This window comes from Pseudorca crassidens, chromosome 18 (assembly GCF_039906515.1).
Source record: "Pseudorca crassidens isolate mPseCra1 chromosome 18, mPseCra1.hap1, whole genome shotgun sequence".
NCBI classification, from domain to species: Eukaryota; Metazoa; Chordata; class Mammalia; order Artiodactyla; family Delphinidae; genus Pseudorca; species Pseudorca crassidens.
Window position 1 is genome coordinate 28,707,608 of NC_090313.1, and position 144,179 is coordinate 28,851,786.

The 144,179-nt window shown below is 39.3% G+C and overlaps 2 protein-coding genes across 3 annotated transcripts in view; both read right to left on the reverse strand.

The window, feature by feature from the left end:
• Nucleotides 1-8,133: 8,133 nt before the first annotated feature.
• Nucleotides 8,134-73,049, reverse strand: SLAIN1 (SLAIN motif family member 1). Of its 2 annotated transcripts, XM_067712920.1 has the most exons (8): nt 72,182-73,049; nt 58,323-58,462; nt 34,787-34,936; nt 33,400-33,549; nt 30,430-30,771; nt 25,866-26,021; nt 14,730-15,012; nt 8,134-13,511 (listed from the first exon to the last, which is right to left on the reverse strand). In XM_067712920.1, exons 1-8 carry the CDS (start codon nt 72,793-72,795, stop codon nt 13,436-13,438), a joined length of 1,911 nt encoding a protein of 636 aa, XP_067569021.1. In that variant the 5' UTR covers nt 72,796-73,049; the 3' UTR covers nt 8,134-13,435. The 2 variants fall into 2 exon arrangements, with proteins under 2 accessions (XP_067569021.1, XP_067569022.1); XM_067712921.1 differs by lacking the exon at nt 34,787-34,936 and having other exon boundaries at nt 8,135-13,511; nt 72,182-73,048.
• A 24,033-nt stretch (nt 73,050-97,082) lies between these two features.
• Nucleotides 97,083-144,179, reverse strand: part of SCEL (sciellin) — a 326,730-nt gene continuing 279,633 nt past the window's right edge. The window contains exons 20-34 of the mRNA XM_067713410.1: nt 143,182-143,241; nt 138,836-138,895; nt 137,152-137,211; nt 134,579-134,629; nt 133,567-133,629; nt 129,877-129,936; nt 129,671-129,730; nt 129,475-129,531; nt 114,900-114,962; nt 109,927-110,019; nt 109,129-109,200; nt 107,247-107,321; nt 103,192-103,300; nt 100,833-100,935; nt 97,083-99,372 (exon numbers count right to left, since the gene is read on the reverse strand). Coding sequence (XP_067569511.1) covers nt 99,356-99,372; nt 100,833-100,935; nt 103,192-103,300; nt 107,247-107,321; nt 109,129-109,200; nt 109,927-110,019; nt 114,900-114,962; nt 129,475-129,531; nt 129,671-129,730; nt 129,877-129,936; nt 133,567-133,629; nt 134,579-134,629; nt 137,152-137,211; nt 138,836-138,895; nt 143,182-143,241 — 1,003 coding nt within the window. The 3' untranslated portion in view covers nt 97,083-99,355. The remainder of the gene's footprint in view (nt 99,373-100,832; nt 100,936-103,191; nt 103,301-107,246; nt 107,322-109,128; nt 109,201-109,926; nt 110,020-114,899; nt 114,963-129,474; nt 129,532-129,670; nt 129,731-129,876; nt 129,937-133,566; nt 133,630-134,578; nt 134,630-137,151; nt 137,212-138,835; nt 138,896-143,181; nt 143,242-144,179) is intronic.

Below are 144,179 nucleotides of genomic sequence, written 5' to 3' on the forward strand. Positions count from 1 at the left end.
TGTTCTTTGCTCAGACAGGACGGGGTTAAAGGAGCCGCTGATTCGGAGGCTCTGGCTCACTCAGGCCGGGGGGTAGGGAGGGTCACGGAGTGTGGGGCGGGCCTGCAGCGGCAGAGGCCGGGGTGACGTTGCAGCCTGAGGCGCGCCGTGCGTTCTCCCGGGGGAGTTGTCCCTGGATCCCGGGACCCTGGCAGTGGCGGGCTGCACAGGCTCCCCGGAAGGGCGTGTGGCTAGTGACCTGTGTTCGCACACAGGCCTCCTGGTGGCGGCAGCAGCGGCCTTAGCGTCTCATGTCTGTCTCTGGGCTCCGCACTTTTAGCCGCGGCTCGCGCCTGTCCCTGGAGCTCTCTCAAGCAGCGTTCTTAATCCCCTCTCCTCGTGCACCAGGAAACAAAGAGGGACGTAAAAGTCTCTTGCCTCTTCGGCAGGTCCAGACCCCTCCCCGGACTCTCCCGGCCAGCCGCGGTGCACTAACGCCCTGCAGGCTGTGTTCACGCCGCCAACCTCAGTCCTCTCCCGGCGCTCCGACAAAAGCCGGAGCCTCAGCTCCCAGTCCCGCCCGCCCCGGCGGGCGAGCAGACAAGCCTCTCGGCTGGTGAGTTCCGGTCGGCCCGATGCTCTGCGCTGGAATCTGTCCGCTTTGCCCTCCGCACCCCTGTTGCTGTGCTCTCCTCCGCGGCTCCCAAGCTCCCCCACTCCGCCTCCCGAAGTCTCCACCCGCGAAGGGGCTTCCTAGTGTGTGGACACTTTTCCTCCTTCACAGCTCTCTCCCGCTGGTGCAGGACCCGTCCCTATCCTTTTGTCTCTGTTTAGTTTTTTCTTTTGCCCTAACCAGGTACGTGGGGGGTTCCTTGCCTTTTGGGAGGTCTGAGGTCTTCCCAGTGAGAATCTTTACGATTGTTTTTTTTTAACTCTTGATCAGGTATCTCACTTACCTCCATTTCCTTAAGGACTTTTTCGGAGGCTTTACCTTGTTCTGTGTTTAAAAACTATTCCTCTGTTTCTTCGTTTTGCTTGACTGTGTTTGTTTCTGTGCATTAGATAAAACAGCCATCTCTTCCAGTCTTGAAAGAATGGCCTTGTATAGGAGAGGAAACTTTTTGCTCAACCCTGCCCTAGCTCTAGGTTGTCACTCAAACCTTTGTGATTGTCCAAGCCGCCTATTTTATTTTTAGCAGCTCCCAGTAGTTATGGGTCATCAATGTCCCAAAGAAGAGGATCTAAGTTAGGACCTCAGTTCAAGCTGATTGAAAGCCAGACCCTCAGGCAGCAGCTTTGAAAGTATGGAAATATATACAGTTCTCTGGGATCACAAGCGTTAAGTCCTGCTGGCCACCAGAGCCAGGTGACCTAGAAGTGTCCCCTGGGGGCAGCCACAAGAACCAGGGTGCCAGAGGAATGTACAAGCTCCTTACTGGAGATACTGGCAAGCTGAAGTAAGGCAGAGGAGGAGTGCAAAGATGCTTTCCATCAGCCTTTATTTCCTGAGAGAACCTCAGTAGGCTGCTTGATATGTGCCTGCACCTCATACCAAAGCTCCAAGACAAACAAATAAGCCTCTTTCACAGAAAGACGGGGTGTATTTCACTTGCCTGTGTAGTGCCCTGAGGGTGGTAACTGGCCAAGAACTATGTCTCTGATTGTTACAGTCCCATGGGATCCAGGAATGCAAGCCCTCCAGCCAGCAGAGCTAGGTGATCAAGGGCATCCCCTAGGTGGCATCCATAAAAGCTGTGGCACCAGACCTAAAAACCAGGGCACCAGGCACGTGTAAAATCTTCCCTCTGGAAGATACTGGCACTCTGGAGCACAGTAGAGGGAAGAGTGTGAAGATGGTACCCAACAGCCTCCTTCCCCAGAGAATACCCCAGCAGGCCCCCAAATGTGTGTTAAATTAGATGCCTGCCCCTCAAGCTGATGATTTAAGATAAGCAAATAAGCCTCTTTCACACAAGGTCTGTGCACCTCTCGGCCAGCTGCTCTCACACTGCTTCCTGGGGCAAGTCAGTCTGAGCACGTGAGCCCTTTAAGAGCCACTTCTCAGTGCACTGTAGCCTTTTGGGTCTCGTGGACATAAGCCCCATTGGTTTTCAAAACTGGTATTTCGGGGGTTTTTCTCTGAAGTCCAGGTCTTAAGAGTATGGGTGCCCAATGTAGAGTTCAAACCTTTTTTTCCTCAGAGAGAAGCTCCCCAGCCACTGCTGACCACCATCCTCCTTTCTGTCCCGATGTATGTGACTAATCTAGGCATCTCATATAAGTAGAATCATACAGTATTTGTCCTTTTATGTCTGGCTTATTTCACTTAGTATAATGACCTCAAAGTTTATCCATGTTGTAGAATGTGTCAGAATTACCTTTCTTTTTAAGGCTGAATTCCACTGTATGGAATTTTATTTATCTCCAGATGACCACTTGGGTTGCTTTCACTTTTTGGCTATTGTGAATAAAGGTGCTATGAACATGGGTATACAAATAACCTGATCGAGTCCCTGCTTTCACTTCTTTTGGGAATATACCTAGAGGTGGCATTGCTGGATGTATGATAATTTTATTTTTAATTTTTGGAGGAACCTCCATAATGTTTTCCATAGCAGCTGCACCATTTTACATTCCCATCAGCAGTGCGTAAGAGTTCCAATTTCCCCACATCCTTGCCAACACTTGTTTCATTTTGTGTTGTTTTTATTTAGTTTATAAAAGCCATCCTAATGGGTGTGAAGTGCTATCTCATAGCTTTGATTTTCATTTCCCTAATGATTAGTGATGTTGAGCATCTTTTCGTGTGGAAGAGGCTCCAGAAGAAAAATGTCTTCAGGGAAAATGAAGAAAAAATGGGATTAATAGATGCCTGATAGATTTGACTATGTGGGAGAAAAGTATTTTACAGAGCTCTGTGGACTATAAAACACTTAGCCACAGGTTCGAAGAACTCTAAGAAATTTTTGTTTTAAATGAAGCAGTTGTTAACTCCAGGAAAATATAATATATGAAGTCAATAAATATTGTTTAGATTAAAAACTTGTTTAATTATATTGGGAAAATGGAGGGAAGATGCGAAAGAGCGCTGGTAGCTGTGAGCAGTGTTCACCAATGTCCCCAAATCTCTTCCACTTCTTGGACTCAGAATAGCATGTTTCATGCTTCCTGTGCAGCTAGAGAGGCCGTGCGGGCAGCTCTGGTCATATTCTGAGGAGATGGCACGTGCCCCTCTCAGTGTGGAGCACTGAAGTCTTGGTCTCTGATTCTCCGTTCTCTCTCCCTGCTGTGATGAGCTCTGGCGCCCCCTGTTGACATGGCCGTGTTATAGGAAGGGGCAGAGTGACTACCTTTGTAGCAAAACCCTCCTCTGACTCCATTGGACCCTAGAGTGCACAGGAGAAATGGCTGTTTGTAGCCTGAGATGTGGGGATTCTTTGCTACTGCAAGATAATCTACGTCAGGGGCTAGGAAACTTTCTGTAAGGTGTCACAAAGTTAATATTTTAGGCGTTGCCACACATAATCTGTTACACACGCTCTTGTTTTTTTAAACAACTCCAAAAATGTAAAAATCATTATTAGCTCATAAGCTGTATGAAGATTGTACGAAGGTGGGCTGTGGGCCAGGTTTGGTAGTTTTCAGACCCTGATCTAGATGACTGTAGTGGGTACCGACCGCAGATCGGCTGGGTCTTTGAAGCTGGGGAAGACAGCTATGTCGCCCAACACAGAAGGCCAGGAAGACTTAACACCCACTGACTGATGGGAGCTGGTGAATAAATATCTCAGCTCTGTGTGGGAGACCCTAAGGAGTGTGTTCACACTATTTCCTAGAATATCCTTATGGGCTTAAGTTCCAGCAACTGGCCAAATAAATCCCCTTTAGTGCTTGCTTTCCCGGTTCTTCCCTGATTCCACTCACCTACAGCATGTCCTGTACCTCCCAGTTAAACTGCTGACCTTTGTCTAGAATCTGCCTCTGGGGAAAGTCAAATGAATATATCTATCCTTAGTAGCACAGCTATTAGTGCAGGAATGTAGTGCTTCTGCGCCACGGGCTTAACAGTCAAGCAGTGAAAGATGAGGAAATGGCATCGGAGTGAGAAAAGTGGTGACCCGTGTCTTGCCCACGTTACGGCAACACATCTATGATAGCTTCTTGGCTAGGAGGCTGTGGAGAGCGGACCACAGCCCTCACTCACCTCTAATCATAGGATGCGATGTTCCCTAAAATGAATCTGCCAAGTGCATGTGCTAAATTGCCTTAGCTCTGTTTAAAGTCTTTTTAGTAAGTGACCAAGCCCTGCCTAGCTTAGCTTCTCCACGTCTCCCATGTCTTTCCCTTCCGGTCTGTCCAATGTCCACGGGGCAAATACAGTTGTCTCCCCGGTGGATGTGGATATGGTGCTCCGTTGCGGGAAGCTCCCTATACTGCAGAGGACAGAAAGCTAAAACCCTCAAACCTCGGGCTTTCTTGCTGCGAGAATTCCAGATGCAGTCAAGGGTCCACTGACTTGCAGGGAAGTCTTGCAGGGAAGGGTGACAGTTCGGGAACGTCTGACGTTTTGTGGGCAAGCTGTGGAGGCACTGGCTTTATTCTGTGGCAGCGTTAGCAGAAGTCCCTTATCTGGTCACTACTTTCATGTGTGGGACACATGGGGACCCCTGTGGTCCATCTGCCTTTTGTTGGTACAGACCTGGAGGGCATGGTGACACAGCCTGAATGCAGCGTCCTGGTCTCTGCAAGGGCAGCGTGGTAGTGGAGCTAAGGGTTCCGGGGCAGCTTCTCATTCCCCTCTGCCCCATCTCTGGCACCGTTAGCCCATCTCCTGGTCTGCGATGCTGTGTGACGAGCTGTTCTCAGAGGCCTATCCTGGGCTGGCCCACCTGTCTTGCCAATTATCTTATAGGCACTAATTTCTTCCATCAAATCCCTTCTGCTTCAACACAGCTAGGGTAGTTTGTGCCCCGCACTGAACCGGGGCTAACACGGTCTGAGATGGCATTCTTGCCTTCCAGTCTTCCCTTGGAGAGAGCCGACATCCCCGCCCTGTTCTTACTTTGCATGGGCTACAAGGCCCTCCCCAAATTAGCTCCGGCCCACGCCTTCAGCTTAGTTCCCTCCGGCACTCCCTTGCACCCTGCAGGCAGCTGAAAGAAACAGTTCACCAGATTGGCCACGCAAGTTAACACCTGTTCCTTGCACACTCCGTTTCCTCGCACATCTTGCCCCCTCTACCAGGAATGCCCACCCCAGCTTTGTGCTTGCTTCCACCCTTGGCTCTCTTTAGTCCTTTCTCCATAGACCATGAGTTTTAACTTCACATTTATTCAAGTTATCTTTTGGTTCAAAGCCAGGGTCCAAATCCCAGCTCTGGCCCCTCATAGCTCTGTGACCGTGGGCAAGTTGTTTAACCTCTCTGTTCCTGAGTTTCCTCATTTTCAAAATGGGGATAATAGAAAGACAGATACCATATGAGCTCACATATATGTGGAATCTAAAAACCAACAACAAAAATGAGCTCACAGATACAGAGAACAAACTGGTGGTTACCAGGGGCGCGGCGGGGGGGAGTGGGTGAAATGGGGTCAAAGGGTACAAGTTTCCAGGTATAACATAAATCCTGGGGATGTAGAAGAAATAAATGGGAATGATAACAGTACTTCCTTCAGTGGGCGTTTTAGCTGCACTTTCTTAGATTTGTTATGTCTGTTTTCATCACAGGCAGCTCTTCATCACAGGGCCACAAACTACCTACCGAAGTGTTGACCTCTTCCCTGTGAGTCGGCCTGCGTGTGCAGACCGTTTGATCCAAGGCCAAGTCCCCCACCCACTTCTTATCCAGTTCTCACACACCCAAGCAATATTCCCCCTGCCCTAAATCACCCTAGGACCAAGTACTGGGCAACTGGAGACCACCCCTATAGCTCGAAGCCCCCTGGAATTATTCAGATCAGCCAATCCTAGACTGTTTACTCTGCCTTGCGTTGCCTTTCCTGCAGAAACCCCAGCAAAGGCTCTGGCCTAGACTTCCACCTCCTGACCAAAACCTGCCTCTGTGTGCTGTGACCTGCCCCTTCCTTTCAGGAAACATGAGTAATAAAAGTCTTCTTTCAGTGGCATCGACCTCTTGATGTCATCACTCAGTCACTTCCACAAATTAAAATCCCACAGGTGTAATTTTAGAACAATAAGATCGTGTGAGGATTAAATTAGTAAAAACTTCTAAAGAACTTAGCTGAGTGTCTGGCACATAGGAAGAGAAGTATGAGTGTTAGTGTTACTATTAATAAACAGCTTCCCATTGAACTTGGAATAAAATTCAAAGCCCTTCCTTACTTGAGGTTCCACGGGCTCATGCCCCTCCCTCTCCCGTGGTCCTGGGACCTGTGCAGTGGCACGTAGGCCTGTGCTCAGAAGGGCCCTGTGATTTGGTTTAATGCTGGACTGTTGCCATCCTGAAATTCTTAGTATGTTCTCAAAGTTCATTTCCTACTGGACCCCACAACGCATGGAGCCAGCTGAGCCACCAGCACACTAAGATCCAGCCCCACCAGCCTTCTTTTGGCCCTTTATACCCTCCAAATTCTTCCCTCTCTCTACCTGAAATAATCTGTCCCTTTCTCTTCATTTGATGAGTTCCCATACATCCTCAGCTTAAATGTCCTCTTCTCAGACAGGCCTTTCTGGAGCATCCTTGCCCCCCTGCTCCCATCCCGTTATTCTGTGTCTTAGCTCCTTGCTGCTTCCTTTATAGGAAGGACATGGCATTTGTTAGACGTGAACCTGTCTCTCTTACTAGAATCAAGAATGTCACTTCCATGAAGGTAGAACCACATCTGACTTGTTGGCTGTGATATCCTCTGTGTTTAGGACAAAGCCTGACTAATAGTAGGCTCTCGATAAAATATTTGTTGGATGAGTGAACACGGGACCTGCTTTAAGATCAAATTGCTGACCTCACCAAAGCTGATCATTCCCTTGGTCCCATCACCACTCTTTCTCTAAACATCTTTTAGCATAGTGTTGCACTGTTTACATGGCTAATTCTGATTTCTCTGACTTTTAGACAGCCCAAAGATCTATATATGGTCATTTCTCCCTAATCCCTGGCTGAATCATGAATTTAAGGATTAGATGTAGGGAGATTTGGGGCTCCTTCTGTTACCTACAAGGATGATAAAGGTAGATTATTCTTTGACAGGTTAAGGACGCAAATTGTCATTTCTCGGGTAACCACTAAAACAATAGCAAAGGAGGATTAGGGTATAATTTTCAAACTAATAGGAGAGAAAAGCAGAATTAAAAAAAACAATCTAAAGGAAGACAAAAATGGGGGGAAAAGGAACAGATGTAACAAACGAAGCTCATAAGAAGGTGGTAGATTTATATCTAAATATGTCAGTAATTATTTTATATACAATGGCTTAAATGATCAAGTTCAAGGGCAAAGATTTTCATACTAGGTTTAAAAAACCCTGAACTGTATGTTGTTTAACACAAGAATAAAATTTGAAAGCAAAGGTTTAAAAATATGTATCATATAAACACTAAAAGAAATATGTAGCTATTTAATATCTGAAAAATAGATTTTTTAAGACATTAAAAAGAAAGGTAAAGAAGACTAGTTCCATGATAACAGGTTCACTTTGCCAGGAAGATAAAAGATATTTAAATATGTATACACCAAATCATGTGGCCTAAAAAGACAACACAAAATTTGATAAAACTACGAAGAGTAGAGGAGCGTATAGATAAGCCACCAATAAAGTAGGAGGTTTAATCATGCTTTTGGAAGCAGAATAAACACAACATCAGATTTTAAAAACATGACTTGACTGGACTCCAGGCCCCAGTGGCTTTACCAGTGAGATTTATCACATATGTAAGGGAGAAATAACTCCAATATTACATAAATCCTCCCAGCTAGAAAAACACATAGTACTCCCCAATTCATTTTATGAGACTAATACTGTCTTCATTCCAAAACCTAATAGGGACAGTTTGAGAAAGAAAAATTATAAACCAATTTTATTCAAAAATTGGACAAAACTCCTAAATAAAATATTAGTAAATGAAATCAATCTATTTTAAAAAGGAGTAATGCAACATGACCAAATTGGATTTATCTCAATAATTCAAGGTTGAGTCAACATTAGAAAAATCCATTATAAAGTCAGCAAATTAACAGATTAAATGAGATAGTCTTATTTTAATAGATGCAGAAAGTTTGTTTAAAATTCATTCTTTTATGATAAAATACTGTTAGCAAATTTGAAACCTAATGGTAAGAAAAGAGAAAGCTTTCCTTTTGAATTAGCAAAGAGATAGATATCTATTATCATTTATATTTACTACTGCATTGACGACCATAGGCAAGAAAAAGGAAAAGATATAGGAAAGAAAGAAATCTAACATTCATACATTTTGACTGTGTATATAAAGATTCTAAGTATAAATTAACATAACATAAATTTAAGGTGGTTGAATAAAACATTTGAAATGAAATTTTAAAAATATCATAAGTATCACATAGCATAAAAAAGTATCACATACCTAGAAATTAATCTTGCAAAAGGCATTTCAGTCCTCTGGGAAGAACTTGCACAATTTTATTGAGAGAGATTAAAGAATACCTCAATCAATAAAAGAAGAGGTAGACCATGTTCATGGATTTTTAAGACTCAGTATGTAAACAGTCAATTTCCAACATATTGAATTATAAATTCAATGCAATCCAATCAAAATTCCAACAGGATGTTTTTCTGCCTAGTTTGTTTAAAAATACATGTGGAAATGCAAAGGGACAAGAATATCCATGACACACTTGAAGGAAAAGATAGTAAAACTACTCTATTTAGCAAAATGTAATTATAAGTCTATAGAGATTAAAACAGTATGGTTCTGGTACAGGAATAGACAGTTCTGAAATAGACACATACACACACAAAGACATCTGATTATGACAAAGAACAGTGAGGTAAGGACAAAGTTTTCAGTAAGTGTTACTAGGACAACTATAAATCCACATGAACAATATAAAATATAGGTGAAAAGTAAAATAATAAAACGTTGAGAATACAGGAGATTATAGTCACGATTCCAGGGTCAGGAAATACTCTTTAAACAAGACATAAAATGGCTAATCTTTAAAAAAAATGGTAAATATGTACTATGTTAAAATTAATAATTCTATCAGAATACCTCATTAAAAGAATTAAAAGGTAAGCTACACAGGGTGAAGATATAGTTTTAACACATATAACTGACAAAAGGTTTGTAGCAGACTATATAAGTAACTACTACAAATCAGTAAGGAAACCCCAATAGAAAAATGGACAAAAGACCTGAACAGGAATCCATAAAAGATGATACGCAAATGTTCAATAAACAAATCCAAAGGTATTCTATCTCACTACAACAAAGGAAATGAAAATTAAGACCATGAGACACAACTAGATACCCACAGACTTAAAAGTTAAAGATGTTTTAACAATACCAAATATGTGTAGTAACAGGAATTCTCATAGCCTCCTGGCAAACATGTACAGTAGTAATACAACTAATGGGAAATTAGATTGGCATTATCTGGTAAAGTGGTTGGCAGTGTTTTGCAGGCAGCTTCTAGGATGGCCCCAATGACCTTTGTCTCCTGGTATTAACATTTTTGTGTAATCCCCTCCCCTTAAATGAGGGCTGGACATAGCGACTTGCTTCCAATGAATAAAACATGGCAAAAACGATGGGCTGTCACTTCTAAAAATTAAGTTACAACAGAAAAATTTCCAGCTTTCTGGCTCACGCTCTCTCTCTCTCTCTCTCTCTCTCTCTCTCTCTCTCTCTCTCTCTCTCTCTCTCTCCCTCTCTCTCGTGCTCATTCTGATGAAGCAAGCCACTATGTTGTAAGCTGCCCACGGAGAGGTCCATGTGGCAAGAAAGCAATGGTACCTTCTAGTCAATAGCACACAAGGAAATGAATCGTCCCAACAATCACGTGAGTGATCTTGGAAGCACATTCTTCCCTAGTGAGTCTCAGGATGACTGCAGCCTTGTGAGAAACCCTGAGTCAGAGGACCCAGCTAGGCTGTGGCCAGGTTCCAGACCCACAGAAACTGAGATAATAATGTTTTAAGCCACTTAGTTTTGTGGTAACTTGTTATGCAGCAATAGCTAACTAATACAAATGTCAGCCAGGGTAGACTGTCTGTGTTAACTCAGCACCATAGCTCCCTTTCATGTTGCAGAACTAAGCATCTCAGGATCCCTTTTCCTGTATGAGTCCTGGTTTGTTACAGTCTGAGGAATGCACATGAGATACAGGGCGTAACTTTTTTTTTTGGAATGTGTCACATGGCTTATGGGATCCTAGTTCCCTGACCAGGGATCGAACCCAGGCCCCGGCAGTGAAAGCACCGAGTCCTAGCCACTGGACTGCCAGGGAACTCCCTAGAGAGCATAACTGAGCTCAGCCAGAATCATGGTTTTCCAGCCTACTCCACCCACAGCTTCCCCGTCTCTGTTGGAGGAACTCCATCCTTTTAGTTGCCAGCCCAAAACACCTGGAGTTTTTCTTTTGGTCTCTAACACAGTATATCCAATCCATAAAGAAATCCTGATAGCTGTAGTTTTAGAAGACAGCCTGAATCTGACCATTTCTATCTCCTCCATTGCTATCCTGTCACCTTCACGGCATCTTCATTTCTTAAGAGTCTAGTCTCACCAAATGCGAGTGATGCTTTTAAAAAGTCAAATCATAAACTCTGCTGCTCAAAACCATGAATAGCTCCCATTTCCAGAGTAAAATCAAAGCCTTATTGTGGCCCACATGCCCTACGTGATCTTTCCCTGTCTCCCTTCGGACCTCATCTCTACTGCTTCCCTCCTTGTTCCCTCTGCTTGCAGCCACAATGGCCTCCTTGCTCTTCCTCAAACACCCCAGGCATGCTCTGCCCTAAGCCGTTGCCTAGGCTGCTCCCTCCTTTCCAGCAGCTTTCCTCAAAGGGGGCTCTGTAAATCACCTAGATGGCTGATTCAATAGGTGTGGGGTGAGCCTGAGGATCTGAATTTTCTAATAAGTTTCCAAGAGATGCTGCTGCTGCTGATGTGCGGACCATACCCTAGGGCATCTATTGATGCAATATATTAAATTCTCTCCTATGCATCTAGAATAAATGTTACTACCATCCTGGGGAGAACTGTGAAAATAATCGCCAACACCATTTTGTCTTTGTTCAGGTGTCACCTTCTTAGTGAGATCTACCCAGATGATCCTACTTAATACTGTGATCCTCCCCATCTCCATTTTCTCACCTCCCCCCTTACTTTCATCTCCTTTTCTTTTTTTTGCCATAGCACTTAAGACCTGTACTGTGATGTACTTACTTGTATGTGGTTTACTGTCTCTCTACTAACTAGAATGTAAATTCCAAGATACAGGCATCTTTGGTTTTTATTCCAAGGGCTGAACAGACTTTTTTGAATATAAATGAAATACTTGATTTGCAAATGAGTTGAATCCTTTCACCTTCTCAGAATATAAACTCATTTTTAAAAAATGTACTAACTGAACTACAAATGTTCATAGGAAGAGCACAGTCGTGGCAAAAACAGACTTTTGAGATCAGATACACCTGGCTTCAAAAGTCAGCTTCACTATTTACTAGCTAGATGTTTACACTAGGTTAATGTCACATCCCTTGGGCTCAGGGTCTTTACTTTTTAAATGGTGGTAATAGGAGGTGATTGTTAAAAATTAGACAAATATATAAAAAATTTCTAGCACAGTCACTAGCAAAGTGACTAAGAAAGTGCTTGTCACTAACAAAGTGCTCAATAAGTATCACTTCTCCTTTGATACCTCACCTCCTCTAGCCCACATTTCATTTAAAGGACAGGCTAATTAAAAGCCAGTCTTTTAGTTCCCCATGGAACTATGTAGAAAGGCACATTTCTTAAAAATAAAAATCCCTAATGACCTTCAGGAGAACTCTGTTTTAAAACTTGACATTGACACCTTTTACCTAACCTTTCCATAGCAACTTGAGGTGAAAAGTTTTCCAGTGTACATCAAATATAGTGTACACTAATGATAATACTTCTGACACTGGGAAAAGAAATACTTCAAGTTCAACCCCCCAAAAATATTGGAATCTCCACTGACAGTATTCATCCACAAATGGGTTTCTGGGCAAGAGGCTCCTTGGGTTCTAGTGACCATCCTAAGTGGTACCGAAACCCCACTGCAGAACTAAAACCTCACATCTCTTCTCCCAAGCATTTTAGAGAGAGAGAACTGTTTACAAATGTGAACATTCTGCCTACCCGCCTCAGGTATAAATGCTCTGTACGAGAGCATAACAATGACAATACTTTCACAGTCGTGGTGAAACGTAGGCGTGGTATTCGTACTGTTTATGCTGCACATTCATGCGTGACCTGATACTGCTGAAATAGTCTTTATTTCTGAACATTCCAAAACAGCAGTGTACACAGTAACAAATATGAAGTCATATACCATAAGAAAGCATTCATTAGTGCAAATGGATTTTGTAAAAGGTCTATCAAAAAGATTTATTTGCTTTAAAATGCGTTCATTTCCAGAAGCATTATTAATAAAATGTTACAGTTTCATCTTCTGTAAAAGTATTGAAAATCAATTGTAGTACAGTAGCAAACATTGCAGGTATTAAGTGCAATGAGCTTGTGATGCCATTATAAATATGAAACCCACGTATGACAATAAATTAACAATGAAAACAACAAGACCATTTCACTCTGTTGTCTGGCTGTCTCAGTGTTCAATGCTTCAGATTACATTGTGCTCATTCAACATAATTTTATGTCTCTCAAATTGTTATGATGGATTTTTGCTGATATATCCCTAGAGCTAAAAAAATAGTACCTTACCACAAAAATATTTTTATGGCACAAAATTTAAGTTGTTCCACAGTGGTTCACGTAGGTGTAAAAAGAAATAGGCACAAAAAATAAAATTCCTGTAAACTATAAAAAAGTGAATTTCAAAGCATACGTTATAGAACCTGGTTGTAAAGATGCAGTGTATTAAAATACAGAACATGTAATGGGAAGATGTTTAGAACATGTAAGTAAATTGAACAAGTTACTTTAAGAAACTCAGATGGCAAAGAAAGCATTATGGATACATCTCAATTCTCTCAAAAAGGATTCAGGTACATATCAGTTCTACAAAAACTTCCTAGCTCTAAGTGTCACAATACTGCAACCATGGATTTGTGAACGCTGCAGTATCTCAGGCAAATATTTAAGTGCAATAATTAGTCTCTGGTGATTGGTCCATTGAAAAACAATGCAGTAAATATGTTAAAACGCAGAAGGGAAAGAATATCCCGACACCCGCTGTTACCCAGCCAGCTAGGTAACACGACCCTCATTTCCACTTCTTTCCAGCTGTTCAAACGTACATAGAACTGCATCAGTAGCAACCATCTCTCCAGTTTCCATCCCTCAGAGTGCTGAGTGAAGACAGAGGCTTTGGAGGCTGAAGGAAACTATAAAGGAATGAAAAAAGGACACGGCTTGTAAGTAATCCCACGAATCCCATCACTTACTTTGATCTACTCTCCGCCACTCCAGCAGTGACAACGTGCTGGCACCTTCCCAAGTGTGCCTTGTATTTCTGGGCCTTCAACATGCTCATCTGATGGAAAGCCCAGTTCTCGGCACGTTGCCACGCATGTTGTATGTGCACAAGCAGATTTGCAACCTAAGCGGAAAATGATCAATACCCTTAGTGTATAAAGAATATTTTAAAATCAGAAACAGATAAACTCAGGAGAAAAATGGCCCAAAAACATAAGTGGTTACTTCACTGAATACAAATTGAAAATTTCTTCATGTTATTCTGTCTTACAAATAATCAAAGATTTGCCTATTATATTGGCTGAGAATTTGAAAAGAATGATAATACCCAATGTTTGCCTAAGTTTGTGGAAACAGACCCTCTCATTGTCTGGCAGTGACAGCCCTTCCAAGAGTTTAGTTTGAAGACATATATCTAAGGATAAATGGACTGTCCACAATGACCTACATATATCAAATTATGTGATTCTATTCAGTCACAACTGCAACACAGCCTGGCATTGAACAAACATGCACCAAAATGATTTCTATCTGGAGAGTAGGATTATTTACTTTTCTGTGTTTGTTTTACAATAGTTTCTGAATTTATTTTTGATCTGAGCACCTATTTATCGGAAAGGAAAAACTATTTATAGCTACCCGATGCATAAAGAAAAATTACTTGTTCTCACATCCTGCCTCTTCTACTCTGTCCTCAACTTGCTTTTATGGAATTGTTTTTAACCATAAGACACTCCAGGAGATCCAGTTCAAGAAGGGCACGTCACAACCATAAGATCATTGAACAGGTGCCCTGCAAGCAGGCTGGAATGTTGAAAGAAAAAAAAAAAATTCTACCTGGAACATACCAAACTTACACCAACATAAGCTAATAAAGCCCCAGTTAAATATCACTAAGATGCTTTTAAAATCACGACTGTTGGGGGAGGGTGTGCATGTGCCTAACGACATTTTTGCCCATTTTGATTACAAATTGATTAAAAAGGTATTAAACGCAGAGGCAGGAGGTCACGAGTCAGGCCAGAAGGCGCAGAGTGACCTCCCAGGGTTAGACAAAGGCAAAGTCAGGATGGTTCCCAGAGCAGTTTCTAAGTGCAGACTGCACACGAACGAGCAAAGGTTCTTACCTTCTGACAGGCTGTGCAATTTTGCTTCGAGGCAGGTTACTCCCGTTTATTGCCAATGAAGGTCTTGGGAGTGCGCTGCGGCCCACTATCCCAGAAGCTGCAGCTTTGTTGGGGGCAGGGATCCCCGTGTTGGAGTATAACTGTAAGCCGTTGGATAAAGGCATGTTACTGCTGCCTTGAACGGTTGGACTCACGTAGGCTGTGGCTTTAAGAGGCTGCCGGACAGACACTGGGAAATGTCCCACGCTGTGGATTCTGTGTTGAAGCTGCCCCGGTGACGGAACTAGAAGAACAAAGGACGCTCACGTGAGAGAACGCCTACCACTATGTACACGTGTGTTATGTTCAAAGCAGCTGATACTGTTGAAAGGGTTTTACATGTATAGAAATTTATCTACATATATGCATGTAGATAAATGAAACACGAGTTCCAGACTGCATTTAGTATTGGAAAATTCTACTTCGTGACAAGCGTCTCCTTCTCTGTCAATCAGCAGCAACATTTTTGAGTGCCTGACTATATTTAGAAGCCAGCTGGAACAACAACCTTCTTTCCTTTAACAAATTTGAGCATCTCTGAGTTCTCACAGGATTTCTTCCTTGCTTGCTTGCTTGCTTGCTTGCTTGCAAGACATTAGGATTTCTTGATGGTTGCACCGGGGATGGTTTCATGAGGATAAAACAAGGGGACAGGGCTTCCCTGGTGGCACAGTGGTTGAGAGTCCGCCTGCCAATGCAGGGGACACGGGTTCGTGCCCCGGTCCGGGAAGATCCCACATGCCGCGGAGCGGCTGGGCCCGTGAGCCATGGCCGCTGGGCCTGCGCATCCGGAGCCTGTGCTCCGCAACGGGAGAGGCCTCAACAGTGAGAGGCCCGCGTACCACAAAAAGAAAAAAACAAGGGGAAAATTTAATAGCAGTAATTATAGAAGGGTAGACAGGTGGCATTGGTAGGCACAAACAGCTTATTACAGACTTTTTTTTTTTTTTTTTTTTTTTTGCAGTACACGGGCCTCTCACTGTTGTGGCCTCTCCCGTGGCGGAGCACAGGCTCTGGACGCACAGACTCAGCAGCCATGGTTCACGGGCCCAGCCACTCCGCAGCATGTGGGATCTTCCCGGACTGGGGCACGAACCCATGTCCCCTGATCGGCAGGCAGACTCTCAACTGCTGCGCCACCAGGGAAGCCCATACAGACATATTTCTTAAATAATTTTCATCATGACATTTATCTCATAGGGTTGGTGGGAAGACTAAATGAGTTAATCCACATAAAGCCTTACAATGGCTGAGTAACCACTCAGCAAGTACTACCTTGATAACAGCAGCAGAATCTGTGAAATGAAGGGAGCTCTCTGGGTAAGAACCCTTATGAACTTTATCAATATACTGGCCCATCATTGTGCACTATTTCACATTAAAAAACAATGAACTGTTTGGCAGAAATTTTAAAATTTTATAAATCCTTTTCTCCAAGGAAAAAACTGAATCACAAATTTAACATAAACTTATACATACAACATTACCTGTTGTTTACTAACCACTCTAGCCTCTGCTGCCTAGTACACCTGTGATGCGGTTAACACAAACAGACCCTGTTTTCTAAAACAGTTTAACTGATTTTGAACTTAAGCACAGAATATACAACAGATATCTCTGATAAAAAGTGAGGAGAAAGACAAAAAAGTCTGTTTTTTTTAATATCTCTTGAAAGTATTTCCTTAAATTAGCTTTGTTCAAGTATACATTAGTGAAATCTATATGTAGGAATGCTGATGTATGTGTATGGTAGCCAAAAAATTCGATGAAAAGTGAGGTCTCTAAGATTCTGCTATAGTTCTGTTTCCATCAAGCTTTAGGGACACAGTAAACTTGTGTTGGCTGGCAAATCATCTCTAAGATCCTTTCCAACCAATTCTGCAATTCCTTAATTTAGTAGCATCTAACTGTGAATGTTCCAACATATTGGCTTATCAACTGTAACAAACATACCCCACTACTGCAAGATGTTAATAACAGAGGAAACTGGAGGAGGGGAAGGGGGACATGCGGGGATATATGGGAACTCTGTACTTCTTGCTCAATTTTTTTGTAAACCTCAAACTGCTCAAAAACAAAGTCTTAATTTTTTAAAAAAACTCAACAGGTGAATTCGGCCCAATTTCTTCTGAAACACAATATACATAAAGTACCTAAACGTTAAGCCTAGAGCAGAATGAAATTCTGAAGTGAACACACGCGTGTAACCATATCCACAACAAGACGTGAAACACTGCCAGCACCACAGCAGGCTCTCACATACCCTCTCCCAGGCAGCACTCCCCCAAAGTCACTGTTATTTGCACTTTTATCACCACAGACTAGTTATTCCTATGTTGAACTTCATGGAAATGGAATTATATAGTATGTTCTCTTCTTTGGCTCAATATTATGTTTTTGAGATTCATCCATATTTGCATTGCTATGGGTATTCCATTGAATGAATGTCAAAATCCATTCTTCTGATGATGAAAAGCTTGGTTATTTCTAAGTTTGGGGTTTTATGAACATTCTTGAATATGCGTTGGTGTTCAGATGCATTATGTTATGGGTATATTCCAAATTTATAACTATTAGGATAAATGAAGTTATTAGAAAAGCTGCTGAATACAACATCAAAATACACAAATCAACTGTATTTCTAAACACCAGCCAACTAGTAGAAACTAAAATTTGAAAAAGATACTATTTATAAAAAACATTTTAAAGGCCTGTGTCCTTGCCACTGAGCCACAGCCACCCCTGCCGCCACAGAGGACCCTCCTAAACTAGTAGATACAATTCAAGACTGAGTGAAAGATCAAGTGGCAACAAAATCTGAACTTGCCGTGTGGATGAAAGGCTCTTGGTGCTGCAGCCAGGAATCAGTGCTGTGCCTCTGAGGTGGGAGAGCCAACTTCAGGACACTGGTCCACAAGAGACCTCCCAGCTCCACATAATATCAAACAGCGAAATCTCCCAGATATCTCCATCTCAACACCAGCACCCAGCTTCACTCAACGACCAGCAAGCTACAGTGCTGGACACCCTATGCCAAACAACTAGCAAAACAGGAACACAACCCCAGCCATTAACACAGAGACTGCCTAAAATCATAAGTCCACAGACACCCCAAAACACACCACCAGACGTAGACCTGCCCACCAGAGAGACAAGATCCAGCCTAATCCACCAGAACACAGGCACTAGTCCCCTCCACCAGGAAGCCTACACAACCCACTGAACCAACCTTAGCCACTGGGGACAGACACCAAAAACAATGGGAACTATGAACCTGCAGCCTGTGAAAAGGAGACCCCAAACACAGTAAGATAAGCAAAATGAGAAGACAGAGAAACACACAGCAGATGAAGGAGCAAGATAAAAACCCACCAGACCTAACAAATGAAGAGGAAACAGGCAGTCTACCTGAAAAAGAATTCAGAATAATGATAGTAAAGATGATCCAGAATCTTGGAAATAGAATAGACAGAATGCAAGAAACATTTAACAAAGAACTAGAAGAACTAAAGATGAAACAAACAACGATGAACAACACAATAAATGAAATGAAAAATTCTCTACATGGGATCAATAGCAGAATAACTGAGACAGAAGAACAGATAAGTGACCTGGAAGATAAAATAGTGGAAATAACTACTGCAGCTCAGAGACCTCTGGGACAACATTAAATGCACCAACATTCGAATTATAGGGGTTCCAGAAGAAGAAGAGGAAAAGAAAGGGACTGAGAAAATATTTGAAGAGATTATAGTTGAAAACTTCCCTAATATGGGAAAGGAAATAGTTAATCAAGTCCAGGAAGCACAGAGAGTCCCATACAGGATAAATCCAAGGAGAAATACACCAAGACACATATTAATCAAACTGTAAAAAATTAAATACAAAGAAAGCATATTAAAAGCAGCAAGGGAGAAACGACAAATAACACACAAGGGAATCCCCATAAGGTTAACAGCTGATCTTTCAGCAGAAACTCTGCAAGCCAGAAGGGAGTGGCAGGACATATTTAAAGTGATGAAGGAGAAAAACCTGCAACCAAGATTACTCTACCCAGCAAGCATCTCATTCAGATTTGATGGAGAAATTAAAACCTTTACAGACAAGCAAAAGCTGAGAGAGTTCAGCACCACCAAACCAGCTTTACAACAAATGCTAAAGGAACTTCTCTAGGCAAGAAACACAAGAGAAGGAAAAGACCTACAATAACAAACCCAAAACAATTTAGAAAAAGGGAATAGGAACATACATATCGATAATTACCTTAAATGTAAATGGACTAACTGCTCCCACCAAAAGACACAGATTGGCTGAATGGATACAAAAACAAGACCCATATATATGCTGTCTACAAGAGACCCACTTCAGACCTAGAGACACATACAGACTGAAAGTAAGGGGATGGAAAAAGATATTCCATGCAAATGGAAACCAAAAGAAAGCTGGAGTAGCAATTCCCATATCAGACAAAATAGACTTTAAAATAAAGACTATTAGAAGAGACAAAGAAGGACACTACATAATGATCAAGGGATTGATCCAAGAAGAAGATATAACAATTGTAAATATTTATGCACCCAACATAGGAGCACCTCAATACCTAAGGCAAATACTAACAGCCATAAAAGGGGAAATCAACAGTAACACATTCATAGTAGGGGACTTAACACCCCACTTTCACCAATGGACAGATCATCCAAAATGAAAATAAATAAGGAAACACAAGCTTTAAATGATACATTAAACAAGATGGACTTAATTGATATTTATAGGACACTCCATCCAAAAACAACAGAATACACATTTTTCTCAAGTGCTCATGGAACATTCTCCAGGATAGGTCATATCTTGGGGCACAAATCAAGCCTTGGTATATTCAAGAAAACTGAAATTGTATCAAGTATCTTTTCCGACCACAACTCTACGAGACTAGATATCAATTACAGGAAAAGATCTGTAAAAAAATACAAACACATGGAGGCTAAACAATACACTACTTAATAACGAAGTGATCACTGAAGAGATCAAAGAGGAAATTAAAAAATACCTAGAAACAAATGACAATGGAGACACGACGACCCAAAACCTATGGGATGCAGCAAAAGCAGTTCTAAGAAGGAAGTTTATAGCAATACAAGCTCACCTTAAGAAACAGGAAACATCTCGAATAAACAACCTAACCTTGCACCTAAAGCAATTAGAGAAAGAAGAGCAAAAAATGCCCAAAATTAGCAGAAGGAAAGAAATCATAAAAATCAGATCAGAAATAAATGAGAAAGAAATGAAGGAAACGATAGCAAAGATCAATAAAACTAAAAGCGGGTTCTTTGAGAAGATAAACAAAATAGATAAACCATTAGCCGGACTCATCAAGAAAAAAAGCGAGAAGACTCAAATCAATAGAATTAGAAATGAAAAAGGAGAAGTAACAACTGACACTGTAGAAATACAAAGGATCATGAGAGATTACTACAAGCAACTCTATGCCAATAAAATGGACAACCTGGAAGAAATGGACGAATTCTTAGAAATGCACAACCTGCCAAGACTGAATCAGGAAGAAAGAGAAAATATGAACAGACCAGTCACAAGCACTGAAATTGAAACTGTGATTAAAAATCTTCCAACAAACAAAATCCCATGACCAGACAGCTTCACAGGTGAATTCTATCAAACATTTAGAGAAGAGCTAACACCTATCCTTCTCAAACTCTTCCAAAATACAGCAGAGGGAGGAACACTCCCAAATACATTCTACGAGGCCACCATCACCTTGATATCAAAACCAGACAAGGATGTCACAAAGAAAGAAAACTACAGGCCAATATCACTGATGAACATAGATGCAAAAATCCTCAACAAAATACTAGCAAACAGAATCCAACAGCACATTAAAAGGATCATACACCATGATCAAGTGGGGTTTACTCCAGGAATGCAAGGATTCTTCAATATACGCAAATCTATCAATGTGATAAACCATATTAACAAATTGAAGGAGAAAAACCATATGATCATCTCAATAGATGCAGAGAAAGCTTTTGACAAAATTCAACACCATTTATGATAAAAACCCTGCAGAAAGTAGGCATAGAGGGAACTTTCCTCAACATAATAAAGGCCATATATGACAAACCCACAGCCAACATCATCCTCAATGGTGAAAAACTGAAAGTATTTGCACTAAGATCAGGAACAAGACAAGGTTGCCCACTCTCACCACTCTTATTCAACATAGTTTTGGAAGTTTTAGCCACAGCAATCAGAGAAGAAAAGGAAATAAAAGGAATCCAAATCGGAAAAGAAGAAGTAAAGCTGTCACTGTTTGCAGATGACATGATACTATACATAGAGAATCCTAAAGATGCTACCAGAAAACTACTAGAGCTAATCAATGAATTTGGTAAAGCAGCCAGAAACAAAATTAATGCACAGAAATCTCTGGCATTCCTATACACTAATGATGAAAAATCTGAAAGTGAAATCAAGAAAACACTCCCATTTACCATTGCAACAAAAAGAATAAAATATCTAGGAATAAACCTACCTAAGGAGACAAAAGACCTGTATGCAGAAAATTATAAGACACTGATGAAAGAAATTAAAGATGATACAAATAGATGGAGAGATATACCATGTTCTTGGATTGGAAGAATCAACATTGTGAAAATGACTCTACTACCCAAAGCAATCTACAGATTCAATGCAATCCCTATCAAACTACCACTGGCATTTTTCACAGAACAAAAAATTTCACAATTTGTAGGGAAACACAAAAGACCCCGAATAGCCAAAGCAATCTTGAGAACGAAAAATGGAGCTGGGGGGGAATCAGGCTCCCTGACTTCAGACTATATTACAAAGCTACAGTAATCAAGACAGTATGGTAGTGGCACAAACACAGAAATGTAGATCAATGGAACAGGATAGAAAGCCCAGAGATAAACCCACGCACATATGGTCACCTTATCTTTGATAAAAGAGGCAGGAATGTACAGTGGAGAAAGGACAGACCTCTTCAATAAGTGGTGCTGGGAAAACTGGACAGGTACATGTAAAAGTATGAGATTAGATCACTCCCTAACACCATACACAAAAATAAGCTCAAAATGGATTAAAGACCTAAATGTAAGGCCAGAAACTATCAAACTCTTAGAGGAAAATATAGGCAGAACACTCTATGACAAAATTCACAGCAAGTTCCTTTTTGACCCACCTCCTAGAGAAATGGAAATAAAAACAAAAATAAACAAATGGGGCCTAATGAAACTTCAAAGCTTTTGCACAGCAAAGGAAACCATAAACAAGACCAAAAGACAACCCTCAGAATGGGAGAAAATATTTGCAAATGAAGCAACTGACAAAGGATTAATTTCCAAAATTTACAAGCAGCTCATGCAGCTCAATAAGAAAAAAACAAACAACGCAATCTAAAAATGGGCAGAAGACCTAAATAGACATTTCTCCAAAGAAGATATACAGACTGCCAAGAAACACATGAAAGAATGCTCAACTTCATTAATCATTAGAGAAATGCAAATCAAAACTACAATGAGATATCATCTCACACCAGTCAGAATGGCCATCAACAAAAAATCTAGAAACAATAAATGCTGGAGAGGGTGTGGAGAAAAGGGAACACTCTTGCACTGTTGGTGGGAATGTGAATTGGTACAGCCACTATGGAGAACGGTATGGAGGTTCCTTAAAAAACTACAAATAGAACTTCCATATGACCCAGCAATCCCACTACTGGGCATATACCCTGAGAAAACCATAATTCAAAAAGACTCATGTACCAAAATGTTCACTGCAGCTCTATTTACAACAGCCCAGAGATGGAAACAACCTAAGTGCCCATCATCGGATGAATGGATAAAGAAGATGTGGCACATATATACAATGGAATATTAGCCATAAAAAGAAACGAAATTGAGCTATTTGTCATGAGGTGGATAGACCTAGAGTCTGTCATACAGAGTGAAGTAAGTCAGAAAGAGAGAGACAAATACTGTATGCTAACACATATATATGGAATTTAAGAAAAAAAATATGTCATGAAGAACCTAGGGGTAAGACAGGAATAAAGACACAGACCTACTAGAGAACGGACCTGAGGATCTGGGGAGGGGGAAGGGTGAGCTGTGACAAAGCGAGAGAGAGGCATGGACATATATACACTACCAAACATAAGGTAGATAGCTAGTGGGAAGCAGCCGCATAGCACAGGGAGATCAGCTTGGTGCTTTGTGACCGCCTGGAGGGGTGGGATAGGGAGGGTGGGAGGGAGGGAGACGCAAGAGGGAAGAGATATGGGAACATATGTATATGTATAATTGATTCACTTTGTTATAAAGCAGAAACTAACATACCATTGTAAAGCAATTATACCCCAATAAAGATGTTAAAAAAATTTTTTTAAAATAAAATACTTAGGAATAAATTATAGATGTATTAACCTCTATATAGAAAGCTATAGAACTTTGACAAGATGATCTAAATAAATGAAAGAATGTTCCATGTTAACGCATTAGAAAACTAATATTTTTAAGATACCAATTCTAAAATTTATCTACAGATTCAATAAAATTTCAAAATCATTTGAAATGAAATTATTCATGAAGATACTCCCATTAATTCTCCTACACACAAGATAGATAACCACCCTTGAGTTTAAAAAAATAACAAAGAGAAACTAGTTAAGATCAATAGACAGAATCCTAATTTTACAAATGAGAAAACAAGAATCAGAAAGGATATGGAGCTTTCCCATGAACTTATGATTAAGAAAAGACCCAGGGACTTCCCTGGTGGCACAGTGTTTAAGAATCCGCCTGCCAATGCAGGGGACACAGGTTCGAGCCCTGGTCCAGGAAGATCCCACATGCTGCAGAGCAGCTAAGCCCGTGCGCTACAACTACTGAGCCTGCACTCTAGAGCCCTCAAGCCACAACTACTGAGCTCGCATGCCACAACTACTGAAGCCCGCGTGCCTAGAGCCCGTGCTCTGCAACGAAAGAAGCCACCACAGTGAGAGGCCCGCGCACTGGAAGGAAGAGTAGCTCCCGCTCACTGCAGCTAGAGAAAGCCCGCGCACGGCAACAAAGACCCAAAGCAGCCAAAAATAAATAAAATAAAATAAATTAAAAACAAAAACACCCAAACTCAAGTATTTGACTGCTAACCCAGTGTCTTCCTTCTATATCAGGCTGCCTCTCCAACTTTCTGTATCCTACCTTTGTTAACTCCAGAAAGTAGAATGGCCCAGAACTAGGAATCTTCATGATACACACTTAGAATGTACAAAGAATATTCTCTTACAATGCTTAGGAATAAAAGTCAATGAGAGCAGAGTCCTGAGATCTGAAACAAGTTCATGACTGACCTCCTCTTACACATGAACATTGTTCTCAGGTTTTTTTGTTTTCTCTCATTATTATGCTTGACTTACAATGGTTTTTCTATTTTCTTCACTTCTCTTGTGTATCAATTGCAATTCTTCTATAAAGAAGAATTTCCCCTCTTCTCCATTTATTTTATTCAATTAAGTATGGACCCACAGTTAAATAACCTATGGGTTATAATCCTTTAATATAAATATTTATTCTGCGGCTCAAACTGTCCCAGATTTGGTCTCTGGGAGTTTCTTCAAGTTGTTTCCTATATCCTTTTGACATGTTCCCGTCATTTCTTAAGCACTTCCGTCAAAACCTGCCATGGTTTGTAGTGTATGTTCTATTCTATTTTGGGTTACGTGCATTTTTCTGGCACTCGAATCGTGCTATTAACCCACACTGAATTAGAGTTCACAAAAACTCCTAATCATTACCCTATTTGCTACCATCACAACTGTATTTTCCCTTCTATGCTTATACTATTGACTTTTGTACTGAAGTGTAGAATTTTTATCTCAGTTAAATTTCATCATGATATATTTGGCCAATTGTCCTAACCTCCTGACATAAAATCAGTAGTCTTCTCAGTTTCTCACCATTAGTTCACAGGTTGTCTTCTCTGTCTTTAAACAAGCCATTAATTCAAATATTAACAGATCAAGCCCTAAGATACAGCCCTATGGCATTCATTTATACATTCGTTCAAACATTTACTGAGAGTTCAATGTACCCGGCAGCATGCCAGGTGCTGGGGACAGAAAATCAGATGCACTATGGTCCAAGCCCAGAGGGAGCCAGTAGGCTAGTATGGAAGACGACATAATGACAGTAAAGTGTAACACTTTACTGAATGACAGAGGTAGGCACCAAAAATCTAACCCATTCTAGACATGTGTTGGAGGTACACAGGGTAGTCTGTTAGGGCCACCAGGGAGTCTTCTGGGTGCAGACTTAAGACATCTGGTTGATGGCGCTTGGCCACACACTGAACACACTTCAGGCCTCCTGGGTTTGGGCATATCAATACTGGGACTGTGACCTTGGATCTGCCACCCAGGGGTCAGCCTCAGACTTAACCCCAACTACCCCTACAGACAGCATGAGTAGGAGGTGGGGAGGCGCCCTGGAGCCAGCACATCCCCACACAAAGCGAACACACACACACACACACACTAGATTTTACTTTCACCGTGCTGCTCGTCACTGGGTAAACTGTACAGAGGATGAATGACACACTGTGGGGCAAACTGAAATGAAGTAGATGGATCCTACTTTAGACACACTAAAATAGAACTTCATTTGCCAGGGGAAAGCTCTGGACTGGTGAAAAATAAGACCAAAGTAACAGCTAGACAGAGTAAGTGTGCTTTCCTCAAAGTAAATAGATCAAGTACACAGCTAAAAAGAGGCAGATCTGCAAAGAAAACATTTTTGTATGATGAGTAAACAAATCAATCACCATTTAGTGCTTCTACTGCTATCCCTGGGTATAAAGGATTGCATATAATTTACTAATTATTAATTGGTGACATAGGCACCAGTGAAAATACCACTCAATTATCATGGTGAGAGACAAAAAAGTGTCACAAGGAGAAAAGTTTCCTGTAGTGTTCTTAACAGAAAGAAAGAAATGAAATAGTAAGATTTTCCTAATGGTGTTACAACTAATTAAAATTACATATAAAAATACTGTCATACTTACTACAAGACTGTATTCTTGAAATTCCATTTGCAGCTCCATGCAAGCTTGAGTCAAAACTCTGACTATTCCGCACGGTGACTGGAGAACTACCATTGCTACTAACAGCGGTTGTACTTGGCATCCGAGCTAGATTAGGCATACTTCTTCGGAGCTTATCTAGAAAGGAATTTTACTAAGTTAAAAATCACAACTTTTATGCCAATTAAAACACTAGCTTTCAAAATTAAATACAAATAGAAATTATATTTTGTTCAATGACAAACAGAAATTATCACGTGTGTTATGAACTCTAGCAAGCTAATTAATTACCCCCAGTAGAGACAAACACACTCCATGTCTCCAGAAAGGTTCCACCAAAGAGACTGCTAAAGTAAAGCACTTGTTCTATAAAAAGAGGGAGGAGTTAGGTAATCAATTAGCTGTTTGTTTCTATACAATAAGTGGATAAAACTGAATCGAAGTGAGGATAGAAAATAATCTTACAGTTTAAAAGGAAAAAAAAAAGCTAGGAATTGTTACATGTTAATAATAATAAAAAAACCTAGAAGTGTCAAACCAGCAATTACTGAATCTTTTGCTAGCATATCAAAAGAGGAAGAAATTCTTAAAATTCTAACTTGAGATGTTTTGACATATCCATTCATCACATCAACATGACCACATTAACTTCTGGAAAGTTTTAAGGGGCATGAGTACACCACCAAACCTTTGGAGACTTGAACAAATGCTTCCCTTTCTTTTTCCTTGCTGAGAATATCTTCCGCCACTAAGGGGCAGCAGAGAGTCAGTCACGCACAGACCTCAGTGCTGCTAAGATTTGAATTCAGCCACAAGAGGGCAACTCTACAATGTAGACAGTTTTCTCTTTAATACACACCCCGCCAAAACTAAAGTACACATATCAGGTCACTCAAGCTCAGAAAACACAGGATACATCTGAATACTCAGTAAAAACCCATTCAATTACAAAACCAGATTCATTTTTCTCCCCTTCACACACAGCTCCTTCTGCATCACTTAGATCCCTTGATTATAGCCCTACTCATCAAGTCACCTAATCCAAAAAGCGGCGGAATCTTCCAAGTCTCACCTCCCTTCTTCACCCTCAACTCCCAAGTCCTCTCAATTCTGCCTCATAAATATTTAACAAATCTCCCACTACCACCTAGTTTAGACCTCATTATTTGTCATCCACATTTTCACAAAATTTTCCTCTTAACTGGTCTCTGTACACCCTGTCTTGTTCCTCCCCATCTTCCATACAGCCAGTGACTTCTAGCCAGCCACTTGCTAAAAACCCTCCAGTCACTGTCCCTCCCCTTCCTCTGAAAGCCCAAGCTCCTGGACTGAGACAAGATCCTTCTAAGATACAGGCTCTGCAGCCATCTCTAGACTCATCTCCTGCTGCCCTCGCCACACAGCCTACTTGCCAACCACAGTGGAGAATGGAATTTCCAAATACTTCACACTCTCTTGTACCCGTGAGTGTGCTGGTCCTTTCACTTGGACACCCTTCCCCACTTTGTGGAAGGAATGAATGAATGAACGAGTATTTCCTGTGTATATATACTATACAGTGTGTTAGACAAGGGAGTTCCTGACTCTCAGTGGGGTTATAGTCTAGACCATTGTTTCTCTATCTTTTCTTCTGCTATCAATCTTTAGGAATCCTTTAAGGAATAAAGGCAGCAGCCAGCTACCCACCAAACATCTAAATCTAGCCTTGCAGTAAGTACAGGGTTCAGGGGAGGTCCCCAGGCTAACACTGATTACACCATGCCACTGATAACCCCTGCCATAGCCTAAAAATCACAGTTAGCAAATGTTCTGCAAGCTTTAAGCACTTATCATACCTGGCAAATTATTCAAATACAGTAGCCCTACCCTGCCCCACCTTATGGGCAGGGGATACGTTCCAAGACCCTCAGCGGGTGCCTGTAGCCACTCATAGTACAGAACCTTATATATACGATGTTCTTCCTATACAGGTGCTGACAGGCAGGAAGCACACACAGCGTGGATACACAGGACAAAGGGATGATTCACGTCCCAGGTGGGACAGAGCAGGAAGGCACAAGATTTCCTCATACTACTCACGACAATGCACAGTTTAAAACTTACGAATTGTTTATTTCTGTAATTTTCCATTTAACATTTTCAGACTGCAGTTGGCCATGGGTAACTGAAGTCACAGGTAAGAGTGGACTGCTAGGGGCTTCCCTGGTGGCACAGTGGTTGAGAGTCCGCCTGCCGATGCAGGGGACACGGGTTCGTGCCCCGGTCCGGGAAGATCCCACATGCCGCACAGCGGCTGGACTGGTGAGCCGTGGCCGCTGAGCCTGTGCGTCCGGAGCCTGTGCTCCGCAATGGGAGAGGCTGCAACAGTGGGAGGCCCGCGTACCACCAAAAAAAAAAAAAAAGAGTGGACTGCTGTCTGCTCCTTTTAATCCTATGATCCCCAGAAATATACCAAGAACTTTCAAGAGCCATCCCTTTGGAAACCAGGCAATGTAGGAGCTATGGAAGTAGGAAATATTAACACGCACTTCTATTTATAATTATTTTCTTTTATCCATATTATTTTAATAATTTAGAAAAATATTTGAGAGATTGGTTTCAAAGTTACGCCTCTCATTCCACAATTTTGTTCAAATAATCCTCTGGTAACAAATGAAGGCTCAGATATCTGAGCCACATTAATAAAAGTTTAAAAAAACAGTGGGGCTGGGGAGACCACCTTTACTTTTTCAGCACTTTGAACTTTTCCAGCGTTTTTATTCCAGGCAATGGAATGGTCATTATTTCATTTATTCCTTATGACAAACTTAGGTTAAAGGATTACATGTTACATAAAGGAGAGTGTACCAGATGATCTGATGTCCAATTATACCTAAGTTTTCTAAGAAAGGGATGTTATTTGTTTACATTTTGTAGCCAAATAAGTGAGAGCTCAGAGGCATGAGAAGCCTGGGAAAGGTGTAAGTGGTAGGCCAGGAGGGGAACTCAGCTCGTACTGGCCTTCAGAGCCTGTGTACTCAGCCATTAAATTGATTAGTCAGAAGTCCAATCCAGAGAACTGCTGTTGTATTCCATTTTCCTTTACGTGTGCAGACCAGACCTTTTAGAGAAATAAAACTACCACAGTCAGACACCAGGCTGAGAAATATTTCCACTCTCCTAACAGGAACCATCATAACACAGATTTAGGGACACCTAACCCTTTTCATAATGGTGTTGAATATAAGTTAACACCACTTTTCTAAGGTAGGACAATGATCCCATTGACAGCTAATCAAGATGCAGAGGGAGCATCTGCTTGACAGGCAGGATGTGATGCTCTAAGACACTTGACAAAAAAAGCCTTTGCAGAAACAACTCTGTGCCCTCTCCCGCAGTTTTAATGATGCTGTAATTTTCGTTAAGCACATAAAATATTGTCTTCGATATTATGGGCTTTAATAAATTACTCACTAGTGGCAGTCACTTTACCTGCCACTGTTTTTGTTAAATTTGAAATCTGAAGGTATTAAAAAAGAAAGACTATAAAACCTTAGATATTTTCAAATGGTCTCTCAATTAGCATGAATAATACAAGTGCAGAGGAAGAAAAAGTAAACACTAAGTACATGATAGCAGGTGATGACTAGTATGATTTGTATTTGGCCTTGCAATATTTTTAAATAATTTGTTGGATCATTTCTGGGCCCAGGTTTGAGAAATGCTGCTGTATCATAATTAACAGCTATAACTCTATAAATATCGTTGGTTTCTCCACACTCTACAGGATTTGTGTGTGAGGGTCAGACTGATCATCAGTGCAAAAACATATCAGGCTTAGAATATCACATGATTATTCTCCCTATAGTTCTTGTAAGTCAAGATCTATAACTCCTGGGAGTGGGGAAGGAAGATAAATGATGAAGAGGGAAATAGAAAAAATTACAAAAAAAGAACGACACATATTCCAACCCACCGTGCTGCCATCAGGACAAATCAACTTGCCGTTACCACGCCAAACATCAGCTTCCATAGCCCCACTGCTGCACAGGTCTTAATTCTAGATGTCAGGACACCAGAGGGAAAGACACATCCCAAACTTCCCCTAAATCTCGATGTGCACAGCAGCATCCTCTCCAAGCACCACGGTCCACACTTCCCATCCATCACTGTGGGCTAGGAGCAGGCCGTCAGAGATGGGGGGTTTTAAGAAAGATGAGAGAAGATGCGGCTCCGTGCCTCCGACTCCATGGAACTAGGAACTCCTCAACTTCCACAGCCCTGCTCTCCTACAGCTTTACCAGCCACAACACGAAGATACTCCCCCATTTCTGACTCAGTCTGGTACCTCACAACGGTTTTCCTGAAGCTATAAATCTGGGACACATAATCAGAAGCTGGTCAATTATAGATTTAAATGTACACCAACCAAACTGATAAGGTCTTAAGGATGTACTTAATAAGTCTTGGAAACATTTACCAGTTATTTATATTGACCTTGAAACCATTTCTTGACCACGTATGAAAGATCCAAGCACATCGAACACCAACGGCGCGTACAACTTACCTCCGTTGGTCCTATTTGGTTGCTGATCTGGAGTTTGGGCTTGAGGTGAATAATACTGTTGCTGCTGGTAATTATTCGAAGGAAAATACTGGGACCCGGGGCTCCTCCTACACTCCCGAATGCTGGAGAAAGTCTGTGAATGGGGGATTCCTCTTTGGAAAGGTGAGCATCTTGGAAGACGAGGCTGAGGTGGTGGCAGGTGATCAAATTCCTCCTCGTCCTCCAGGCTGAATCGATCGTATTCTTGATCACTGCATGTCCCTTTTTTTCCTGAATTCAGTGACACACTGGAACTAGGTCTCGACACAGATGCTGAAGTAGAAGCATAATCTTGCCTGAGACCTACGGAACAACAGGGACTGGTATTTTATCTTATGAGGCATTTCAATCTGGCTTAATTATTAAGTTCCAATTCATCAAATATTTGAGGAAAATTTGTGTCAAGCAAGTGATTCAAGTGGAGACCCACTATCTTGTTCTTAGTTTATTACATCCCAAGAAAACAGACACGTTTACCTACCAAACAGACAGCTAATACTGGACTATTCTGTTCTGGAAAAAGATTGCCCCAATTCCAGTGAAGATTAAATATACCACTACAGTTCATCTATCAGTATCTGTCGATTTCCCCAAGCCATTCCTTCTGGAATCTGGAGAGATACTTAGGAAGACTACTTAGGAGACACTATTCATCATCATCTGGAAGTTTCTAGTTATCTCGTTGCCAACCCACACTTTTTTTTTTTTTTTTTTTTTTTTGCGGTACGCAGGCCTCTCACCGTCGTGGCCTCTCCCACTGCGGAGCACAGGCTCCGGACACGCAGGCTCAGCGGCCATGGCTCACGGGCACAGCCGCTCCGCGGCATGTGGGATCCTCCCGGACCGGGGCACGAACCCGTGTCCCCTGCATCAGCAGGCAGACTCTCAACCACTGTGCCACCAGGGAAGCCCAACCCACAACTTTTTTTTAAAGTAGTCTATGCCTGACTGACTGCTTAACTTCCGAGACTGACATCCAATCTTTCAGCCATACATTTTTTTAGAAAGAGTTACTGTTAGTGTATTGTTACTAAATAACAACATAAAATAATCGTTTTTCCTCTCAAAGTGTATCTTATTAAATCTTGCATAAGCATTACAGTCTTTCTCATAGTAGCCCTGCCCAATTCTGAAAGCAGGAAATTGTTATGCTTAAATGATACTTGGCTGTTTCTACTTATGTTGGCCTCAGAAGATAATTCCAAAATAAGCTTAGCCCAGGTCTGTGATCTACATCTTCTTTTGCCTTTTGATACCATTAATACCCTTGAAGTAGTTCACTCTCAGATTAACTGTTGTAACCTTATTGCAGAACCAATAACTCAATGTTATTGGAAATAACATTTCCAATTATCTCTCCTGCAATAATTATGTATCTTGAGAAGTACAATTTTTATGGAAGTATAGTTGACTTACAATGTTTTGTTAATTTCCGCTGTACAGCAGTTATTCAGTTATACATATATATATATACACATAATTTTTTATATTCTTTTCCATTATGGTTTGTCTCAGGATACTAAATATAGTTCCCTGTGCTATACAGTAGAACCTTGTTGTTTAACCATTCTATATGTAATAATTTGCATCTGAGAATGCATTAATGCATGTTTAATTGAATTTTTATTAAGATAACTACACACTCACATGCAGTTCTGGGAATAATAGAGATCTTTTGTGTACTCTGTCCAGTTTCCCTTGATGGTATCATTTTGCAAAATCATAGAATAATAGGACAACTATGATATCGGCACTTATATAAACCCATCTGATTTAGATTCTCCAGTATTACTTTTATATGTGTACCTGTATTAGTATTAAATTCTATACAATTTTATCACCTGTAGGATCATATACCTATCACCACAGTCAAAAACAGAGCAGCTCCCTAAATCCCTCATGTTGCACTTTTATAACCACATCTACCTCCCTCCTGAGAGCCCACGCCATATCCCTAAGCCCCGGCAACCACTAATCTGTCATCCATTTCTAAAATGTTGTCATTCCAAAATGTTATATAAATGGAATTACACAGTATGAAATCTCCTGAGATCATCTTTTTCACTCAGCGTAACTCCCTGGAGATTCATCCAAGATGGTAATGTCTATCAAAATTTATTCTTTTTTCTTGCTGAGTAGTACTCCACAGTATGGAGGTACCCCCAGCTTAATTAACCACTCACCTACTGAAGGACATCTGAGCTCATTCTGGTTTTTGGCTATTATTATAAATAAAGTGCTATGAACATTCATATACAGGTTTCTGTGTTTCTGAACACAAGTTTCCATTGCCTTGGGATAAATGCCCAAGAATACAATGTGCTGGGCCTTATGGAAACCGCATGTTTAGTTCTCTGAGAAACTGGCAAACTGTTTCCACAGTGGCTACACTGGTGATGTTTTACATCAATGTATTTTGCCCAGAGTATGTGCTAATATTTTACAATGGTCATGAGACTGTGAGAAGCATTTAATTGCGCCACCTACAAAGTAGGATGGGAGGAGAGAACAAATAGAATTGTTTGCCCATTACCTGGGGAGAAATCCCTGAAACCTCCCCACCCCCTTAGATTTCAAGTAGAAGCCTCTAGTTTAAAACGTTTTCTAGTTTAAAAAGAGGAACCGGGGCTTTCCTGGTGGCGCAGTGGTTGAGAATCTGCCTGCCAATGCAGGGGACACGGGTTCGAGCCCTGGTCTGGAAAGATCCCACATGCCGCGGAGCAACTGGGCCCATGAGCCACAACTACTGAGCCTGCGCGTCTGGAGCCTGTGCTCTGCAGAGGCTGCGACAGTGAGAGGCCCGCGCACCGCAATGAAGAGTGGCCCCCGCTCACCGCAACTAGAGAAAGCCCTCGCACAGAAACGAAGACCCAACACAGCCAAAAATAAATAAATTAATTATTTAAAAAAAAAAAAAAAAGAGGAACCTACTTTCTTCTTGCAGACGAGCCATGATCTGAACATCAGTGAGGTCCTGTAACTTATATCCCATGGAGATAGAATCATCCTCCAGCTCTGAAGTACTCAGCTCACTGTCTATGGATGACTGGGGACTGAGAGGGGAGCCCCTGGATGTGTAACCTAAAAACAAGGGAAACGTGTTTGTTACTTAGTCTAAAGAACTGCTATCTGCATGTGCTTTACAGTTCACATATCAACAGTCAGCACTTCAAGGCATTCTCCAATCAAAAGGCACAGAGTGGCTGAATGGATTAAAAAAAAAAACAAGACCCATCTATATTTTTCCTGTTTTCATTAAGTCACCAAAAAACAACCAACACACCACTATGACAGGAGAATGGCAAGACAGTATGCACCTCTTCACGTGTTCATAATTCATATATACAAAACCACTTGTTTTGCTTTCTCAAATTCAGTTTTCATAATTCAAAAATCCACTCTGTGCTGTACACTAAAAAAAATTGTTGAAAAGGTAGATTTCAGTAGATTTCATGTTATATGTTTTTTTTACCACCGTAAGACAAGAAAAATCAATAATGCTAAGTCTGCATCCCATTAGCTTAAGTACATACCTAAAGGCATGGTATAAGGATACATATCCTGCACACTTTCAGTGAAGAATCAGACATGCTTGTCTCTGGTAGTAATGGAGTATATATTTGAAACTAAATTTTAATCTGGTCCACTTTTTAAACAGGTACAAACAGCAGTGCTATACATGGATAAGAATATCACACATAAACGGCACACGTCCATACAGGGAAGCACATACAAAACCTTCATAATTTAGAACCGTCACAGGAGACTTGTAGTCACTCATGAAAGTGAGAAAGTAATGGCCTGAGATAGGAGAACCAAGGAAGAAAGGGCTGAAGGGAGAAAACTATAGGGATGGAATCACCAATGCTGAGACAACTATGAGACCGTCATCTCATAAAAAGCTACTATGACTATTCTTTCTACACAGCCCTGACTTAATAAAAAGCACCAACAATTTTTTAAACAGCAAGATATAATAAAAGTCTGATAATCTTCAATCATAATGAAAATCATAAAGACCTTTATTTTGTTCAACATTTAATTTTAAAAGCACATTATGCATTTGGAAACACATAATTATATATATATGCATTTGATAGAGTGAAGGCTGCCTACTGTACACAATTGAGAGCAGATTAATGACGTTAAAGTACAAATTAACGCTAGCCTTTGTCATTACCCAAAGTAAGCGTGCAGCAGACTCCCCATTGTGATAAGTAAGATTACCCTCAAGCTTTTCAATGAAAGGTGGATATTTAAGCTGTGTTTAGTGACTGATTTACAAAGCAAGCCGCTAGACGAGAAGTTGAAATATTACCTGTTCTTTCAGGTGTTAGTATTGCTTTATTTGAGGTTTTAGAGAAGCTGGGAGTATTAATGCCATTGCTATAAGGGCTGAGTCTTGCCACAGGGCTATAAGGAAAAGCCAGTGAGACATTTGAAGGGAAGAGACTCCGCCATCGGCTAGCTGTCACAGAAGCAGAAAATAAACAGCAGCGGTTAGCTATACAGAAGCAGACGTTGACTTGTCAGAGGGAGAAAGGGAAGAGGTTAACAAAATGAAGAGACAAAGCAACTTTTCATTCTTAACTGGCTCTCACTTATCTAAGGGAAAACATATGTAAAAGCGGGCTATTTGTGAAGCAGGGCCCTATTTCTACCTTCATTAAGAACCATTCAATCAGTGCCACCTTGATTACAGTCAGTATGTCTATATAACAGTGAAAAGTTGTTTTTAATTTCCTCATTACGAATATTTTCTATTTCTGAACAAAAATTTAACTTTTAATAATATAAAATGTTAATGTCAAAAGAAAAACTCAAGGAAACTTATCTTTAGAATTATGGGAAATAGTTCTTAATATTAACTGTTCATAGTCCTATTTTTTTCCCTAAGTTTTATTTTCAACCCATTTAATATTAATAAATGTTGACCAAAGAATTATTATGGAAACTTGTTCTTGGATTATGGAAGAAACTTAAAATGACTACTGTATCTTACTGCATCTCTGCTTGAGTCCAAAACAAGCTTTATGGAAAAATGATCTACAAAAATCACAGAAGGGTATATATACACCAAAACTTAGTGATAGTTATTTCAGGTGGCAGGCATAGAGGTAACTGATAATCTGCTGGATTTTTTCTTTATAAAAAATGTTTTCCACATTTTCTGCATTGAACATGTGTTATTTAGGTAACTTTTAATGGTAGGATTATACCTATTATTAATTTAATACTATAAAATAAGGAACAAAAAGGAATTTTACCTGCATTGGCAGATGATCTAATTGCACATTATCTCTCCTGTCCTAATTAACATATTTCCCTCCTCCAAAATTACCAGCCCCTTGGATCTTGGGATCATAAAAAGACCCTAACTTGTAAAAAACAAAACAAAACAAAAAAAAACTTCAAGTCACACCTAAAATCACTTCCTCTCTCTTCATGACATACAAATTACTGTGCTAGTCAAAATCCACTTTTCTAAAAAGCAATGTGCTAAAGCAGGACAGGAGGGAATAGATGAAAAGTATAAATTAGGTTAAGTTTCACTTTGAGCAATAACTTCGTTACATTTGCTGGAAATTCGACAAAACTTGAAGAAACAAGTATAAAAGGAACTGCTTTGAAATGCACTCCCAGGACATTTTTAATGAGAGATACTAATGAGCAAATAGCTAAAAAGTGTTCAAAGATGGGCAGTGGGGTTGGAGAGGAAGAAACTGTGGGCTGTGGGCAGGCAAAAAAGTAACAAGCTCCAATCCTGAGACTGGTAAGGTCCTTGCATATTAGCACCACGGTTATTTATAAGAGCAAATGCTTCCTGTTACTTCAGCAAGAATTCTTGAGAAACAGCACCATCCCATTCAAACAACTACTGAAGAAATAACCTTTTCCTTATGCAGATGGAAGAACTAGTTGAGGAAACTACATTCACAGTGATTCTGCTTTCAGAATCCACAAGTTTCACGAAGGGGTCACTGCCAGGAAGCCTCATTCCTAGTTGACACCAGACACGTCACTTATCCAACATGCAATTCCCAATCTGTGCCAGAGCAGAGACGTGCAGAGCTGGCACTCCCTTCCCTAAACCACCAGATATGTAAACCTGATCCCAAAACACACTGAGAAGTACGGGTTAATATGCAACACACACCAGGTAGCTCTTCTCACATCTTCAATCTCTATAACTCAAAGTTTCTCATTAAAAATTCTATATTAAAAAAAAAAAACCAATAGTTCTTTGTGACAGCTGACTTGCTTAACAGTTGACGTTATGTTACACCAATATGATCACTCGCCAGGCAAATTACAGTGACTGCGTGTTCTCACCCACAGATGCAGGCGACAACGCATCACCACTAACGAGCATTCATTACTCTACACAATAGCTACTGTGACCCGGGCCTCCCAACACGATGGCACAGCGACTGTGGCTATGACAGCAAGATCCCAACGAAGAACACAATTAGCATCTATTCCAAGAAAGAATGCTTTGCATTGTCCTTTGGCATGGAGGCTTTTAAGAAGAGGGAGGAGAATTATTGCAGAGGCAAGCTAACAAAATAACGATGTTATATTAGTGCCCGAGGTTGTGGTGGAGAAGGAGAGTGCAGGGGAGCGGAAACCTCCGCATCCTAGTTATTCTTCAGTGTGTAGCTAAAGAATTGTAAGAACTGCAACAGGAAGCATTTCCTTAGAGGATAAAAACAAACACAAAGAACTTTTCATAGGGCAATTTTGTTTTTTCCATTTAATTAAATGGATTTTCTGTATACACGAGGATGTCAAATTTTTTGAGAGGCTTGATGATGATCAAAATGACGCTAAGAAAGGAGCAAGACAGCTTCTGATAAAGGAGAAAATGGGTGATGAACTTCTGAACAGCTAAGCTTTCCTATCCTCCTACTCTAAAGTTCTATCGGTAAGTACAGGGCTTCTCCAACTTGGATCAAACGTATCATACTTGGCAGGGCTTTCATTCCCAAATACCTAAGTTAAACTCTCTCCCAGAACACTTCTGTCTGCACACTCTCTGTGGTCCTACTGCCACTTCCTTCATCAAGACCTCGCCATCTCTCACTAGATTATCGCAATCTATTCTTCAGCCAAGTTCCGGCCACCAACACTGCCCTCAGAAAGCTTGCTCTGAGCATCGCTACCAAGCTTGTGTTGGTCATTGATTATTTTAACTGTGTTGCTCTCTTCCTTTCTAAAGTAGCACAGTGGCTTTTCACCCAATACTAGATCTCAGGGACTCCAGATCACCTCACTAGGGCCCTTACCCAATGCCCTATACCTCACTTCCCACATCTAGAGTGTTTCTAAAGCTTCCTTGTTAAGAATACAATTGGTATTGGTTAAACTTTCGACTTTGCCACCTTCTGTCTGGTAAGCATTTTCTATTGAAATAAACGTGACAAAGTACTAAGTTGTGGACAGATACCTCATCTTTCGGCAAGAAACTAGTTTGAGTGTCCAATGGTCTACTAGGTTATTTTTTTTGTACACCTTCAAAGTTGTCTAACTTAAAAAATAAATTACACTATATCTGTGAAGCTATTTTTTGTACATTAGGCAAAGTATAACCCCCCTGCAAAAATCAATTTGATAAATGCTCCAGTGATGATAATATCAAGAAAAATCATAAAGGATAGGTAATGGGATAGGTTTAAGAAAGAATCTAATTTTTTTAAATTTTCCACACTAAAAATTATTCCTAACAAAAAAGTTCCCAGAAACCATGACCCTCCTCCCATGCCTTGATCATCTTTGCCTACACTCATAGTATATATAGTAAATATTCAAATTTTTGTTGAATATATATATCCATGCATATAATCAAAATCTAATTTAAGAATGCAGTATGGCTTAATTCACATAAAATGAAAAAGAGTAACTGATCTAATATGTAAACCTTAGTGATAATCCTCAAAAGGACAGTACTGCATCTACCTAAGAGTTCAAAATAAAGCAACACTCTATTCTGGAAATAATCATTTTCACACTTTCCCCTTGTTATAGACAGAGCCAGTTGAGTACCCAATACAATGTCTGGCACATAGTATATAATCGATAAATGTTGAATGTGGTCAAAATCTTGGCAGGTTCACTAATACTCCCCTATTTCAAACCATTCTACCATTCCTACCTTGACATCTAAATGATTTTGCCCAATTTCTTAAACTTAATATAACTATAATTTAGTATATCTTTGAAGACAAAGGTGAGTCTAGACATTTCAGCCTAGCTTGAGGCCCAGTGAAGAAATATACCTGTAGCAGCACTTCGTTAATACTTCCCAGTAACCGCTAAATTGTTGAACTTTATGTGTGTGAATCTTCTGGTTTCGAGCTAAATGATTTTATATCACTAACGGCCAGGTCCTGTGCGGAGTAACTGATGCATCCGGAGTAAACAGGCTTCAGCCTAGATGAGCTAGTTCCTACAATGCACAGTTAAAGTGAAGGATTGTGCCAGGAACACTAGTTGGCAGTAAACCGTGCAAGAAGGCTACAAAGCTTCCTCAAATTCTTGAGATGCCAACATTTCTTAAAATCAAAGAAACCATATACAAAACAGCTGAAAGTGTGTTCAGTGGAATTTCTGTACACCCCACTATCAGCGTAGCATCTGAGCTGGGTGAGTCCTGGACTCTTACTCTGTCTAGTGGCTTCTAACAGTACAGACACACTTCTAACCAGGTGCTGTGGTCTGATTTTTTTGTGTCCCCCTAACATTCATACGTTGAAACGCTAAACCCCAAAGATGATGGTATTAGTAGGTGCGGCCTTTGGGAGGTGCTTAAGTCCTGGGGGTGGAGCCCTGAATGGGAGTAGTGCCTTATAAAGAGGCTCCAGAGAGATGTGCCATGTGAAGATACAGGGAGGAATCTGCAACCTGGAGAGGGCCTTCACCAGACCACGCTAGCACCTGACCTCGGACGTCCGGCCACCAGAGTTGTGAGCAATAAATTTCTGCCATGTACAAGCCACCCAGTCTGTGGTATTCTGTTACAGAGCAGCCTGAACAGACTAAGGCATGGGAAGTTATCCTAAAAACAAGCCCTACTCTACTTCTCCCATCTTTTTTCTTTCTTTCTTTATCATCCAAGAATAAGACTTTAAAAGTCAAAACTGCAGTTTGCAGAGCCCATGGCTCACTAATTTCCCACATCCTGTTACTTGTCTCTCTCACAAAGCAGGTGATCTGGAACATCACTCCAGAAGGTTGGAATGATCCCAGCAGTGTGAGGAAATCAGTCTAAAGCAGCCCTAGAAACGTTTTCTTTCTGCAGTTTTTAATAAGCCTGATGAAAACTCATTGACAGCAAATCTGAGTTCTGTTTTACTAAAATTCACAGAACTGCCTTCTACATTAAGTCATATTTTTGCATCTCCTTGCTCGTGGCTCTTCTCAGCTACCCAAATTTATATTCTCCATCATTCCCTAAACCAGGAGCTGCTTGAGGCCAACTATCTGTGTACTCCTGAGCCAAAAAAAAAAAAAAGTCTAGTGCTCCAGAATAATTCAGACACCAACATTTACAGACCACACCCAGAGTCCGTCCTTTATTCAACATTTACCAACAGATACCAAAAAAATAAAGGTCCGTCTCCTGGAGCGATCTCTTCCATAGGTACACACAGCACAGAGTTCTTTTCCTGCTCAATTCCCAGTCATTCTGGGAAATCTGCCTGGCCCCTATGCTCCCACCTGCTTTTCTAAAATTCATTTTTCTATTCATTTGAGTAGGCACCCACCATGGTGGCTCTCCAGTGCCAGATGCTACAGATACTGAGCTGTGTAAAATATGGTTACTGTTCTCCCGTCCTTCCCACTTCAATTTCTAAAGACCAGTAGTGCAAAAGACAGGCAAGTAACAAGAGTACAAGCGCCATGACAGCACCATGAAGTGCACGCAAAGTGAGGAAAATGGTCACCTTTGAGGGAATCCAAAGACTTCACCAGAAGACATGATGTTTAACATGGCCCTTGAAGGTTGAGGAGCTTATCTCCCAGGGTACAATGCCATTCTACATATTCATTCTGGATAACACATGTGAAGTCATGGAGGCGTGAACAAGCAGGGCATATTCAGGGAATGGCCGACGTTAGGACTGAAGCATAGGGTATATGTGGAGAAGTGTTAGGGCTGGAGAGCTTGGGAGGATCCGTTTCTGCACTGTCATGTGTAAGTAGAGGCTTTAATATTCAAGTACTGTCTTGACTTTGAGAAGGAGAAAGTCATGATCAGATATGTATTTTCTGACGACATATAGAATGATGGACTAATTGGGTAGAGATTGATGATTGGGGGACCAGTTAGGAGGCTTCACAGTGCAGCTGGTGAGACACCACAAGGTACCAAACTAAAGTACTGGCAGAACATTTGGTGAAAACACGTTAAGCCACATCTGAGCTGAAGTGGAAATATCTGGTGAGCCAACGAACACAGGGAGTGGACAAAAGGAGTAAGGCAAAGCTGACACCATGGATTCTAAGACACAGATGCCATCCGCTAAGACGGGAAACATGAGATAAGCATGCTTAAGAAAAAAATGAATTAAATTCGAGATACTTGTAGGACATGCCTATGTGCTCGTGTCCAGTAAGGAGTCAGAATTCAGGAAAGAGGGCAAGAGACAAAGAGATCAGGGTACATCAACAAGTAAGTGTTAGATGAAACCGCAGGCATGAGTGAAATCACCCAAGCAGAATATAAAGAAGGAAAAGAGAAGAGGCCTAAGGAAGGAACGTTTAAGAGTGGGTATGGGGAGGATCAGTGGAGGTGGCGGGAGATGAAGGTGGGTTTTGTGGCCTCTTACCTGTAGATCAGAAGGCAATAAACATGCTGAGAAGGCAGAGGCTGGAATAGAGAACCTGGCAAGTATTAACAGTAATGACCAGCCCACCACTAAGACAAGCACAGATTATTACCTAGGTGAGTCTGGAGAGCATATCTCCGTGATGATACTAATCTCAACAGGCAAGCCTAAACAAAACACCTGAAGATGTTAGCAAGTGTCCTTTTTATGATTCTCTAAAGGGCATTTATGTCCTACTGGTTTAGGTTTAGATAGCTGAAGTGTGGTGGCCATATTACTCACGGAAATGTCAAAGTGACACCACCTGTGTCATAAATAAGGGGAAAAAAAGCCCTAGTGATTGAAGGTTATTTGCCACTGGGGAATTTTAGAGATCTAGGGTAAGATCTTGGTAAGAAGAGTTAGATGTGGGTCTGGAAGGGCTAGGTGGCTGTATTCAATGCCTATGAAAGTCAGAGATGAAAGTCACAGCAACAGGCCAACACAAGAGTTGGCAAACATTTTCTGTAAAGGGCCAGGCAGTGAACATTTTAGGCTTTGCTGTCATATGGTCTCTGCTGCCACCACTCAACTCCGCCAACTCTGCCATCACAGCATTAAAGCAACCACAGACAATACCTGCATGAATGAATATGGCTATGCCCCAACAAAACTTTATTTATATATATACCAAGAGCTGAATATCATAGAAATTATGGGTCATGAAATATTACTGTTCTTTAATTTTTTTCAACCGTTTAAAAATGTGAAAGAGGCCATATAAGAACAGGCAGAAGGCCAGGTATGGCCATAACTTGCCAACCCTTGGACTACTATACATACAGGTTTTGTAATATTCCCTCTGATAAATGCACAGGATTCTATTGCAAGGGTATGTCAAGGGTTAAGACATAACGATAGCCAATAGCATTCTTCTCTACTGTCACTTTTCATAACATACTGTAATAAAGACCAACAAAAGACCAAAAAGACATTGGACACCAGAGTTCCAGTCTCCATCCTGCCACATGCTAGTTCTCAGATCTGGGGCAGATCAATGTAACATCCTTGTGTTGCAGCGTTCTCATCGGAAGAGAAGGTATGTTTGTCAGAGGGTAATAAGCAGGGCTGTGGCGAGTATAAGACAAAAGTTTACACCATGTATTCACAAACTACAAAGCATTTTTTTTTTTTTTTTGCGGTACGCGGGCCTCTCACTGTTGTGGCCTCTCCCGTTGCGGAGCACAGGCTCCGGACGCGCAGGCTCAGCGGCCATGGCTCACGGGCCCAGCCGCTCCGCGGCATGTGGGATCTTCCCGGACGGGGGCACGAACCCGTGTCCCCTGCATCGGCAGGCGGACTCTCAACCACTGCGCCACCAGGGAAGCCCCAAAGCATTTTTTAAGGAAAACTAGTGAAAAGTTACAGCAAGTTGGGGCAAAAACGTCTTCTAAATTCTGACGGAAAATGTTCTGGAAGCTAGGTGGGAGAAAGGAGAGTGCAGAAATGATCCGCTCTTCCACTCTTCCTAATACTCAGGCCGTTTAACCTGCCTTCTCAAAATGATGGGCATGCTTTTTACGTTCTAGCTCATCTAGACAATTTCACAGGCTTAATCTTTCCTCAGCTGTTAGCAACTCAGAAGCAAAGTACTGAACCTTGAACTTTCAACAGTTTGACCAGGATGGGTCAACAGTTCTCACTTATTTACCCAAAGGCTATCTCAGAGGAAACAAACGTCCCAAATGACACATTTTTAAGAAATATGGTTTCTTCAAAACCACAAGCTTCTAAGTCATATCTCTGAGTCTTAAACAATGATGTTCTTTACCACAGAGTCACGGAAAGTAAAGGAAAAGGAAGCAAGGAGAGATTAACAATCATTCAATCCTTCCGCTTTTATTCTTTCTTTTATACAACAGGTAGGCAGGCAGGCCTCAGTTCCAAGCCAAATAATTAGAGGAATTCAACTACGTGGCCCTTTACTAACACCAGGTACAGAGTGGTTTAGGATCAGCGAAGGACAGGCGACATCAGCTCTTTTAATACTTTCTGTTCTCCTTATATTGGCAGGAAGCTGTATCCAGACCACAGCATTTTGCTCTAAGCCCACAAACCACCGGGGCAGGAAGAACTCCATTTTCACAAACCATCCTCTCCAGAATAAACTTCCTAGGTGATTATGTTACAGCTTTACATACCTACAGCCTACAGAAATGCTTGGACTAAGCTTAAACGGGGGAATTAAGAACCCTAGGAAAGACAGTATTTTATTGGTTCACTCTTACAAACTCTGACTGCACAGACTGAGGTAAAGGTTTTCTGGAATAAGTTCACAGGAAGTAATAAGCACTGCTGACTTGGCTCCAACCCGCGCCAGCCCCCTGAAGTAGTAACATATGGTTTGCAGCTTATCTGATCCACTATTTTTACTGGGTGAACCTGAGCAGCATTAATTTCTCCACAGCTCTCCCCGGCCTGATAAATAAGCATATGGGATCTAGGAGGTCCTTCTACTGCTCTGAAACAGGTGGTCATACTGCTCTTTCCAGACATACAAAAAGTAAAGAGGATTCAACTATTATGCACACACCAGTGCACTGATATAAGGAGAAAGGCTAAAGAACTAGCAGATGAGGGCCTTAACTGGTGTAACTGGTATTCTTAGGGGCTTCTTTTTTTTTTTTCTTTTTTCTTTTTTTTGCAGTACGCAGGCCTCTCACTGCTGCGGCCTCTCCCGTCGCGGAGCACAGGCTCCAGACGCGCAGGCTCAGCGGCCATGGCTCACGGGCCCAGCTGCTCCGCGGCATGTGGGATCTTCCCGGACCGGGACATGAACCTGCGTCCCCTGCATTGGCAGGCGGACTCTCAACCACTGCGCCACCAGGGAAGCCCTCTTAGGAGCTATTTAATCAGAGTAAGTTACTCATCACCCCCAAGTCTCTCAATCTTCAAATTACAGCTAGAAAAACCTACTAAGTTAATTTGAATCTTTTCCCACAGGTTCAGTCCATTCAACCTACAATGACAAATGTAATGATTTAAAATTATATGTTTTATATATATATGATACATATACACCTATGATCCCGGAACATTGTAGATACTCAGTATTTAAACTTCCAGTTATATTCAAAATGTAATAATTTATAAAAACATGACTTACATACCACCTTCAAAAAACATCTAATAAAACAGTTCATTTACGCATATAAATAATACCTAGAGCTAATCAAGAAAGTCACTTTCAACATTAGGATTAAGTTTAATATATTAGGTTTGAAAGTAACTAAAAGATGGTGTATACCCTCAATGATTGGCATATAAATGTTTAATATTTGTTGAATGAGAGTTACAAAATTTCACCACGAAGGAGTGTTACTTGATAACATTTATTCCACAGGGATCAGAGTTTTATAATTATTCTTGATCTGAATTTCATCATTAAAGTAATCTAGCTGGTTAAAGTATCTCATCATCATGAGTAAGGCACTAGACCTTTTCTACTTCTCAGACCCTAACCAGTCCCGAGACCACACGCCGAATGCTCTTCTCTCCCAGCCACTACTGGATCCTTCTCAGGTCTTCTCTAACCAGGACAATGGTCTAAAAGTAAAGCTGGAAAATGAGACTTGGGAAGGGAAATTCTGTGGACTGTCCACTTGTTTCCACTTAATCACTGGTCAAAACTGAAGATAAGCTGTCAGCTTTAGGCACACATGGACCAAATCCAGTGTTATCCGGGACTGGAGTGACCTCTATGACTTCACAAGTCACCATCGTCATCAGACTTCCCATCTGCAATTAACAGGGGAGGTTAAAAATAAATCTAACTTCAGTAGTAATTAGACTTCAAAGGCATGTTTAAAAATTCCCTTGTACAGAAGTCATTTCTCCCTTGGGCCTGACTGCTATGGCTTACAGCAAATTTAAGGACAGTGAAAATGGCCACAGAATGTGAGAAGAGGGCCCATGTGAAAGTAATAATGTAACCTGCAAAGAACAAGGGAAAAGAGTGACCTAAGAATCTGTCAACCATGCGATGTTGTCATGCGGATTGCAGACGGCTGCTCTCAAGTTAGACTACAGCCACAACGCAAGCCGTGACAGCCGGCTGGAACAACTTCCACGTTCGACACGGCAATAATGAGAGAAGGAAGATGCTACAGAATCCAATTCTATGAAGAAATAGGCTAGACGATCTTGACCTTTGAATATAGTGGCTTCCCCCCAGCGAACTCTAAGGATAGACTAGATCACCAGTAAGAGTCCCCCTGCCCTTGAACATGTACAGTGTGGTAAGAATCCAAGCCCAGTAGGCTAACAGAAAGCACTAGAAGCTCCTGAATAGAAGAGTGATGGAAGTGGAATTTGAACCATCCTTCCTTTTAGCATCTCCTGCGCTAGGGTACTCTTCTGCCAGTAAGGGACACAATGTGTGTGGCCTACACTCCAGTGGCAGAAAAGGCCTCTGACCTACCAGTCTTGAGTGGTAGTAGAAAGTAAACATACCAATATAAATAGCTTTGACAAAGCAAAAACTTTTTTTGGCCCTAAAACTAACAACTTCCATGATTTTATTAAAATACCTGCACGTAGAAGAACATTCAAATATACATAAAGGTTATAACAACCAGATCCATTTGGCAGGAGTTTTGCTTTGGAATTTGGGGACAATTATATAATTCGTAAAAAAGCGCAACTTTAAGTAGACAAACCAGCACCAGCTTGTTGGTGCCTGACTCCCCGTGGTGAAAAGGTTAGACATTTCGTGCATGCTCCCCCTCTCGTACCTTCCACCTCGGTTTGACGGTTCTATCTGGACACTGTCAAGGTTTATTGTATTTTCGTTCTGTGCAATAGCTGTGCTTCGGACAAGCTTTAAGGTGATCACTGGATGTCAAGCCACATAAACGTGGCATTTCAGTGTTTTGGTGTAGTAAGTACAATTAACTGGAGAACTGAGCATTGTGAAAGGACAGCAGCCGAGAAAAGTAACTGGACTAGACCCCAACAACTAGGGGAAGGACATCGTAAGCCCTCAGAGTCAAATCACTCTCTTATTGTATCTTTCTTGGTTTCTCCTAGGTCATCTTGGTGACCTAGGGTTTGTAGATCTCATGGATCTCTCTCCTGGTACTTTTCCCGCCATAAAACTAGGGTGCATAAAGTAAAATTTTCTAAATCTTTGCAGATCCAAAACCCTCTCCCACTTGTCTCCACAATTTACTATTTGCCTGGGTACGAAATCACAGTTTGAAAATAACTTCCCCTCAAAACTTTAAAGACAATATTGCCCATCTAGCATCCAATATTACTTATGAAATATCTGAGGTCTGTTACTGTTGTAGATAACCTATTTCTTCCTTTGAACATTTTTAGGATATTATCCTAAGCCCTGGAAAATCTGAATTAAATCAGGATGTCTAGGTGTAGGTCACTTTTCATCTATCCCAGTTCATGCTGAGGGCGTGTCTTTCTTCAGCTCAAAGAGATCTTCTTCCGTAATTAACTGATTCTTTCTTCCTCTAAACTATCTGTTCCAGCTTCTAAAACTTAAAGATCAGAGGTTGCAGATCTGTCCTCCAAGTGCCCTAACTTCTCTCAATTTTCTCTCTTTTGGGGCAATTCCTTTGTCTAATTCAGATAAGCAGCTTGGTTCTTAGCCCTGTCCATTTTTATTTCAGTACTTCCAAGAAATTAAAAATGACTGAAAGTAGTAATCATTTGACTACTGCTCTTCCTAGCAATCTGTTCTTGTTTTAAAATTGTATTACTACTCTCTTGAATCTGAGCACACTGAGCTCTCTATTCCCCTAGTTACTTCTTTCCTACAAAGTCAGCTGACCTTTTTATTTTGTTCATGCTATTAGTTTTCTCAAAAAGCAAGTGAGACTTGGTTGCTGGTTCGTATTTATGAATAAAGGCTAAGTTCATCTGAATACAGGTAACTGGCGTTGAGTTTCTTTTGCACCAGTGTAGGTATTACACCAACAGGCCTCTAAGGAAACTAACAACAGACAGTATGTAAACAGGTGGATTATTTCATAAGCAAGTTCTCCATACGTGCCTGGACATGCAGCAGTAGAGTGGCTGAGATCCCAACAGCACAAAGGAAGGAGGTCTCTATCTTAGGGTGGAAGGTAGCAGGCTTCCAAAGTTCATCTAATACTCCTCCCACTCTCTGCTCAGTCTAATGTGGATACCTGAAGTCACCTCGAGCTCTGCTTCTCAATCAGATCTCTCTGCCATCTTTAAAAATAGGTATCTGGGGGCTTCCCTGGTGGCGCAGCGGTTGAGAGTCCGCCTGCCAATGCAGGGGACACGGGTTCGTGCCCTGGTCCGGGAAGATCCCATATGCCGCGGAGCGGCTGGGCCTGTGAGCCATGGCCGCCGAGCCTGCGCGTCCGGAGCCTGTGCTCTGCAACGGGAGTGGCCACAGCAGTGAGAGGCCCGCGTACCACAAAAAAATAAAAAAAATAAAAATAAAAATAAAAATAGGTATCTGGTTTGACCCTGAAGATTAGACATCCCCACCACTTGCAGTCATCATCTTTAGCACATGCCAGCAACTCCTACTGCTAGAGTATCCTTTTCCTGATCCCACTTTCCTTATTTAAAAATGCTATGAAAATGGAAAATCACACACGATTACACTGCATGTGCATATATACACATGTATATGAATACACAGGCACGCACACTAAAACCTGAATTTCAAAAACTGATACTTTTACACACACACCCCGTTCACTGAAATATATCTTACAAGTGGAAAAATATTAAACTCACAGGTACAAAATGACAAGAGCTCCAAAATTCAAACACATGAAACTTGTCATTATATAAAAGTATAAAGCTCCATGTATTATAAATAAATGAGACTATCAAAGCCTTATATTTTCAAAGTAAATTAAGCACCATGAAGTTTGGCCACATTTTAAACTACTGCTTCCCATAGGCGGTCACGCAAGAAATTCAGGATATTAATGAGAGAAGCAGGAGAAAACATTTCCAAGTCTAACTAAGTTAAAGAATCATCCTAAAAAATGCTAAAGCCCAACTGCAACATCCCAAAGAATTTCTAAAATCACTATTTCAACTCTCCAAATTTTGCCAGATTTCAAAAAAGGGTCAGTCTTGTAAGACAACCCTGTAGCTTTCCTGTCCAAAGTCATGTCACTCCTTTGCTTAAAACTATTCAAAGGTTTCCCAACCATCTCAATAGAAAGTCCAGAGTCCTTAACTCTAGTTTCCTTTAGAATCACTCAGCTCAGGTTTTCTCCCTGCCAGTGGTCTGCCAGTTCGTCTCACTTCACGAGTCTCCTCCCATCTCAGGGCCTTTCCACATGCTGCTCCTATGGTCTGAGCTGCTCCCCTGCCCTCCTCTGCTACAGAGTTACCTGCTGAACTTTTGCTGACTCTTCAATATGTCACATCCTCAGGAAAGCATTTCCTGGCCATACCCCTCAGACTCAGGTCCATGAACATCATCATGCTTGTTTTAAGGGAAAGGAAGAAAAAAGAACAAGAGCTGCCATCTGTGTCATCTGTTCCCTGTACTAGACTGCTTGCTCCAAAGGCCAGATGCTGAGTTCATCTTGCCACTGTACCCTTAGTCCTTAGCACTGAGCGCTAGCAAGTGCTCAATACACATTTACTTCATGGTTTAGCATCTGAATCATCTCTCTGGTCAAGGCCCAGTGTCTCAGGAAAGGTTGCCTACAAATTCTTGCAGAAATTGACTGTTTGGTAGAGGTCCCAAGAAACAGGTAAAATAAAATTTTACTGCCATAAAGGCAAGTGTAATCAATCATCAGAGTAGTGTGAAAGCAGGAAACAACTGCTTTGGGAGAATCTCTATCATTTCTTCTCATTGGGGTGGGTAACAAAATAGCATGCCAATTATGTGTTCATTATAACAAACATTATGCACTGTCATAAGTTATTGCTTATTTTGATAAACACCTTTCTAATCATGGTGGAAATGCAAAAGAAAAAACAAATAGAAACACATGCATAATTGGCAAAAGAAAGGAAAGGACAATTGTTTAGGAATATCTGGCAAATACATATCTATGTTTGTTGGCTATAATGGTATAGAAACTGTGAATTTCATGGGAACACAATCCCTAATTATGTGTTACTTTACTGTACTCAACACCATTCCTAATAATGAAGCAAATACACTGATGCTATTCGGAGCCTAAGAGCAAAGCAAGGATGTGATGGAAGCACACAGACGTGATGTATCTTCAACTTCCAGCGCACAGAGATAATAGCAAATGTCAAGAAACCCTGTTTCTGCACAAAAATTTCAGTGTGATTCCAGATTACTTTTCCAATGAGAAAGGGAATCCTTTACAGAGCTTACCTAAAATGAACCGCACAGACTAAGTTTTAATTTTGTGTTCCAAATGTGACAGAGCACCTCAAGACTGGAAACACGAGCTGGCGGAGATAGCATCTTGGGCCCCGCAAGGAGAGACTGGGCAGGCTCCAGGAGACAAGACACTCGATAAGCTTCTTAATGTCTCAGTTCAATCTGTGTGGCTTTTGCAAATGAAAAAGGCCACCTTCAGAGCCCTGGGTTAGTCGACAACTTTCTTCTTCATTGGCTAAATTTAGAGAGAAACACTCCATCATAACAACTGAGACAAGAATGGGAACTGGTGTCATATGAAGATAAGAGAAAAACTCAGCTAAGAGGTAATAGCTATTCACATTTGCTTAGTATATAATCCCAGAGGAAATGAGAGATGGTCCCAGGGAAACATGACCCAAGATAGCTAAGTGTGCAGAGCTACACTATTGGTGCAAACTATACCCACACTCCTCAAATGTGACCTGTCCTGATTCAATAGTTATGGACATTCAAGAATCTTAAGGCAAGATAAGCTTTTATTAACTGGCCCCAAATTAACTGAGCCACATATTGGGTGTTTCAAATTACTTAGATAAGCTTTTGGATCATTATTTGGTTATCTAACATCCCAGCCTCATGACATGGACTTAACAAAAGAGTCTAGATTAGCCTTATTCCAATTTAGAATATCATGTGAGTTAATGCTACCCATGAAAGTTCTATGGGTATTTGTTATTTACATTCTAAAGGGGTGGAGGAAGTGGGGAAGAAGAAAGAAAAGCATGTCAGAAATGAAATATTAATACATATAGATCCGAGAAGCAGCAGGAGAAAAAGAATAGACCACAGAGGTCCTCTTGAATTTTCTACTATTCTTGAATAAACTACACTCATAAAACTTCAGTTTGAGATCCCTAATTCTACCAAGTATCTTTATTTATAGGGAGAGAAAACAGACCCACTCCCCCAAAGAAAAAAATACTCTTCGCTTTCTATAAATAGCCGAACTAAGAGGATTCCCTGTATTTTTTTGGGTTCAATCTCTGAATAAAGAACTGTGTATTAGGAACGTGTCCCTGTATTTACATGACACTTCACGTTTTTCAGACTAATTTCACATTCAGCATTTCCTGAAATCTTTGTAACAGCCCTGTGAAATCTGTTAAACGTCCCCACTCATAAGCAAGACATTGGAAACAAGTGATGTGCTCTTAACCAGAGTCAAGTAGGGCTGAGGCACTAGATCTAACTACTAGATCAAAAACCCTTCCCCCATGGGGCTTCCCTGGTGGCGCAGTGGTTGAGAATCTGCCTGCCAATGCAGGGGACACGGGTTCGAGCCCTGGTCTGGGAAGATCCCACATGCCGTGGAGCAACTGGGCCCGTGAGCCACAACTACTGAGCCTGCGCGTCTGGAGCCTGTGCTCCGCAACAAGAGAGGCCGCGACAGTGAGAGGCCCGCGCACCGCGATGAAGAGTGGCCCCCGCTCGCCACAACTAGAGAAAGCCCTCGCACAGAAACGAAGACCCAACACAGCCAAAAAGAATAAATTAATTAACTAAAAAAAAAAACCCTTCCTCCAAATTCATTCATTCAACTATCAGCATTTAACGCCTACCAGGTGACATTCCAGGCACTGGGAGGGTGACAGCAGGGAACGAAACAGACTCAAATCTCTATCCTCAGAGCTAACACTGTAATGAATATGACTACATAATTATTTTGTGTGTGGCTTTGGCTAACCGGATGCCATTTACAACACCAAATGTTCAATTAGTTTCTTTGCTCTAAGGAATTTAAATGTACTCAAATTAATACATCACAGAAACCAACCATTCAGAGCTTAAAACTTAGGAATAAGCACTGGCAATTCAAAAGGAAACTGAGGTACAGGTCCCCCTAGCCTCAGATGCTTAATCTATGTGAAAAAAAGGGATACACATGTTAAAAATTCAATTAAAAGATGTTCACAAAACAGGGTGCTTCCAAATGTAACATAACAAACATTGTTAGGAGCATTTTCAAAAAGGAAAAACCAACCAAGAAAAAGAGGAAATATTAGTTTAGGCTTTCTGAATTTTATACGAATAGATTGTAGATTTAGAAGTACTGAAAGATTTAACTTTCAGCAATTAGTTATTTTATTTCTATCATTACTTTCTGTACATTATCCAAAAAAGTCATTTATGTTATTCCAATATATTAGGAAAGAGACTGAATATTTAAGCCTTTATTATGTCTCCTTCACAAACATCTTTATTTAACCCCTTATAGCAACTCTATAAAATAAACGTAAATGTAGAAGAGGCTGAGAAAGCTTAAGTAACTTGCCTTGCTGACTACTTGATACATAAGACTTTACAAATTATACAATTTGAATAGTAAGACCAGTTTGGAAAAGGGAAAAATAAGTTTCAGGAGCCACAATAAAGTTGCAATTAATTTAATTAATATTCAGTTAAAATATTAGTTAATATTTTAATTAAAGTCAATTTATATTCCCTATGAGAATTTAAGAGTATTGGATACATATTGATCATCTGTAATATATATACCCTACACCAAAAATAATTATCCTATTGTATTTTGAGTGCACTTAACCAATTAGCAAAATTATAGCTGTGACAACAAAGGTTTTCTTTTAGCAATATCTTACAAGCAGTCATAATGTGGGTGCTCACTCCCTATAAAATTAAATCATATAAAACATTTCTTTTCCATCATTTTCTTCAGAAAAACAAACCTTCTTCAAAGGGCAGGATCTTAATAAGCCTGTTCTCACAACCTCAAGGCAAGACTTGAACACCTCCCATATATTCTCCCAAAATCTACCAAGTTTTGTAATCTAGAACCAGGGTCACAAAGTTGTCAGATATGAATGAAGGTTATTAGAGGACCCTCCCAAATCGAGAAGGTAGGCAACAAGAAGAGAGTTAGGCCCTTCAAGAAGCTATAATCCAAACGAGCTCGTTAGCAACTACACAATTAGAGACAATTCTAAGAGAAATGCTACTCCGTGTACCTGCAGAAACAGAGGTTGACAAACCCTTACTCAGATGTGCTCGGGGATGTGTGGGCCTTAAGCAGAGAAGACAGCTAATTTGCAACTGAGAAAATAGCACAGGCTAAGTTCCTAGGGTACAAGAGGGAATGAGAAAGAAGAGATGTAAGACCAAGGGGCCCAAGGGGACATAAGGCCCACCCACTAGATAGACTCTGGCTCCTCATAACTATGGCCCTCTTCACATGTTCTCAGGGAATTCATCTTTAATTGCTGAGCAATTTTCTTCCCCAAAACATCAGGGTCAGGAAATAAAAACCAAATATCTAAAATACTTGTTCTCTAATAAGCAGCATCTTATCTGAAGTTGCAGGCCGACGTTAAAGAACATTTACCTATCCCTTGGTAAAAGAGAGAGAGAGAGAGAGAGAGACAGAGAGGATAACTTTACCTTTCTTCAAAGCTCATCTCTAACTGCTCCTTTTCATGGCAGTGGATGGTCTAACTGAACAGTCTTGGGTGGGGGAATGGCTGGGAGAAGCATGTACAACCACTAATCATTTTGCAACAAAATGCAGTAAGGTAAGTAAAAACCAATTATTTTAAAGTAAACATGCTTGTGAATGGAAAAGCAATGCTGCAAGTTGATACTTCAAGTGACGCCAGTCTTTCTTCTGAAAGAAAGAGATGGCTGGTAAGGAAAGTGGTGCAAAGACTTCACCCCATCTTGAAATATTCAAAAGCAAAACTGAAATTATAACAGTAGTAATTGTGACATTGGGTTCATAAAGAATTAAACAAAAATTCATTTATTTTAGCAACAGTGTCTAATACATGTCAGGTTCCCTTCTGCAGCTGGTGTGATCAACAAAAAAAAGTCCCTGTCCTTGGGCAATTTATATTCAAATGAAGACACAACCCTGGTCTCAAAGAAAATGCTCAATGATGTCTGTTACTTGAAGATGCTGATTGTTCCAGAGAAATGAAGTCTAAACAAAAACAAAATACTTTATTAGGGAGTTACTTGAAACTTCTAAAATACGTGACACACATTATTCCAATTAAACATTTATGCTATATAATGAATAAACTTTAAGTTAAAACTGTAATTAGGGGCTTCCCTGGTGGCGCAGTGGTTGGGGGTCCGCCTGCCGATGCAGGGGGCGCGGGTTCATGCCCCGGTCCGGGGCGATCCTGCGTGCCGTGGGGCGGCTGGGCCTGTGGGCCGTGGCCACTGGGCCTGCACGTCCGGAGCTTGTGCTCCGCGGCAGGAGAGGCCACGGCAGTGGGAGGCCCGCGTACCGCAAAAAAAACCAAAAGAAACTGTAATTAACTGATACCAGTTAATTAGCTGTCACTGACAAAGAATCCCTTAACTGGAATCCAGTAAGAATTCTTTGCTATAGAGGACTAACTATGATTTCTTCTCTCATTTCTACAAAACCACACTAGAATGACAGCTAACTCAGGTCTTCTAAACCTACATGGAATATCAAACAGGAGAGGAGATACTATCAGACTAAGAAGAGTCATTTTATTTAGAAATGAAAAAACAGATAAACATTAGGTGATGGACCCAGTTGGGTTTTGATATTCTCTGCTCTGAGGGTCCACAGTGGGAATAGGTGAACAAAGACCTGGAAAAGCTCTGAAACTGATGGTGCAGACACCACAGAGGGTAGGGAGTTCTATGGTGAAACGAACACAAGATGACTGCTGCAAAGTCTATGGGAAGAGTACCAAAACCCTTGGGCTCCCTCCCCAGCCCAAGCAGCTGCTCCTCTCGTGCTTTACCAAAGACAGATTTCATCACTTAAACTGAAGCAGAAAGCTGCTAGATTTAAGATATCTCACACATACAAGAGTATCTTACAAGAAACAGAAGGATTAAGTGAAAGTTTGCAAGCTACATGGTAAACTCAATGAGGGCAGGGACTGTTTTGGTTACTGCTGGATCCCCGTTACCTACCATGGTTCCTGACACATAGCAGGTACTTAATAAATATGCAGCAAGAGTTTAGCAGACGAGTTTTTTAATCTCCAAGAAAGCAGAATGTTCAAAAAAAAATCAAGAATAAACAAAAGAAGAGAAAAATATAAAATGTGAACATCAATCCAGGAAATTCAGCATCTGACTAAAAGGAGTACCTAGAAAGAAAGAATAGAGAGAACTGGAGGGGAGGGGTGGTTACAAAGAAATAATGCATGAAATTTTGCAGAGCTAAAGTTTCCAGGCTGGAAGTACCCACTGTCTAACACACACACACACACACACAAATGCAATTTCAAAATACCAGGAAGAAAAGATTCTAAAATATCCAGTGTATTTTACGCAGAAAGATCAAAAATGAGAATGGTACGGGATTTCAACAGCAATCCTCAAGCTAAAATATAATGCAACACTGCCTTCTAAACTCTGCTGGAAATGGTTTCTAAACTAGAATTCTACATGTAGCCCGAAGAACAATCAAGTGTAAGAGCAAAGGTACGATAAAGATATTTTCAGACATATGACGTTCTCACCACTGACCTCCCACATATCCTCTTTCCACTTCTACTCCCCACAAAAAGCAACAGGAGAACGTATTCTGCTAAACTAGGGAATAAGGAAAAGGAAGTCTCTGCATTTAGGACAGGAGCGATACAATGCAGAAGACAGGATGCGGAATTCCTAGGATGAGAGCAAAAAGGAAGTCCCACCATGACAGCTGCGCACAGGCCTACAGAGAACAAGGTACGACTGCAGTAAGAACAGAAGGCACTACCAGGAGGAATGGTTAAACTAAATAAATAAAAACCCTTGGTGGGTGTCTATGTCTAACCATACTGAGGATGTTTCATTTGGAGAGTCTAAGGGTAAATTAATGACAAGGATCAAGAAAAATGTCTTTTTACAATTAACTCAAGGAAAAGCATAGTTAAATGAAAAAAGAAACATAATGATAAAATACTGCATGGCTTCGATGTGAGTCTTGCTATCATAATCCATACTGATGTATCCTAAAATTGGTAAAAAGCTACATGACGGAATATGCGGAGAAAAAGTATAGTGGGGGGAGGAAGTTAAAAATGAAACCTTCACCACCCAAAGTAGAAAGCCAACCGGTAATGATTAAAATTGATAACTCAGGCAATAGCCATACAAGCCTGGAATTTATAAAGGGAGGGTAGACAAACAAAACCAGAACAAATAGTTTTTGTTAAGTAACTGCATCTGGGTAATAAAATGGGCATGAGAGAATGGGGTAGGAATTTGCCCTTTTCCTTATAATGTCTGTAAGACTAATGCTTGCTAAACTATAGATGTACTGCTTTATAAAACATGTTAAGTTTCAAAAAAATTTTTTTCACCCATTGAACAACCTATTCTAATCCATTACTTCTTATCTCAGAATGGGATTATGGATTATGGATCTTTGGAACAAAAGCATTTAGCCTCACAGCAAAAGAGGATTTAGATTTACATACAAATTTAGTAAAGGACTAATTTTGAATTTGAAAAGCTAGTTCTCTGCTCTAACTCTTTTATATTAAATTTAAATAAATTACACTATGAATAAAACTGCAATTCATGTCCTCATGACCTCACAATTTTGCTTTAGCCCCTTGCCAATGAAAGGAAAATTAGGCACTTAGTCTAGAATCTCAAAAGCAACCACCAACTATGATTATTTTTAAATTACATTTATGTTACATTGCGTTAAATTAACATAGCCTCTCCTCTATTTTTTAAACCAACCTTGTATGTAGATCTACCTTGTGTGCAAATGAACTATAAAGCAGGGGTCAGCAAACCTATGACCTGAGTGGCCCAAATCCAACCTGCCCCTGTTTTTATAATACCCACCAACTATGAATATTTTAACCATTTTCAAAAAAAGGTAAAAACCAAAATTAAAAATAGGAATATATTTCTTGACACATGAAAAAAAAAGTCACATGAAATTCAAATCTCTGTCCACAGATAAAGATTTACTGGCACACGGCCTTGTTCATTAATGTTTGCATCTATGGCTGCTTTCTAGTGATGGCAGAGATTGGATGGCCCACAAAGCCTAAAATATTTACTATCTGATCCCTTTCATATTGTTGACCCTTGAACTAAAGGATTCTAATTCCATTTGAATTTTATTTTTATTTTATTTCAAATGAAATTGAGCAAAATTCATATATAAAAATATACATATAAAAAGTCCTTGAATCAGAGGTATTTGAATAAGAAAACTTAGGGATGGCCTACACAACCTTTGAAAGAGAAAATAACGGTCTGCTTAGGGCCACTCAGGGAAATGGGCCCAGAAACAGGACCAGAGTCTTGGCTCTGAGATGGCTGTCCTCTTAGACATGCATCTGTCACCAAAGTTTTAACCCTAGTATGCCTCTGTTCCTACTCCACTCTTCAACTTGCTATTACTACATCACTTATTTCATTTTAGTTAAAATGCTAATAAAACACGCTAATTTTTAGTTTGGCCTTCCCCACATATTTAAAACAGATTTCTGTTCATATTTACTGTTGACTGTGTCAATAAAGCAGGATGGAATACTGGTTAAGGACAGTCTCTGGTGTCTGGGAGACCCAGGCCCTGGCTCTGCTCTCAAGGACCACTCTGCCCTCATAATCCTCTCAACTTCTCTAAACTTCACTTTTCTCACCTCTAAAAGTGAGTGTAGTACCTACCTCAGATGAGCAGTTAGAACACAATGAAAAATGTCAAGAACTTAATGTTCTGACTGTCAGAATTAAGAGCTCGAGAAATGGTTCCTATTACACTTTGTCTTATCATGTCCAAGTATTTGATAAGCATTCATTATCCTTGAAGAGTTTCATAGGCAGTGTTCTCAAACCTCAGTGTGCATAAGAATCACACTGGTGACCTTGCCAATGCAGATTCCCTTAGCCCTACTCTCAGCTACCCTGATTCTTTCATCTGGAGGGTTAAGGTTAACCCTTAACCCCATTTTCGAGCTCAAGTGTGATTTGGATGCGAGTGATCCATGGAGTAAAGTGTACCTAGATAATGAAACCGATACCAAGAGGTTAAGAGACAAGCAAAAGCCTAAATAATTACAGCCTTAAGTACTAGTCTACTTTATCAAAATAGCAAGGAGCTGAGTACTACTCATTCCTTTTGCTTTTTTTTTCCCCTGCTACAACTATCCTAATTATTATTATTTTTTTTTACTTAAACTTATGTTGGGCTCCATAATTAAATGTTACATACAATATGAAGATTATCTCCTAGTTTGTAAAGGTTAGGACTTCCAGTTATACATCCAAATAAACAGTTAGGGAAGGCAAAAGGTCAGTGCCCAGGTCCCAGTGGAATCCCAGTTCACTATCTTGGAATTCAGCGACACAACCTTGTAACCATCCCCAGAGAATGTAAAACTGGCCCATTTTATGTATTGGTACATTCATAAACAGAAAGAAAAAATAGAAAAATAATATGTATTCCTATAACACTAAAAGAAGCTGAAAATCTGGCTAAAAACAAGCACAAATCTAAATATATTCTATACCGAGAAACCCTGATGTGTAAACATATGAAGTGAATCACATGCAACAGCTGCACCTTAGGGTAAAGTTTTTCAATTAAGTGTCTATTCCAAAACCAGCAACAAAACAGTGGACAGTGGCAGGAGTTTGAGGATGCAGGTGTACGGGTTCGCGGTTACCTTGCTCCAGTCTAAAGCACAGGGAACGCCTTGCTGCTTCCATCTCCGGAGTCGGATTATCTAGGACATGTCTACACCACTGCAAAGGGCTCAGGGATTTCTCTGATGACGGGAATGTCTTTGAAGAGCCAACGTATAACCTTAAAAAAAGAAATCTACATTATAGGGATTATATAGCTACATAGAGATTACCTCGCTTGTACTTGAGAAAACAACATGTATTTAACAGTTTCTATCAAAACAGAACTCACATTTGATTACTTCAAACACCAAAATCATTTTTAACAGATAAATACCCCCTGGTAGAATATGACACATTCTGTAGCTTGGTGGCAAGGAGGACTTCAAAAAACTATGGAACAATGTCTCAGAGAGTCAAAGATCTGGGGCTTTGGCTACTGAACTGACCTGGGGCACCGTGATGATCTGATCAGCTCACTTATATTTCTAGAAGTGAACATTTTCATCTCTCTTTGACAACAGAATCTTATGTGAACTTGGGCTAATATACATAAACATGATGTGGCAAACAAGGCAAGTCTTATTTGCATTTAACAAAAGTAAGTCTAAAAACAAGTCAGCTGTTTGATTCTCTCAACCCTTAAATAATCAGATATTTCCTGTCTTAAATCTATACCAAATTTGATATGTGCTTCTTTCTCATTAAAGCCAAACAGCTTTCAAAGATATGTTTTAGGAAGAGTTCACTTTCAGCATCTTCACCATTGCACAATAGTTGGCAGGATTCAAAATAACCACCCTGGGGCACTACAAGTCATAACAAAGGTTTTCTCTCATTGATGTACTGTTTTAAGGTAGGTTTTAGAATATTTTCAGTGATAGGGTTATACAAAAAGATTTACCTTGAGAATTAACCAACAGTTGACAGAAAAAAGAAAGAAAATTATAATCACAGGCTCTAGTAACTGACCTTGCTATATAAAGCTTTATTCTAATTACAAATCTCATTAAAGTAATACTACTTCAAGCAAAGTTACCATAATTCTAAGGGGCAGGTATTCTTGAACTAACATACTTCATTATTCACTTTTACTGTTATCGTCCAGCCCACCACCTATTCGAGTAATCTATCCCAGAGGGCTGGGGAATGTAGTATTTAGCAAATTATTCTTATAGTTCGGGGTTGGCAAGCTTTTTCTATAAGGGCCAGCTAGTAAACATACAGGCTTTGTGGCCACATAGTCTCTGTCATAACTACTCAACTCTGCCTCTGCAGCCCCAAAGTTATCACCGACGATAAATAATAAGTACGGCTGTGTTCCTATAAACTTTATTTATAGATACTGAAAGTCGAATTTCCCATAATTTTCACGTGTCAAAATAGCATTCTTTTGATTTTTTCAATCATTTAAAAATGTAAAAATCTAAGCTGATCAGCTACATAAACCAGGCAGTGGGCCCAATATGCCCACAAGACACAGTTTGCTGACTCCTGTCAGGAGATGAAGATTCTAAAATCTCTCTCCTAATCAACTTGACAGTAATCCTAATAAGTCATTCTTCCCTTAGAGTGTGGACAACACTCTAAGAGAGTATGTTGGTTAGTTAAAAATTCTTATTCCTAGGTCCCACCCTGGCCTACTGTGTCAAGATTATCACCAATCTATGTAGATCCTTCCCTTTTGCCCTTCCTTGCTGTCAGACCTCTGCACTGTTACTGTGTAGCTCTCTCTAGACCCCTGTCCAGGACTGGGTAGCTCACTCTAGACCCCCAACTAAAGGTTAGTCTAAGCCAGTTGTTCTCAATCTTTGACGTATTAAAATCTCTCAGAGGATTTGTTAAAACACAAATTGCTAACACCTGATTGCAGGCAGCTCTAACCTACCTGATTCAGTAGGTTTCGGGTAAGACCAAACAATGTGAATGTCTAACAAGTTCCCAGGTGATGCTGATACTGCTACGTGGAGACCACGCCTTGAGAGGCATGCACTGTGCTGAGCCAACGGTGCCAGTTCCATTAATCCCATTTGCCCAATGACTGGTTTAGGCACAAGCCTTGGACACAGTCCTAGACAATAAAAACTGAGGGGAAATATTCTGATGGGCATGTGAGCAAGTTTCTCCTCATGTTTAAAGGGGTCACGAAAGACCCAATTATATGTTGCCTACAACATGGGTACTTCAAATATAAACACACGGGTTAAAAGTAAAAGGACAGACCATTGCAAAGACAAATGAGCAAAACCTACCCACAAAGAAAACCCCAGGCCTAGAAGGTTTCACTACCAAATTCTACCAGATATTTAAAGAAGAATACCAACCTTCACGAATTCTTCCAAAAAAATAGAAGAGGAGGGAGCACATCGCAACATGGTCTATGAGACCAATATAGCTATGAAACCTGATACCCAAACCAGACACAGACATTACAAGGTAAGAAACTAAATACCAACACCCCTCATGAACACAGAAGCAAAAGGTCTAAATGTTTTAGCAAATTTGGTGCGACCATATATAAAAGGGATACTTCGTCATTACCAAGTGAGGTTTATCCCAGGAATGAGAGGTTGCCTTAACATTCAAATACCAGTGTAACTTATCACATATACTAAAATAGAAACACCATATGATAATCTCAATATACAAAGAAAAAAAACATATGACATCCATTCCTGATAAAAACTCTCAGCAAATTAAAAAAGGGAGGAAACATCCTCAATCTTATTAAAGGCATCTACAAAAAAGGATCCGTAACAGTGAAAGACTGAACACTTTTCCCCTGTCAAGAGCAATACAAGGCCTGCAGGTTTTAGCTAGCACAATCAGGCAATAAAAACATTTGGATTGGAAAGAAACAACTCTGTCTTTATTCACAGAAGACATGATTGTCTACGTAAAAAAATCGTCTATGTGTAAAGGAATATACAAAAAAAGATACTAGAATGAGTTTAGCAGCAAGACTGTAGGATACCAAATCAAAGTACAAAAGTATTTCTATATTAGCAACAACCAGTATTTTTGAAATTTCACTTCCCATTTACAACAGTATAAGAAAAACCATAAGATGCCTAAGGATAAATCTGACAAAAGATGTCAAAAACCTGTACACTGAAAACTACAAAACATTCTGAGAGAAATTTAAAGAGAAACGGACCATGTACATGGGTCAGAAAACTAAATATTGTTAAGATGTCAATTTCCCTAAATTGATCTATTTAACAAAATTCCAACCAAAATCTCAGCATGCTTTTTGTAGAACGTAAAAGCTAAAATTCATATGGAAATGCAAAGATCCTAGAATAGCCAAAACAATGAAGTTGGAGAGCTACCGCTAACTGATTAAGACTTATTCCAAAGCTACAGTAATAAAGACAATTTAGGATGGCATGAAAATAAATAGATCAATGAAAAACAATAGATGGTCCAGATACAGAAATAAATACTGATTTTTTTGACAAAGTACAGAGACAATTCAATGAAGAAAAGATAGTCTTTTGAACAAACGGTGCTGGAACAAATGGATACACATATACAAAAAGTGAACCTTCATCCATACTTTACACACTATCCAAAGTGAACTCAAAACAGATCACAAAAATATGAAACCTAAACTGTAAAACTTTTAGAAGAAACTACAGATGAAAAACTTTGTGTCCTTGGGTTGGCAGTATTTCTTAGATACATATTTTTAGACTCAAAGCATGATCCATAAAAGAAAAAAAATGTACCAACTGGACTTCATCGAAACTAAAAGCCTTGCTCTTTGAAAGACTGTTAAGAGAATAAATGACAAACCATGGATTGGGAGAAAATATTTGCAAATCATTTATCTGATAAAGAAACTTATAAGTGGAATATATAAGAAATTCTGCAAACTTAATAAGCAACCCAGTTTTAAAAAACTGGTAAAAGATTTAAACAGATAGTTCACCAAAGATGAACTATGGATGGTAAACAGGTGTATGAAAAGAGGCTAATCATTAGCCATTCGGGAAATGCAAACTAGAACGCCAGCGAGATACTATCACACAGCTGTTAGAATGCCTGGATTAGCCATAGCAAGCCTTCCGGACGACATCGTGCAACTGAAACTCCTAAACTGCCAGCAGAAACGTAAAATGCACAACCACTTTGGAAACGATTTTGGCAGCTTCTTTAAAAATTAACGTACACCTACTTTCTGTTACAGCCACTCAAAAGTCATGACGTATTTACCTGAAAGACACAAATGCCATGTGTCTATGCAAAGACTTACCTGTAATAGTCCGAAACTGAAAACAACTGAAATGTTCATGAAAAGATGACTGGATAAAACAAACGATCGTTGTGTCCTTACAATCTAAAACCTTCACGATAAAAAGAAATGAACTACTGATTCATGTAACAACAGAGGTGGATTTCAAAATAATTATCTTGATTGAAAGAAGCCAGACCAAACCAAACCAATGAAAAAGAGTACCTACTATATGATTTCACTGATACAAAAGTATAGAAAACACAAACTAATCTAGATTGACAGAAAACAGATCAGTGGGTGCCTGAGCTGGACGTAGGCAGGATCAGGACAGGAGGAGATACAAGGGGCCACAAGGAAGCTTAAAGCATTGGGCCATCTCCACTACCTTGACTGTGATGATGGTTTTATGGGTTATACATGGGCCCAAATCTATCAAACAGTACATTTTAAATATTTGCAATTTATATTGCACTTATACCGTAATGAAGCTTTACGAAAAACTCACAAGACAGTAAGCAACTGACTTCCCGCCCTTCAGTGAGCCTGGAGCTGCCATCCACCAGGCAGCTGAATCACAGAAGCAGGTGCCACAGCCCTGACAGAAAGGAGCCACAACACTAGGCAACTGTGCAACCTCCTTATCTTTCAGCTTCTTTTAAATTAATACATTTTCCTCACTGTTTAATACACACACAGGTTCATGCACTCTCTGAGCATCTGCTTGTTTGCAAACCTCTCTCAGCTGCCATGTGAAGCACTGCTCTGCCCATCACCTCCAGCATCCCATGGGATGACCGCTGCTTTCTCCTGCCGCTAGGAACCTCCACCAAGCAGCTTGCCTGGGGATTTCACACACTCCCACCAGTTTGGGGGTTTTTCTGGTAGAGCGTTTTGCTTTCTGCTTGCAGGGAACCCCTCAGGAAGATGTCCTTAATCTATTAGGGCCTAAGTAATATGGTTCTCTCGTTTGACCACGCAGCCTCACAGCACATTCAAAAGCAGCTTCCCAGAGGAACATGTAATGGCTCTGGGACCCACTCTGCCATATTCACGTACAGGGACTTCTCTCTTTTCTCCTCCGCTGTCCACGTGCTATCTGCTACTGTGGCTCACCCCGACCCTGCAGTTCACAGAATATGGGGGTGATCATGCGACTGAAAGCAGGGAATTCGGCTGAAAGCCTGCGTGAGGAATAGGTGGGACCCCAGATCGCCTCCTCTACTCCACACTGCCCATCCCACCACCCCTCCTCTGCCACAATCTAGGACCAGAGGCTTACTACTGACACGTGCATAAGGCTGACCCAGAGAAGCTCTGACTTCAGGCACACAGAACTCAGCTGAAAGACAGATGAAGTACCCGCACTGAACCAGAGAGGCCGACCAAAAGTCTACTTGCTGAATGGTTAGCACCCTAGCCCCATTTTCCCCTTTACATTCCGAGAATCGACTGCCTTAACTCCTATCTCCCAGAAGGTTTATGTCTGGAGACACAGATGAACCCAAGAGAAGACCTAAAGATACTGAAACCTGAGCTGGCCACCCACCCAATCTCTGGTAAAGTCTACCAGCCAGAGTTCCACCCATGCAGAGGCCTTAGATCAACTTCGATATCGCCTTTGGGTATGAACAGACAACCCACGACACCAGATATCTGGAATAATCCTTTTAAATAAAACCCTGAGACTAAAAGTATTGATAGAAGGGAAAAAAGAACTGAGGAGGAAAAACAATGCAGGGAACAGATGAAAAATCCAAGACAATTATAACTGATACCATCTGAGAGAAAATGTTGTATTCACAAGACAAAAACAGGATATTTAAATGGGACAGCTTCTTCTTTCTTGGCAAGTGAAACAATTAAACTGTTATAGAAGAAACAAAAAATTCAATAAGTGAGTTTGGAAGATCAAGCTGAAGAAGTCTCCCAGGAAGGAGCAAAACACAGACAAAGATTAACAACCAGAAGAGAGGGATAAGAAAATTAAATGACTGTACCAGCAGGCCTCCATCTCATTATTATAAGTTCTAAAACACACATGAAAGTGAAGAGAAAGTTATTTGTTTTAAAGGCAAAAAATTTTCCAAAGTTGAAGGCAGGCCACCAGGTTCTAGAGTGAGGCACCCACAAATGCTCAGTGCAACAAACAGACAGGTCCATACAAGGTACAACATGACATTTAAGAACCCTAGGGATAAAGAAAGAAACCTAAAGAAAAAGTCACAAATGCCCTCTAACAGGGAAAAATAACTTAGACTTTTATACCCAGACCAACCATGAATCTTGTATGAGGATAGAATAAGGACATTTTCAAATACACAGGATTTCAAAGTGTACTTCTCATCCATGTCCCCTTTCTCAGAAAGCTAACTGAGGCTGCATCCCACCCACAAGAATAAATGAAATTCCAAGACAAAGGATTTATGAAATAGGAGATCCAATATTGGCAAGAAACCCGAAGGAATTCCCATGGTAACAGCATTGTGCATCCAGCCTAAGGAGCGACAGTAAAGACTGGAGCAATGGGATTAGGCATTCTAGAACGGATGGCAGGACAAAACAAATTTTTAAAAACAGATTTAAGAGATTATCAAATACGTTTGACCTTCTTGAGAGATGTTATGGCTCCAGTATTTACAGAGATAATTAGTAATAAGGGATTAAAGAAAGTGAAGGGGGAAGAGAGAGGCCATTATTGACTCTTGGAGGAACAAGGAGATTAGAGAAAACAAATGTAACATACAATTAACAGGACTCAGCTAATAACAGTGATAACCATGACACAGGTCATTACGATGATTTAAGAGAAAAGTTATAAAAACCATTACGAGAAGGGAAAGAAGATATGGTAGCTGGAGGATGAAGGGAAGAGGCCTTAGTCCTCATTTTCCAAAACAAGTCTATATCTGTTTAAGATCATGTAGTATAAAGACTGTTTAGAAATAAAGAACAAAAGAAACTGCCAAAGGAGTATAAAGTAATATCTATGTGGAGGACTCAGAGGCAGGAAAGAGTTGGGAGAACTGCTGCTTTCTGTAGTAAGCCTTGGTATACAAGAGTTTTTGAAGCATTTACATCCTACTTATTGTATTACCTTGATAGAACTTTGGAAGTACTAAGCAAATATGTGGAATTAAGATAGAAGGATCATTTTTAAAGTCAGTCTCCAAACAATGTTCCCAGGATAGTTTTGAGCCTACTACTTCTCTGGGTAGGCCTAGAACTGGATTTAAAGAGAGAAAAAGGGCAGTGAGTTATGAAGATCGCGTAGCTGCAAACTCCCTGAGTATAACATGTCTCCAAAATTAGATTAGCAAGGTAAAACCTGTATTTCTCCTAAATGGCTCTTATCTTCTAAAAAGTCATAAAAATCACCTCTCTCATTGTCATTACAATGCCAGCAACATTTACAATACCCTAGTTTGCCATTGTTAATACACATACCTCCTACTAACTGCTCTTTCAACTTCTACCTTTCGTTGACAATATATTAGAATATGGCAAGAATATGTGCAAAGCCTTAGTCTAAAACTTGAGAAGCCTTCAAATAGAAAAGCTATCATTTAAAATGTCACACTTTAATTTTCCTTCACTTCTCTTCAAAACTTCCAAAAGCACATGACTAGAAACTATTGTCCTTCTCACAGAATCTTTTCTTTTTCATACACTTCATTTTCTGGACCCCCTGACTGCATACACGCACTAACACTGGGGGGCTGGAAATAATACAAAGTCCATCATAATAACCCTGAATGCTTCAAATGAAGTATTTCAAAATGTCTAGAAAAATATCTTGGTTATTCTCAACGTTTGGTTCTAAAGCCATCCTTCTGCAGATAATTCAAAAATAATTACAGTAAGTCCCCTACATACGAACGAGTTCCATTCCAACAGCACGTTCATAGGTCCAATTTGTTCGTAAGTCCAACAAAGTTAGCCTCCGTTCCCAACTAACACAATCGGCTATATAGTACTGTACTGTAATAGCTTTATAATACTTTTCACACAAATAATACATAAAAAACAAACAAAAAATAAAGAAAACATTTGAAAAGTACTGTACAGTACCAGCCACATCACTGCCGCTTTTACGCTTGCTTCTGGACATCCTGGGATTGATTGAAATAAAGATGCTGTACTATTGGACTCTATATAGTATTGTACAGTAAAGTACACAAAAGCACAACCACTTGTAGAGGATGCATGCACATGACAAGGTACACCAGACAAGTGAACTAACTTACGCGATTGGACATGTGAACACACATTCCCATCTTTGAAAGTTCACAACTTTGTTTCGTTTGTAGGGTACTTACTGTACATGTATATCATAGACCTGTCACTGAAAAGTAATATGTGTCAATTTTCAAACAAGCCATTTTAAGAGTCTTAAATCACCATAAGTTTTATTTTAAGGAAAGGTAAAACACCAGCACTGATTAGCACAATCAATCAATCTTAGTCAGCTTAGATTCACTAGCATCTGCTAGGGTCAAGCTGGTTAGCCACTGCAAAAGAAACTTACCCCCAATAAGCTATTTAAAAGGATACATTAAGTCTAAATTTTAGTTACTGAAGGTCCCATAGCAGACTCTTCCCCCTCCCTCCACATTTATATCTAAACTCTATTTCAGTGTCTCACTGCAGTGTTTCAAATTTACTCATTTGAAAGACACATCAGCATAGGCTTCAGTCAACTCCACTTGCTCCTAGAAAACACTGTGCATTTTCGATCAGTACTGTCAGAAAGTGAAGCACCCTCTGGTCTTTCCACTGAAAATCAATTATGCAAAAAAACAGCCTAGGTGGTCTAATTTAGCTGTGCCATATGTATAGTACAAGGTGTTCAACAGCTCTGATGAAAAATTGGCAATGACTTTAGCCAGCTGTCCAGGGTCTTGGTGTTACACATGGAAGATGAATATCTCATTCATTAAATTTTCCTTAGTTTGTAGATATCACCATTTTCCCCTTGTATCATTAAGAAATTTTCTCCTAGAATGGCCTGGACTAATATATACACTACCAAACGGAAAACAGATAGCTAGTGGGAAGCAGCCACATAGCACAGGAAAATCAGCTCGGTGCTGGTGCTTTGTGACCACCTAGAGGGGTGGGATAGGGAGGGTGGGAGGGAGGCAATATGGGGATATATGTATACGTATAGCTGATTCACTTTGTTATAGAGCAGAAACTAACACACCATTGTAAAGCAATTATACTCCAATAAAGATGTTTAAAAAAAAAAAACATTTCTCCTGTCCTTTCCAGTTGGGCAAGTTAAAGTCCCTGCCACATCTCTTTTAAAAATAAATGCCTCCTTTTACAGCTGTATTTTATACCAGTTGGCATGTTTTAATCTTGGCATTGTCTGAATACAGACTCGTCTTCTGGTTGAGGTGAGCAGGTTCTGACCTACCCCGGCACTACACTATCTTCAGGGAGCCGTGCTCTTCTACCTGTTTTCTCCAAGTCCGTTTTGCTTTGAACAGTACAAACTGGAGTTATTCTAACTTTAGCCATAATGCACAAATGCATTAACTATTTCAACCCAGGACATATACACATAAAACTGAAATAAGTTTAATCAAGACACATTTGTATTATAAGATACAATGTACTCTGGTCCTGATTTTATATTCCACTGAACTTCATAAAAAAATAATACTGAGTCAGTCCACTAAACTGACTTTATAACCTATTAATGGGTCACAACCATGCTTGGAGGAAAAAACATCAATGGTTGCAAACACTTCTGAATCCATATAAATAAGTCTAAATTTTAGTCAATTCTTTCAGTAAATAACTGAAGAAGTTTACATAAGTTATTTCTCCTTGGCACTTAACACTGAAATTAGGGAGCTGAAATAGGTCACAGAAAGGTCTATTATGCAATTAATGATTTACTGCTCCCATTGCCACTTCATACCAATCTGGTTCCCTCTCCTTGTACCCTGGTTCTTCTTAGCCTAGTGCTTCTCAGCCTGGTAACACTGGGACAGAGACCTTCAAAACATCCTTCTGTACAGACTGGCAAATCATCCAGTCACACCATGTGCCACGTATGCATCAGGACTTTAGCGCTTCTGAACTTTTTTAATTTGCTCCTGGTACTCGGTTTCTCCCCTGTACTTTCTGGCCTATGGTCTCCTGGAGAGCTAAGGCTGTCAAATTAGTAGTAAGATAATGGAAGAACTGATACAGCAGGATGTGAAGTTTACTATGGGATTATAATAATTGGACTTAAGATTCTGAAACCACAGTCAACTTTAATTTTCTGAGACACTGAATTTTAGCAGCACTGTGCTAATATAACCAGATTGTATTAAGGCAAAATTACATACTTTAAATTCAACTAAGATAAATATTTGAAGAAATAAGACAATTGTTTTGTTTCAAAGCTTTTCATCAAAACAAAAAGCAGAATACATCATTCTTCTTGCATCAAAGTTTTTTTTTCAATAAACAGAAGAAACTTACAGGTTAAATAATTGTTTGGAAAAAAGGCCTATGAGACCTGACTGATCATTCACTAACTAATGAACTATCATCAAGCAAATACTCTTCTATTATTCACTTTTTTCTTTCGCACATAACTCTTGAGCCAAGTGCTGTCCAGGCTATACATTCTAAGATTGTATTAGATAAAACAGACTTACATGAAAGAACTTCTAAAATATTCAATGATTAACCTACATTTGTGAACTTCCTTTCCTAAGGATCTGACATTTTAGCAGGAAGTGCTATTCTAAATAAATTATTAATTTTGTTTAACCCATTAGGATGAAATCATGATAAAAATGTATGAAAAATTGTAGGTAATACAGTTAAAGTAACATTATTAAGGACCAAGTTACTGTTAACGATGATGCAACTGTTATAGGGAAACAAAGATGTCCAAGATGTGTCCAATGAAAGGTAAGTGTAAAAAAACTGATGTGGATATATTTGCATATTGATTTGTATAACTATGTTTTTACCTTGAAGGATCTACAGAAGGTTAACAGGGTTCACTCTGAGTCACAGTAGTAAATTGAGGACAAGACGGAAGACTTTTGTGACTTTACAAATTTATAAATAATTTAAAATAATCAGGTACATATTATCCACTTTATAAAGTTTTAAAAAATTATAAATAATTTATAAATTTATAAATAATTTAAAACAATCAGGTACATATTATCCACTTCAGTTGTTTCTTAATAAACAGGGAAGATAAAAATAAGTAGCCTTCCTGCAAACATTATCAGGGAAGCCAAATGAAAAGCACTCTATTGACGACAGCGTCAGGCAGGGACACGCGGTTTGCAGTGATGAAGGAACATCAGAAGGCTCTGCAAGCATTAACAAGTGGGTTTAGCTTTGAAAATTAAACCCTGTTGACTGGTGATGAACAAACAGGCCAGTACTGCAATACAAATATATCTCAATGTATAAAAATGTTCTGATAGAAAGTTTTCTATAAATCAGGTGACTTTACAAAAATTTTAAGTCCATCCCACTAAGATTAATGATCCCTCCCTGTTTTTCCACCTGGGATTCTAACCCTGGCTTTGTTTTGAGGAAGATACTGTATAAACAGTGTGCCATTTGTCTACAGAAACATCTGTAAGGTGTCAAGGCATTGATTTAGTCATTCACAGATATACCTGATGAGTGAAATTAGTAGAACCTGCTGCAAATCAAACCTGGTTAGATTTGCTTCAAACCATCTGAAGCGCTACTAGGCTAATCTCACCAAGTAGGTGATTTCTTTTAGTTATTTTAATGATGTTTTAACAAAAAATAACTACAAAAGGAAAGCCTAAGATACCAAAGTACTAGCAACAGTTGGAGGATAACTAAATATGGTAGAAGTCCATTTAATAAAAGAAAATATTACAATTATATTCACTGTGTATGTACTAGCACAAATCTAATGTAAAATAGTGAATCATGATAAATTTTAAAGTGCTAATAGCTTTAAAGCACAGGATTGATCCTCAGCCAAAATACAGCAAGTTTCCTTCTATTACTTACGTACATATCTCCAGAAAAGGCCAAGTGGGGACTAAATCTAAAATAATTTGAAAGTGGCATAAGGGCTTACAGTTATTAGTAACAACCTAAGCACCATCATGAGAGCATTTTCTGGTACCATATTCAGGCTGAATCTGAGATTACAACACAGCCTGGACTTTACAAAAATAAAGGTGCAGCTTCTAATGAATGGCTTAAAGTTCCAGAAAGTGGCGAGTTGTTTTGATTTTTACAACCTGAGTTACCTGCCCAGTTGCCAAAAAGTACTAAGCAGAAGGATGACTATGCCTTATTATAGCTCCCTGTATTTTGATTCTCAGAATCAAACCAATTAATGTACTTTACAGTTAGAGTTCTCAACATAAAAAAGTGCAAGAGAAAAGGACCACCACAGTTCCTAATGGGAAACCAGCAAGGTTCTCCATCTCCCATTCCCTCCTGAGCAATCACTCAACATAAACACAAAGAAAGTGAGGAAGATCCAGCTTGGAAAACAGGAAGAGGACCTAAGATTAAAAGAACTACAATTACTCTTCATGCTACTGCTACGTACAGGTGAATGCTGTTCATTCTCCCTGCGTGAACCTAAGTCCCACCTGATTTGAAGCTTCTATTCATCTGACCACATCACACTACCTCTAACGACTGAGGAAAACATGCGAACCAACCAAAAGAAGTCATGAAGTGACTGCTACCCTATGAGCAAGCACCATTAAAAACAAATAAAGGAATCAGAACACCCCTCTTCCCTCCCCCCCCCGCAAGGTACTCACTGAAGGAAAGCAGACAGAGCTAACCAGATTTCAACTGAATAAATGCTGCCAGCCTCAAGTTTTCTGATAACCAACTTCAAGTTTCTAAAAAATAAACAAAAAGTTTCTCTAATCTCACTTTTCTTCAATCACCAGTTTAATTTTTTAAATTAAAGCAAGTTCCTTGGGTGCTAGGTAACAGAGTGCCTTCAAGCTGCTCACTCCATTCCCCGAAAAGCCTTCATTTTTTTTTTTACGCCGTTACTGATGGGAAAGCCAGTGAGGTCAGCACACTGGAAAAAGCGAGCCTGTTTCTGAAGTGAGAAGCTATCAAAGAAGATGCAGCGAATGAGGACAAACCACTGAACAACTCAAACAGTAAGAACGAATCTCTTAAGGAGAGATTCATCACTCCTCCATGCATCACTAGGCGCCCTGGGGTGCCGAGGAGGTACGGACAGCACGCAAATCCAGTCCGGCCTTGGTTTGGGAGGACAAAACAGTAACAGTCGCAGATGGAGGCCAACCCCTACCCATCCCCCGTCACTCCCAAAAAAGACTGAGGAAAAAGAACACGACTGAGTGACAAAAAGACAAGATAGCATGGATTTTGCAGTTAATGCTAACGAGGAGCGTGGCACCCAATCATCAGCAAAGACGACAACACAGGAGAGGAAAAGGACCAGTTCATCCCCAGATAGGTCGGCCTGAGCTGTGACAAAATAGGTTTCCACCCCGGTGAACAGCCTCCGCTCATCGCCCGGCTCGGCACCTGCCAGGTCACCCCGTCTGGGGGCAGTGGCTGAGGTCCCCCTCTTCCTTCCAGCCCTCGCCCTCCCCGGGCGTCGCAGGCGAGGGCCCCAAGGGAGGGAGCAGAGCTCGGCAATACCAGGTGCAGTCGTCCTCGTCCCGCCAGGCGGCCACGCTCTCCAGGTCCAGCGGCTCCACCTCGTCCAGCAGCGTGGGGGGCGGCGAGGGCGGCGCGGCGGCGGCCCCGGGAGGTGTCCCCGCGCCCCCCGGCTCCGGGCCGCAGCCGCCCCCGCCGAAGAAGCCCGCCGCCGGCTTGAAGTAGACGAAGGGCGCCTCGGGGGGCTGCGCCAGGCTGCAGAGCAGGGAAGGCGCCGGGCCGGGCAGGCAGTAGGTCCCCGGGAACGCGGGGCCAGAGCCACCGCTGCCGCCCCCGCCTCCGCCCCCAGCGCCCAACGCCAGCCCCAGCCCCAGTCCCCCCGAGGCGGCGGCAGCGGCGGCCGGGGGGCTCCGCGGAGCCAACGGGCTGCAGGCCCCAGCGGGGGGCGGCGCGGCGGGGGGCGGCGGCGGCAGCAGCAGCAGGTGCGGTGCGGCGGCCGCGCTGGCCGCCCGGCTCCGCAGCTGCTCGTTCTGCTTCTCTAGCTTGCGCACCAGCTCCTGCAGCTTCTTCACCTCCAGCTCCGCGTTCACCACCGGCCCGGAGCCCGCTCCGGAGCCGCCCCCCGCCGAGGCGCATTTCACCTGCTCCGCCATCATCGTGGTCCCCGAGGGCGCCGCGGCCGCCGGGGGTGGGGAGGGGCGGGGTACGCGCCGACGCGCCGGCTCCTCGGGCCGCGGGGAGGCTACAGTTCCTTCCCTGCCGCCCCGGCCCGGGGGGCCGACTACGCTGGGGCAGAGACCGAGGCGCCTGTTCGCATCAGCACCGGGCCGCTGCCTCTCGCCGAGGCAGCCGCCGCCGCGCTGCTCTGCACATGCTCAGAGCCTCCCTCCAGTCCCTTGGGCGCTGCTGCTGCTCCGGGTTTTAGCCGCGGCCCCCGGGCGGGGCGGGGCGCGGGCGCCGGGTGGGCGGGGCGGGGGTATCGGACCAGCCGGGGGGCGAGGCGTTCCCGAGGGGCGGGGCCGGGAGCGCGGGCTGGGGTCCGGGGGCCACCGCCCCCGGCCGCGCTACCCAATCCCAGGTGCCTGATTGGACCTGGCCCGAACTTTCCCGCCACCGGCACTTCCTCCCGCCGCGGGGGAGGGAGCGAACTGAGCTGACTTCGGAGCTAGGGGCGGGGTTCTAGAAAAAGCAGCCGCAGCAGGTGCCTGCGCTGCAGGAGGGCAGCGTTTGCCCGCCGGTTCGCTACCTTACAAGAGCACTTGGACTTAACCGTGTCGTCTACCAGCCGCTAGCTAGTTAAACCTATAGAAAACCAAAGGACCGGGAAACGGTATCTTAAGAACCAAAAAGTAAAAACGTGGAACGGAAAGGCTTTGAGGTGATGCTATTAATCCCTTGATTGGTAATGCAAAAACAAAATGGTGGGAGAGAAGAGGCCGAGGAGAAAGAAAATCTCCCTCTCACTAAGAGGGGGGAGAGTGGCCTTCCCCCCACTAAAGAGCCAGGTGTTCAGTTTTTTCTAAAACTGTCCGGTTTGAACTATTGTATTACCACCAATGTTTGCCGCAATAAAAGAAAAACATTTTTATACTATATACATTCATTAAACAAAAGATCTTTGAGCACCTAACTCTGTGGCAGATACCATTCGAAGAGCTGGCCATGCATTCAAGTGAACAAAACAGGCAAAAGTCATTACGGGAGAAACATGAGTAAAGTTGAATGGTGTTCCATCTGTTAAATAATTTACAAGCTATTAGGTCAGACTTGCTGGCGTGAGGTTGGGGAAGAAAAAGAGAAAACCTCAGAGCTCGACCCCAATACCCCGAATCGCACCTGCAAACTTGCCTTTTCTTACACCTTCTGGAAATTATTGGTAGATCTGCTTGTAAAAGCGGGGTGAGGGGTGGCTTAAGCAGAAGAATTGAGTCTTTTCATTCAATTGATATTGATGTAGCATTTTGGGGTGTTTAACACAGAGAAAAGTCTGAGATTTTATTATGAGAAACTTCCACACAACTGGTTCTCATCCTCAGATGATATACTATCTAGTGAAGGTCCCTGCTCTGGGACTTTACATACCAATCTTTGTGTCAATGTACCACATCCCTCTGGAACTGGTTATTGTATCCGTTGGTTTTAGATACAGCTCTGTGGCTTCCTGCTCAGAAACACTTGTGTCTTGTCAGTTGTCAATCTATATCTCCAACTTCTGTGTGTAGGGTGAGTGATCTGCATTTAACTAGCTTGGTGAGATCTTCCGTAAATTGGATAAATATGTGTGATAACTACCCTGAGCCTTCCTATCTGGTGTCCCAGCTTGCTAGACCACCACCTAACCACCTGTATCACCCATCACCTTTCCAAGTTTCAGTCTATCTTCTAGATATACTGGTTATTACTAAAACCTGGAGAAGTGGAGTAATACTACTGAAAGTCCTAAGTAAAGAATCTATTGAAGGATTTTCCGCATGCTCAGTGGCAGATGTGGGTAGCAGTATCCCTGCAACACAAAGAAAGGGAGACAACAGACACAATGAGAACAAAGAGCTGCTGGGTTCCACATTAGCAAAAGAAATCGGGAATAGGCACAGAAGAGCGAAGACAACAAGAATTAAGATGTAAAGAAAAGCAGTCATTTTACTGCGAAATTTATAATAAACATCCTTCTTCTCCTCCGTTTACTCAGTATGGTCTATAGAATACATTCAAGCAACCAGTAGTCAAGACTTAGAACTGTGTTTTCTAAGTAACAATTAGTATTGTAAAAAATCTTTGTTGTTTCAAAAGAGAGCATTCACTGAAATTTAGACCTAGCAAAGAGGTGAAACATTTTGTCCTAAATTTCTATTCTGTGTTCTTCTTCTGAAAAGACAAATTTGTCCTCTTCCTAACTGTTTTTAACCTGTGAAAGGATTCACGTCTAGAGAAATTTTATATCATCTCTTTCTTTTCTATGTCAGCACCTCTTTTTTCCCCTTCCGTGAATTACATATGTACACACAACAGAAACCCTCAAAATGTACCCTGATTTTAAGTTGGTATCCCCAGGATGCCTGTCTCTTTAACACATAATTAAAGAGGTTGATGGTGTCAAGGTTTCAATTAAGCAGTCTTGATTTTTTATTTTGATGCAAATTTGTAAGCTTTGTGTTTTGAAAGAAATTGCATGCATAGCTTCTCAATTTTAAAATATTTTTGCTTTAAATGAAATACATGAGGTGATTTCAGAGGTTTACAAAGAAGATATGGAAAATAAAAATGGATGTCTCATTAAAAAATTTATGCTTTAAGGATACATTTGAAACACCATAAATTGATGAGAAATATCCATATATCACACATACAAAATCAGATAAAGAAATACATATTTCTCTGGTGCCCCTCATTCCTTACACTCCAGAACTATGGTCGCTGGGTCACTCTAGTGAATTTCAAGAGAGAAAGTAATTGATTTGTATTTTTCGCATATACCTCTAATAGTATCTATGGACGTCAAATTGATCCATCCACAAAATTGGAAAGACAGCATAGTTTCTTCCTGAGTTTGTAAATCTAATTCTCCAAGGAAATCTAGGAACAGTCTGTTATTATCCCAGTTTTACAGTTAAGCTAACAAGGTTAGGTTACTTGCCCAAGTTCAGTCTTGAAAATGACAATAATTCTTAGCACAGTTTCTCATGGCCCAACCACTCTTCTCTTTATCCCTTTGTCTTAGAGTGAAATTCCTCTTAAGAGTAAGCCCCATATGTTTTAAATGCAGATTTTCCATCACTGCAATAGACATACCCTAATATGACCACTACCTTCATTCAAGTTGATAGATCCAATTACCACAAAAAGAAAAAATCACTAGTGTGTTAAACTAGGATCAAAGATCCCCAGCTCTGTTTCCAAATACATTCAGAGGAACCACAGCGTTTGTTTTTGTTTGTTTGGCTTTGTTTTTGTTTTGTTTTGGGTTTTGTTTTTTCCTTTGGCCTCTTAGTTTAGATTCCTGTTTATCCATACAGAATACTTGTCTTGAATACTGTGGATCCCCACTACCTTTGTCCAGTGCCCAGCAAGTGTCTAGCACATAGCAAAAACACATTGAAATGATTTTTAGAATACATGGATAAATAAATCCCAAGTTCTAGCTGAAATTTAGACAAGAACCTAATCAGTTACTTCTATAAGCCTCATTTGTCATATGGTAACAACATGGGAGGATTAGAAGGCTTTTTGCAGACTCCATAATAATTCACATCTGACCCAATTAAAAGCTATAAGAATACTTGCTGCATTAATGTGTGGATTTTAGTGTCAGGGAATAATGCAAAGAGAAAACAAAAATATATGAAGCCAGAATTTATGTAAATAATTCCCTGTGTGGGTTGCTCCGTTCAAACCCCACCCAGCTCTACTCGAATTCATGCCAACAACCCATGTAATTATGCCCTGTAAAGGCACATATAGGAGAAGTTATAATAATAATAATAATAATTCTGCTGACTTGGCGAGGTATCCTTGTCAGAACCCTTTTTAACAAACACTTATTACATGTCTATTATGTTCGTCACAATGCTAGATGGCTTTTTAAAAGTGAGTAAGACAATTTCTCCACCACCAAGACCTTATCTAGTCGGAGAAAAAAGCATATAAACAGTTGATTATCGTTCAAGACATTGTGCTAAGTGTCATGACGAAAATACAAGTCAACAGCTTAGGGAGTGCCCAAGAAGGAACAATTAATTCTGGCTAAAAATTTTCGGAGGGGCTCCCCTGGTGGCGCAGTGGTTGAGAGTCCGCCTGCCGATGCAGGAGACGCGGGTTCGTGCCCCGCTACGGGAGGATCCCACATACTGTGGAGCGGCTGGGCCCGTGAGCCATGGCCGCTGAGCCTACGCGTCCGGAGCCTGTGCTCCGCAACGGGAGAGGCCACAGCAGTGAGAGGCCCGCGTACCGCAAAAAAAAAAAAAAAAAAAAAAAAAAAAATTTCGGAGGACTTCGTATAGAAAGTGTATATTAGGGGCTTCCCTGGTAGTGCAGTGGTTAAGAATCCACCTGCCAATGCAGGGGACATGGGTTCGAGCCCTGGTCCGGGAAGATCCCACACGGCGCAGAGCAACTAAGCCCGTGCACCACAACTACTGAGCCTGCGCTCAGGAGCCCGTGAGCCACAACTGCTGAGCCTGCACGCCACAACTACTGAAACCCACGTGCCTAGAGCCCGTGCTCCGCAACAAGAGAAGCCACCGCAATGAGAAGCCGGCACAGCACAACGAAGAGTAGCCCCCGCTCGCCACAACTAGAGAAAACCTGTGCACAGCAATGAAGACCCAATGCAGCCAAAAATAAATTAATTAATTTTAAAAAATGGTTCAAATGGTAAATTTTTTAAAAAAGTACATTATTTCATTTGGTTCTCCTTATCAAGTTATGAGGCATTGGGGCGAGTATTGTGATATTCATTTATCAGACAGAATATAGGATGTATCAAAGCAACGATAGAACTAGGATACCGCACCCAGCTCTAATTCCTAGTCAATACTGTTTACTCCTGTGGTCAATTTGTTTTGTTTTATGAATCGGTCACACATGTGCCACGCTCATTAAAATGAAACTTTAAAAATTTACCTTAGTAATAGCTATTGGTGCTTATTAAATGCCAGCAACTGTTCTATGCCCTTTACTTGTATTAACACATTTAATCATCAAACAGCCCTTTGAGGTAGTTTCTATAATTACTCCTGTTTTATAAATGAGGAAACTGAGGCATAGGAAGTCACACAATCTGCCCAAAGTTACCTAACCAGGAAGTGGCAGAGGCAGGAATTGAAAGCTAGGCAGCCCCAGCTCATTCATTGCAGTATCTCTTTTCTGATCTTGGGCAGCACCTAGCAAAATACCCTGCTCTGGTCTTAACGGTTTATCAATAAAAACTATTGACTTACGCAAACTCAATAGCCAAGAATGCCTTGAACAAAGTCTGATTCATTAACAAGCAAATATTACTGGAACTTAAAAAGTCACCAAGCACAGATCAGAAAACAGTAGGTTTCCAAGATCAACAAAGTTGCTGGTGCTGGTACAACATTTCTGACAGTACAAAGGCTATTCATTCAATGCTTATTTCTGCACAGATGACGAAACAGCATAAACTATCACTGCTTTGTTTTGTATTTCTAGCCATTTGGATTCTTCAAATGTCAATACCACTCTTAAGAATACTCAGAAGGAACCAAGTCACAGCCTATGTTGGATCTAAACAGATCCCATGATGATCTTGGATGTATTTAAAATTTCAAAAGTATAAAAATAATTTTTTTTGAAGTTCAGAAACTTATTTCAAAATCTGAAACTTTTTAAACTAAAACAAATAGACATTTTTGAACAAGTTGCTCTTTTTGAAAGAAAGTATGTAAGATTACTTAAACGTTGAAAAAAATAACATACTTAAACCTTGAAAAATAAGCATCTTTACAATTTTCCGCCAATTTTTTAACTTTATAAGAGAAAAATGAATCTGGTATGACGAGTCTTGCTGGCAAAAATTGGTACTTTATATTACCATCACACTGGATGTCTACTCTAGAGCTTTTGAAAGCCTTTGGAGTTCGAACAATCTATTTTCTTGTTTTCCTCAAATGTTTCTCTCATCATAAAAGTCAGTGTGGTAGAGTTTTTCTTTCATTCAAAAGAGCTCTTTTTTCTTTGATAATTTCCAGAGCTCTTACAAAAATCTTCCTTGCAAAAAATTGCGATCACACTGAAGTGTTACAAACCAGTCAGAAATCATTTGAAAGTCTGACACAGCAGGGTTAGAAGTCCTCCTATCACAGTGGGTCATTTTAGTTCTCCGACTTACTCCCATAGCTGCAAGGACATGATGGGAATCTAAGTAAAAGGCAGTGGAAGGCAGCTCACAGGAAATAGTGCAGCATTCTCTCGGGCAAATCATCACATTCTAGAAATTATAAGCCAGCCTCAAAGAAGTTGCAGCAGGTTTACTCAAAACAAACGTCCAGTGAGTGCCTAACCATGGTCTGTGCACATAATGAGCTTTCAGAAAATAGTAATGATTATATCATAACGGGGTTATCTGTGTTTCAACTATACTATTTTGCTCATCCTAGATCCTGCACAGAGACAATGATTATAATCATGTGACTGAAGGATTGTGTCACTAAGATTACAGATATGTTCTTACTTCTTATCTTCAGGAATATTTTTTGTTTGTTCAGTTTCAGAAAGGAAGTGTAGATTAACAGAAAATACTTTATTAAAGGCATGGTTGCCTTCATCAAAACAAAATGTAAAAAATCTCAGAGGTGAATTTACTCTGAGAACTAAAGAATAGCAAATGGGTAGGATGGGGGAAATTAACTACTGGACAGTTTTCCAGCTTTATAACCAGTTTAAAGCCTCTGTTTTCAGACTCCAGGCTTTATTTGACAGTAATTGTAAGCACTTTTTATTAGTCCATGGAAAACACTTGTCTGAAAGCTCCCACATGCTACTAAAAACCTGGGAACAGAGAAAACAACAAACAATAAAACATAATTTTAAAAGATCAGGTTCAGTAGGTGATGAGACCAACAGATTACAAACGCAGCTTCAAAGAAGAAAGACCTAAACTAATTCAGCTTGTAGAAGACAGAAATCCAGAGAATAACTGTGGAAACCTAACTTGAGATGGTGGCAGCCTGTCCCTAGGATGCTGTTGCATTGTACATGTGGACACACAGGAAGAGAGCCAGGGTGGGGGTCAGAAGACTGTCATCCTTACTCAGGTACCTGGGCTAAGGTAGGCTCCATCTCCATGCTTCTATCATTGCCAAGGTAAGAACAAAGGACCTGGACAACTGCATACTAGCTCATAAAGCTCCTGCGTGAAAGTGGCAAAAATTCCTTCTACTCACACTTCATTGACCAAAGCAAGTCACGTGGTTACATATAACTTCAAAGCAATAGGAGTATGCAGCGGAGAACTGGAAGTACAGCACTGCCTACTACAATATACTTTATGTAAATGTTTCCTGCTACTAAATAAACTGAAGGCTAAGATTTACCTTAAATATTTTGGCTGATTCCCTTAAATTTTGGAATCTCCTGCTTTTGTGGTTGTTTGGCTAGAAATTGATTATGTCTTGAGTTCATTTGTCATTTAAAAATACAACAACTTTAGGGCTTCCCTGGTGGCGCAGTGGTTGAGAGTCCGCCTGCCGATGCAGGGGACACGGATTCGTGCCCCGATCCGGGAGGATCCCACATGCCGCGGAGCGGCTGGGCCCGTGAGCCATGGACGATGAGCCTGCGCGTCCGGAGCCTGTGCTCCGCAATGGGAGAGGCCACAACAGTGAGAAACCCGCGTACCGCCAAAAAAGTAAAATAAATAAAATAAAAAAATAAAAATACAACTATAGTTTGAATATATATATACAATACTTTTCATCATCTTTTACTATTGATTTCTAATTTAATGACATTGTGATTAGAGATCATGGTCTATATAAATCTGATTCATTGACTTTTTAAATTGAAATATGATTGACATATAAGATTATATTAGTTTCAGGTGTTCAACAAAATGATTCAACGTTTGTATGTATTGTGAAATGATCACCACAATAAATCTAGCTAACATCCATCACCACACATATTTACACATTTTTTTCTTGTGGTGAGAACTTTTACGATCTATTCTCTTAGCAACTTTCAAATATATGTCATGATATTTTAAACTACAGTCATCGTGCTGAATGTTATGTCCCCATGACTTACTTATTTTATAAATGGAAGTTTGTGCCTTTTGACCACCTGCACCCGTTTCGTGCACCCTCCCCACACCTTCCCCCCTCTTCTAGAAACCACCAATCTGCTCTCTGTATCTGTGAATTCATTTTTTAAATTTTTTTGTGTGTTTTGTTTTTAGATTCTACATATAAGTGAGATTATACAGTATTTGCCTTTTTCTGTCTGAGTTATTGATTCATTGAAATTTGATGAGACTTCTTCTGTATCCTAGGACACTGCCAATATTTGGAAATATTCCATGTGTACTTGAATAATATGTGTAATTCTATTTGTTAGGTGCAAGATACACATTACATAATTTATCTAAACTTCTAATATTTATAAAAATATAAAATGTATGTATATTTGAAATCAAGTTGCTTATGTTATTCAAATCTTCTATAGTCTTACTAGCTTATCTATCAGTTACAGTTTGAAAAGTGTTTAAATGTCCTATCTTGATATTGTATACATAAACATATATATTTGTTGTGTTGTATATTTTATGCACACATGTTCAGTTCATGATTTATATCTTCTTTGTGGATAATTCAATTTATTATTGTGTAACGTTTCCTTCCTCCTTTGTAATGCTTTTTTGCCCTAAGATATATTTCACTTAACATTAATAATATTAATAATGCTATACCAGCTTTCTTTCAAGTAGTATTTTCATTTTTCACTGCACGGCCTGTGGGATCTTAGTTCCCCAACCAGGGATGGAACCCGTGCCCCCTGAGGAAGCGTGGAGTCTTAACCACTGGACTGCCAGGGAAGCCCCTTAGGTAGTATTTTTTTTTTTTTTTTTTTTTTTTTTTGTGATACGCGGGCGTCTCACTGCTGTGGCCTCTCCCGTTGCGGAGCACAGGCTCCGGACGCGCAGGCCCAGTGGCCATGGCTCACAGGTCTAGCCACTCCGCAGCATGTGGGATCTTCCCAGACCGGGGCACAAACCCGTGTCCCCTGCATCGGCAGGCGGACTCTCAATCACTGCGCCACCAGGGAAGCCCGTGTTTCCTTCTTCTTAAATATGGAATTTTGCCTGTTTTGTTTTATTTTTCAATAAGAGTCCGGGGAAAATGTCTTCCTTCATCCTTGAATGAGCTTTAACTTGATATAAAATCCTGGATAGATAGATTTTCTCTAAGAGCTTTGAAGATAAAATTTTATTTCTTCTGGTACCTACTGGTAATAAGTCTAACTGTAGGCCTTCTGGTCTTTTCTCTATGAGTAGATTTTAAGAATATCTTTGTGTTTTGCTCTTTTATTTTAATGTGTCTAGTTGTGCATTTACCTTTAATTATCTGGAGTATATTTTCAGTCTGATAGCTTACGTCATCAACTCTAAAAACTTTCAGGTTTTATCTTTCTGACTGTTACTTCTACCTTTTCTCCTCTTCTCTTCTGGGATTCTGTGTGTGTGTGTGTGTGTGTGTGTGTGTGTGTTCATTCATTTATTCACTCGTTCATTGATTTTTAATTATCTCCTTATCAATCTATTTCCATATCTCTTAACTGTTCTTTCAGAAAATGTTTTCTCTTTGCCTTTCTGCTATATTCCGGGTGAATGCCTTAGTATTACCTCCCATTTCATTCATATTACTTTGATCACTCCAGGTTAGAGTTTGTCCAGTTTACTAAGTTTTAAAAAGCATCTTTTTGCATAATTTCTCACTTCTTTGAAATGATGCTATTCCTTTTTTGCATGTCTTTGATAACTCTAGATATACTTATCTTAAAGTTTTTTTTAAGGCGGCACATTTATTTTTGTTTTGTCTAGAATGATTTCATTTCCCAATATTTGATTTTACTTGGTGTCTTTATTTTGTTAATTTTCTTTTTTGGTTTTGAGGTCCACCTTGAGTTGGTGCTACTTTTCTTTTTCTCTCTCTTCCTCCTTTCTATTAAGAGGTTTTGTGATTGCCTCAGCTCAGCCCCTAGGACCTGTGTTTCAAAACCTGGTCTTCTCTTGATGCTTAGGGTTCTTATTCGACCATGATATTGGGAAGAGGTTAAAGTCAGATGATATGCTGGCTAGACTTGGTCACCAAGGTTGAGTCTGTCCTGGTGTCTGCCTTGGCACTCAGACTCTTACAAGCTATAGCTCTGGGCAGCAAACAGCAGCACTTTTTTTTTTATTCTTCCCAGGATGGAAAGAGGGAGGAAAGTGTCTTGACACTGCACCCTACTTCTCTGTGGTCCTGGGGAGTTGTATCCCCGCTGTCTGCATGCTTGCTGGTGAGAATGGCAGTCCTGTGACTTCAGACTCACATTTCTCTTCAGTTCCTGGTTTATACATTTTTTTTTTTAGATTTATTTATTTATTTGGTTGCACCGGGTCTTAGTTGCAGCAGGCAGGCTCTTTAGTTGCAGCACGCATGTGGGATCTAGTTCCCCGACCAGGGATCGAACTGGGCCCCCTGCATTGGGAACACGGAGTCTTAACCACTACACCACCAGGGAAGTCCCAAGACTTATTCTTTTATTTTAATTTATTTATTTAATTTATTTATTTTTGGCTGCGCAGGGTCTGTTGCTGCGCGCAGGCTTTCTCTAGTTGTGGTGAGCGGGCGCTACTCTTCATTGCTGTGGCTTCTCTTGTTGCGGAGCACGGGCTCTAGGTGCACAGGCTTCAGTAGTTGCGGCATGCAGGCTCAATAGTTGTGGCGCACAGGCTCTAGAGCAGAGGCTCAGTAGTTGTGGCGCGCGGGCTTAGTTGCTCCGCAGCATGTGGGATCTTCCCGGACCAGGGCTCAAACCCGTGTCCCCTGCATTGGCAGGCGGATTCTTAACCAGTGTGCCACCGGGGAAGCCCTATACATTTTTTATAATATTTTTTCTCCCACTGTTGTTTGCTTGGATGTGGAGTTTGTCGGTGGCTCAAAGTGTGAACTTTGAATGTCATTTTGATAAGAGGGCTACACTCTTTTATCATCTGCTTTAAAAAAATCCCCCAACTCAACAGTGCATCCTAACCCCACTCTGGCTGCACGGGGTAGACGTGTGGCCGCGGACTTCCTCTCTCTGCGCGTTCCCGCTCTCATCAGCCGCGGGCGCGGCGCACGGCACCCCATTCAACCAGCGCAGCCCATCCCTGAGCAAAACATAAGCAGAAGCTGCAGTGATTTTAAACTTCTCTCTCTTATGTAAGGACTGAAAGGTAAATTACATAAACCATTTTCTCGTAAAAATAGAGATGAAAAATGTTCATATTCATTGAGGTACAGTGATAGGATTTCTTGTACCAACTGGGCAGTGGAGGCAGCTCACCTCTCTGCTACTGCCTCCTAGAAGTCTTTAGTCTCCTAACTCTATTTTCCACATCCTGGTCATCAGCCAGGGAAAGCTGATAAAATGAGGCATTGCCTTACTAAAAAAACAAAAACAAAACAAACAAACAGAAAAACCCACCACCACCAACAAAAACAAACCACTGTTTACTATGGGTTGTAATAGATTTTGAAAACTAGGATAAATGATACTTTAAAAATAAACATCTCAGAATCATACTTGTGATGTTTTTCACCCCCTTTTTGGGAAAGAGTGGAATGGAGATGATGAGGGAGGTTTCATTTAGATTTGTTTTAAATTTTAAAAAGCTGTTCTTTTAAATTTACCATCTGTTACTTCAGTGCTTGCAAGTGGCTATGGTAAGTGTTCGGGGCTACCAGACTGAACCATGGTATAATCCGGTATGGCTTGACCCCTACTGGGCCTTTCTCGTGGAGGGAGACCAACTTATTGTGAGTCTTGTCACATTACAAGAGAGTTTCTTTGCAAATATGTTAGCCTTCTGGTTAATGCACAGCAAAGATAAGAATTAGTTATAGCAACTACGGTACTAATTCTGTGAAGAAAATTCTATCATTCTCCTGAGAGAAACTTCTATACATACCCCAGTACATCAACATTTTTACACAGATCTTAAATAACACCAAGTAAATATGCTTAAGGCGTGCAATTAGTCTTTGCTAAGAAAGAATGATTCATACTGTCAGTTTTCAGTTGCCATCCCTTTCCTAGAGATAATTTTATTTGAGTTGAAGAAATTACTAGAAATATATTGTTGATAGTGGTGTTGATATAGCTATCTGGAGACTGTGATGTGTGTGCTATGATATGGTATATGGGAGAAAGGAGATATTCACTAAGATGAACGAGTTTAACCTTATAACCCTGAATTCATTTAGAATATCAGTGAAGACTTATTTATATTTTTTAGTGAAAAAAAAATTTTTCTTTAGCACTGTGCACTGAAATTGCCTAGAGATATTGACCGACCCAATAGCAATGAGTTACCCGAGTTCCTAGAATTTGGTCTTTAAATACCATTTTCCAGAAAAAGAGATCTGGGTCCTTGAAAAAGGAGGCTGATCGTAGGTCTAAGGTAGGAAATGTACTAGATAAGTTTGAAACTTCTTATCCAAGGCTAGTAGGATTGTGTGAAAAAGACTCAGGAGCCAACTTGAATCAGCTCCCGCTGTCTGAAGGTTAGATGACCTAAGTGTCAATAAGAACAATAATTGCCATGGATTGAAACACATCAAATATGTTTAAATCCACGAGTTCAAAATGATATTTAAATACATAGATCATCTTTGGAGAATACTAGGGCTTTGAGTTATTATTTTGGAAACTGGTAAATAAAGGATAAAATCTTTATCCTGCCTTTTCTCTAAATATTCAGAGTAACCAAATTATGGATGAGAGAAAGTGTTTTTTATACATGTATTCAGGTTAATAAATGAAAAAGGGAAAGTAGAATGAAAACATCACGTTTTGAAATCCCCAATAAATTGTTAATACCACCAAATGAAAGACAGTATGTGCTTCTGATGAAAGTACCCAATATCACTTATTAAGTAGTCTTCATATATACACACATACACATACACATACCATCACCACCACCACCACCAAACCTGAATTTAACCACATGTGAAGACAGAGAAATAGAAGGGCCAAAAACATGTCTAAAACAAGACAAAACAAAAATATGAACTGTAGGAAACTTTACGAGACAAGTGACTCAGCTTCTCTTTCTCCCCATTCTCTTCCTCCTCCTTCTTCAACAACAACAAAACTGCAAGAGGAAAAAAGAGATGGAGAAAGAATTCTATAGATTAAGAGTCAAGAGCATATTAATCCAATGCAAGGGACAGAGCTTTTGTAATCGTGATTCAAACAAACTTAGAGAACATTTATAGTATAATTTGGGAAATGGGAGCACTGCCTGGATATGAGTAGATTCAAGAATTGCAGCTGATTAGGGAGATACATTGATAATATTGTGTCATGTTTTAAAATTGTAAACATAGTAAATTGCTGTATTGAACCAGTCTCCTGAGGCTGGAGGTAAGTGGGAGTCAGGTGGGGATGGAGGGGTTGGAGGGGTCATGGAGGTGGGAAAGGAAAGTCTGTTGTCTCCTTTTGCCAAAAGAATAAACTGTAACTTGTATTTCAGATTTGGTTTTAATTCACCCTGAAGCATGTGTGTGAGCAGTTTAACAAATGAATCGATGATACTCTTAAGGTACATAGATAGTGGGAAAAGTTTCTAGCTCATTTTTCTCTACTATATATAAAGAAAGTGTATTGAAACTTCATAACAGATTCAAGCATCTCCATATATATTACAATTGACAGAATAGAAGTCTCACTACCTAATAAAAGAGTTAAAAAATATATATGCCTGCATTTTAGTATTTTGTGTTTGTTAAAATTTGGTAGAATCCTAAGATTTTTTCCCTTTTCCTCCCTAAATTAATTATCCAATATTGAGCTAGAAGACAACCATAAGAATAAAGAATAATAAAGAAAGAAAAAGGAAATTTTGAAGCTGAATATTTTGATACTTACATAAACAATTTTTCCCCCATGGTACATATTTCCTTTACCACAACAAAGTATCATGGAATGACGCACTTCAGCAGTAATTCCTATAGTATTTCTTGAATGACTTTGCCTCCACTTAAAATTGTTGAAAGTTTTCCTAGGTTGTGAGATCTCTGAGAAGGTAACATATTTGATCCAGAAACACATATATGTGAAATGCCTGAAACACAGTTGATGCCTAGTGACTGGAAGTTATAATTATTATGTCAGAAAAAAATAATATTAGCATACGCGTTGATTGTCCCCATTTCCCTGCCTGTCAAAGAAAATCTGCATTGGTGAGCTCAGTTTTCTACCTCTTCCCACATCCTAAAAAAGGATGGATAATTTTGTGCTGAATTTAAGCCTAAATTAATCTGCTGAACAATGTGATAAGAAAGAAGAGAGAGAAAAGGAGGAGGGCAATATTAGGTAGGCTGGGAGTTTAAGAGGGGTTTTTTTGGGGGGGAAGTAGGGTTGGGGATGAGGGAAGAGGAATTTAATAAAAGCGAATGTGGAGTATGTATTTGGATCCTCTTGAATGTCCTTTAAGAGTCACTAGTAAATGATGGAATTCTTCTTAATTACATTTCAAGAGTTGAACTACACTTCTTGAATAAATGCAGCACTGTTATGGGACTGAACCCTGAGTATCTCTGGATTTACAAGGTTTACAGTATTATTTACTTAAAAGATGAGTAGTAAAGGATTAACAGTGCCCAAAGAGAAGTTTGTCCTTTTCCTTCAACTCCTGGGAGATCCCTGGAATGTCCTGCCTGCTAAGTGTGTTTTTGTTTGCCTGGGGGCCTTGGGCCACTCCAGATATTCTATCTGAACTCTGTGATTTATGGTGAAGGCTTTGGGCCACACAGTATCATCTCTACCTGGGGAGAGGCAGGGTTGGGGGCTATAGACTAAGGTCAACTATGTGAGCAGTCAACCAAGTCTACCTGACTGAACCCCCATAAAAACTCTTGACACCAAGGATGAGATGAGCTTCTCTGGTTGTCACAGCTTAGTGTGTCTTGTCACACCTAATTGCTGGGAGAAACAGGCATGGGCCACACAAATTCATTGGGAGAGGACAGTTGAAGACTGGTGCTTGGCGTTTCCTGGACACTGTCCTATGTGCTTCCTCCCTTGGCTGGTATTAATCTGTATCCTTTCACAAAAATAAACCATAACCATGAGTAGGACAGCTCTGGGAGTCCTTCTAGTGAATTATCAAGCTGGACGGTTGTCTTAGAGACCTCTTGAACTTATGATTGGCATCAGGAGTCTTGGGGACTCACAAACTTGGCAGAAGTGCATGGTGAAATAATATTTCTACACACAAATGCAAAGTGAAAGAATTTATGGAAAATCCTAAAAGTGAAAAAGGGAACTACATTTAGAAGGGAAAAAGTCTAAAACTGTAGACCAATAAGCTATACTTCCAGAAGAAATAAAATACATATTCAAAACAGCAAACTATGGAAAATAAAGCTTTTAAAGGAGTAAATCCTAATCTAACTTTTTTTTACAATAGTGATAAATCTAGTAAATTGGGGACATATAATGGGTATAATACATATCAACTTTAGTAAAATTGTGATTTGGTCTCAAGGTTTGACCCTTTAAAGCATCTCATGTTAAATGGGATCCAAAAGGGCTGTTAAACTCATCTAATTCAAGTGACAAGTGACATGTGCACAGTACAAAAAAATAACTCATGGGCTTCCCTGGTGATGCAGTGGTTGAGAGTCCGCCTGCCGATGCAGGGGACGCGGCTTCGTGCCCCGGTCCGGGAGGATCCCACATGCCGCGGAGCGGCTGGGCCCGTGAGCCATGGTCGCTGAGCCTGCGCGTCTGGAGCCTGTGCTCTGCAACGGGAGAGGCCACAGCAGTGAGAGGCCCGCGTACTTCAAAAAAATAATAATAATAAAATAAAAAAAACACAAACAAACAAACAACACTCATGAAAGAGGAAAGCTATACAAATGCAAGCTAGGACAGAATGTGTTTTGCAAATGTATGGCATAAATTGATCCAGAATCATAAAAACCACAAGTTAAGTAGGAGTTAGTAATGTGTCATTGTAATTCTAAAAGTTAATAAAATACTGAATTATCTAAATAAGAGAATGGCATATGAAGCTTAGTCTGTCACTGTGTTCTATTCTGGTGAGATCATTTTTAGATTATTGCATTCATTTTTAAACCCCATGGTTAGTGAAAGAGACTTCAGCATTTTGGGTTCCAATCCTAGCTTTGCCACTGACAGACTGGATCTATAATGGAAGTGTTCAGGAACTGAGGTCCTCAGTTCTCCTCAATTCCAGATCCTGTTAATTGAGAGTATTGGGTCAGAAACACACTTAAATGGCCACATAGATCTAAAATCCTTAGTTCATCAAGAAAAGACGTTATTAAAAGGGATGGGTGTTGGGAGGTCCAAATCACAATGTCTTTGTATACAAGGACATATAGGAGACCCTGAGGTACCATCATCCACTGATAAGCTCTCACAGGGGACAAGTCAGGCGCCTGAGTTCACAGGGCTCTACAGATGCCAAGACTACAACCTGCTCCCACAATCCATTTCTCTATCTTCCTTTAGTAACAGAAACCTCGACATGGGTTAGCAGGTGTCTGGCTAGGAGATACATGTCACAACCTCCCTGCAGTTAAGTGTGGCCAGTTGAATGTGAGCAACAGGAGTGGAGGCAGATTCTTCATCACATCCTTTCTTTTACTCTTCCTTCAGGCAGGGGCACAGTTATGAGAGCCAACTTTGATCATGAGATGCTAGAGGATGGCAGTACAATACGCTTTAGATAATTTCGTGGACAGAGCCTCCTTCTGTTGTGCTATGAGAAAGAGAAAAAGAATCTTTTCCTGTTCCAGTCACTGTATTTTATAGATGCTTTGTTACAGCCACCTCGTTGTGTCCTAACTTATCTAGAAACTGGTACTGGAAATAGGATGCTATCCAATAAAAGCCTAAAACAAGTATAAGGAATGAGGAAATGTTGCAGGCAGGAAATCTGATGACTCTTGTTATGCCATGGCCAAACATTTGGCAAAGTTCTTGCTTATTTTAGCTCCGGAACCCATGATTCTAGGAGGAGAGATTGAGAAAACTCAGGATGTTAGTATGTGTTTGCTGCTCCTTACTGCATTGAACAAGATACGATGAGAGAGATGAAGCAAGGCGTCCATTAGCCAGTCTGCAAGCATAAATGCTTAGGCATTGCACTTCTGTCCTGACTGAGACCTGCAATCTAAGTTGCCTGGGAGTCCAGTGATTGAGGGCTTAATCAAGCTAGAAAAGCCAACTGCAACTTTATGATGAAGAGCAGGAGATAGTAATGTTTCTCAGAAGCTGTACCGGGCCTGCCATTGAATGCTCTTCCTCAGACAATGGGAATCAACTCAACTGCAAAGATCATTTAGTTGAAGGAGAAAGGGACAGCCAAGCACAGAGGCCAGTAAATAAAAGAGGGGAAGCGGCAGATGAAAGAACTATGACCACCCGAGGCCTTTGCTAATGTTAATTTCATATGGAACTAACTAGAAGCTAATAGACTGAAGCATATTAAGTTTTTGAGCAAATTGTTCTGCTGAAAAACAAAACACAAACCAGGCTTACAGAAGTCTATGACAGTTTTCCATGCCCCTTCCCCAGTTTGCCATGCCCCTTCCCACCCTGAAGCAACCCTGGGTCCCCAGATCCATACCTCCAATGTCCACTTCAGATGTGACCATGGTGGACAGTGAACAAGAGGGTGCCTCCCAGAGAACAGACCGGATGAAATCAAGGATCCTAATACCAGAGGGGACTTTCCATAACTGATGCCCAGCAAACGTTGTTCACTGCCATGGACCACTCACTGGTCCCATTCTTCCCTTTTCTGAATGAGAGTTTTACCTGTGATTACCTCGTTCCTACTCCACAATTGTGTATTGGCTGGTTGGGGGATAGATCATGCCCTTTCTGTTTACGGGTCCCTGCACTGGAGGGGGTTGCATCAGGACCTGACAGAGGACACAGAGTCAACCAGAATTCCTGGCCTCTGAGCTGGATGAGTGATCAAATGGGATTTCAGGATGTACCCCTTTGAGGGGTGTGCTCTGTGTATGGGAACAAAGGTGCGCTTGGATAATTGAGCAGGAAGCCAGGAGAGATTTGTAATGGATACTAGTTTTATTCTGGCTTCTTCCTTTATTAATAGAAACCCTTCAGATTTAATTGGCACTCATGGCTAGAGATTACAGTTCATCCTCCTGTGCAATCCACCTAGCCAGGAGTCCCAATTTATTTCAAAAGGGATGCAAGTAGGAGTGTTTTGTGACAGTTTTGTGCCACATCTTTAAAAAAAAAAGGAAGGTGGTTGTCTCCACTCTCCCTTCCATGGAGCTGGAAGGTGGAAACAATGCTGGTGAGCCTGCTTTGATCCTGGAGTAAAAGCAGCCCCTTAGGGCATGGCAGAGTAACAGGACAGAGGAGTCAGCAACCCTGGATTAGAGCTGCTCTGCTCACCTTTTCTGGACCACAACCTAACCCAGGGCTGTCATGTGGAAGAGGAAGAAATTTCTTCCTCTTGTGTTTGGAACCCTTGTCTTTCTGGATTTCATTGTTTTGAAGCTTAGTCTGTATTCTAACCCCATATCTATCATTTGACGATGTTTACATGCCCAGCATTAGTGAGCTATAGTAGGGTTTTAATAACTTATTAAAAAATAGTGTACTTTAGAGTTGTTTTAGACTTACTGTAAAATTGTGAAGATAATACAGAGTTCCCATACATCTCGCACAGAGTTTCACCTATTATTAACATCCTACATTAGCATGGTAGCTTTGTCACAGTTCAGAATCAATTATAAACTAAAGCCTTAGATATGAGGGTGATCTGGCTGCGACATCTGTCACCCTATTGATCGCCAGGATTGATGTGGCTGATCTTGCTGGCTAGGAAGGTGACCTCCCTCCCTCATTGCTCCATATGTGTCCCTCCCAAAACTGCCCACTTGGTCGGCCTTCCCCAATAGAGGAGGACCGTTCTTGGGTCAAGGGTCTACTAATTGCTGTGCTCCCCTGCTAGAACCTGCACACAAGATCTCAAGGTCCATTTGTAGGAGAATGGAGGGTAGACAAACTTCCAGGACTCCAGACACATCCTAATGAGCCTGCATGTGGCAGTCTGCCTTTCTTTAAAAAAAAACAAAAAGGAAAGAAAGAAAGGAAAAGCAACACTAGAGCCTATATTTTATTCAGAATTCTTTAGTTTTGACTTAAGGTCCTTTTTTGGTTCCAGGATCTCATCCAGGAACCATTTAGTTGTCATGTCTCAGGCTGTTTTTTTGCTGTGATGGTGTCTCGGACTTTTAAATTTTTGATGCCTTTGTTAGTTTTGAGGAGTATTGTCTCCTCAATGAAGATGTGTGCTTTTCTCATGATTAGACTGGAGTTCTGGGTTTTGGGGAAGAAGGTTACAGAGATATTGTGCTATTTTTATCACATCCTATCAAGTACATGCTAGTAATACCATTAATTACTATTGACGTTAATCTTGATTACCTTTCTGAGGTAGTGTTTGTCAGGTCCCTCCTCCATAAAGTTACTCTTTTTTTCCTCATCCCATACTGTGGTCTGGAAGATATGCACTATGTAGCCCACACACAGGAAGTGAAGAGTTATGTTCTACCTCCTTGAGGATGGAGTAGCTATATAAATTATTTGGAATTCTGCATGGGACATTTGTGTCTCCTCCATTATTTATTTTTTCAAATGTTTATTGATGCCAGCACAGACTCACAAATCTTTATTTTATACTTTGGGTTATAATTCAATGCTAAATTATTTATTTAGTTGCTCAAATACCAGCTTTGGCCATTGGGAGCGCTTTCAATTGACACTTATGTCCCTTTAACTTATCCACATCATTTGTGTGTACATATGTGTGTGCATGTATATGTTTGAGCACTTCCTTATTTCCTGGCACTATAAGATGCTCCGGGTTCATCTTCTCTACATCCTGCCCCAGCCCTAGAACCAGCCATTTCTCCAAGGAGTCTTGGTCACTTTTATTGGAGAATCGTATTAAAAAATCAAGATCTGGATTCATTGCTTCTAGGCTCTGTCAGCTGACAGAGCAAGAAAATATATGTGTGTATACTAACACATGTAAATGCACATACCTTTAGATATTTCTATGTGTAACCATCTGTATCTATATTAAACTAAACACGAAATCATACTGATGTCTCTAACTCAGTCATTACCACAGGGACCATACCTGTCTCTTCCCCTCCTTATCTGTAACCTCCCACTCCAATGGTGAGAAATGTGGCTCCCACCAACCACTGTCTATTTACTGAATTACTCAATTCCAGTGTATACGTATGTATAGTGGTTTCAGAATTGTTAACCTGTACTCCATGAAAAACAACTTGGTCAACTAGAGTACAGTGACCTGTACAGTTGCTGTGTCTTTAGTCTTACACACTCCATTCATTTCCAAAGTTACCGTTCACTCATTTTCAGAGCTACTAAGGTCATCCCCTTTTCCCCTCACCCCCTTTACTGAGACTGTTTCATACATTTGCAATACCATTGGATCCTTTTGCAACACTCTGCATTCCATCCTGGGATCCCTTGCCTAAATGAGATTTAAAATTTGCATATATTAAGGTTCATTCTTTGTACTGCTAAGTTCTGTGGGTTTTGACAAGTGCATAGTGTCATGTATTCACCATTGCAATATACAGTATAGTTCGAGTGCACTAAAAAAATTCCCCATGTTGGGCTTCCCTGGTGGCGCAGTGGTTGAGAGTCTGCCTGCCTATGCAGGGGACACGGGTTCGTGCCTCGGTCTGGGAAGATCCCACATGCCGCGGAGCGGCTAGGCCCGTGAGCCATGGCCGCTGAGCCTGCGCGTCCGGAGCCTGTGCTCCGCAACGGGAGAGGCCGCAACGGTGAGAGGCCTGCGTACCGCAAAAAAAAAAAAAAAATTCCCCATGCTTCACCTATTCAGCTCTTCATCTCCCCAGGCCCACTCCTCCTGAAGCCCCAGCAATCACTAACCTACTTACTGTCTCCATGGTTTTGCCTTTTCCAGAATGTCACATAAGTGGAACACATAGTATGGAGCAGCCCTTTGCAGACTGGCTTTTTTCATTTAGCAATATGCATTTAAGAAGCATCCACGTTTCCGCAGATTTGATAGTTCATTCATTTTCATTGCTGAATATTACTCCATTGTATGGATGTACCACAGTTTTGTCAAGACATTTGTTTATTGAAGGGCATCTTGGTTTCTTCCAGTTTTTGATGATTATAAATAGAACTGCTATAAACATTTACATGCAGCTTTTTGTATGGACATAAGTTTTCAAATTAGTTGGGTAAAAACTTAGGAGCACAATTGCTGAATTATGTGAAAGAATATGTTAAGCATTGTAAGAAACTGCCAAACTGTCTTCCAAAGTGGCTGCACCATTTTGCATTCCCACCATCAATGAATGAGAGTTCCTGATGCTCTGCATCCTTGCCAGCAATTGGCATGCTCAGTTTTTAGTTTTACGCCATTCTAATGGGCATAAAGTAGTACCTTATCCATGTTTGAATTTGCATTTCCTTAATGAAAAGTGATGTTGAGTATCTTTCATATGTTTATTTGCCATCTTCTTTGGTTAGGTGTCTGTTTAGATCTTTTGCCCATTTTTTAAAATAAGTTTTTTGTTTCCTTATTGTTTCGTTTTAAGAGTTCTTTGGTATGGAGGACAAATTCTTTATCAGATATCTACTTTGCAAATATTTTCTCCCAGTCTGTGGCTTATCTTTTCATTCTCTTAACAGTGCCTTTCACAGAGCAGAAGTTTTTAATTTTAATAAAGCTGACTGAAATTTCTTTTATAGATTGTGCTTTTGATGTTACATCCAAAAACTCTTCACCATGTTTAAGGTCATGTTGTTTTTCTCCTACTTTTTCTTCTGGAAGTTTTATGGTTTTGCATTTTACATTTAAGTCTGTGACCCATTTTGAGTTAATTTTTGTAAAAGATGTAAGTCTGGGTCTAGGTACTTTTTTTTCTTTTTTGCATATGGGTGTCCAATTATCTCAGCACCATTTGTTGAAAAGACTATTCTTTCTCCATTGAATTGTCTTCATGCTTTTGTCAAAAATCAGTAGACTCTATTTGTCTCAAAATAATTTTAATCTGTTCATGAAACCAACAGTTGTCAATAATATTTTAATGACACAAATTTAAAAGGCATAAATGAATTTTATGAAATGCCACCATTCATTTGATAATCTATATTTTTAATAATCCATTATGAAACAACCATGGCCTGTATCTTGCCTGCTTCTTCAACCTCATTGCTTTGTGTTCACTAATTCCAGCCTCCTGGCAATCTTTCTGTGATCTCTTTAAATCACATCAAAGCTGCACTTGCCTTAGGGACTAAACACTTTCTTGTGGGAGACTTTCAATCCAGTTTGCCTTTATGGGCCTGAAGGGTCCTTGAAGTTCATGATCTTTCCTTTTCTCCTGGGAAAGGAGATAAAATTAACAAATTGTGCCTGTCAAGAAAGTTATATCAATATCTAAATGTTCCTTTCCACCAGATACATTATTCATATTGCAACAAAGGACAAGAACATGTAACATTCATAAAATTCCTGTGGGAAGTCTCTTCTAGATCTGAAATTATGTAGCCTAATTGTTTACTGTTTCTATTTGGAAAACAGAAAGGAATTTGATCCTAAGTGCTGCCTCAAATGAGGCGAGGAAACGTCATGCCTGGTCCATTGTTTCTACTTCAGGTGAACGCTGGTTCAGAACCACCTTTGACAAAGTCACTCCTTTATCGAAGTGAGCAACTTCAGCCTGAGGACCAGGACAAAGTAGCCATTTGCTGTAACCCACCCGTTGGCAGAGAGCTGAAAGCTATCTAGGTAATATCTGAATATTGTTTTGCGTGAGGAATAGAGGAAGCTTAAAAATGCTTTGACTATTCTCTGTCTCTTGGCATCTGTGAACTTCTATCTCGTGTTTAAGAGAAGCACGGACACATTTAGTCCAGAAAGTGGTCTGATTTTGGCTGATCCTAAAACGTCTCCTCCTGGAGTGCTTTTCCCCAGCCTGGTTCCTTCTCATCATTCAGCTCTTATTTGAAATATCATCTGACAACATTATTTTTAAATACTACCCCTTGACCTAGTCGCTGCACTTTATTTCCTTCCTGGTCTTATTTACTTTCAGAAATTATTGTGTTTATTTATTTTTTGTCTTTCAAACTGTGCCTCCACCCTTCCTTTAGAATTTAAGTTCCATGAGGGCAGGAGCCTTGGTTATTTTTGTTATCATTCAGATCTGGAACACAGTTTCTCAATGAAGATTTTTAAATTATTGTATAACAGAACAAATGAATGAGTGAATGAATGAGTGACAGTAGATTATGAACAATGCATTTTTTCCTACAGAGTCTAGAATGATTGGGCATTTCAATGTATTAATGAGAAGAATGTTTCAAAGAGGCAATGAAGTTAAAATATCTTTCCCAGATGACATTTATAAGGCAATGATAATGATCAGTTTCCTCTCTTCTAGTGAAAAAACGGAAACTATTACCTAACTCAGGAGACATCTGAACATTTCAGTACTATCTCAGAAGCCATACGTCTCAAATGGCAGGACAAAGATCCAGTAAACACGATCCAGAATTCACTTTGTGTTGTGACAAAGTTAACATGCAATTCTGCAGCACATTCAAAACATTCACCAACTCTTAGGCATCTAACAAAAGAGATAATCTAAGAATGGGGTAAGCAGCAGGAATAGATTCATAGATTCTTGCAGTGTTTGCACTGGTGGGTACAATAGCAAGCCAATGTTCTCAATCCCACCTTTTAAGTAGCAGGAAATTGACCCATGAGGGAAATGGCCTATCCAAGTTAATACAGATATTTATGGGTGCCTCTGGGAACTGTTGAGTGCTATGGAATAGGTGGAATGCTAAAAACAATTTATTTACATTGTACCAAATAACCAGTATATTCAGTAGTAATAACTACAACAACAAAAAAATCAACATCATCATGGTAAGTTTGCCTCTACGTAGACCAAACGGTCACTTGTTTTGGTAGAGCTCTGAATCAAGCTGAATAGGAAAATGTTCCAAACACTCATGATTTTCTACCATAATAAACAAGTCAGAGAATGCCCCAGCAGTGAGAACTGGACTGTCTCATCACTCCTATCTAATTATAGGAGTGATTGCAATCAAACAATTAAGGATGCATAGATTACTTCTTGAATAAATTTTTATTTCTTGGCCTTAGTAAAAGAAAAAAGGTTTTTAACAAATTCTATTTCCAAGATTACTAGATATATCTTTGTTTTGCTTTTTGGAAGGATACTCTCATAGTGGAGCGATAAATTATTTTTTAGAGACATCTCTTCATTTGTAATAGAATTCAGGGCCTGGTATTCTGAGATTTAGGCAGTTGTGTCCAGGAAAAGTATGCCAATCATAGCATAATTAGTTAGCTGCAAAAAAAGAAAAAATGAGATCTTACGAACTGTTTTAGGAATCTGTCATTCCTATGGTGCAAGTAATCCCAGACATGATGAGGCGGACTTGGTAAATCAGAAGCCCTTCTCTCTCCACTCTGTATTTATTCCATTTTTACAACAGCTTTTGGTTTAATTTAATACATTATTGTAGAAGAAAGGGTCCATTAAACAGCTACAGAAAAGTGAGAATTACGTTCCTTTTAGGTTTTTTTTTAAATTAAGCATTCAACAGTAGAATCCTTTAAAAATGATATTCAAATGATTTTTAATTACCACAAAGGCATTGAGATGTTAATATACTTTATATAAAAGAGAGGGATACTATTTCATTCGTCCTTTCCTGCCACAAATTCCAACTCTAAGAAAATTATTTCTTTTGATCCAGTCTGATAGCATGTAATAAGAGAACAATAAAACATATGGCTCAATTACCACCGCTTCTCATCAAGCATGAATTAATGAATATCAAATTATTATTAATTGTTTTTTCTGGCTCCCTCTCCATAGGACAATGATTACACATTTCTGTATTTTAATAAGCATTACTGTTTAACACTTTGTGGACCAGTGTCTAAGAGGAACAGATGCTTGAAATCATTATACAGAAGAATAACTCTACATTTATCAACATTTAGAAAATACATGATTATCTTTTAATCTCCCTAGTTTGTCAGTTTTTTACAACTGCCTTAAACTCCCTTAGAATTCCACCCTCTCTCAATGTTCCATACGCTTTCCTTTGAGAAGCAATTGCTATGTGCATATAAAGTAGTTTATAAGTGCAATGTCTCAATTTTAATAATAATAATAGTTCCTCACAAGATTACTGAATTTTCAATTCCTTAAGAAAAAGCTCTTTAAAAATCAAAGTTATAGATTGAGCAGTTAAAAAATTAAGCAGCATGGCACAGAATATAATAAATTATGATCATATAACTGACATATCAATGTCAGTGAGTAATATTTATAGACACTGTACAAGAAGATTCTGTAAAACTGACAGTTCATTTATTTTTATAAGCCATCTGTAAATATAAAGTGCTATGTAATAGGAATAGATACAGCATGCGAAAGAACATGTCTTTGTAGTCCATAACTTTCATTATTTCTCATAGATAATTTATGAATCCAGATTTTGAAATGCATGCAAAGAAAACCTGACAAATTACGTAAACACCATGTCATATGATTTTACCCATTACCCATAAATGCAGGTCTTTCTGTTTTTAAAACACATTCTATAAAACTTGTATCAGTGATAAACTGAAGGATGATACCAAGGTTAAATTGTTCAGATATCCTATCTAGTTCAATAGGCCTAACAAACACAGATTCAGGTATGTTTCTAAAGAGCAAACAAAAACTTGCTTTAGAATCTGATAATTTTGGAGCAGAAAGCGACCTTAGAAATCATTTTGTCCATTGGCCCTCATGTTACAGATAATAGCACAGAAATCTGAAAGGTTTAAGTGATTTTCTGAGGTCCATACAACTTTATACGTTAACATCTTTCTGCCAAACTTTATCTTTCTGCCAAAATTTCTATCAACATTACTTTTGTACATAAATGAAACATATCTTGCTCCCATGACAGTTTTATCAAGACTTCAATAACGTCTGTAAATCCAAATTCTTAGGGAAACAAAGGTGAGAAGATGGTAAATTTGTCTATAATGGAAACCGTGACACACAGCCTAATACTGAGCAGAGATGGACCTGGTGAAGGCTGGCAATGCTCACTGCCATCAGAAGCATGCTTCCTTTGACACTGGGTGCTAGAACCACTTGAATTTTTGATCTCTAAATCTAACCAGATACCAGATGGTTCCCTTTATGTATGTGACCTTAGTGGAGGCAATTAGATTATTTATGCAATAGCAGAGTTGTTAATTCTATACCAGAGTCAATCTTTGGTGTAAAAGCTTTTCTAGATTATATGTTCTTACAATAAAAATTTTAACTCCTTAGTGAATGCTTTCATCTTGATTTTCATGTGCCAGAATTACTGAATCCACTTTGCTGAAAAATTTAAAGAAAATAAGTTAGATATACAAATTCAGTACAAAAATAAGACTATAACTAAAGTTTTAAAAATAAATAATTACTCATCAAGGGGGTAGTGGTGGGTTAAGCATTTTACTTTCACCTCCTACTGCACTCATCACTGTGGCATGGCTTTTCGTCATACCGTGAATACAAAGTACCAATGCCCTGTGCTCATATTTATGACATGCCTGAGAGTCATGTCTTGACAACTTAAATATACTATAAAAATGCACACCGGGAAGAAAACACAAAGACTTCTGAGTGTTTTGGTAACCACATCTCCTAAACCGTATCATGGACTCCCGGGACTGAAAGTTTCAGAGCTGCACCATGCACAACAAGGCCCCTTGATGTAACAATGGATCCTGATAAGGCTGCTTGATTAGGGAAAAAAAAAAGAAATATGAGAACTGGCTGGGGAAAGCAGAAAATAGAAGGCCAAGTATGAATATAATTAGCTTTGTTCTTGTCATTGATTCTGCAGCCTGATGGAACATGGCTTTCTGAATATTTTTCAGAGTATTTTCCAGATGTAGCCTCTCAGTACCTCATTAATATCACACACTTGTCTTTAAATTCCATATTTTGGATCCCGTGTAAAAATCGCAAATGCTCCTTTTTCATTCACCACCAGCAGGCAACTTGCCTTTCACACAGTGCTGTTGACCAGCTCCCCAATATCATCATGGTTATTCTACCTACTTACTATTGAAGCAAAAATTAAATGTTGATACTAGCTTTACAATGAAGTTTCATAGGATTTTATATTGCTAGCTTACTGTGCACTGTACACATCTTTTAAATCAACTTTTACAGCTTTCATGCTAAGCTTATTGAAAATATGAGTTAAAAAGGCAGACCCTTAATGTTTCTTCTCACAAAATTTATGCTAATTAGGTATCCAAATTATAGTAAAGTTGGTCTTAAAGGTAAAAAAAAATACTCAAATGTTATATGCAATATAGAATTCCACACCATTAACTCTAAATTTTCCGTTTAAAAATAACATTAATATAGAATTGTACACCATTAACTCTAAATTTTCTGTTTAAAAATAACATTAAAAGGCATTTAGTATAATAACCAAATTACGTTTTAAAAAAGTATATTCCAGTGCAAATGTAAAGGTCATTCACAGAAGTGCACTTCAACTCCACCGATCAGTAGAGCAAAGAAAATCTGTTTTTGTTAGGAAAAAATGGAAAATTTCCTAAAATAAATGACTTTTGCTTAGTTGTATCTATGTCTGGTCTGACATCAGAAGAAAATATAAATGTTGACTGATTTTTATACCATAAAGTGAAATGCCACCATGTTATCTGCAGCTGAATTTTTACTATAATTAAGAAAATACTTTTTAGTTTTGAGATCTTTCATCAATATTAAAAGTTCATTAATGTTAGTGATGGTTCCTTACAGAGCTTAACACTTACCTACAACTTGAGAGTAGCAAGATTCACAATGTATTGTCTGTTTATAAATCCAAACACTGTCACCGGCTTGTAGGTTTTCCAAAGGTTGTTTGCATATTTCACACTAAACAGAATGCATAAAGTTTACATTATATATGAAGTTTAGATTCTTGGCGTAACAGGATTAAAAAAAAAAACAAAAAAAACTTTTGGGGGCTTCCCTGGTGGCGCAGTGGTTGAGAGTCTGCCTGCCGAGGCAGGGCACACGGGTTCGTGCCCCGGTCCGGGAGGATCCCACATGCCGCAGAGCGGCTGGGCCCGTGAGCCATGGCCGCTGAGCCTGCGCGTCCGGAGCCTGTGCTCCGGACGGGAGACGCCACAACAGTGAGAGGCCCGCGTACCGCAAAACAAAACAAAAAAAACAAACAAAACTTTTACTTTATTCAGTACCATCCTTCATAGCAACACTCAGATGAAGCCTCAAGAGAACCCAGAGGGAAAATAAGAGTATACTTACTTGTCTGTGATCCACACACTGAACTTTTCAAATAAATCCTCTCATAAATCTCTCTACTATGGAGGTGTGCATTTCAGGGCATATATACCACTGAAGTCTCTACGTAACTCACAACAGAGTAGATATACATTTTCAGAAATTGGTTATGCCAAAGACAAGATCACCACTGGATATCGCAAACAAAAACACAAAGTGCATTTATTGTTTGCTTACTAAGGGAGAGCTATGCTGTCCGGGTATAGTGTCATTGAGCAAAACGAACTTCTGATCCTATGCAGGGTTTAGGGGGAAGTTTGTTTCAAGTTGTGTTGGTTAAAGAGGAAGGAAAGGGTTGACATCTGCCTTAGACCTGTGCTCACTGGAGCAAGTTCACTGCCAACTGGCTGACTTTCAAGTTCACTGACGCAAATTGTCATAGATCAGTTTGACATGTTTAAGCCAGTTCAGATGGTTCTCTACTATTATGGCTATAGAATAATCTGTCTTTTCCTAGGAGTGTGGGGACATTTTTATTCTCAGTAGTATTTTATAATTAAATTGAAAATGGAAATAAATCATCCAAAATATAATAAATGGAAATTATTCCTATTTACCAAAAGCAATAATCAGGAGAATTTTCTTCTTTTAAAAAATTTCTGCATAATAATTTTAAATGAGGAGCTATAGACTAACTTTTGTTTCGTTGAGTAAACTTAATAATTAAAAGGAAATTTTACTGTCATAATTAAATAATTATGAAATTTTCAGATTACATTTTATATAGAATTCTATATATGATGGCCTTTTGGATTTTATTTGCTCAAAATGATGCATCATATTTCTTCTTGCTTTGTGTCACTTTCTGAAGCTAATTTAAGGAGAAGCAATCAATTGTCAAAGTATTACATCTACTTAACTGAATTAGATAATTTGTATCAGTCATAGAATATCAGCACTAGAAGGGACCCATAGATTTAGGCTGTGGTTCTTAAACTGGCTGCCTGTTAGATCTATCTAAGGAGATTGTAAAAAATACCAATGCCCAGCAGTCATCTCTAAGATTCTTGATGTAATTGAGGCTGGTCCCAAGCATTCTATTTTTCTCCTAATCTCCTCAGACAATTATAATATGCATCCAGGGTTGGAAACCACTGGTCTAATCAGCTACTTCATTTTACAGATGAGGAAACTGAGGCTAAGCTAATTTAGATGATGTCCAAAGTCACATGGCCTCAATTAGTGTCAGTTAGAACTCCAGCTCAAGTCTTCAGGTTCCTAGTTAAGTGCTCACCCAGTTACACCAAAATCTATATTGTTGACCTACGGAATGTTTTTGTGAAAAGTAAAAGAAATAGCATATAAAAACACAAACTGTGACGCATTCTACTATGTACGCTTTATTATTATACTAAGCCACATTTAATTAGAATTAATCATGCTCTCAAAAGCAGACTGAGTTTCAACTATTGTTAAGCCCATTGGTCCTAATTTCATAATGTAAGGAGATGCTAGCTTTCTTCTCAACAATTTCTTTGCCTTTTCAGATTTCATTATATATTTTATGTAATGCATGATTTATGAAAATGCTGCAAAAACTTTTCTAAAGAGAACAAGTGTTTATCTTTTTACAGATTTCAATCTGTAGGGTAAGAGTTATAAATGTGTCAATAATCAACTTTTAAGCCTAAAGCCAAGAGAGTAATTATAAACCTTGGAGGTTTAGGCTGTAGAACTCTGAGAAATGTTTAAATAGTGCATTATTAATGTGCATGACAGTGTTTCTGAAAGCTTTAACTTCATCTCATATATTTCATTAAATAATTATCTTTATTCCAATCATTATGCAATTTTATATTGAGTTAAATGCAATAAACATAGCCTTACCTTGAAGCAAGTGGAATGGCAGCAAATTTGTAATTCATTTAAAATCATCTTAGCTTCTGTGCCCAAGGGTTTTCGACAGTAAGTGCACATATCCATTTCAATGACAGACCTATAGAGATGTAAGCAATTAAAAATAAATTTGTCATGATGCAAAAGACAGATGTATTCCCCATAAAGTCGTATGGAAATGATATGTTAATTGTGTTGATACTGTAGTAAATTGTGTAAAAATCAAGGAAAGCTGAGGATTTACTTATCCTAGGATAGCAGGATAAGTGATTGATTCTTCTAGTTATTTCAAAATGATATCAAAGAATTAACATGAAGGAAAGTCTCAGATTATTAATTCATTAGCAATCAAAAGTGCATCTGGGCAGGACAAAGATGTTCACAGTTTTCTAACTGAACTAGGTCATAAGTACCCCTTGAAGCTAGAAGAGGGTTTTGAATTATTAATGTACTTATATCATAGAAAATTTATGCTGCAGATTAATATAAAAATTTAACTCTCAAAACATTCAATAGGACAAAAATAGAAATCCATTCAAGAATGTGTTGGTGAATTCACAAATGATGGATAACCTAGATTCTAGGGTCTAGAGTCACTAAAACGCTCCCCTAGGCCACTTCTCTTGGTGTCATTGTAAGACTCAGAATATTGGGGGCCCTTTCATGACAAAAATTCTCCAATATGATATAATCTCACTACAAATTTGATGGGGAAAAAAGAGCTTTGCTATTTACTTTGGAAAAATAATGTTCAATAATAAATAAATGATCAGTAAGTCCAAAAGACCTTGGGTCACACCGGAGTCTTAAGAAAGACCAATAACTACTTGATTCTTTTCCATTTGGAAGGTCTTAGGACAGTCTTAATTAGCACCTTGCAGAGTTTACTAGTCTCAGGGTGTTAGCAAACAAGCCTGAAATTTCCAAAGTAGGATACATACCGGGGTGGTGAAATAAAAATAGCTAATATTTGGGCTTCCCTGGTGGCACAGTGGTTGAGAGTCCGCCTGCCGATGCAGGGGACACGGGTTCGTGCCCCGGTCCGGGAAGATCCCACATGCCGCGGAGCGGCTGGGCCTGTGAGCCATGGCCGCTAAGCCTCTGCGTCCGGAGGCTGTGCTCCACAATGGGAGAGGCCACAACAGTGAGAGGCCCACGTACCACACACACACACAAAAAAATAGCTAATACTTAATAGTGCTAATATACTTAATATGTGCAGTGCATTTTCCACGCACTTTGCTTTCCACGCACTATCAACTCGTTTATTCTTCATAACATCACTGAGAAGCAGGTACTCTTATTTTTATCATTATTTTACAGAAGAGAAAGCTGAGGCACAGAAGGGTAAGTCATGCAGCCAGTGAGTGGCAGAGGCGGGATCTGAATGAAGGCAGAGCGGCCACAGAGGCCTATGCTACCTCTGGGCCTGCTTGTGAGATTGACTGGGCTCGCTGGGTTAGAAAGAACTAGTCATGCCCAGAAACCACAATCGATCCTGTCATCGAGTGCAGGACTAGAAGCAGAGAGGAGGGAAAGTTGAGGGGAGGAGGGGGTAAGAGAGGAAAGGGATTGGAGTAGATAAACCTTGTTTCATTTTATATTCTCAGTCATTCTAGTAATCTCTTCTTCCCTTATGTACATAAATAAATATTTCCCTCTTTCAATGATCTCTCTAGGTACTTGCTTACATATTCCGGGCAAATAGTTCCCTATGCATTTTTCACATATATGCATACGTAGGTACCCACACACTTAAATTTCCCATGTTAGACTGTAAGCACTTCCAGAGTAAAAACTGCCACTCTCTAGCATTCTTCCATTCCAGAGACACTGAGACAGGAGCTGGGAATATAAAGAAGAGTGAGAGAGTCTCCTCCAATGAGAAGCCTTCTTTCCACTAGGGTAGCCAGGTGTGTGATTGGATGGTCACCACATATTTATGGATGTGTGACAAGAGTTAGGAGAACACAGCCAGTGGAGCAGCTTATCCCTGGGGTGAAGCAGGAAAGGCTTGTCAGCATAAGTGCCATCTGAGTTAAAGCTTGAGGGTGAAGGAGCTCTCAAGGGGAGCTCAGTGAGGTGGGGAGGGGCGTGATGGAGGGGTTCCAAGCAGAGTGAACAGGATGTACCAAGGTGCCACACAATGAGGGGGGCTGGAGTGATTGAACATCAGTCAATATTCAGCAGGATCAGATTCTGAAGGCCCATAAATCATGTACAGAGGAATTTGGTATTTACCTTGTAAAGGGGCACTGGTCACGTTATGGGACTGATGTGCTTAGGTAAGAACTGTGGGGATGCAGCTAATTTCACACAATGATCAACAGAAAAAGTTTGCTGGACTAACCAGTTTTAACGGAGAATTGACTTTTGCTCTGATGACTGAAAAAATTTCAAGGATCACTTGAGGAACAGGAGTGAAATTCTTCACTTCGAGAGCAACACTTTAATGTAGAATGCTTTTCTTCCTTAACAATAAAAATATGAGCCCAGGGAAAGCTCTGGTGTTGGTGTTATCCTTATTAAGATGATACTTAGTCAGGAATTCTCTGGTGTTCCAGTGGCTAGGACTCCATGCTCTTACTGCCAGGGACCTGGGTTTGATCCCTGGTCATGGAACAAAGCTGTGCCTTGTGACCAAAAAAAAAAAAAAAAAAGATCATACTTAGTCAAAGATCTTTTCAGAGCGTTATGAAAAACATAGCTCTGGTGTTTTGGTTATCTAAGCAGTACTTGTGATGCTCCTATAGTCACATCAAAGGGGTGTGACTTAAAGGCAAGACACTAAGAAGAGCCTTGGTAATAGAAGATATTAACAAAAGTGACAAAAAGAGGATGTAATTCTGATGCCTGGCCCACCTATGTTTCCCTTAGTAAATGGAACATAGGTTTGTTTATTCAGGAATAATTTATTGAGTATCTGTTAGGTGCCAAGGACGGCGTTACAAGCTGAGGCTGTGCATAAAAATAAGATATGGGGGCTTCCCTGGTGGCGCAGTGGTTGAGAGTTCGCCTGCCGATGGAGAGGACACGGGTTCGTGCCCCAGTCCGGGAAGATCCCACATGCCGCGGAGTGGCTGGGCCCGTGAGCCATGGCCGCTGAGCCTGCGCGTCCGGAGCCTGTGCTCCGCAACAGGAGAGGCCACAGCGGTGAGAGGCCCGCGTACAGCAAAAAAAAAAAAAAAAAAAAAATGATATGTCGTGACCCTCAGTGGGCCATATTTCCACCCCCTGCAATAGAGAAATACCTTCCATAGAATACCGGACATTTGTATTAAGCTGGTTTCCAGTGGTTGGACTGAAATGCTAATTATTTTTATTTCCTCCGCTGGAAGTCTGCAGGCCACAGTCTCAGGAGTGTCACCTATTTATCCGACTGAGCATAAAATGGTAAAAGAGAGTAATCAAGAGCAAAAGCCTGAGGTCAGTTTACCGGCACTAAATTGATGCTCACCCTAACCTCCTTCCTGGGAACTGAGCATGGGCCCTAGTGGGTCACAGCGGCACATCCACGCAGCTGTTTGTAAGGTGAGCTGGCTTTGGAAAACCGCAAGGAGGGAGGGCTGAGGGCACGGTCTAGGGATGCAATGAAGCCTAGATGCTAATAATGTGGCAGTACTGGGGACTCCTGGGATCACCAACAGCAGAGACACTTGCCTGGGAGGCAGCTGTAAGGCACAGAAAGCTCTACTGGAATAAAGTACATCAAAATCAAAGAACAACAGCCAGGAAGTCAAGGAGCAAATTCCTAGATGCAGAGGTTGCTGTTCTTTGTTCCACTCATACAATCACCAATATAACCGCTGTCAGGAATGTCATCTCCAAGTTCAATGGACTACAAGAATGTGTACATATATATTTCAGTGCTATATACATAATGAAGATATGTAAATATATATTATATATAAATACACATACGCATACATAATAAAATGTATATTTATAAAGTATGTACACACATATATTATCTATAATATATAAAAATACATATGTTTATATGTGTGTGTATATACTTTTATGTATGGAAATACAGACATACTCACTTATCTGAAGTCGAATAAATGGTTTGTATGTATTTTTCAGAGATACTCTCCTGATATCTATCCTTTGGTGATTTACTAGAAACAAACACATATGGACATGTGAGAATTGGGCTGTTCCCCTAATATTGAAGTATATACCTCTATGCAGGCAAGGAAGCACACACACACCCACTCACACAGCCTCATTATTATTATTCTTTGGGATGTTACAAGCCAGGACAATGTACTGACTCTTTTTTTTTTTAAATCTGGAGAAGTATTGATATGCAAGAAACCTCCAAGTTGACATAAGTTGACATATTCACCAAGATAAATAAAGAATGGGGCAAGGAGAGTGCAAGAACAAGTGTAAGCAGGAAAAGCAGTTATTGTTTTTCATGAAGTTTATACTTGCAACTCCCTTATTTTTACTAAAAGAAAGCGATCTGTAGCCTCACATAAAGAATATACACAAAGCACGAGCCAGTGCAGGCAAATATAGACAGACACCATTCACGTAGAGAAACACTCCTGAACTTTTAGAGAAAGCTTTGGAAGTTTTTATATTTGCTTGAAAACATCCAGGAATCATTTAGAATGAAAGCAAAAATATTGTAACTTTTAAAAGTCCTCTTTGTTCCCTTTCTGCTCCAGTTTGTAAACGTCACTTTCTCCTGGAGACAAATGAAGTTTGCAGTGCACTAACCAGCTGACTGTCCATAACTGCTTCCCCAGTACCTACACTACCTGGGAGCATATTAGGACCAGAAGCAATATGTTCCTATTATTTCATACAGTGATAGCCCTCACTTGGGATTTTTTAATGAGAAATCCTTCTCTCCCTCCAAACTGCCCGTAGGCAGACTGCTGTTAGAAATAGAATCTACTTTACGGAACACATAGCCCACAATGCTAAATAAAAGTTCGCACATATTTATGCCTGATACATATAAAATTATTCCCATTTTATTGGTCAGAAAATTGAGACTTGAATTGAGACAGAAAACTGAAGTTAAGTAGTTTTGCTGAGGCCACATAGTCAGTAAATGACAAACTAAGATTCAATCCCAACTCTGATTCTAGGGCCTCTGGTCTAATACATACTGCACTGTCGGTGTAGATTTTAGGGAGAATTGGATTAAGCAGCAAAATCAAAGTTGAGGTTGCATTTTACAAGGTAACTTACTTTGGGGTTTGAGGAATCCCTTTTGGGGGGAAGGTTGCTCAAATCGAACACACCTCGAATTTCTGGGAGCCCCGCCCCCATACTCTGCTCTCTGGCCTCTTTGAAATGGGCGATGATTGACACACGCGTGTGTATATCCACATCTGAATGCCCCACCATTACCCTACAACACAATTAGGCCAACTCTTGTTTTTATACTCTGCAAAATCGAATGACTTGTGAATCCCTGACCTTGTGTGACATTTTCCTCAACATCCATCACATCAAGCAGCAGATTTTGTGGGCCAGAGCTTATTTACTAAAAGTTATACCCCTTATTTCAGATTAGAGGTAAACAACAGTCGATAGAACCATTTAATTAAAGTGTGACTCCAAATTAGCATAGCAATACTTGTGTAATTTTATAAAGCTTATTATGGGCATGTATGTTTATGTGACAACTTTCAAATAACTATCCTATTATGTATACACGTGCTATATTAAAATATTTTTTAGTCCATTCAATGAAATTGTATGATTATTTGACAACTACTTAATAGTGGAAAGATTATAAAGAATTATATATTTATTTATATAAAGAACTTGATATACTCTTAAACATTCTGCTATTTGAAAAAAGCAAGCATACCCTAAAATAATGGCATTCCTTCTTAAACACAGAGTATTTCAAAATTATAAAATATACATAGCAAAATACTTCAAATAAATTTCCAGTACCTATTCTCCGCATACGTCCTTGTGTACACAACAGTATCCTTTGGTCCTGCATGCCTGGTTTCAGCATTGGAGCTGCAATACAAACCATTTTACTTCATGTTTAAAGTTTGTTTACAGGATAATCAAATTCACAAGGCAATTATCCAATCCAATGAAAACAATAATGCTCATATAGTCCTTCTAAACTATTACCTTTAAAATATGAATGTTAAAGTGGTATCAATCCATTTCTGCAAAATTTATTTATGTCTCCCATTTTGTCTTAACTTCCAGAAGTACCTTGGCCTACTTCCAGAATACTATTATGAAAATCGGTCACTCAATAAGTCTGTTGTAGAGCACGATGATTATTTTGAATATTCCTGTAACATGTTTTAGTGTCTATTTCTCTGATGTCCCATTCATATTTCCAAACCATTGCTTTCCCCACAAATCTCAAGCAAAAAGTGGACCTTAATTAACAATCATGATAACATCTGATTTAATGAAACCTTTAAATCTACTTAAAGAATGTCAATGCCAATGTCTCAATCATGCTTTTTAAAAAAAATATAGACTTTTTAAGGAAAAATCACAGTTTACACTCATTATTCATAATTGACAACTTACCAGTGACCAAGTTGTTTACTCAACACCTTTGTATAAGCCTGCTTAGCCACTGGTAAAATTAAAAATTTCTGCATTTCAAAGGAAGGATCAGGTTGTATGTGGATGTTTTCTTTAAAACACAGAAGGAGAAAAAAAAAAAAAACAGAAGGAGAATAGTCCTGTCAGTTGTTTTATAATTGACCACAGTACCTGAGCGTCTTCGGTGCTTCGTAAGAGTAGGCAGTGGTTCTAGAAGATGGGCTGATTAAAGCCTCAGTAGACCCACTAACTTGGCCATCTTGCCTGAGAAAGCAAATGCAAATATTTGGCACTTAAAATCAAGGCCACATAGAAGGTTTTTGTTTTATTAAAATTCTGTTCAATGAACTTTTAAAAATATACAGTGAACCTCTTTCTTGTTTGCCTGTTTTCTGCACAGATACACAAATAGAATACATGTACGACTTTACTCCTCCACAGAGACCACTATCTTACCTTTAGGAATCATCTACAGGCATGTGTCACATTATCTAACACTAAGACAGAATACTTTTTTATCAAGGGTAGGAACCATCTGAAATTGGTTCCAGTAATATTTTCACAGCAGCAGTGCCATCTTAGAAAGTTTTTCATGTACAACATATCTGACAGTTTATCAGTTTAATGAAAATTATCCAGGGGTTCCTCTGAGAAATTCCAGTTTCCATTTTGCTTTTAATGTAAAACAGTACTTTGAAGATTGCAAAAGAACTTTGACCTAGATTTCTGCTAATCTAAAAATGTCACTATACTTAACAAAGTGCAGGCATATTTGCTTTTTCCTATGAGACAGAGGAAAATTTTAATGCAGGAGTAGTGAAAGCTTTAGCTCTTTTTCCTCCCCTGTGTTAGTAAACTCTGATATAGGAGAGACATAAAGACCAAGAGAAGGATTTAGATCTTGATCATGATTTATCATTCTTGACTGGCCTGTTCCTTCCATTTCCAGGTAGCTCTTAAAGAAGAAGAAAACATCTGTTCACATAGTATCAACTCTGGCATACGGAAAACCATCTTCTAGTTTTAAGACAGATATTTCACAAAACAGATGTTTTACAGCTGAGTTAAAATGACGCTAAGTAATGAGAAAGTAGAAGATTTTCTAATACAATCATTAGAATATGTCATTCCAGAAAAATGAAACTAGCTGTGAATTGTTTGGAAATATTCAAATCATATAGTATATAATACAAAACCCAATTTTAGCAAATAGTTTCAAAGGACAAAGGTTGTCAATGAGTGTGAAATGTGTCTGTATTGTCCTCAGAAAGATAAAATCAAATATCACCAATTTGCAAAATCTGCAGATAGGAAAGTGAAATAATTTGTAAACAGTTCTGATAAGGATTGAACTGTGTCCTGCCAAAATTCTTACGTTGAATTTGGTTTAATTGGTTTGGCGTATGGCTTGGGCATTTGCAGTCTTTTAAACCTCTCCAGTAAGTCTCACATACAAGTCAAGATTGAGAACCACTACCTTAGAGGCAGCCTGACATCTTACCCAAAAGAGCACTGGTTCTCAAAGTGTGGGCCCTGGATTAGCAGGTGAGTCTGATGTAAATAAAATGTGGGAACCAGTGCAATAGAGAACTCTCCACCAAACTATTCCTTAGATGCCTTGAATAATATTCCTAAAGAAGAACTTATGACTGACAATGTTTTTTGCTTGATGGCTTTATTGTTAAGACGTTACCCTTCATTGAAACAAATTGCTGAATTGTAACTTGCAATCAACGGTCACAATTTTGTTTCTTAATTAAATAACTCCATAAACTATAAAACCAAATATTGTGTTGGAACTTACAAAATTCCAAATGGAATTACATTTGAGAAAATGTTTTCTGCAGTGGAAGTTCACCTTGAAAATTTAACTATCTAGAACCTTCATACACTGCTAGTGAGAACATCAAATGGTACAGCTGATTTAAAAAACTGTCTGGAAGTTCTTCAAATGGAGTTACTGTAGGATTCAACAATTTCACTCCCTAGGTATTTACCCAAGAGAAATAAACACACTCTACACAAAAACTTATATATGAATGTTTATAGCGGCATTGTTCATAAGAGTGAATTACAAGCCAACAGTGGAGACAATCCAAATGCCCATCAATTGATAAATAGATAAACAAAATGTAGTACATTCACACAGTAGACTATCATTTGGCAATAAAAAGAAATGGAATACTGAGACATGCTACAACATGGGTGAACCTTGAAAACATTATTCCAAGTGAAAAAAGCCAGTCACAAAGGACCACATATTTTATGATTCCATTTATATGAAATGTCCGGAATAGGAAATTTAAAGAGCCAGAAAGTAGCTTAGTAGTCGTCCAGAGCTAAGGGGTTGGGGGAAAATGATGTGTGACTGCTACTGGGCATTGGGTTTCTTTTTGAGGTGATGAAAATGTTGTAAAAGTGATTGTAATGATGGTTGTACAACTCTGTGAATATACTAATCAGAAAGCATGTATCTATGTGGACATCCAATTACTATACAAAGTGAATACATTCATAAAGTAAATAAAGTAAATCAAGTGTCAGTTTAACAGATTGGCCTATGACTCTTATTTAGATTTCCATTGTCCTATTTGACTTAACATTGGCAACTTGACTTTAAACAGCATAAAATAATTTCAACTGATAAATACCCATGTCACTGCAAACTTTATAAATCTCTTTTGCATGAAGACTAAAAGCTTAGTAAGAGTTTACCATTTTGAACTGTTGTATGTGATAGGGTTTACTTCTATAAAACTATCAAGGTTTTGAGCTCTTGTAAAAATTACAGGTTTTAAATATACAAAAAAAAGTCTTATTGGTACCAAAGGTGATAGTGGAGTGGGGGGGCAGGAGATAAATTAGGACTTTGGGATTAACACATACACAGTACTATATATAAAATAGATAATCAACAAGGACCTACTATATAGCACAGGGAAGTCTACTCAATATCCTATAATATCTATAATGGAAAAGAATCTGAAAAAGAGTATATTATATATATATATATATATATACACACATACAACTGAGTCACTTTTCTGTACACTTGAAACTAACACAGCATTGTACAATAACTATACTTCAATAAAAATAAATAAAATTTAAAAATAGCAGAATTCTCCTGTGGAAAAATAAAGAGAGGACTTGAGGCCAGGATACCTCTCTAATTTACGAACTTTCTGCACCTGATCAAGTCTCTTACTCTCTGACCCTCAATTTTCTTTCTGTTAAATTTTTACCCATTTTGAGAGTCAAGTAAACTTTCTTTTCTGTAGCCAAAATTATATGGGTGCAAAATTGGGCCCAGAGATTTCTTTTTTCCACTTTTTTTTTTTCCACGTGAGAACTTTTATTACAGTTGTTCTTTCAGGGCTGGGGCAGTATCTACATTTTCCATTTAATTTGGAGACAGATCCTGTACAGGATTTGGATAGAACTGAAGAAGAATGAATAACATCTGAACACAGAACTCAGGGATGAGCAAATGATTTTGCAGTGGTGGTTAAGGCCTCCAGACATAGTAACTGACTGTGATGATCACCATCCCGCTGGAGAGACGGGGTGCATTTGTGAATGTACGTGTGATTGTTGGGTTATGTTAGGAAAGAGGCACAGATGAAATTGCAGGAAAGTAAAGGAGAGTGTGTGCACGTTACAGCCACGGTGTTTTCCATCCCACAGCCTCTTCTACACAGATGGCCACAACCACACCGCCTTGCTGAAGGAGGCCAGACCTTGGAAAGCTAGAGGAAGGTGAAGTTACGAGGAAGGAGAGGCAGCTAAAGTTCTTGGTTATCAAACAGCTACAGAGCAGAGAATAAGGAAACCAATAGGTAGAGGGAAGAGCAGGAGAAAAATAGGCAGCAAAGAATAGGCAACACAGGCAACAAAAATAGGCAACAAAGAACTGACAATGACCAAGAACTAAGGTTAATGTCTGGGGATTCCTGATGGAATGTCCTCTGGTCAAGAATGAACAACCTTCCAGTGCAGGCCTCCGTGAAGCCCGGCCATGCTACCATTCCTGTCCTTGAATTTCCATTTCCTCATTAATCTTTCCAATAAAACCCTGTTTCATGAGAAAGCCTAACTCAAACTGAAACACCTCTCAAGTCATATTCAGTGAAAAGTTCCTTAATTATACCTCCTCATTTACTTGTCATTTTTTAATCTGGATCATTTCCAAATAATATTTGAATGAGCTTGGTTAATTGTAAGCCCAATACTGTTCCCAAAATAGTGGATCCTACTGAAAATGTATCCTCCCTCATTCTATCAGAGGCTTGCTTGGGATCACAAAAAGAGAAGGCAGAGGATGATTTGGGGAATTAAGGGAACAGAAAGAAACTACCTACCTCCTATATGCAAGAGCCTTTAAGAGATATGAAAAACAGACCAAACATTGAGCCAGCTCTTTTCCTACTTTTCTACTCTCTTCAATTGATATCAACAATATCATTTCTTTACATAAACTTTTTTTTTTTTTCTTTTAAACAGAAAAGGCAGCTGTATCTTAGGAAGGTTAAAAATAGAAACTTATTGCTTCTAGGGTCCTCCCATGTGTTGGGAGAAGAATTGCTAAACATGGAAGACTTTTAAAATTCTTTCCTAATTTAAACAATCTGTAACAACAATGAAGTATAGCTTCTATCCTAACCTTCGTTGTAAAAGAAACAAAGTACAACAGTTTTAAAGCTGGTATTCTCTGTGATGTAAAGAAATTCCAAAATTAGGTCCTGTTTTGCGGCTGTGATGAATTTGTGCATTCTTTTAGCACTACGTATCCAAGGAAGAGATTCCCAGAGTGCTTTCTGCACCGCTGAAAACCTACCAAGCAACAGTAAGTAAAAATAAATCTTCACAGCCCATGTGCAGAGCACTGAATTTCCATGATGCCTTTTACAGTAAGCCATTGAACAGCAGGCCCTTAGTCAGAAATTCCAACAGAATTCAAATTTTGCTAACTTTTTTCCAAATCAGTTATTAAGTACCCTGTATATTGTTTTTCATATTCATATGGTGTTTATATTTAAATATCACAGTACAGTTCAACTTCTCAGAAAATCTTTCAAGGTTATATAATTTATGAAGGCTCATATGGAATTCATAAGAAAAATGTAAATTATAATAAGCCTTACCTTTCATTTTTACTCTTAGACATACTGGAATTTACTTCAATTAAATTTTCTAGGTCCTGGTCTCTATAGGAAAAAAAATATTTTATATATATATATATATGATGTAATTACATACAATTTTAGGAAATAAACATTAGAATAAAAAATTTTTAGATCAGTACAAAAATTTAAACATAGTCATTTGTGGTCTTTAAGAATATGGACATTGAAAATCTGACATCGAACCATATGTCCTATGCAACTCAAGTATGAGCATGGATTACGTTATGAGAGAGAAATAAAGAACTAATTTTTTGGAAGGTTTGAGAAATCTGGTCTGAAAAGAAACAACTGATTGATATTCACATTCGGCTAACTTTGAATGAATGCTTACTTTGCATCACAAAGTACTAACTTGTGTATTTCCACGTGGGTTATCTCATTCAGATCTCACAAAATCTTGCAGGACAGCATATGGGGCTCAGAACGGCTAAGTGAATTTTCCAAGGTCAATTGACTAATTTGTAAAAGAGTCAAGGCTTGAGGCTGAGCCACCTGCCCATCTGAAATCAACTCTTAAATATTTAATTAGAGCCTTCATTCCAGCTTTTTGCATGACAGAAATATGAGAAGTCAACCCCAAATTTGAATAAACAATTCATAATGTGGAGGATAAATGGGACAATTACATTCTTAACTCATGGGCTACAATAATGATTTGACACACCTTCATGAGATACAATATTCTCTGGTATGTTATATATATATATATTAATTATTTATATATTTGCTATTACGCTGGTAGTTCTTAATTTTTTTCCATGAGTTTGGAAAAGCCTTGTCACCAATGCTATTGGTTAGCAGGATGGTTTAGGAGTCAGAGCAAGGCCATTTCTTCTCCTACTTTCTTGGGCAAGTTAGTCAACCTTTCTAAGCTTCCTTTTGTAAACTAGGATAATAATATCTAATTTCATAAGGTTGCAGTGAGAATAAATGAGTTAATGTAAATAAAATTTATAGGCACAATGACTACAGTTGTGACTGAACTGAGTAAGAATAAATAAGTGATAATTAACAGAAGTGTAGTGTCACAGCACTAGGCACTATGGATTCCAGAATTCTGAGGGACTATATTTTCATTTTTATTTCTGCCCTAACTTTCACATCTTTAGAGTTAACTCCTGTTTTCATAAATCTCCCTTTTCCAGTCCTGAATAGCAGATTTCAAGTAAGGTTCTTTTACAGAGAATCAGTGTAGGGACTCTGACTCACAAAATTAATATTGATAAGGATGAATAATAACATAAAAGTCCTCATATTTATGTGGGATGAGATTTAATACTCCTTTTATATAACATCCAAGCCATCAATAAGTGATAAATATGCTAATTAAGCAGCATTCCATAGCTACACTTAAACCTCACATTTAAAATACTAGCTGCGGGCCTGGGAGATCAGGAGGCAGGCAGGAGGGGCCCTCCAGGAGGAGCGGGAGAGGAGTGGAGGTTCATTGCCACACCCACTCAGTCCTGGGGAGGCTGCTGAGCTCCTAGGCCATCCCCTGCCCTCCAAAGCCCCCTCCAGGCTGCGTGGGTCTTTGGGGGCATAGGACGGAGGCTGGGGAGATCAAGAGAGGCAGGAGGGAGGGGCCCTCCGAGGCTGGAGGAGGAGGAGAGGAGAGGAGGGCATTTGCCCCTCCTACTCAAGCTCAGGAAGCCTGCTGGGCTCCCAGGTGAGGCCCCCTGCCCTCTGAGACCAGGGGTGGGGGGCATGCCTGGGCCCCTTCTGTTCCTTGAGCCTAAGCCTCACCCACCACAGCCCCCAGGGCCTTTTCCAGCCCTGTGGGTCCTGAGCATTGGCCCTGCCCACCATCCAAACCTTGCCCTTGTTTAGGCCCTGCCCTCCATAGCCAAGGCCTTTTTTTTTTTTTCTTTTCCCCCCTCCTCTTTTTTACTATTGTGGTACTGATGTACCTTCTGGTTGTTGATTCAACTATCTTTTTATTTTATATTCTCCTAACATATCTGTTAGTTTCCTAGTCTAATGTTATTTTTTACTCTGTTTTTTTCTTTATTTTTTGCTGCCCCAGGTGGCTTGTGGGGTCTTGGTTCACAAGCCCGGGGCCAAAGCTCCTGCAGTGGGAGCTCTGAGTCCAAACCACTGGACTAACAGAGAAAGACCCCAGGGAATATTCACTGGAGTGAGGTCTCACGGAGTTCTGCATCTCAGCACCAAGACCCAGCTCTAGCCAATAGCCTACAAACTCCAGTGTTGGAAGCCTCAGGCTAAACAACCAGTAAGACAGGAACACAATCCTACTCAAAAAAAAAAAAAAAAGAAAAGAAAAGAGAGACAGTAAAAAAATATGCCACAGATGAAAGAAAAAGGTATAAACCTACAAGACCAAATAAATGAAGAGGAAATAGGCAATCTACCTGAAAAAGAATTCAGAGTAATGATATTAAAGATGATCCAGAATCTCAGAAATAGAATGGAGGCATGGATTGAGAAAATATGAGAAATGTTTAACAAAGATCTAGAGAACTAAAGAACAAACAAACAGAGATGAACAACACAATAACTGCAATGAAAAATACACTAGAAGGAATCAATAACAGAATAACTGAGGCAGAAGAATGAATAAGTGAGCTGGAAGACAAAATGGTGGAAATAACTGCTGAGGAGCAGAATACAGAAAAAAGAATGAAAAGAATTGAAGACAATCTCAGAGACCTCTGGGACAACACTAAATGCACCAACATTCAAATTATAGGGGTCCCAGAAGAAGAAAAGAAAAAGAAAGGGTCTGAGAAAATATTTGAAGAGATTAGAGTTGAAAACTTCCCTAACATGGGAAAGGAAATAGTCACCCAAGTCAGGAAGCACAGAGAGTCCCAGACAGGATAAACCCTAGGAAAAACACACCAAGACACATATTAATCAAACTAACAAAAATTAAATTCAAAGAAAAATATTAAAAGCAGCAAGGGAAAAGCAACAAATAACATGCAAAGGAATCCCCATAAAGTTATCAGCTGATTTTTCAGCAGAAACTCTGCAGGCCAGAAAGGAGTGGCAGGATATACTTAAAGTGATGAAAGAGCAAAACCTACAACCAAGATTACTCTACCCAGCAAGGATCACATTCAGATTCGATGGAGAAATCAAAAGTTTTTCAGACAAGCAAAGGCTAAGAGAATTCAGCACCACCAGACAAGCTTTACAACAAATGCTAAAGGAACTTCTCTAGGTGGGAAACACAGCAGAAGAAAAAGACCCCCAAAAACAAACTCAAAACAATTAAGAAAATGGTAATAGGAACATACATATTGATAATAACCTTGAATGTAAATGGATTAAATGCCCCAACCAAAGGAGAGAGACTGGCTGAATAGATACAAAAACAAGACCCATATATATGCTGTCTATAATAGACCCACTTCAGACCTAGGGACACATACAAACTGAAAGTGAGGGGATGGAAAAAGATATTCCATGCAAATGGAAATCAAAAGAAAACTGGAGTAGCAATACTCGTATCAGATAAAATAGACTTTAAGATAAAGGCTGTTACAAGAGATAAGGAGGGACACTACATAATGATCAAAGGATCAATCCAAGAAGAAGATATAACAATTATAAATGTTTATGAACACAAAATAGGAGCACCTCAATACATAAGGCAAATTCTAACAACCATGAAAGGAGGAATCAACAGTAACACAATAATAGTAGGGGACTTTAACACTCCACTTACGCCAATGGACAGATCATCCAAACAGAAAATAAATAAGGAAACACAAGCTTTAAATGACACAATAGACCAGACAGACCTAATTGATATTTAGAGAACATTCCACCCAAAAGTGGCAGATTACACTTTCTCTCAGTTGCTGATAGATAGATAGATAGATAGATCACATCTTGGGTCACAAATCAAGCCTTAGAAAACTTAAGAAAACTGAAATCGTATCAAGCATCTTTTCTGACCACAATGCTTTGAGACTGGAAATCAATTACAGGAAAAAAACTGTAAATAACACAAATACATGGAGGCTAAACAGTGCGTTACTAAATAATCAAGAGATCACTGAAGAAATCAAAGAAGAAATCAAATAATACATAGAAACAAATGACAACGAAAACACAATGACCCAAAACCTATGGGACACAGCAAAAGCAGTTCTAAGAGGGAAGTTTATAACAATACAATCTCACCTCAAGAAACAAGAAAAATCCCATAAACAATATAAGCCTACACTTAAAAGAGAAAGAAGAACAAAGAAAACCCAAAGTCAGTACAAGGAAAGAAATCATAAAGATCAGAGCAGAAATAAATGAAATAGAAACGAAGAAAACAATAGCAAAGATCAATAAAACTAAAAGCTGGTTCTTTGAGAAGATAAACAAAATTGATAAACCCTTAGCCAGACTCAACAAGAAAAAAAGGGAGAAGACTCAGATCAACAGAATTAGAAATGAAATAGAAGTATCAACTGACACTGCAGAAATACAAAGGATCATGAGAGATTACTACAAACAACTATATGCCGATAAAATGGACAACCTGGAAGAAATGGACAAATTCTTGGAAAGGTACAATTTTCCAAGACTGAACCAGGAAGAATTAGAAAATATAAACAGACCTATCACAAGTAATGAAATTGAAACCATAATTAAAAATCTTACAACAAACAAAAGTTCAGGACCAGATGGCTTCACAGGTGAATTCTATCAAACATTTAGAGAAGAGCTAACACCCATCCTTCTCAAACTCTTCCAAAAAATTGCAGAGGGAGAAACACTCCCAAATTCATTCTACAAAGCCACAATCACCCTGATACCAAAACCAGAAAAAGATATCACAAAAAAGGAAAATTATACACCAATATCACTGATGAACATAGATGCAAAAATCCTGAACAAAATACTAGCAAACAGAATCCAATAGCACATTAAAAGGATCATACACCATGATCAAGTGGGATTTATCCCAGGGATGCAAGGATTCTTCAGTATACGCAAATCAGTCAATGTGATACACCACATTTACAAATTAAGGAATAAAAACCAAATGATCATCTCAATAGATGCAGAAAAAGCTTTTGACGAAATTCAACACCGATTTATGATAAAAGCTCTCCAGAAAATGGGTATAGAGGGAACTTACCTAAACATAATAAAGGCCGTATATGACAAAGCCACAGCAAGCATCATACTCAATGGTGAAAAACTGAAAGCATTTCCATAAGATCAGGAACAAGACAAGGATGTCCATTCTCGCCACTTTTACTCAACATAGTTTTGGAAGTCCTAGCCACAGCAATCAGAGAGGAAAAAGAAATAAAAGGAATACAAATTGGAAAAGAAGAAGTAAAATTGTCACTGTTTGTTGATGGTATGATACCATACGTAGAAAATCCTAAAGATGCCACCAAAAAACTACTAGAACTAATCAATGAATTCGGTAAGGTTGCAGGATATAAAATTAATGCACAGACATCTCAGGCATTCCTATACACCAACAACGAAAAATCAGAAAGAGAATTTAAGGAAACACTCCCATTTACCATTGCAAGAAAAAGAATAAAATACCTAGGAATAAACCTGCCTAAGGAGACAAAAGACCTGTATGCAGAAAACTATAAGACACTGATGAAAGAAATTAAAGATGATACAAACAGATGGAGAGATATACCATGTTCTTAAATGGGAAGAATCAACAATGAGAAAATGACTATACTACCCAAAGCAATCTACAGATTCAATGCAATCCCTATGAAATGACCAATGGCATTCTTCACAGAACTAGAACAAAAAATTTCACAATTTGTATGGAAACACAAAAGACCCTGAATAGCCAAAGTAATCTTGAGAAAGAAAAGCAGAGTTGGAGGAATCAGGGTCCCCGACTTCAAACTATACCACAAACCTACAGTAATCAAGACAATATGGTACTGGCACAAAAACAGAAATATAGATCAATGGAACAGGATAGAAAGCCCAGAGATAAACCCACACACATATGGTCACCTACTTTATGACAAAGGAGGCACGAATATATGATGGAGAAAAGACAGCATCTTCAATAGTGGTGTTGGGAAAACAGGACAGTTACATGTAAAAGAATGAAATTAGAACACTACCTAACACCATATACAAAAATAAACTCCAAATGGATTAAAGACTTAAATGTAAGACCAGACACTATAAAAATCTTAGAGGAAAACATAGGAAAAACACCCTTTGACATAAACCACAGCAAGATCTTTTTTGACCCACCTCCTAGAGTAATGGAAATAAAAACAAAAATAAACAAATGGACTTAATTAAACTTAAAAGCTTTTGCACAGCAAAGGAAACCATAACAAGACAAAAATACAACCCACAGAATGGGAGAAAATATGAGCAAATGAAACAACAGACAAAGGATTAGTCTCTAAAATATACAAACAGCTCATGGAGCTCATTATCAAAAACCCAAACAATCCAGTTAAAAAATGGGCAGAAGACCTAAATAGACATTTCACCAGGAAGACATACAAATGGCCAAGAGGCATATGAAAAGATGCTCAACATCACTAATTATTAGAGAAATGCAAATCAAAAGTACAATGAGGTATCACCTCTACCTGTCAGAATGGCCATTATCAAAAAATCTAGAAACAGTAAATGCTGGAGAGGTTGTGGAGAAAAGGCAACTCTCTGCACTGTTGGTGGGAATGTAAATTGATACAATCACTATGGAAAACAGTATGGAGGTTCCTTAAAAAACTAAAAATAGAACTACCATATGACCCAGCAATCCCACTACTAGGCATATACCTTGAGAAAACCATAATTCAAAAAGAGTCATGTACCACAGTATTCATTGCAGCACTATTTTCAATAGCCAAGACATGGAAGCAACCTAAGTGTCCATCGACAGATGAACGGGTAAAGAAGATGTGGCTCATATATACATTGGAATATTACTCAGCCATAAAAAGAAACGAAATTGAGTTATTTGTAGTGAGGTGGGTGGACCTAGAGTCTGTCATACAGAGTGAAGTAAGTCAGAAAGAGAAAAACAAATACTGTATGCTAACACATATATATGGAATCTAAAAAAAAAAATTGGTATCGATGAACCTAGTTGCAGGGCAGGAATAAAGAGGTAGACATAGAGAATGGACTTGAGGACATGGGGTGGGAGGGTGAAGCTGGGGCAAAGTGAGAGTAACATCAACATATATATACTACCGAATGTAAAATAGTTGGCTGGTGGGAAGCAGCAGCATAGCACAGGAAGATCAGCTCGGTGCTTTGTGTCCATCTATAGGGGTGGGATAGGGAAGATTGGAGGGAGACACGAGAGGGAGGGGATATGGGGACATGTGTATGCATATGGTTGATTCGTTTTGTTGTGCAACAGAAACTAACACAGTATTGTGAAGCAGCTGTACTCCAATAAAGATCTATTAAAAACAAAACAAAATAAAATAAAATACTAGCTGCACATCTTTTAAAATGTAGAAATTAGTTAAATTATTTTTTAATGTGAGTTATAGTAGAAAATATGCCCATTAATATATGTAAAAAGTACAGGATTTCAGAAGTAGCTCAGAAGTATCAAAATCATTTGATTCTGCAGTCTGAATGATGTAAAATTCAAAACTGACTTCTTCAACAGAACTACTAGAACTGTGTGAGGAGACCTCCCAGATCGCATCTTTCAAATCTAGAAACAGAGACAGCAGGCTTTGCATTCACCTAACCCGTGATGGTCCTTCCCTATTACTAGAGTCACCTTCTTGACCTCAGGGGTTACCAAACTATCTTAATAGCCTGAGCATTAAATGATCCTCCCCGTAACATTTTAAAATACAATAGTACTTTACCAAATACTTGGGGATAATGGAATAAAAATTAAGTGGATTATCATGATATTCCATAATCCAGTTTCCCAGGAATGCCAAACAGGGACGGTTGGCAATGGCAAACAGTGAGAGATCACCAGGAAATGTGAATTTTGGGGAATTAGAATTCTGTCCCAGGAAGTGATTCTCCCTCCAAAGCTAACCTTGGATGAACTGAGTGACATTTTTTAAGGAAGCTGGTGCTTTTCATTATGACTTGAGAGTAAAATCACATTACCATGCCTAACATGGCCTTGCACACAGTAGCTGCTCCGAAAATACTTGTGGCCTTAAATTAATTTAAATTCTCTTTTTTCCCCTTCTCTGGTAGAAATCTATGCTACCTTACCCAGCTCTGGGAAAAGACCTGAAAGGGACCCCAAGGAAAAGATATTAGACCCTGAACCTTTATCAGTCAGCTTCGGCCACATCTAGGTACAGAGTGTGCACAATAACCTCTCAGAAAAAGTTCAGAAGAGACGGTGATGGACATTTCACCTCCATTTGCGTCAATCACCTAGAACCTGCCTTATTTCACCCCTGAATTGCACATATTTCTTTCCTTTTTTTCACACAGCTCCCAACCAAGGCTTTGTTTCCTTATTTTGGGACATTTCCTTAGGGGTTGAATTTTGCCCTCCCACCAAATTTCTACGTTGAAGTCCTAACGCCAGAAAAAATCGAGTTCAAATGAAGTCATTAGGGTGGGCCCTAATCCAATATGATTGGTAGCTTTATAAGAAGAGGAAATTTAGGCTCAGATACACACACAGATGGATAACAATGTGAAGACAGAGGGTAAAGATAGCCCTCTACCAGCCAAGGAGAGAGGCCTGGAATAGATCCTTCCCTCTGGACCTTCAGAAGGAGCCAACCCTACTGACATACTGATCTTGGATTTCTAGCTTCCAGACGGTGAGAAAATTAATTTCTCTTTTAAGCCACCCAGGCTGTGGTTCTTGTTATGGCAGCCCTAGCAACCAAATACACATTTGCTTCTGCCCTCATGACATGGTTATGTTTAGTTTCTCAGCCTGATGCTGGATGCCCTCACCTGCTCTGACACTTTCCACTCCTGGCTGCTGCAGATACTGCATCTTTGATCTGCCTATACCACCCCACCTCCTCACGCCCAGTACCCAAGCCTTTTGGACCCTAGCTATTGTGAAGGAGAGCAGAAATGGATTTAGATCTAAGCAGGGAGGAGAAACCAGAATCCTGCAAATCCAACCACTGTAGGTAGATAACTCAAAACTGGAACGTATGCTTGTCTTCAAAGAAGCACACTCCCAAAGGGATATAATTGTGAATCATTGAGTAAACCATGTTATTAGGGGGTTCATAGAATTTTTGCTGTTTTTATTAAACAGTGCCACACATCAAGTTTGGTAGAATGGATTATAAGATTTTATTCTGAATATTTTATACTAATATTTAAAGCAAAATTAAAAGTTCCAGATCATGAAAAGTACAAAATGTGGATTTACTCTGGTTGTTCACCCTGATTGATGTCATCAGCTAGATTTGGAGATCCAATAAAAGAAGTTCAGATTGCCCATAAACTTCCCAAGTTGAAGAATGTAAAAATAAATTTTTATTCTTTAATTAAGACTACATCTATCTTATCGTGTCTTTTACACTGTGGTAGAAGATGAAGAGCTGTGAGTCAAAGTGTGAAAAATAGATTTTTATAGAAGCCCAGCCAAACGCTGCAGGGTCAAACAAACGCTTGATTCCAAACCTTTTCTGTGGCAGTTCAGTGGAAGACCTTATAATTTTGTGATTTTATGAGCAGTTGGAATTAACTTCAAGAAAAACCACCAGTTCTCTGTGGATACAGAGAGAAATGCTAAAAAGAAATTTTGTTAACCATAGCAACTGAAAATGCTTTTCTTTACATAGACTACACAATGTTTGGGAGAAGATATGAGTTATCTGTTATGTAGAGTCATAGCATACATTTTGAATATGAACATTTATCTATGTTATAATCATGTAAATTATTTTCTACTGCCCCATTAAGGAATATAATACTCCCTTGCAGAGCAGATTAAAGAAAAAAATAGAGATTCTGGGGACCAAGGCTTATTATGTCTCTTATAACACAACTTTTCCTAGGATATGCTCTACATGAAAGAAAGTTATCAGCTCACTCCCAACTTCTCTTCCTCTTTTATGAAGGTGTGGGAGGTATTTATCAAATGCTGCAATATGTTTCTCTCTCTCCGGCTCACTTACATCGTTTTTGCAGAGTATCAAACACATTTGCAAAATTAAAAACCTCCATATAGAAAATTTACTGTGGTACTTCTTTTATGCCAAGAACTAAAACTAAGGCTTTAAGCTTTAGTTCAAAGGAATATTTATCTCTCTGAAGGGAGTGTAGAATACAGTGAGATAACTGCTATAATTCTTCAACTCTACTGAATTTGCAAAATGGTCCCAGCTTTACATATTTTCATAATTTGTTCAATGAGGGAGTCTTAAAGATTTTATATTAAAGAAATTAACAGGTCCATAGAGAAAATGATCAATTTAGGTATTTTAAATATAAGATATGACCAAGAATTTCAGTGGCTCTAATTCACCATGGTTCATTGAGATTATGTTTCAAAATAGGGTTTTTGGCTTAAGCAAGGAGACAAGTCATAGGATATCAGATCCCTCCAGTCTAGTTTCACTCATGGGGCTCAGAGTGTTAGAGTTATAAGGCAATGGGCTTTGTCTAGTTGGATGATCACAGGTCTTGATTAGTTTTGAAATTTAGTTTGTAACTCAGAGAATATTTATTAAGCACCTAATACGTGCCAAGCATTGTGCCATGAATTGTAGATAAAGACATGAGCAAGAGAGATCCAATCTTTGCCCTTAAAAAATCCAATAGTGGATGAGAGATTATTAAATAATAATGCCAAGAGACAAATACCATAGGACAGAAGAACAGAGAGCTTGAGAACATCCAGAATGACCTGATGCAGAAGTGATGGGTCAGGTTGGGCTTCCCAGAGCCTGAGTAAAAGACACCTAAGCTGACACCTAAAGGATAAGTAGCAGTTATCCATGCAGCAGCGATGACAGAGGAGCGAGGCGTGCTCATGTCAGGGGGTGTGTGGGTGGGCTTTGCTTGTGGGTGGAGCATAAGGAATGGGGCTGGGGAGGCCTGTGGAGGCAACATCATGGCGAGCTTTGGAAACCAGGTTAAGGGGTACACTGTTGTCCAGTGGCAATGTGAAGCCACTGGAGGATTTCATCAGAGGAAGGACAGGATCAGATTTGTGTTTTAAGAAGATCACTCTACAGCATGGCAGACAGATTGAAGGGCAGAAGGTACCAGAGACAGCAGAGGGACCAGTGAGGAGACTTAACAGTAAGCTGGGCCATAGTAGCAGTTGGGATGATGAAATGTCTCGGTTCCTGAGATCACTAGGAGAAGCATCCAGAGTGACCTACTGATTATGGGGAATGAAGCAATGGAAAGAGTCAAGGTTACCTCCCACCTCCAGCGCTCTGTCTTGAGCAGAAGTATGAGAAATATTCAATAGGAAGATAGGAAGGAAACTTCTTATTGGGATATTAACAAGGTATGTCTTAGCAAATAGGAAGCCCTTATAAAGATGGCCGTATAATACTACAAATAGTTCAGAATATTTTTTCTGCTTTAGATGAAGATTGCCTTTTCTAACTGTAAAGACCTGTATCACTAGATGTTTTTCAATCTTTACGTGGGAGCAGCAGTTTATAGGCTACCGATAATTGAATATCCCCCTTTAATGTTGGTTCATGAAAATGTGAAACTGTCATTGCTAAAATTCACAGTTTCTCCCTGAATAAATGAAAATTCTGTACACATCTGCATTTGCTCAAGTTGTTGTGTTCCTAGAAAGAGCTCAGGGACACCTGCTTACATTCTGATCCATGACTGAAATTTATTCCACCCCTAACTGTGAATTAAATATACAGCTGCTGGAAATGTCAGCAAAGTCACATAAAAGGAACTCTGATTCACTGCTGTTATACTATTAAATAATCAGTGCTCCTGTCACATTGAATTGGATGTAAAAGTGCCTTGTGGCTGTTATTCCTACTGGGAGTCATGTTAAAATGCCCCCTCTCTTTACCCATTAAAATCAAGTGGGCCACATAAATACATTGCAGATACAGGTGACTGAACATATTGAATGAAGTCACTTTTTTCAAATAGGCAGCTTAGTTTTTCCTGTTTGTTCTGCAGTAATTCTTGAACATCCTGGCTGATTATCATCAAATCTGGTGTAACTACTAAAGAATAGTCAGACATCACTTAGGTTAGATTTGTGGATCAAGCTGCCATCTGATATACAGAACAAACGAGTGGTTACCAGTGGGGAGAGGCAAGGGGGAGAGGGGCAACATAGGGGTAGGCAATTGAGAGGTACAAACCATTAGGTATACAATAAGCTACAAGGATATATTCTATGATATGGAGAATATGGCAAATAGTTTGTAATAACTATAAGTGGAGTATAACCTTTAAAATTGTGAATCACTATATCATATACCTGTAATTTATATCATATTATACATCAACTATACCTCAATAAAAAGTTTAAAAATAAATCCTTAGAAAAGGCTGCCATCTGAAAACAACATGATGGTCAATATTTTTAAATTTCTTTTTTATAGTAATCCTATCTGTATAAGGAAAATGTCCTCTTCTTATAGATACTTTGTTAGGAGTTGCTGAAATACAAATTACTTTTATGAAATTAGCCTCTTCTAATAAACAAAAGGCAAAACTCTTATGAGAAAGTTACCATTATCTGTCAACATAGTGCATTTGCAGAAGGAGGAAGGGAAGGAGGCAAAAGTCAGAAGAAGGGGAAAGGGAGGAGGGAGAGGAGGAAGGAGGGAACAGGAGTGGGGGAGAGAGAGAGACAGACAGAGGGCGCTACAGTTTATGGAAACAGCCGCTAAGGGAGAAGTTGGCTACAGTAGCCACTGTTAGTTATTCCATACGTACTTGTTAAACCTAACCACTTCCAACATGGGTTGGGAACCTCCTAAAACTGTTACTAATAAAAATAAAAATCTGCCCCTACCAGTACACTCTGAAGAAATGCTTCTACTTATCAAAGATATTTCCATACGCTTACCAGTGGCAAGGTCGGCACCAAAAGTCCGCTATTATTTCAGTTATTAGAAAATCTCTATAAGACAAATCTTCCTCTCCTCTCTGTCATTTCCACAATAATTTTCTAGAAAAAAAGTGTATCTAACTGTAGTCCTTTAACTGCAGGGGTGGGAGGGGAATTAGAAAGGAAGGGACTGTTAGGAGAATAAAGGACAGAAAGAAGGGGTAAATCTGAGGGTTTTTTGCTCCCGATCTTTTGTTCTTCCAGTAGTGACATCAGAAGGACTTGGGTTTAGATCCAGGATGTGTTTTCTTTCTTGAGAAGTTTATTTTATATCTTTGAGCTATAGTTTCTTCTTCTATAGAATAGCATGCGTGAATATATTTCTCATGGGGCTGGTTGTTGTGAGGATTAAATGTATATAAATTGCCAGGCACACCAGAGGTGTTCAATAAATACTGCTCTCTAATTAGCAATTGCTCTTCAATTGCCTTGGTACCTTCCTACCTCAGACACCCCAACACCTTGTGATAAAAACACACAAACAGAAAAGGCAAATTAAAACACTAGGATTGACATATATACACTCCCATGTGTAAAACAGATAGCTAGTGGGAGCATGCTATAAAGCACAGGAAGCTCAGCTCGGTTCTCTGTGACAACCTACATGGGTGGGATGGGGGGGAGGGGTGGGAGGGAGGTCCAAGAGGGAAGGGATATAGGTATACAGACAGCTGACTCACTTCATTGTACAGCAGAAACTAACACAACATTGTAAAGCAATTATACTCCAAAAAAAAAAAAAAAACCACTAATGTAGAAAACAAAAAGCCATAAGATTTAGGCCGATGAGCATGTCACACTATCCTCTTTCTCCCTGTGGCTTCAAAGCACTTTTCCATATGTTAATTTGCTTTCTTCACCCCAGAATTTTGAGACTTTAATTCCCAGCTATATATTTATTATGGCAAAATTTCAGGTCAGCAGAACAATCTGGGCTTCTCATACAACGCACTCTGGTGCATTATCAATAAGCTCTTTTGGTGAAAGATATGACATAAAGATAGTGAATTATAAGATATTTACAAAACTCAAAATGGAAGTTCAAGGTTAAAATCTGCTGGAATATTTTGTGAGCCCACATGAGCTGTGGATCTGTAATTTTGAAGACTGAATATCCATTCCAATGCTCCAATGCTCTGTAGGCATCTGTGTAAACCACCGATTTGGTCCAGCTTCTCCAAAATATGTTTTCCTCTTATTTAATTTCACTCATTTTTCATATCAGTCCTGATACTCTATCTCCTATAGGCAACAAACCCTAACTTGTCTTCGTGAAGATTAGAAGTACAAAACTGAGTCCAAAAGAGTGCAATTGGTTCCAGAAGAGTGTAGCATATTCTCGGCGGACAGGAAACACATGGGTTATAAATGTGTGCTCATTTGAACACTCAAGAAAAACGAAAGCCTTCTTTTAGAAAAAGAGAAGAAAGAAAGCAAGAAAGCGAGCAAGAAAGGAAATTCCTAACCTAGAACCTTGGGTTCTTTTTTAAATGCATGTCAAGATAGTTAGGCAAAGTCATTTACCGCTTAGTATTTCTGAGAGGTGAAGGTTTCACTTCAATAAGATTGTCCAAAGCTTGGCTGTTCAAAAGAGAAAAAAATAAACTCCAATTAGTGATAGGTTGTTTTGTTTGTGCTAGGTCTATAAAGCAATATAATAAATCTACTCCACTCAGGGGCAACAGACATGAGAATGTGAAATGACTTTTTATTTGATTACATTTGATTGCTTCTGATTACTTCAGGATTCACTTTGATGAGGTTATTGAGATCCTGGTTTCTTTAAAAAGAAAAATAAAAAGCAAGCAGGTTAATTATAAATAAATTCTTTTGGTAAGATCATTAAGGTTATAAATGTGCTTGAAATAATTGTAAAACAAAACATTCTTCCTACCCAAAGCACAAAAATTAATACAGTTCTATTACCTTTGGTTGTTGGAGAGAGTTTCAGGATTCACTTTGATGAGCTTATCAAGATCTTGATTTCTTCAAATGGAAAAAAAAATTAAAGCAGCTTGTGTTAGAGATAATACAGGTTTAAGGTGGCTGGAATTGGAAGAAGGGATTAGCTAGTTTATCATTTAGTATAAGACATATTGGTTTGGCATAGAACCCCCTTGAAATAAATTATCAAACCAATCCAGGGAGGACTAATTATGTTGGATCAGGAGAAGAATTACTCTGACTTCACACACTTATTGTCAGAGCCCATCTACAAGGGCACACTAACTCAGAGTTCACAGCAAACATCTCATGATTGACCACTTTTACTCTGGAATGTTTTAACAGTATGACGATACAAACTGATTCTAAGGTCCTTGATATTTTAAAAATCATATTCACCAGCTAAATATACCATTTTTTAAAAAAATAAGAAACTCCCAAACTAGGATTATACTTAACATAAGTCTTGGCAAAGAGAGTTCCAGTAATCCATCAAAATTGTGACTTTTCTTTCCTCTACCATGACTTAAAAAGCTGAAATCATGGTAAATTAGGGACATACTCTGATAACTGTCCACTTCCTAGTTGAAACCCTATCAGTTTCTTTCCTCAGTCGGAGAACAGTATTTCCTCCCACCTGGTTTGCTATCACTCATTGCCTCTGTATAATACTTTGCTTCTAAGGGCTGGAAAGTAGTGATTTTTCAACGTGTTCCTCTAAACTGCTTTATAATATTTATTCACAGAAGAGCCCACAGTAGCAAGAAATCTTGGGATTGATAACACCTGCTTTCAGTAAATTTTGGCAGCTACCTGCCTGTACCTTCTTCCCCCCAAAAGTCCTTTTCCCTTATATAAAAATAAAGTATGGTTTACTCTTCAAAAAGACTGATGCAAGGTTAGGAACTGAAGGAGAGCCACTTAGAGGTTAGTCATCAAAGTCTGAGAAAAAGGTCTGCATTTCCTTCCCCAACCCCTAAGCCTTTCCATAGAATTTGCTTCCCAGCTCATGGCTTCACTGAGTTTGATCTCTTCATCCTTGTTCTCAGAACTCCACAGTAGACAGAAAGCCCCTAAATGAATGTTTACTGTTTTGAATTATCTTCAATAGTAATATTATCAATTAAAGATAATCAACTGGTATCTACAAACACTATCAAAGAAATGATAAACATATGACAACTATCCAAAATAAAATTTTCTTGTATAAATTGATTACAAAAACCTGTTATAAAGTTAAATTGTGCCTGAAAGACGATCTTTAAAATGAGGATAATTTCATACATTAAAAGAAAAAAAGTACAAAAAATAAAACTTTGTAGAGGAAATAATATGTCAAAGTCCACAACCTTTTAATACATAAAATCAATCACAATATTTTAGTGTAACTACATATAATATTCACCAACCAGCATAATTAGGAGTAAGTTGCATAAAAAAATGCAAACACAAACATGAGAACTCCCGTTTTTACTGTTCTGCTCAGTACAGAAAACTTGGTTCATTCCAAACCTTAGAACTGTGCTATTCAAACTACTACATCATAGAGCTCATTAAAAAAATACAATTTACATCACAGCCCAATACTTTCTGTTTTCAGTCAGACAGACAGACACACACACATAATAAAACATAAATTTCACAAAATAAGACACCCACTACGTAAGAACTCTCATGTTTTCTGCTCTACTTCACTCTAGCTAACCGGGAAAAAATGCTGACTGCCGCTCACTAAATTAATTACAAGACCATTTAATGGGATGTGACCCACAATTTGAGAAACACTAGCTTAGAAAACATATATATAAACGCGTGCTATGTTTTACCACTTCTCTTAAAAAGACGACACCTTGGGTCAATAAAGCAAGGATCTCAGTAATAGTCCTGAATTGCCTTGACTGATAGCATCATGCAACTTAATGAATTGAAAACTTACAGACGCTTTTTTCAGACCCTGGATCCTACAAACACAGGAATCTTATATCTAAATTTTATCCAGGAAAAATGTAACATTTTTCCTACTCAAGTTACTGCTTTCATTTATTTTGCTTTAAGGGTATAGGGATACATTGAAATATTTAGCTATTATTATTTTCACGTAGTTCAAAAGTTGTAAAGTGTTTTGCGGTCATTGGCACAAATTTGTGCCATTGTCACTTCAAAGACTGTGAAGTAATATTTCAAGTGACCCTATGAAAGTAGTAGAGAACATCTCCAGGCTGTCCCATGGCAGGAGCAAAAGTCCTAGCTTTATAGTTTCCACTATTTCCTGAGGTACTGAATCAACTTTCACCTATTTTAAGATCAAAGTCTCCATGCTGTGATTTAAAGACCAGGAGTTGGGCTGGGAGCTGGAAGAACTCACAGAAGATTATGAGACTTTTGCCCCGAATACTTCAGTGTTCTCATTTGTAAAATTGGGAGACTGGATTTGTTCATCTCTAAGCCTCTGCCCATCTCTAACATCTTCTACCCCTAGGAATCTATGAATGTGAATTTTACTGCCTGTCGTGTTTATTAGCTATTTCATGTCTCCTTTTCTTTTTAAATGCAACTCACTGACAATACATTCTATATTCAGCAAGCAGTACATAAGCGTCCCAAAATGTAATATATTAAATTGACAACCTATTATTGTCTTGGAGTCCCATCTCTTTGCCCCCAATACATAATTAGCTTTAAACTATGATAATTGCTTGCTATTAATAAGATTGAGTATGTCTACTGAATTCTCTTTTTGGCATCCACGGCCTATAATTATACCTAATGTGCACCTAATGATACCTAGCTGTAAGCTTCAAACCCAGTAGGTGCTCAGTAATTATTCACCGCCTAACAGATCACAGAACTACTATTCGTCTTCCACTAGTTTTCTCTGTGACACTGGTCACATCACTTAACCTTTCTGAGTCTTAATTTCCTCTTCTGTAAATAGAATAGGTTTGACTGGAACAGTGGTTTGCAAGTGTTCATAGTAACTGGGCTATGAGTTTTCTGAGGTTCCTTCCTTCCATCTCCAAAATTTTGCAATTTTTGTACATACCAGTTAAACTCAAAAAAGTGAAATCATAAAAACATTCTTAAATATATATATAAATATGTACGTACATACATATAATAGTAGTGTATAATGATATAAAAATCTTCATATAACCAGAGACAAAAAGTGAATTTCATTTTCATCATTATAGATACTACTTAAAGAATTATCAAATTTTAGATCCATTACTTTGCTGCGAGCAGCAAACCATCTAAGAAATAATGAACCTCATAAAATTTCCACCGACTACTAGAAAACACCCTCTGAAAACAAGGTGAATGGTATTGCTTACAACTAATGAGGTGTCCAGCTCTTTTCAAAAAATTAGCTATCATTCATAAATTTAACCAAATCCAGAGACAAAGGTATTAACATCAATACTACAAAACATGAACAGGGCATAGACTAGCTATGTTTCTACCCCAATCACTCCCTTCAATTGCTTTACTTGAGCTGCCTTTCTTTTTATTAGCAAATAGATATCTAAGTTTTCAGGGACATATAAAAATTGTGATGACTTTTCAAGATTTATATTCAGTTTGCCCATAGAATGATTACAAGTCATTTATATTCAAATTGTACTTAGTTAGGGAGAAACAAAGCAAAGTAAATAAATCACATCCTTCTCTTACCCGGCTGTGTTTTTGACAGCTTTGGGGCTTACGTTAATAAGTTCATCAAGATCTTGTTCACTGCTAAAACAAAATAAAATAAAAGGTCAAATTCAGTTGGAAATCAGAAACAATGGCTTGCATTGTTTCTTCTGATGCTTGTGAATCATTCCATGGGATCCTAGATAAAAAGTGATAAATTTACCGAGTGTCTACTTTATATATATTAGTTATATTAGTTATCTTTTTTAAATCCTCAAAACAACTGAGTTAAATATTACCATTCTCTCTTTATAAATAAATTGAGTTTCATAGAAATTAAGACCCTCTTTGGGCCAGATACCTAAGAAATGACTGAGAGTGAACTAGGATTGAAACCATAGCTGGACCCCAAACCACGTGCTCCCTTCTGCTAACATCCTTCCTCTCTCTATTCACAATAATTCCTTACATTTGCACAATGCTTTTCACCAACATTATCATCATAATAATCTTGAGAGGTAGCTTGGAGTTACTCTGTCACGTTTTTCTTAACTTTTGCTCCAGTGAATGATGGGTCTTAACTTTTCAAGAAGACAGGAGTATAATCAAAATCATGTAGAAATATTCTAATCAAGTATTAGAATGTTATGTCACCAATTTTCTGAAGAGTCATTTAATTTTTATTAATCCTTGGGTTTGTGAAAGAGAAGAAAGCCAATATTCTTTGGTTTATTCAGTTTTATGAACTTATAGTTTATTTACTATAAACTTGCAGTAATAACCTACTTACGCTACTGTTGTGTCCAGTGAATTTCTCAAATAGTCATTAAACAGAATTTGCTTCAGTATTACAATTTGAACAATATTATAATGTAATAAATTGAAGCAACACAATAAAAGAAAAAATCTATCTACCATTATTACACACAACAAATCAATTTGTTCTCATTTTTTTCATGTCCCCTTTCAAATGTCCTTAGCCAAATAATCTTATTCTGGGGCATAAATTGAAGACTTGCTCACGAGTCTTCAATAATCTTAATAAGCTTACCTTTTTTTTGCTGAGGGAGTCACTTTGATAAGATGGTTCAGATCCTGGTTCCTAAAAAATGTTGTAAATTTCAATAAGGGGGTAAAATCAAGTCAAATCAATTACAATTTGTACATTTTTTTTCAATCTTAATATTGAATCAAGTGATTGTTGTTAATTCAAAACTTCATCTTGAGTTCTTTTTTTAGCCCTCTGTAAAAGCAGGTGGCTACTATCAATTCATTTCTTACACAACTACATATATATGAAAATTTAATTTAGTTTTATTCTTATTTCTTTTAAGACAACCTCAAATTTAAATTGCTCGTAAACTCCTTGTTTTCCAAGAATATTTTTGAAGATTGTAATGAACAAGAGAAAAATTTAAGCTGTTGGTCATTTGCACGTGTTCCTTGCTTCCTTCCCCTCGAAACAAAACAAAACAAAAACCTGGGATTTTTTAAAAAAGAGGCTATTTCCTGATTCTAAGGTATGGAGGTAATATACATAATATTAATATGTAACATTCAGGCTACTCCAAGATATTAATCAGTTCAGAATCATGCTTCATGCAATGCTGAGTCAGAACAAGGAAGACTTCAGATTATATAACTTGCTTTTATTCTAAACAAATAGGCAATAATAGCTCTAAAGAGACATTTCTGTTATCGTACTGGGCCTTCATACCAACTCTAACACCAGAAGGCCTGAACAAGATGCCTAATTTGATATACCTTATTATTGGACAATTTGTTATACATCCTGAAAAGAAAAAAGACTGGAAAGGCTTATATCCCTGAACTAATCTTTAGGATTAACCTATAAACTAATTTTATCATGTACAAATCCTTCCATGTAAATTATTGCATTCTATTATATTGAACTATATGAAATTGTCCTCTTGTGGATCAAAAATTATTGAATGTCACAATTTCATAAAATCCAACCTAACAGATAATTTCTTTGGTATCTTCTTTGAACTAAGCATTGAGTGGTGCAATGAGGATCCAACAATGAAGAAAAACAGTAACAGTAATAATAATACCAATAGATAATATCTAATAAGTACTTGAGGAATAAGTGCTTCATAAGCTTGCTAGCATATAATTTTTCTGGTAATTCATGAAGAAGGTAATTCTTACAATCCCCACTTTACAGATAAAGAAGCTGAGGCTTAAAGGAGTTTAAACTATGTGTCCAAGATTATACAGCTAATAAGTATTCTCTGAACTCAAAAATTTCACTACCAAGTAGAAGAGATGGACACATGACCTAATGCAATACATGGCAGAGGGTGGGGACTGAAACGAAGCTCACACACTGCACGGGAAAGGTCATATCATTAAGGCCATCTTCACTTTACAAACTAAGTCATCTGGGAAGAGGGACAAGGGATAGCTGTCTTTCATTGACTCTTTTATCTGTAACATGAAGTATTACATGGTCTCTGGATTCAGTACCTGACCCTCAGACAGTGGCAATGCGTTATGTTCTTATTTAGTGAACAAAATCTAAGGACAATTTAGCACTAAATAATCAGATAAAAGAATGATAAAATCTTTGGTCCAACCATAAAGTGAATAAAACAAGATATGCAAGGGAGGCTTTGTTTCAGAAGCTGTTCCAAGTACATTCAGAGTTGATCCTCTTCACTCACCCACATGAAATACTGTTTAGTCCAGGAGTCAGCAAACTATGGTCCTCAGGCTAAATTCAGCCTGTAGTCTTGTTATATAAGTAAAGTTTTATTGGAACACAGCCATGCCCATTCCTTTACAATGTATTATCAATGGTTGCTAGTTGACTAGTTAAAATAGAGACTGTTTTGGTCCCCCAAACCTGAAATATTTACTACCTAGCTCTTTAAGCAAAAGTTTCTGACTCCTGATCTAGTCTAATAAACTTTATATGATATCTACCTACTGTAAAAATAGAATTCCTATACACCAAGTAAGATAGAATATCTGTCAGAAAGGAAATATATACCTTGGTATCTTTTATATTTAACTCGCATTCAAACTAGCATAACAATATATATTTTTACATTCGTGATTTTTTTTTACATCTCTGTTTACTCAACATGATGTACCTTAAAGAAAATTCTCTCTATAAAAGACAAATGTCATTCTTTGTATTCTTTATTATTTCAATAAACTAAGTATAATTTTAAAAAATAACCTCCCAACTTTAGGAATTGTTTGAGTGTAAACATAAGAGAAGAGGCAAAAAATGATGAAGGATAAAGGAAGGAGAATTTTCTTCACATGAAGACCTTCTCTTAGGCTGCTTATGTCTAAGAAATTGTATGGGGAAGATACTTCATCCCAGGAGGAAACTCGATTCATTTTGAGGAAATCCCAAACATGGAACACAAATCCCACACTGATAAGAGATTATTCCCATATTTTAAGGAATTCCTCCACAAATATCCACAACCAGGGAGCCCTGAATAAGGACTTGAAGACTAGGTTTCTGACATAGAGGTATTGATTTTGGGTCCCATTATTGGCTGTCTCTGTGATGGAACAATGAGTTTTATCATATTTTCGAGGTTGAATAGAAGAAAATGAAGAAAGAAGTTCCATAAACCTCACCCTTGGTTAGTTCTGTTTATTTCTGGAGCCACTTTGATGAGATTGTCAAGACTTTGGCCCCTTTAAAACATGGAAGAAATGATCAGAGAAATGGTCAACTTACATCAAGTGGTTTCAAATATTTATTAAAATGGAGAAACATTTTTATTATAGAAATATTTTACTATAAAATGTTTATTAAAATAGAGATCATCTCAAGGGGTTGGAGTTTTCCAGTGTTGACTCTGAAAATATATATATGGACCTAACGATAACTGCATAGAAATAATAAACAATAATTAATGGTTTCAGAAAATTCATGATGTGCCAGGCACTGTTCTAAGTGATTTACATGATTTATATGATTTAATCCTCACATCAGTCCAATGAAATAGTGTTAAAAAATTAATAAGCAGGGCTTCCCTGGTGGCTCAGTGGTTGAGAGTCCGCCTGCCGATGCAGGGGACACGGGTTCGTGCCCCGGTCCGGGAGGATCCCACATGCCACGGAGTGGCTGGGCCCGTGAGCCGTGGCCGCTGAACCTGCGCGTCCGGAGCCTGTGCTCCGCAACGCGAGAGGCCACAACAGTGAGAGGCCCGCGTACCGCAAAACAAACAAACCAACCCAAAAAAGGTCATGGGGGTTCCATGGTTTTTCTTGAAATACCATTGATACATTGATACTATAGCACTGTCAGTCTGCTGAAATGATGATTTAATAACGTTTTTAAGCATTGGTTAATGTGAAACAAAAAAAGAGGTGTGTATTCAATCTTGCCCTTGCACACTTTTTCCTGTTCTTGGGTTCGCTTTGATGAGGTTACTGAGGTCTTTGGAACTTTAAACAAAAAAGCAAACAAAAACATAATAAGTAAAAATGGAATTAAGTCAACTAAGTACTTTGAAGGATATATGTACTCAAGATGAATTTTGAGATTAGGTTTTGAGAGAAATCAATGCCAGTCTATGCCCTTCATTTAAAAGAGTAAACATTTTTGGGCTTCCCTGGTGGCGCAGTGGTTGAGAGTCCGCCTGCCGAGGCAGGGGACACGGGTTCGTGCCCCGGTCCGGGAGGATCCCACATACCGTGGAGCGGCTGGGCCCGTGAGCCATGGCCACTGGGCCTGCGCGTCTGGAGCCTGTGCTCCGCAACGGGAGAGGCCACAACAGTGAGAGGCCCGCATAGCGCAAAAAAAAAAAAAAAGAGTAAAAATTTTGACCTCCATACAAATCATTGTTATACTAGCTCAGTTTCCCATTTACAGTCAAAATAAAACCATAAAATTAGGGCAAGATTGAGTTAAAAAGATCAATTCTGGAACTATTTGCCAAAAACTCTCACCTGGCCAGCCCCTTTCAGTATTCTACATAATCCTATAGCTATAATTAAACTATATTTTGTTAATAATTTCCATTTGTAGTGCCTTCTTGCGTTAAAGGGATTTTATATCCATTATTGCACTTGATCCTTAATAATCAAATGACAAAGGTGGAACAGACATTATGATCCTCATTTTATAACTAAAGAAGCCTCAGCTCAGTGTTCGAGGGACTTGCTCCAAGGCACCCAGCCAGTAAGTAATGGAACTCAGACTTTCTGACTCCACAGATTTTTCAGCATAGCTTCTCTAATGAGAGCCACAAACTGATGCAGAATTTGATGCACAAACTGATGGGAAGGAAGAAAGATATGATATAATCCTCACCCTGGGTTACTTCTGTTTACTTCAGGGGTCACTTTGATGAGATTGTCAAGGCTCTGGCCCCTTTAAAGCATAGAAAACGTGATGAGGTTAATGATAGACTAGAACCAAGATGATAAAACTATTCATTAAAACTCAGAACAGTATAAACACTCACTGAGATCACGCCAAAGAGCTGAAGATTGTTAAAGGTACGCAGAAGTATGTAGGGATTTATATATCTCTGAAACACACTGAGACTCAGTGAGACAATATTTTAATCTTGGAGCCATTAGGGCCACTAGCAAATACTGAACTAGGACTCTATTTTGATTCATTGAATGCTATGCCTTTAGCCTTTTCCAGGTGCACTAAACATATTTTGTAATAGTCTGTATACACATTTCATGGAACATTCCACAAGACACAACTCTACCTATCAACTTCCAACATGCTGTGGAACTTCTGAACTTTGGAGAAGTTTTGTAAAATTGACATTCATTAGCAGATTTTCTATTTAAACACTGGATTTAGATAAGTATACCAATTTGTTAAAGTCCATGATATACAAATCTGGTATCTGCTGCTGGTACTTATAACTGTGTGTTAAAACTACAAATTTTGACTAGTTGTGTTGGCAACAAATAATAGGAAGATTAAAATCTATAAAGTTCTGAAATGTAAGCTATATTTACTATAATATAAAACTCCGTGTAGTCAGTGAAAACACGTCAGTAATTTATGATTACCCTTTAGTATATCTGCTAAAGGGTAGCAGATATCTACTTCTTGGACAGTCAAAGTAAGTTAAATATTTGAACAGAATACTAATATTTAGTATATCTGCTTTAGTATATCTGCTAAGATTACCCTTTAGTATATCTGCTTCTGATTTTAATGGAATTTTGCTTTTCCTATTGCTTCTACATGTGTTTTCCACATTCACAGTGCCAGCCAAAGTGCCTCTGATCTACAGAGGATACCACATGGGTAAAGAATATCCACAGAAGGCACTTTTACACTCTGGATCCCCATGCCCTGTGGCCCTGCTAAGATTGATCATGAAATCTCTGAGGTTGCATCAGTGCAACATCAAAGGTATAGATATTTGGAAGCAGCTAGACGTTGACTCAAGTTTTTACTTGTATGCAGATGTCTGAGAATGTGTACATCCCTGCTAAAAGCAGCAATAAAAAATTTGATCTTTTTCATGCAAATAATGAAATTATTAACCCTGAAAGAGACAACCATTCTACACCAATACCCTTTGCTGATTTTTTTAACCCCTTGTTGCCTGAATGAAATATGTGGAATTTGAATGCTAGTGACTGAGAAAAAAAATTCCCAGGATTCTGCTTCTAGATTTGAGTACTCAAAAAGAAACTCCATAACATTAAGCACTGCAACTCCTCCCTTGTAATATTTGTATTGGTTGTGTTGTCAAGACCTTGATCTCTTTAAATATATTAAATAGGGCACATATCAGTATAAGGTTTCCTAAATTTTAAAGTTCATATAGTCAATAAAGAAGAGTGTGCTATTTAATGTAGTAATGTAAAATAATATTTTGAGCTCAACTGTGGGAAGCAATGCCTCATAGTGTATACGTCTTCAATATTTATGCATTCTTTCTATCCACAAATAGTTATGGAAAGCCTACTATGGGTCCCAAGTTATGGGATAGCTGTGAACAATACAGACAGGCTTAGCCCTCAAAAAGCTTCCATTCTAACTTGATGAGTGGCAGGCAATATGCAATCAAATGTGTAAATGAATGCCACATTTCCAGATAATAATATATGCTATGAAGAAAGTAAAAAAGAGTGCCTGGTGCCTGCAATGCTGGGGTTGAAGGAGGGGGTGGTGACTTAATTATATTCAATGGTCAGAAACGATCTCTTTGAGAACGTGACAATATGGGAATAGAGCTTCCCAAAGTGGGAATAGCATACACAGAAGTGTTAAGGCAGAAGTGAGCCTGGAATAGAAAAAAGATCAGTTTGGCTGGACTTTACTGAACACGTGAAAGGCCATCGCTAAAGTTTAGAACTTTATTCTACCTGAAATAAGAGAACATTGAAAGTTTTTTATAAGGGAGGGAGACGATCTTATTTTACTTTTAAGAGATCTACAGAATTTAATTATGCTTGGTAAAGGAAAAAAAAAAAAAGATGACTACTGTCCCTAAAAGGTCCCAGGAAGCACACACATACACAACCATGAACATAGGTAGTCATATACACACAAAAGCACACGTATATACTCACACATATATTTAGGCACACACAAGCATGTGTACACATGTACACAATCAAACACACATTTTCACTTGTTTGCACAGACACACACCCGTATGCACTCACACATGTAGGCATACATGCATGAATGCACACACAAGCATACACACATGAATGCACACATTTGCACGTGTGTCTACACATGTGTACACATAGGCACACACACGCACACCCCAACCTATGAAAAACAATAGGTGATGATTTGAAATACTCTTTTTAATAAAAATTAGAAAGGAAAAACATGAATTTTTCTTGGACAGTCAAAGTAAGTTAAATATTTGAACAGAATCTAAATTATTAAGAAAACACAATTCACGTGAATCTTTATCATTGCTAAAACTATTTGTATCTACTATGTGCCAGGCATGACAGTATTATGATCCCTATTTTGTAGATGAGTAAACTGAAGCATGGGGACACAGCTAGCAAGTGACAGAGCCAGAATTTGAACCCGGGTCTTTTAGACTCCCTGCTCCCAACCTCAAGTTACCTCCCTGAAATACCCAGGTAACCAAGGAAGTCAGTGCTCTCTTCTCAGTCTGTCGGTTGCAAAACTGTACACGTCTGCAACTCATAGGGTCACTGGGCCTGCAACCACACTGCTGCTGAGAACAGGACGGCCTGACAGCACACACCAGCTTTCAGCCAGCCAGGCTCTGCTGACAGGGCCTGCAGGCATCAGTGACACATTTTAGAATCAATGCATAATAACACGTACTGAGTGAATGGAATGGAAAGGAGTTCAAAAGAAACCACATGGAATTATTTGGTATACTTTTCAGCAACACATCAACAAGCTCAGTTTCAGATATGTTCCATGTGTTTTTTAAAAAATAAAAAAAGAAGCAAGAGGACATAAGCTTTCCAGATTTACTTGACAATTCATGGGTAGGGTAATTCGTTTACAAGGTACACTTTGTTAAGCTCTTCATCTTTAAACATACACTGCACTATATACACATACCCACACTACACACAAACACAGTACACATGTACACACACAGTTTGTACATAAACACATCCACACACACACTACTTACACTCCCACAGACATAGACTTGTTTATATATGCTATTTATGCAAACATACACACACACTACTTATACATACACACATACGTTTATATATATATATATATATATATATATATATATATATATATATATATATATATATATATATATGCATTGTGATGGTTAATTTCATGTGTCAGTTTGACTGGGCCACAGAGTGCCCAGATATTTGGTCAAATATTATTCCAGGTGTGTCTGTGAGTGTTTTGGGATGAGATTAACATGTGAATCTGTAGACTGAGTAAAGCAGATGGCCGTCCTTAACATGGGTGGGCCATAGCCAAGCAGCTGAAAGACTGAATAGAACCAAATGCTGAGTTAAGAAGAGACTTTGCCTGCCTGACTGCTTGACCTAAGACCTTGTTCTCTTGCCCTTGGACTGGAACTTAACCATGGGCTCTCTTTGTCCTCAGGCCTTCAAACTTGAACTGGAACTACTATTGTCTCTCTTGGGTCTCCAGCTTGCCAACGATGGGTCTTGAGACTTCTCAGCCTCCAGAAGGGCATGTGCCAATTCCTTATAATAAATCTCTCTCTCTCTCTCTCTCTCTCTCTCTATTCTATTGTTCTGTTTGTCTGGAGAACCCTGATTAATACACACACATACACTTATACCAACACACTTATACATATACACTAATATATACACACATTTATACGTAACACACTATTTACACATGCACATACACATACAGACTCACACACACACACACACACACACACACACATACACTTACACACAAAGAAATAAATAGTAGAGGAGGGTAGTCAAATTCTCATTTAATTTCTCAAAATCTACCTTATAGCAAATGTCACCTGAGAATAAAACGCAAGAGGTCACTCTGTGTATCACTCATATAGAATTGCTTAATATGACGTATGTGGAAAAAAAGAGTTCAGTTCAGTTTGAATTTCAATTTGCTCTCCTGAATGCAAGCACTCAGAATTCCAATGTGTTTATAAATGCCAAAGGAGAAATAAAAAGCTTTAAATTACTTACCCCTTGATATTTTTATTTGTTTCAGGATTCTCTTTAATAAGCCCATTGAGGTCTTCTTTCCTTTGAATAAGGAAATGAGTTTTAATGAATGTCATTAAAATAAAACACTGATCAAATGAACAATGATTGGCAAAATTAAGAAGTGGTAAGTATACACGTTCTCTATCAATGTAATTTTTAAAGCTCTAAATGCAAATGAAAATTCTTCTCTTACTTCTTGAGCTGAAGAACATTTAAGTTTCCTAATTTACCAACAAGAAACATATGATGTTTTTGTTTCATTCTCAAAATGCATAAGTGTACGTGAAACTTGTTATTTAACAAAATCAGCTTTGCCCTCAGATACATCTTGTTAGAACACCCCAGATGGGTGACACTGAAGTAATGCTGAGTTAGATAAAGTTCTATACTGGATCCAGATAGAATGTAAATTTCCATCTAACAAATCAGATATAATTGCCTATTCTGTTTTTAAATAATAAGAATAATGTAAAAGATGATAATAGTTTAACAATATGAAAAATAATTTAAAAAATATATGTCTTCATATAAACGCAACCATTCCCCCTTTTAAAATATAATTAGATTATGGTGAATTATAAGAGCAAGAAAAAATACCTTACATGGTAGGAAAATTAATGACACTTCTTGGGGAGACACATGTCACCTCCATTAAAATGAACTGAGTAATACCAAAAGGGGCATAGCTCGAACCCAAAGTGGGCAGTGGAGGATGGCAGAGGTATCGTGATTAAGTACTGCTGCCTTGTCAACATAGTCCTGAAGAAGAGAAGTGGTGGGATGTTCTTCCTCCCAGTGTGTGTATCTGCCCAGCCCCTCCCCTGGGCTGCCTTCTGAGACCACCATGCTCAAAGAAGTTGATTTTCAGTAGTTTTAGTCAACACTCACTCTTGGCTATCATTGTCATTTTGGAGATCCACTTTTAAAATATTGTCAAGATTGTGCTTTCTTTAGATCCAAAGAAATTCAATTCAGTA

Excerpts from the sequence above, each read along its gene's own strand:
- SLAIN1 (XM_067712920.1), bottom strand. The coding sequence starts at position 72,795 with ATGATGGCGGAGCAGGTGAAATGCGCCTCGGCGGGGGGCGGCTCCGGA. Across the intron at positions 34,937-58,322 it reads GTGCTTTAGACTGGAGCAAG|CTAGCCGATGGCGGAGTCTC; the intron begins GTAACCGCGAAC and ends CTTCTGTGACAG. Across the intron at positions 33,550-34,786 it reads ACTAACACCTGAAAGAACAG|GTTACACATCCAGGGGCTCC; the intron begins GTAATATTTCAA and ends CCTTGTTTTTAG.